Source organism: Oculina patagonica, chromosome 5 (genome assembly GCF_052425735.1).
Source record: "Oculina patagonica isolate OP01 chromosome 5, crgOcupat, whole genome shotgun sequence".
In the NCBI taxonomy this organism is placed as follows: Eukaryota; Metazoa; Cnidaria; class Anthozoa; order Scleractinia; family Oculinidae; genus Oculina; species Oculina patagonica.
The window spans coordinates 11,844,133-11,970,349 of record NC_135762.1 but is presented as its reverse complement, the minus strand read 5'-3'; the positions used below and the strand labels follow the sequence as shown (position 1 = coordinate 11,970,349).

The following is a 126,217-nucleotide window of genomic DNA, read 5'->3' as shown; positions in this document are numbered from 1 at the left end:
ATAGTATCCAGTCGCTAGAAAAAAGAAATTGAAATGTACACTTCAAGCGTTACACTAATTGTTTTCAGCCTCTGTAGCCTTTTTCAAACTTCACAAAATATAATGATTACAATTTATTTTTAGAGAGTTTATGCGTTCAAGTTTGGTGAACCCCAAGTTACCTCGTATCTATTTTGGATTAGATACTCCCTCAGATTTTATTCAATAACAGCTCTCGGCAATTTCAGTTACCTTCAAAATAGAGTTTCCCTTTAATTGTAAACGTTGTCATGCAGAGAACAGAATGTTAACCAGGTTTAGCAAAATGAAAATCAACAACTGGAAACTAAAAAACTTCATTTTACACAGGGTTCAAGTTAGACTTCATTGTGATAAATTTAAAGTTGACAAATATCGGTTGGCAAGTTCTACGAAGAAAACAATTTTAAACCGTCGTTAATATACATGTATATTTTAAAATATAAGCATTCCAAAATGAAAAAGTATATATTAAGACAAGTATCGCTAAAATAAATGGAATAACAGTTTGATGAACGTAATAAAAAGAGTTGAGTAAAAATAAATGAGAATGCGGCCAAGTGACAAGTTTATCCTCCGGTAACTAATGCTTACGTTTCTTTGCATAATTGTGACAAAATATGGTCATATAGTAAATGGCAGTAAAACGTACACATCCAAGAAAAATTCAAGTACACTTTTTTTAATTTTATAAGAATCTAGTGTATAAGAATATCGAGGCTGAAATTTGCGCACTTTTTCGACTTTTTTGCTTGTTTACAAGCAAGAAAAGAAGAATAGCGGAGAAGTTGTTCTATCTCGAACCACATTCTTGTAAACTCTCAAGGGACTGTTTTAATTTCTCAAGGAAATACTTTCCGCTGTGGGTGATCAAAGCGCGTGACTTGTAAAGTGTCACTCTATAGTTGTGCTTCAACACTTCCGTTCTTGTAGAAAAGACGTGACTTGTCAAATGTACAAACGTTATATAACAATTAAAAACGTGAGTAGCCCAAATCTTACGTGACATAACCAATTAAGAATGTGAGGGGTTCAGCGCTCGAAGACAACGAAGTTTAAAACGACTAAGAACGCAATTTGTACTGGTAGAAGTATTTAGGCGCTAATATTAATTTAACCTAAAACGATTAACAACGCAAATTTGTACTGGTACAAGTCTTTCACACACTAAAATGTTGCTAATAGTTAACCAAAGGGAACTCATTTCGTGGCGATTGATTATTTCTGCTGAGTTGCACAATTTAGAATTGCAACATCATTCAATGCAGGTGTGAAGTGATATTTACAAGTGTTTTTGTAGCCTGTTGTGAAATTACTTCCGGTGGAAGCAGTAAACGCTAAAAAATTTTCTTCTGTTCAGAAGTTAATGCATCGCCATTAGAAAAATAAACAGCAACTGTTTTACTGGAAATGTAGTCGTTAGAAATGACATGTGTAGCCGTAAGGTAAAGAATAACGCGAGGAGAAGCGGCTTTTGGTAATATCCAAACGAAAATTTACTTCTCAATGTGGGGTTAAGATTGCGTGACGAGACAAAAGGTAACTCTGTCGTGCGTAACCTTTATCGGGAACCCTGCATTTAGCCGAGTAGAAATCTTTCTAACTCGAAAGGAAACAACTATTTCGATTAAAGGCAAACGTCAAAGTTTACCATTTTTAACCAAGCCAAAGTATATGTGTCGCAAAGCGCCCAGCCGTCGCGACTGACAAGTACAGCATTTCCTCCGCGAAAACAAAAAAAAATGCTTGAAGTGAAAGACGTTTGAATTCTTCCATGATATGTTCGAACAACAATACCCAGGATAAACCTTCTACTCATTCTAACTTCATGCAAAAAAGTCGATATCTCGAAGAGATCTTTGATTAAGAATATTTTAAGAATAAACCCGAGGCTGAGATTTTGAAAAGAATATAATTTTGAGATGAAAATTTGTAAATACAATACAATTAAATATGTTTTAAGCTGAAACAAAATCAGGATTTTTCCTTTCCGTCATTGTATCTCTGAGAGGAATGCTTTGTCTAAAACCAAAACGGCCAAGTGTCGTCTGACGCGACATCTTGGTCTTGCTGGCTGCAACGAAAAGCAATGGTACATGTGCACAATATAACACGATACAGATCTGGACACATGCTAAAACAGAAATGTCAAACGGTATTATCTCAGAATGTTCATAACAATATTTTCAGCCTAAAATGCGGTGGAGAAATAAGAATATTCAGCCTCGGTCGGAAAAACAATATTCTTATAAAATAAAAAGAGTGTATTGCGGTTTTTTTACTCACACTATAACACCAGTATCACCTTTCCAAAGGCGGTATCTACAAACGTCGCGAGTTAACAAGGGGATTAATTAATAAAAGTCTGAGTCAAAGACTGGATTTTGACTTTCTAGTTATCTAGAGATGTAGTTAAAACTATTGTGATATTAATACGGTAAAAGATAGCAAAAATGTATCGCTTTCATTTCATCCGAGAGCTATTATTAACCAAAGCTCGGCCTTTGTTTCACAACAGCTGTCACCGACTGTGTGAAGTAAAAAAATAATAGGTATAAAAAGTAGACAAAAAAACGTACAATTGCCCTAAAAAACATCCTAATTGTAAACTTTGTAAAGAGGCATAAAACAAAGCAAGCTTTTAAGACAGTGCGTGCGTTTCTTACGTCTAATAGCATCTAGTTCAAATATTTTTTACATCTCTCTGGTTCCATTTACTGGATGTATCCAGACGATTTTTTGAACAAAGCTCTCAAGTGAAAAAGTCGTGAAACAATGTAAATTGATAGGGACAAACTAGATTAACAGCTGACCAGTCCAAAGATTTGACCAAGAGAACAGAACAGAACAAAGCAGGCCAGAAAAGGATGATTTGGTTGTCAATGAAACAAGGTTGATAAGAAGGAATTTTCTTATGTCATTTGTGTTCAAAGCGACTGTTAATAATCTTACACAATAGCCAATTTAGTAACGCGCAATTGGTTTTTACTTTTTTTCCAATCAGATATGCCACCTTCAAAGTTATGTGATATGTTCACTTCCAAAACAAGGCTCTTTTGTGATTAAAATAATACGAAAAAAGGATATTGGAACGATGATAGGCAAGAAGTAAAGCACGCCAGACAACAACGCTTTAGTGTTCAACGTAACAAAATTGTAACCAAACTTGTGCTCAAATCATCTGTTAACCTCCGTACACAATACTTTTGACAAAAGGCATTTTAAAAGACATAAAAAAAACTATCCACGGGATGGGTCATATATAGTTGGTTTAACACGTCAGTTAGTCCAGTACCAGTTAATCAGGGGAAGCGTCGCTTCCAAGTTTTGCAAGTGCCCGCAAGTTGCGGGCACTTGCGTTAACATGCTCTGAACATGCGATGACTTGCGTTCACTTTGGTCGAGATCAATTTTGCATGCAAGTCGGCGCAAGCTTTCACCGTTTGGCCACCCAACGCAAGTCTTATTGCTGTTTGTTTCAAGTACTGAACTGCAGCGCGCGCAATACGCAATAGTATAACTTGCATGCATCTGCGAGTAAACTTGTGAGTCCGTTTGGCCACCCAACGCAAAACTGCACACAAGATCAATTTGCGGCTACTTGCGTCCCCGTGCTTTGCCGTTTGGCCAGTGCTTAAGCCATTCAGCTCAAAAAGAAGGTTCTTTTTTGAAGAACATAAAGAATAGAAACAGGAAAATCAAGCCAGTCAATAGCAAAATAGTGGTCAATGAAACAATACCAACAAGCAGAAATGCACGCTCGCCCCTCAGGCAATAGCACACGTAAAGCAAGACCGACAAGGGGCTAATATAAGGAGTTGAATTGATTACCACTTCGACTTGCCTTTGAAAATCTCCAGCAAATCTTTTTTAAAATATTTTTTTAGTCCCACAATATACTTCTTTTGAGAAGTAAAACTATGAAAAATAGTAGACACGGTAACGAGTGAACTTGGCCAAGACAACAAATAATGTTCGCTGGACAATTATGGTTTGGTAGTCAATGAAACTATACTAGCAAGTAGGAATTTTCGTTTACGGTCATTTGTGTTCCACGCGCGAGGCTGCCACGTGCCTTACGCAATAGCGCCTACTTATTGTACACATTTCAGAGCCACTCTCACCATTTTCAGTGAGTATACGAAGAAGACACTTGCTCCCACATCGGCTCTGACCCGTTGAACCAAGCTCAAAGGAAAAGGTAGGAATTAAAACAAGTAACAATACAATGGTTTTATTTTAGGTGTATCGATGAAGACCGATAAAGCGAGCTCAGTTAGACGCTTTTCCTTAAGAATTTATGTTTTCCTGGCCGTCTATGTGTCTTATTTGTTGCACTCTATGCTTATACATTATGTTTTCTGTTCGTTTAACGGGTTCGAACGAGGGGAAACGTAAGCAATAACCTGAATAACCTTTCAGAATTATTGTTTATGTCGATTCTGAAAAAAATAATTCGGTGAAATCCCAAAAGAAATAAGGCTTTCAAAATTTCCGAGTGAAAGAGTGGTCCCAGTACTTGATGGTTCTTGTAGCATGTTTAAGCAAACAGCCACACGTTTTTTCAAAGATAAAAAGAAGACTGAAAAAGGTTTTTAAACAGCGAATGGCACGCTTGCTCACAGAGGAAAATTATGATGCTCACGTTTATCTAAATGTTTAAGTCTGAGGCATGGCGGACAAAGTCATATAAATAACGCAATGAATTAAAAGCTGGACGCTCCTAAACTTGAAGAGTTACTTTCTTCTTCAGTGAAACGTTATACTATTGAATTACCTTTTGTAATGTCTAGATTCCGGCAAACCTTGCTTCTTGAAACAACTCGCTTTCAGTCGTTCATTCACATTAGCAGGCTGGAATACCGATGAAAACTGAAGCAAATCCGGCGAAACGGGCTAGGCATTTACTCCAAGAACCCAAAATATGGCGGCCAGAAGTTTATCGTAGCAAAAAAGTTCTCTTTCTTAGCCAATCCAGCTCCCGGCGTTTTGCCTTTCTGACGGGGCAGCGCGCGCATAAAAGGTTTCATAAAAAAGATCGTTACAGCGAGCATTTTTCAGCTCTATACCTGTTCTGTATAACTAAATGATGATCTAAATTGATTCAGTTATTATGAAGGTTCCTGCCAAGTTATTTCTGAGTCCTGAAATAGAATGTTGATGCAGGTATCAAAGTCTACTTTTTTTACATATGTTGAATCTGATATCACTGCTTTTATAATTTTTTTTTATCAGCTCCATAAATATTGAAGAGAAATGAAGTTCGCTTGTACCACTTTCCTGCTCGTGGTTTTGTTCGTTTCTGTGATGGATACCACAGATTCTTGCACTCCTTCTAATGGTAAGCTAACAAAACGCACTTTACACTGTCTACGTCTGCCGTTTCAAATTTAAACAATTTATTTTTCACACTATCGTGCTTAACAATCAAACTAAATTAGTTCATGTAAAGTGTCTGCCAATAAGGTAGCTAAATTTTGCAAATCTCATAATTAAAATACACTCTTTTTGCGACTTTTTTTGCTTGTTTACAAGCGAAAATAGGAGAATAGCAGTTATGTGGGGCAAAATTTGGAACATTCTTGTCATTCTTGTCTACTCTCAAGGGACTTTTTTAATTTCTCAAGGGAATATTTTAATTTCTCAAGGGATTACTTTCCGCTGTGGGTGATCACGCGATCTCGTGGAAAAAACGTGACTTGTCATTTACAAACGTTATATAACAATGTTAAAAGTGACATGTCAGCTTTCTTATCTCAACGCACGTGTGTCTGAAAGGCGATCTATAAAAAGCGTCGCACAAACAATGGATTGCGTAACTAAAACACGAATAAATAGCCACTAGCACTTACATCGTTTAAAAATTACAAACGTCAAAAATAAACCATACCAAAAAACTTGCTCTTTTCAAAGATATTATTGAAGTTAAAACAAATGCAAGAGATGGGGGCTTCTTTTAAGGCTTCTTTTTTAGGCCAAATTTGGTCGCTACAAGCGCCCATTCTATTTCGTCATCAGCCTAGGTCGTTAGGGACGTGACCTCGCGTTGACAGCAATGTTGCATCACAGGCAGACCACCCTATGTGTTCGTGGTTAATTATTGTTGTTGACATGAGACGAACAAAAGAAATTTTGAAATCTATAAGGGTTACTGAAATAAAGCTCTGGAAATAACATATCTAACTACATTTCGCTCTAAATATCTCAATAAAGTTTAATGAAACGTTTATCGACTCATGTGTTGTATTTCTTCGCCTGCGCGGGCCGTTTTAAGCACTTTTTTAACTGATTTAGCCGGCCGAAGGCCAGTAAGAGAGAAAGAGGAGACAAGGCTTGCAAGTCGGCGGCCGCCAGCAGCGACCTCCTCCACTTCAAACCGGAATTAACGCCAAACTACTGAAAATCTCACCTATCTGACGACGGCTATCGATCGGTGAGTTGTTGCTCTATCTCTTCGCCGAATTTGAACTTCATCCCTCCAATAGTTTCCGAGAAAATCCACGCTGAAATCATGCATACGGCTTTTTGACTGCACAGGATAAACCTTCGACTCATACTTCATGCAAAAAAAGTCGGTATCTCGAAGAGACTTTGATTTATATAAGAATCTAGTTTATAAGAACATCGAGGCTGAAATTTGCGATTTTTTAAGAATATCTTAAGAATAAACCCGAGGCTGAGATTTTGAAAAGAATATAATTTTGAGTTGAAAATTTGTACTGAATACAATACAATTAAATATATTTTTAGTTGAAATAAAATCAGGCGTTTTCATTTCCTTCATTGCATGATTGTATCACTGTGAGGAATGCTTTGTTTAAAGCCAAACGGCCAAGTGTTATTTTAACACGATACAGATCTGGACACCAAACACTTGTAATTGATTACCCAATACTTGCTACCCTTGCTAAAACGGAAATGTCACACGGTATTTTCTAAGAATGTTCATAAGAATATTTTCAGCCTAAAATCGGCAGAAAAATAAGAATATCCAGCCTGGGTCGGAAAAACTGTATTCTTATAAAAAAAGAGTGTAATTTCGTCGGATATATATTGTGGAGTACTTTGCAGTTTTAAAATAGAATCTCTAACGGGATGAAATATATTTTAATCTTCTGCCCTGATCCAATCAGAAAAAAAAAAACAGAACATAGCCAGCCAATCAGAACTAGAAACCATTGAAATGTTCACGTTAATTTCTTGCTGACTGGCAACACTTCAATCACCGTATCACCCGAGATGCTGCTATTTCTGTATGGTGTCTGCAACTGCAAACTGTTTTAGAGCTTTATAACGACAAAATAGCTGAAAATTCTATCAAGAAAACAAATTTTCAATCTTCCCATCTAGATAAAGAGGAATTACAGAATCTCAAGGAAGAACTCTGTTAAGGCAAAAATCTCAAACTGCCATTTTAACATTTTTTAACTGATGACTTAAATTTTTTTTATTTGGAGCCGAGACAAATTTTAATGGTTTTCTATCAAGTTTTATTTAAGCACCACCGACTCGTCACCTGCACTGTTTAAGATATATCGCTTACCATCGTAATAATTCTTTTACAACTGCCTTATCAAATTATGATAATTGCAACACAGAAGTGAGTGCAATGGCGTTTATGTTACCTAAACGAAATGGACTGCACACTAGCTTAGAAAGGGCCGCAAAGCACTATGGATCATTTGTTATGTAATCTTTTATGTCGAACACGTTTGTCATACGTCGTGGTAGCGAAAGCTAGGAATGTTTTATTCATAAGGTTTTTTATAAGGGTTTTAAAAGGTAGTGAGATTTAAACCCCATTTACACGCGCAAAAAATCGGCAAGGCACGGCAAATTTTTGGCACCGTGCTGACAATTTTTGGGTACGGCACTCCCAATTATCGACGTGTAAACGTACCAGTCCCCAAAAAAATGTGGCACCAGTGCCCAATTTTTGGGGGGTGCCGAGACTACCTCTAGGAGGTAGTCTCGGCACGGGTTAATCGAGGCACCGTGCCGAAAACAAGTGTGACGCATGCATTGTTTGCACGAAAATGGCGGCCCCTGCGTCATTCTCGCCCTAAGAGACGAATAGAGTACAAAAAAAGAAGTTCTGGGGGATGAGAATGCCACCGAGGAAGAAAATAAGAGAAAGCAACCGCTCTAAAAAAAAAACCGCCGTGTGATAGCCACTTACATCATCACTACAAAGAGCCATTTATTTTTCAATCTTCTTCTTTTCGTCAACTCCTTTCAAATGTCGATTTGTTTTGCCCTTGAACCTTCTTGAATATGTTGAATGGTCGACAACTCGTTCCTTTCCGATAAAATTCGCGTTTTGCACTGAAAGCACGATGAGCAATCACAGCAAAACATTCTTCTGCCACTTCTCGGGAAGAAAACCGATGGAAGTAGGGGCGCCGATATGAAAATTGGTACCGTGCCTAGCAGGAGAAAACCTTCTTGTTTTGGTCGTGTAAATGGGTAGTGCCGTGCCGAAATGGTTTGGTCACGGTGCCAAAAATTTGCCGTGCAGTGCCGATTTTTTAGCGCGTGGGAATGTGTTTTTTTTTCACGGCCGGACAAAGTGAGTATTTTTCTGTGTTCAGTTTTTTGCTATAACTATGTGTCATTTTTGCCGAAGAGATTCAATCGTAATATTGTGTGATTTCGAAATTATTTGTAGCTTCAGATTACATATTTTCAATAAGTGCTGAAATCCAGCCTTGATGATCGTTTGCTCCATTGACCATAGGCGTACGAGGCGGGTGGGAGAGGGGGGCTGCAGCTCCCCCCGTGCCAAAATTTTTCGGGCAAAATGCTTAGAATTCGGGCAACAAGCCTAGAGAAAAATAGAAAATAAGCCGAAAAGTCTAGACAACATTGATTACGTTCAAAAAGAATTACAGCAAAAGAATTGGAAATATGCCAAACTTTGTGGTTCAACAGTCCAAATTTCTCATTCATCTGCTTTCGTTTCCTCCCGCAAATTGCTAAAATCATGTTCGATTTTTCCCAGTGCAAATTCTGGTTGCCTCCTCAGTTTGATTCAGTTGCAATCAGCTTTTCCATAGCTTGAGGTTTGTGCACGATGGATTTAGTGGAAGACCTTGAAACAAGCTGTTATAAATGTGATGGAGCTAATGCTTTCGACTCAAATGTTTAGTTCTCAAGGCTAACTTAAAACTTTTAACGAAATGTTTTAAAACCAATTGTTTTACACGCTTTTGTATTTCTTTCAAATGAGGTGAAAACAATGTAAATTGGCTCCCCAAAATTAACTTACCTTTTTTTTCCCCTCCCCCCCCCCCCCCCCCCCCCGACCGAGGGCCCGTACGCCTTGCCATTGACCCATCCGCCCATTGCCAGTGGTCTTGGGCGTCAATACATAATGTTTCTGGCCCTTCTCAGAGCTCACTTTTAAATGAGCCAAAGTCGCGGGTTGAAAAAGTTTTACACCCTAGGGATTTAACTCTATTGTTATATTGATTGCATCGTAACGTTCCCTTGCAGAGTACCGAATGATTTTTGAAGAGCACACCACCACAGATTACGCAATAAAAGAAAACTCGATCATGTATGATCTGGAGGCAGCCACAGTGTGCTTTTTTGCAAAAGACACCGATGAAAACAAACCGGGAAAATATGGTTGTGAGCAGTGCGTATACAGCTACAATGTGGCCGAAACACTGGCGGGAAATGCGTTGTTGCTTTGTACAACCCCCAAGTTAAATGTTTATTTCGATAACACTGTAAGGTACTGACACCTTCGCATTATTATTAATGGTGAATTTGCTAAAGAAATGCTTTATCCTTTGTTCACTTGTTCCTTACTAAAAGTCTTTTGAACAAGTTAAGGTGCCCTTAAAATATTACAAATGCTTCTTTAAGGTATGGTGGAGTTGCACTTGACTATGGCAAATGGAATCATGTCTGCTTCACATGGAGCAGCGCCAACGGAGACTATAAGTTCTACAAGGATGGTGTTCTCGAAGGCAGTGGTTCAGGCCTCAATAAGGGCGGTAAGATACGTTTTGGAGGTACCACCGTGATCGGACAGGACCAGGACACTCTTGGAGGAGGCTTCAACACAGACCAATCTTTTGTTGGCGAAGTGACGGAGGTGAATGTCTGGGGCGAAGTACTCTCCGAAAGTGATATTGCTGCCCAGTACAGCAATTGCCATGTCACCCAAGGATCAGTGAACTGGTGGTCCCAGTTTAAAGATGGCGTTCATGGCGGAGTTGTGGTGGTGCAGCCATAATCCAATCCGTTTTCCACAAGGGGATCCAGTAAGGTGTTGGGCAATAAATGGGCTTAAACAGATTCAACAATGACTTTCCGACTGTTGTTTTGTATTACTCTCAGAACGTGCATTAATGTTTTGATGTAATATTTGCTGGTAGCAAGATTAGCAAGAGATGCACTCATGCTATGTGGTTGATGACGAAAGAAGATCATTGTATTGAATAAAGACAAATGAATATTTAAAAATAAAGGATCCTTATGCAACCGATGATGTGTTTAAAGTGTTATCATTACATGAAAACTTAAAGCCAGTTTCGTTCGCGCTTTTATTTATCCCTGCCCTAAACCTAGACTACCTAGCTTTGACTAGAGAGCATCCCGTCACTAAAAAAACGAAAAAGAATTACGTATATACACATTTGAAGTGTTACACTTTGAATTTTCCAGGCTTTGTCGCCTTTTTCTAAACGCAAGTATATGGAGCATTTTTAAATGTTTTGTGCGTACAAGAATTGTAAACCCCCAAGTTACCATGAAGACAGCAGAAGACAATTGACAAATTTTTCACAAAAGATAACGTATTTGCTCTATCACTGTCCTGCTATTTTTTCATACAGTTGGAGTTGTCATTCGATGTTCTTTCCAGAAACGTAACATGGATGTCCAATATTAAACATGCAAACCCATGTTAATGTTCGTAAAGATATGATAAGATGACATTCTCCTCCCCTTCCCCCCCCCCCCCCGGCTTCGGTTGCCTTGTGGCTCCCCACACCCTCCCCGAGAGTCTGTAGGCGCGGGTGCGCGTACGTTTACCGGTACTTAAATTTTTTGGGCTTCATGGGTTTACCAAATTTCGTTACCCATGGTGCTCCAATGGTGCGATTCGCGCGCTGGAGCTCTGCCCCTAAAACAACCTAATTTGATAGGGACGAGCTGCACGAATTAATACCAGTTTCGAGATCAATTCGTTTCTAACCATAACAACGTGACCAATAGAACATAACGAAGTAGGCCCGAAAAGGATGGTTTGGTAGTCAATGAAAAAAGATTGGCAAGTAGGATTTTTCGGATGTCATTTGTCATTATACCAAGCGACTGATGAGTATCTTACACAAATGGACAAGTTATAAACGTGTGAGGAATTTATTCAAATTGGTTTTAACAAATTATCATAAGCGGGTTGATGGTGTTTACTTTTTTCCAATCACATATGCCCCCTTCAAGGCTTTGTGATATGTTCTCTTACAGAACAAGGTTCTTGTGTGAAGTTATAAAATAAATAAAAAATAACAGAGAAAATGGGAACGATTCATGATTTAATTTTTAAAATGTAAACTTGGCAAGGACAAGAAATAAAGCAGGACAGAAAAATACTTAGGTAGCAAATGTTAAGTACCTTTTACAATACGAATGACATTAAGCTTAAAGGCATAACGATTTATCCAAGGAATTCATTAAAGTTGGTTTTACACTCTCTTAGTGTTTATTCCAATCCTACTCTAAGATTTGTTAAATATTCAATTCCAAAACAAGGTTTTTCTACGAAGTCAAGACATGAAAACAAAAATAAAAAAAATAAAAAAAAAAACAGAAAAAGCAAACCAGTCAATAGCAATTTTGTGGTAGCTGAGGATATACCATACCAACAAGCAGAAATGCACGTGCGCCCCTCAGGCAATAGCACACGTAAAGTAAGGCCGACAAGGGACTGATTTAACGTTTAAGGAGTTGAATTGATTTAACACCTCGACTTTCCTATGTAATACCCCATTTAGTCCCACAACAAGGTTCTTTTGAGAGGTGAAACTATGAAAAATAGTTTCGCCGGGAAATTTAATTACGTACGCTGAACGATAATCGTTTGGTAGTCAATGAAACTATACTTACAAGTAAGAATTTTCGCTTACGGCCATTTATGTTCCACGCATGAGGCTGCCACCTGCCTTACGCAATAGCGCCGAGTAATTGTGTGCACATTTTAGAGCCACTCTCGCCATTGTCAGTGAGTACACAAAGAAGGCACTTGCTCTCACATTGGCTCTGACCCGTTGAACCAAGCTCAAAGGAAAAGGTAGGAATTAAAACAAGTAACAATGGAATGGTTTTTATTGTAGATGTATCGATGAAGACCAATGAAGAGAGTTCAGTTGGATACTTTCCGTGAAGCATTTATGTTTTTCTGGCCGTCTTTGTGTCTTCTTCGTTGCTGTCTATGCTTATACATAATGTTTTTTTTTGTTGTTCATTTAACGGTCATAAGAGGTCAAGCGAGTGGAAGCAATTGTCTTTCAGAATTATTGTTTTTGTCGATTTTGGACAAAACTGTTCAGCGAAATCCCAAAAAGTATGTTACAGTAAAACCTGGTTTTCACTAGCGACGCAAGCACAAGCGCAAGCATAACAGCTCTTATTTCATCGTGAAAACGGCTTCGACATAAGGAATAAGCACAACGCAAGCATAAGCACAAGGATCAAAATTTTTCTTTGTCTTTTGCTTGCCCTTGTGCTTGCGTTCCTGTGAAAACGAAACATCGCAAAAGCACAAGAAAATTGTTTACGTCTCGCCGTGTCTAGCCAATTAAAGCACTCGTTCCAGCATTTGAACAAATGTTTTGTTTTCCTCCAGTTTTGTAGTCGCTTTTGCCTTCCTTGTCACAAGAGTAGAATAGCCAACATTTGATGCCTGAGAGTTTCTGCTGCAATATTTACCAAAAGAATGAAATCAAAAACCTAGAGCCTTTTAACTAGTAAACATCGTATTCTTATGTTAATGTGCTTATGCGTATGTCGACGTTCGTTTTCACTTGGCACAAACTACTTATGCTTGCGCTTGTCAGGGCCGTAACTAGCAAGAGGCAAGACGAGGCACTTGCCTAGTTAATTTATACCAAAAATTTAAAACAAAATATGTTTTGTTGGGAAAATAATCCCCAGCTGAACAAGATTGAGTTTTCTCAAGAAATACCTCATGAAAAATGTCTCTTAAAGGTCTAAAAGAGATTCATAGCTTCTAGATTCAAAATTTTCTGAAGGACAGGACCCCAAAACCCACCAGCAAGATCTTGCCTCGTCTATGCAAAGGTCTGGTTACGGCCCTGCTTGTGCTTGCGTCGCTAGTGAAAACCAGGCTTTTAAGCCTTTCAAAAATAGGTCGCATGACTACAATGGTTAAAAATTTATTCATAGAGCCAAATTGTGATCCTCACGTTCAAATCGAAATGTTTAATGCGAGGCATCGCGAGCAAATTTCTAAAACTAACGTAATAAATTAAAACCTGGACGCTCCTAAACTTGCAGTGTTACTTCCTTCTTCAGTGAAATGTAACCAACACTATTCAATTGACGTTTATGTCTAGAACCAAGACGTACTTCAACAACTCGTGTTCAGTCGTTCATTTATAAGGTCATTATCAGGCTGGAATATGGATGGAAACTGAAAAAAAAACTGGCGAGACGGGCTAGTCACTAAAGTCCAAGAACCCAAAATATGGCTGCTAGAAATTTGTCGAAGCAAAAAAGTTATCTTCTTAGCCAATCCAGCGCCCGGCGTTTTGCCTTATAAATAATAATAATAATACATAATATTTTAAGAGGAGGCCTCCAATCACCTAGGGGTGGTTTTCAGGAGGGTCCTCCTAACGTGGTCACATGGCAGTGCGCGCATAAGGGGGTTAAAAGAAACATCGGCACAGCAAGTATTTTATTTGTATAAATGATAAAAATGTAAATACTACGCTGTAGTAAAAAAACTATTCCCGATTCGGCATGCTGCTTTCTTAGGGACAAAACTATTTCGCCGTTCAACGGCGAAATAGTTGTCCCCCGAGGGCAGCAGCCAACGGGTTACTACAGCGTAGTATTTACATTTTTATCATTTATACATTCAGCACCTACGCTGCGCAGGGCTTCGAATTTTTATCACAAGTATTTTATTTGCTCTATGCCTGTTCTGTATAATGCCGATAAAATTGATTATTGTTGTGAAGGTTCCGGTGAAGTTCTTTCTAATGCCTGGACTCAGAATGGAGATGCTGATATCAAAGTCAATTTTTTTACGTGTTGAATTTAATATTATTGCTTTTAAAATTTTTTTTTGTATCAGCTCCATAAATGTTGAAGAGAAATGAAGTTCGCTTGTACCACTTTCCTGCTCGTTGGTTTGTTTGTTGCTGTGATGGATACCACAGATTCTTGCACTCCTTCTAATGGTAAGCTAAGATGCACTTTACACTGTCTACGTCTGCCGTTTCAAATCATGTTAAACAATTCATTTTTCACACGACCCCACAAAAAGCTTTAAAAACTATTGTGCTAAAGGCTATCATCATTATGACAAGGCAGCGTGGCCTAGTGATTAGGACACGGGCCTTGTAATCGGGATGTCCCGGGTTCAATCCTCCTCCCTGCCACTGGATGGATTTGTGTTTAGGCTCTTACCGAAAGTGCTCGTAAAAAAAGCATTTAATGCTTAAAGCAGTGCTCGTTTTTTGCCAAAAAGTGCTAAAATAATGCTAATTTTTCTAAAAAGTGCTCGTGGTTTACATAAAAATGCTCACTTTTTCCGATTTTTTTAAACAGAATATTAATTTTCAGATAGTGCATTTTTCATTTTTTGCCTTGGCTGGCTGTCTTCCATTGTTCTCCGATGACAACGTGGATGACGCCATCTTGGAACGAGTGTGATGGACTGGGATTCTAGAAGACAACCGCTGACCTATCAGACTTATTCCCCGGCCTCCTCGGCTCCTTTGACTAAAATGAGGGCAAAACGCATCTGGGAGGCTTTGGACGCCATAAAAAAAGTCAGATTGTGCTTTTTAACAAAAAATTATACAAATAATCATCGAAAATCCAAAATAATGCTAGCAGTGCTTATTGGGATAAAATGTAGAAAAAAATGCTCGCGAAGGAAAATAATGCAAAAAAGTCTAGCACTTTCGGCCTATTTTGTTCAGTGGCCCTGAATTCAAATCGCCACGCTTTGTAAATAGCCAACTGATCAGCCTCCTGCAAGCTGGGAATTTTAGCAAGTTTCGATTTACAGTTATCCAAATTAGCACAGCAGTGCTAGACACATTGAACCTTAAATAAAGTGATTTGATTTTTATTTATTTATTTAATTTATTTTTTTTATTGAGTAACAAGCTTATTGGGCCGAGCAGTATGTAGATTAGATGCTTATATTCAGTGTTTTTAGGGAAAACAATCGAACTAAATTGGTTCATGAATAGTGTTTACCAATAAGGTAGCAAAAATCTACAAATCTCATAATTATACTAATTTCATCGGGTATATATTGTGAAGTACTTTGCGGTTTAAAATAAAAACTTTAACGCGGTGAAATATATTTTAACCCGCTGCCCTCATCCAATTAGAAAAAAAGGAACATAGCCTGCCAACCAGAACTGAAAACCATTCAACTGTTCACGCTTATTTCTTGCTGGCTGTCAACACTTCAAGCACCGTTAAACTCGAGGCGCTGCTATGTCTGTATGCCTGTCTGCAACTTCAAACTATTTTAGAGCTTTATCAAGACAGAATAGCTGAAAATTCTACCAAGAAAGCCAATTGTCAATCTTCTCATCTAGATGAAGTGGAATTGAAAAACACAAAGAAAACCCAGGCGGTGAAGTCGATATAAGTTTGTCTTTGTCGAGCGAAACCCGCTCAGTTCAGGCAATAATCCGTTCAAGATATATCGCTTACCGTCGTAATAATTATATTAATTGCCTTGTGATATTATTATAATAGCAACAGAAGTGTTCTTGGGCGTATAAATACAGTATGTTTCTGGCCTTTTTCAGAGGTCATTTTTAAATGAGCCAAATTCGGGTTGAAAAATTTTTACACCCTAGAACATCAACTCTATTGTTTTATTAAAAAGTAGCAGTGGTACTTATATTGCAATTTCTGAGTCTTGATTGGTTAACAGGCAATGGTGTATGAGCTCTTATACCATTGACCACAAATATGGTCGCCGATACGCGTCAACGAAAACAGCTAGGGAACTCAAATATTGTAATTCTTTGGGCGTTTTTAATAAAACAATTATTTCACTCGCACTTGTTGTATATGAGATCGTTATAGCCGCTACGCGCCTCTTGGCTATCTACCATCTCATATCCAACGCGCGCTCGTGGAATAATTGTTAAATATTACATCGAAACGTTCTCTTGCAGAGTACCGAATGCTATTTCAAGAGCACACCACCACACCACCACAGATTACGGGATAAAAGCAAACTCTATCGAGTATGATTTGGATGCAGCTACAGTGTGCTTTTTTGCGAAAGACACTGATGACAACAAACCTTCCGGTGGATATGCTATGAACGAGTGCGTATACAGCTACCATGTGGCCGAAACATTGGCGGGAAATGCGTTGTTGCTTTGTACAACTCCCAGTTTAAATGCTTGGTTCGGTGGCACTAAAAGGTACTGACAACTTCGCACTATTATCAATGGTGAATTTGCGAAAGAAATACTTAATCCTTTTTTTAGTTGTTCCTTACTAAAAGTATTTTGAACAAGTAAAGGTGCGCTTAAATATTGCAAATGCTTCTTTGCATCAAAGCAAGGATAATCAAGGATATAAACTTAGACCAGAAACCCATAAGGGTTGAAACGTGTAACGCGCGTGCACAGCGTTTGAATATTCATTTTGCTAAGTACCATATTTGGAAACACGAAGAATTTGCACGCGAATGCTTTATACACACACAAAACATAATTTTTGGTTTTGCGGTAAGTTGCTTGAATTTCGACCTAAACGCCGTAAATTTCTTAAGAAACTAAAGAAATAATTAAGTGTATCGAGCGAAGTTCTTCAGACTACTTAAGAAGATGAAACCGAGAGAATTAACCACATTTAAATTTATTTCAACCAAGCTTGCAAAAAAAAAAGATTACGCCATCGAGCGCGAGCTAGCGCGCCTGTGAATTTAATCCAAATATAGTAATTTTGATTGGTTAAATGTTTCTCGTGATTTTCAAATATGGTACTTAGTGTAAACGAATGTGCAAACGGTTTGTACAGTGCGAATTATAGGGAGTTACATGTTTTAATCCTTATGGGTTTCTGCTTAGACTCAATCTCTCTGATTAACGAAGGGATACTGTAATATCTCTTCAGTTTTCAAAAGTAATCAGCACACGAAAAAGCGAACTAACTGAAATGATAAAAAAAAGCATAAAATTTCCGATTAATATTACTTTCCCGTAGAATCAGTTCTTATTTTTTATCTCGCCCTGATCTTGTTATTATCCCTACAATCTCTTTTCTCTTTTTGAAAGGTATGCTGATGTTGTTCTTGACTATGGCAAATGGAACCATGTCTGCTTCACATGGAGCAGCGCCAACGGAGACTATAAGTTCTACAAGGATGGTGCGATCGTTGCCAGTGGTACAGGCCTAAATACATCTAAATAAGGGCGGCAAGATTGCTTCCGGGGGTACCACCGTCATCGGACAGGACCAGGACACCCTTGGAGGAGGCTTTGCCGCAGCACAATCGTTTGTTGGTGAAGTGACAGAGGTGAATGTATGGGGAGTCGTTCTCTCTGCGAGTGATATTGCTGCCCAGTATCGCAACTGCCACATCACCCAAGGATCAGCGAACTGCATGGTGGTCCCAGTTAAAAGATGGCGTTCATGGCGGAGTTGTGGTGGTGGAGCCATGATCCAATCCGTTTTCTCACAAGAGGATCCAGTAAGGTGTTGGGCAATAAATGGGCTTAAACAGATTCAACAATGACTTTACAACTGTTGTTTTGTATTATTCTCAAAACGTGCATTGACGTTTTGATGTAATAGCAAGATTAGCGTGAGATGCACTCATGCTTTGTGGTTGATAAGGAAAGAAGATCATTGTATTGAATAAAGACAAATGAATATTTACATGTAAAATAAAGGATCCTTATGCAACTGATGATGTGTATAAAGTTTAATATAATAACACCTTCGCGTTTTTTTTTTGTCCCTGCCCCAAACGAAAACCTATCTATAGCAAGAAATTAAAGCATCCCGTCGCTAGAAAAACGAAAACGAATTGCGCACTTGAAGTGTTACACGTTAATTTTTTCAGGCTCTGTTGTCTTTTTCAAATTTTAATTTGTGTCGTTAAATGACCATAACCCAGAAACCCCAATTTCGTATCTAGTTTTCAAGTTTATTCTTTCAATTTATTTCTCAGTTTCATTCCAAAACATCTCGTTGTTTTTTTCCTTCCTTTGAAAAGACACAAAGGTTCGGATGAGTAGAGGTAGTTACCTTTTTTAAGTTGTTCTTCGTTAGTTTTAGAAAAAAATATTACGTGAAAAGCATAAAGTTTACTAGAAACAGGCTTTCAATCAAAGGCGCTTTGTTAGCCCACTCGTGAATGAGAATACTAAATGTATTGGTGTAGAGCTATGAAATGATTCTGTCCTTTTGTGAGCGGCATGTTAGTATAGAAGTTGTTTGAAGGGAGATATGTTCACGTTGGTTCCTTGTGTCTACAGCGGACGCGGGTAATCCATTCAAAAGCCTTCGTTATATAACACTAATTTCTACCATGAAGTGTAAGTTTGCTTACGCGTTGTGTAGTGGTAATGCGTTGGCCCTCCAGTCCAGCTGCCCGGGTTCGATTCTCAGCGGGACGATTAATTTTTTTTTTTACGACAATCTATTTTACAATTTTATACGACGTCTTTTTTTTCTTTCTCCTTTTTTTATGAATCTATTGGAGATGCAAATCAAGTACTATACAGTATATTATTAAAAGGCAACAAAATTCGTCAGTTTGGCGAGCTTTTTTACGATAAATTATTTACGTATCATGACTATCGATTATCATACAATACGCTTGGAACTTATTTCTTCTATTTGTCATGTGAAATTCTTAAGAGCTATAAATCGAGCCATTCGAAAAGGCTTTTATACATACAAGCCATTAAACTTTGCACCTACGGTATCGGTCAGCGGGTAAGAACAACACAAAGAAATCTATATGCTAATTTTCAACCCAAATGATTAGTTCGCCGAAGTGGTCTAGCGGTTAGGCGTTTGGTCTTCAAAACCATAGTTGATGTTAGGAGTCGCCGGTTCAAACCTCAGAAGTGTGAAACAAAAAGTTTCAAAAAAAAACAAGGAAAATTAATTTATAATTTAATGCATAAATTATTATTCATAAATTAAAGTTAACAGCCCATCGACCGACCGACTGACCGAGTGAAAATTTGCATATCACTTTCCATAACCATACTCGTTTCATTACATTCACGAGTAAAAATGACTAACAAATTGTAACAGTTACCTTCAAACAAGGATAGAGGGCTAGCCGAGGAGAAGATGTCGAACTATTAAATAAAACATCGAACAATGGACATACAACTACAGGGCAAACTGATACAGCTGCGTTCCGAGGAATATGATGAAACAGATCTAAAAGAACATTAGCAAGCATTTTCAGAAGAAAGGCTTTTTGTCGAACATTTCTCTCTCTTCGAAAGCACTTGAAATCTACAAAATAAAGCAGTTGAGGAGAGAAAGGGCTATAGGGGGAAAACCAGATATCAATATACGCCAAACTCGTTGTGTCAAAGAAATTATTTTTTACTCAAGCGTGAAACTGATATGTCTTAACTGAATGTTACAACATCAACAAACTGCAAATGCGTTCAGTTTTTTTAATTGGGGGCGGGGGTGGATGCCACACACCCCCCCCTCCCCCACCCCGTTGTAATTTTTTTCGTAATTTTGAAAAGGGGATTTATTCTATGATTCTTGTTTTTTGACGTTGCCATGGCATCATCATAATAACATGTAAGTATGGCCAAAACTCGTCATTTTTGACACAATAGTTATAGTAAGTGGAGTACAATTCAGGGAGTAATCGGGCGAGTAGTTTTAATATCGGCCTCATTAATCCTATCTATAACAAATTTCGAGGTTAGGAAGTCTTTGAGAATCTCTTTTTTTGTATATAAAGGCCAGAGGCATATTCAATTAAATTTACAAACAGTAGGTAAACAGCAAGACAGAACCCATCTAAGTGCATATGTTAGGCGCGCGAATGACGTAGGTGTCCAATTACAGGTAACCAATCGGATACCTGTATTTGGACACTCACATGATCGCGCGCCAATAACGTGGCAAATAGGCGCGCGCAGAGTCAATCAAAATCTAGAATTTTGTTATAGACACGATTATTCACACGCAGTTTTCCCTTTTTAATAAAAGCCTCCTCTTGAAAATTCACAACATTTTCAGTTACTTACAAAAAATATACTTTTTTCCGAAACGTTGTCAGAGAACGGAATATTGTACAAACTTGATAACTGTTCAACAAAAGTCACCTTCTTTTAAACTAGCTGGTCTTCTTTTTGTTTGACCGACGTGGGCGTCATACAGGTGTAAATGGCGTTTTCAATTCCACCCACACTTGCCTTGCTAATTTTTTAAATAGAAACAAAAAAAAGCAATCAAGAGAATTCCGCCCACGAATTTCACCAAGTATATGGACTTTGCCTACAAGAAAAAGCGTTTTCTTTCATCTGTCGATCCAAGTGTTTTTTTTTATAATCACTTTACTAGGTTCTTCAGCCAAATGTGCAGGGTGGCAAAATTATTTATGCTTAAATCAAAGGCGTTTAGAAGAAATTTCCATAAAGGCTCTTTGTAAAAATGTCAAATGAAATAAATAAAACAACGCCTCGTGCTCATAAATACTCAACAACAATGTTTCTAATCTCTTTCAAAAGACTAGTTTCAAAAGGTGTACAATAGAGTGCTTTATATTGTCTTAAAACGTTCTGATGAAAATTTCTTAGTCAAGCATCCGAACATCGTCTTCATTCACTCAATGAGAGATTTTATTCAATGAAGGTTTCATTCAATAACAGCTCTCGGCAATTTTCAGTTACATTCTACGAAGAACATTCAACATTCTACGAAGAACATAAAATATTGAAACAAGAAAATCAAGCCAGTGCGATGAAACCATACCAAAGCGCAGGAATGCATATGCGCCCCTCAGGCAATAGCACACGTTAAGAAACTTACACAATAGAACAAATTATTATAGAGTGATTTCAGTTAACCCGTGAAATAGTTTTTACACTTTTAGATACTATTAAGGTGGATTTCCACTGTCGCGTTTTTGTTTACGCACGTTAACGCGCGTAAAAATTATAAACGTGCGTAAAATGAAATTTTACGCGCGCGATTACGTGCGTCGAATTTACGTTGTCCAATTTCCAATGCCACGTTTTTTTCCAGGTATTTACGCACGTGACGCGCACGTTTACGCACGTAGCGATTTTGGGGGTTTTGAAAAAAGTTGAACCGAGTTCAACTTTTTTCGCGGCTGTCTGCGGTTACGCAACGATTTACCCAATCATACTTTTGGATTTCGTCACATGACACCACTTACCATGTGGAAAACCATTTTGTTTTAAATCGCCCATCGATTTACTTGGGAAAACATTCAGATGTAGAAACACTTCTCATCGAGAAAGTCTTAACATTTCAAGAAATAATCTATAGAACTGGCTACAGAACCAAATTACACGAACGCAGTAGTGAAAGAAAACGCTTGGCGTCAGGTCACGTAGGCTTTGAACCGGGAATCCGGGAAGGTCGCCTCAAATCTTCTTTTACTTGATGGTGTCTTTCGGAAGTATTTATAAAATGCCTCTTGGTCATATTCACGCATTTCTTTTTCTAGCGTGTGGTACAAAGTGTTTTCATGGCAGCCATGTTGGAAGAGTCAAACAACAAGATATTTGCATAAAAATGTTAATGATTTTTTCCCAAAGGAAAAACAACTTATTGTTTCACTTCTCCAATATGGCCGACAATCACGCACTCTATTCACCAACTTGATAATTCAGTATGGCGGGCATTTACGCACGTTCAACGCGCGTAAAAAGGAAACGCTTTTTATTACCTTTTACGCGACAGTGGAAATTTGACTACGTATCTTTTTTTACGCACGTTTTACGTACGTAAATATTTACGCGTCAGTGGAAATCCACCTTTAGACACAAATTTCATTCTTTTCTTTTGTTTCAGTTCGACTATTACGCACAAACTGGTAGATATTGTTTCACGGGTTAAATGAAATCACTCTATACGGGTAATTGGTTGTTGCTTTTTTCCAATCAGACATGCCACCTTCAAGGCTTTGTGATATGTTCACTTCCAGAACTAGGCTCTTTTGTGAAGTAAAAAACAAACAAACAAAAAAACAAAGAAAATGGGAACGATGCATGATATAATTTTTGAAATATAAACTTGACATAGACAAGAAAGAAAGCACGACAGAAAATAACACTAAGTAGCAAATGATAAGTACCTTACACAAAACAACTGACAATCGGCATTTAGGCACAAAGGCATAAAGAATTATCCACGGGTTTGATTAAAGTTGGTTTTACACGTCACTTAGTGCAATCCTCCCCCAACGTTTGTCAAATATTTAGTTCCAAAACAAGGTTCTTCAACGAAGTCAGGTCATGAAAAAATAGAAACAGAAAAATATAGCCAGCCAATAGCAAAATGGTGGTCGATGAAACCATACCAAAACGCAGGAATGCACGTGCGCCCCTCAAGCAATAGCACACGTAAAGCAAGGCCGACAAGGGGCTGTTTAAAGGAGTTTATTTTTCAATTTTTGTGGAAACACAAACCAGACAAAATCAAGAGACAGGTTCTATATCAAGACTTCCCTAAAGGTGGATTTCCACTGACGCGTAAATATTTACGTACGTAAAACGTGCGTAAAAAAAGATACCTTGGCAAATTTCCACTGTCGCGTAAAAAGTAATAAAAAGCGTTTCTTTTTTACGCGCGTTGAACGTACGTAAATTTCCCGCCATCATGAATTATCATGTTAGTGAATAGAGTGTGTTATTGGCGGCCTTATTGGAGGAGCGAAACAATAGATTGTTTTTCCTTTGGGAAAAAAATCATTAACATTTTTATGCAAATATCTTGTTGTTTGACTCTTCCAACATGGCTGCCATGAAAACACTTTGTACCACACGCTAGTAAAAGAAATGCGTGAATATGAACAAGAGGCATTTTATAAATACTTCCGAAAGACACCATCAAGGTAAAAAAATATTTGAGGCGACCTTCCTGGATTGCCGGTTCAAAGCCTGCGTGACCTGACGCCAGGCGTTTTCTTTCACTACGTACTGCGTTCGTATAATTTGGTTCTGTTCAGACTTTCTCGATGATAAATGCTTCTACATCTGAATGTTTTCCCATGTAAATTCGACGGCGATTTAAAACAAAATGGTTTTCCACATGGTAAGTGGTGTCATGTGACAAAATCCAAAAGTATGATTGGGTAAATCGCTGCGTAACCGCAGACAGCCACGAAAAACGTTGAACTCGGTTGAACTTTTTTCGCGACCCCAAAAATCGCTACGTGCGTATACGTGGGTATCACGTACGTAAATACCTAGAAAAACACGTGGCATTGGAAATTGGACAACGTAAATTCGACGCACGTAATCGCGCGCGTTTCACGTGCGTTTAATTTTTTTACGTACGTTTACGTGCGTCAACAAAAACGAGACAGTGGAAATCCACCTTAAGGTCGCGGGGGACACCTTAGGCTCATCATTATGCATTTATTTAAAGCGTATACACGAAGTACAACGACTGACATCGACAACTTAACGAGATATTTATGACTGGACAAAAATATGGGCGCGTGTGCGTGATTTGTAAAAAATCGCTGTTTCTTTGATATTTGACCAATTTAAAATAACTATTCAAAGTGGCTACGAGCCACTAAACTCGGAAAATTTATTATGAAACAAGAATCGAAAACAACAAAGTGACAAATAGAGATTTGCTAAAACAAATGGTGTTTAACTTTCCACAATTCAGTTCACTTCACTTAGTTTTATTGTCATCTAGCTGCTCATCGAGAGCAGGCCGAAAGGGCAAGTGATAGAGTTCCCATCGGTTGCAAATTGTTTTCTTTCTTTTTATTTTTCCTTTTTGTTTTTGAAGGTTAGGCAAAATAATAATATCATTAGAAAAAATAAGTTTTGGTCTATTTCAAGAAAACTGACATTAATACAATATTTCGGCTGGTAGTTAAGCATGCATGTACCGTATTTATTCGGCTATTAGCCGAAACCCTAGACTTTTAAATTTTGGAACCAGTTAAACTGACAAAAAATAAACCCAAATCACTCAGCTATAAGCTAGACCCAATTTTTCCTTCAAGCTATAAAACAGTCCACATGCAGCGAATCAACATATCGTTAAATTACAACTATGTAATTTAAAAACAACAAATCACTGACAAAGAATCAATTTACTGAATAGAACCGTACACAAGCGTGACAAAACATTCAGTGATTCACCTGAGTTCAGAATCCCATCTCAAACAATCACGCATTCTTCAGAAGAATTAAGCAGTTATCGATCATCATGCCAAAATTAAAGCTACTGGTTTTATAACAACGAAACGTTCAAGTTGAAAGTTGTTGCCGAGGTAGAAACAGTTCAGAACAACTGCAAAATTGCCACAGAATACGGGATGATTTCTGATGATTCAGTGAATCTTCAGTTCGTCGCAAATTCGCCAGCGAAAAGATCAAGCAGGTCAAGCGGGTGAACTTTAAATGTCACCAAAACGAAACATGTGCTGTTACCAGTATTTGTCGAGTATCCTTAATTCAATCAAACTCTTCTGAAGTGGTTTCTTTTAGCAGAGAAGTCGTGGTATTTTTAAGTTTTCGCTTTTGAACAAAAATATTACATGCAGCCGATTTCTGTCAGATCGTGTTACAATGTTTACCAACCGCGTGAGAACGACCGCTTCTGATTGGCCAGTTTCTGGTGTCGCGACAACTAGTCAAATAGATCGATTCCTTCTTGACCCTTCTTCTCTTGAAAAGTCACGTTAGCAGTGACTCTGCAAATTAACTAAACTTAAAGAAAGGAACAGAAGGAAAGGAACAGAAACAGTCTCAGGCAGAAATAATTATTGTAGAAGAGATTGCGAGGACATTGTTTACGACATGCGGGATTTCGAATTCCCTCGTCAGTTCAAAAGACGATCTCATACGCAAACAAAACAAATAATATTCCAGTGCGAGCTGATGGAGGACGAGTTCCAGCCTAAATAGCGAAGAAAAGACGAATAAAAACTTCATTCCTAACGTTGCTTCATTAAACCAAATGGCTTTTAAGGAGCCGCCACTAAAATAAAAGGTAATGACCAAGAATAAATACAAACGCTTGTTAATTTTCGTTTGTTGATGACCGCTCGGCTTATAGATGAATATTTCATTCAAATTGAACTTTTTTCTAGTACCATCTAATTTTTTTTCGGGAATACTCGGCGATAGATCGAACCCCAAATTTTGTTGAATTTTAACCAGTTCTCAGTAAGATTTGGTGAAAATATATCGTCTTTGTGTACTTCATATATGCGCATGCGTTCAGCACAAAATTCCGTGTGCTTGGGTCTACACCTGGAAGAATGCATACCACAAGGAGAACGTTTGGTTTTCAGAAATAAATATATAGCCTTTGTGTACTTCATATAAAGTAACACGGATAAAGTTCGCATTTTAGCCAACCCCCTACCCGCTTCACAAGATTAATTGATTAATTCAATTTGATATTAATTAATTAATTCAATTAAAATGTTTACAGGAATCGAGTGAAGGAGGGAAGGAGTGAAATCGGGCCCACTCACCAAAACTCGGAATTTTCCGAGTTGAAAACGCTTAGCGATCTACGTTCATATAGATTGTAGGAAGTCTTTGAGCTTATTTTCATCTAAATTGTAATATTTCTGTAACTCAGAGTAATCACAAAAATATTTGGCATAAACAATCGTGTCCTTTTTAAAAACGCATTGTTCTCACCATAAAAGCGTGGAATATAATTACCATAATTACATCTCTCCTTGGCAAAAGGATCGTATTTAGGTTGGGACACCTTCGGAAATCTCAAAGTTTGGACTTTTCCGACAATTTTGTGGCAGAGAATACTGCATGGATACAGACCTTCATGACTTGCCACTGCAGATAGGTAAACTTTAAATACTGTAGTGTGTCATAACAGAAGCGGAATTTTAAAAGAGCGCTTTTAGAGAGAGGTAGAAGACATTAAATTAAAATTTGCGCAGTTAAACCGCTATAAATTGCTGACAAACTTTAAATTAAAAAATCCGCTTCTATTATGACACTCTAGAGGTATTGACTGATTAGTTTTTGACAAGATCACAGTGTGCTGTCTCCTACACGTTCCGCAAACTCTGCCACAAAATCATGTTTTTCCCAATTTGGCACTAACGAGGCTATAACATCACCGTTAAATGCAATCTACCAAATAAAAGATGACATTCACAATCTTTTATCTTTTCTTTATGTCTCTGTAAAATTTGAGTTTAATCGCACCCATAACAGCTGAAAAATAAGCGCTTTAAAAGATGCAGGTCAAGCAAAATTTCCCTTCATTTTTTTTTTTTTTTTAATTTTTTTTTTTTTTTTTTTAATTTTATTCAGCATATGACACAACAATTACAAAACATACTAAAATAACTAACAGTATCGACAATTCACATGAAGCGCGTCAACATAGTCCATTATAACCGTTAACGTACTGACAATACTACAAGACTAGAATAATTACTAACAAAAAAAATAAGTTACAATGATATACGCTGCTTACATTAAAGTTACTTACAGAAGAATAAATTACCTACAAATAACTTACGATCATTGATAAATATATAGTTAGCTTACAATAACAACTCTACAAAATACGATGATGACGAACACACTTATATATTAACTAACAGAACCGAAATTATTTACTTATAGATTATTACCATGAAAGATACAAACGCGATTACATTGCTCACAAAATTTATTATTCAATATCTAAAAAAGAAGAAAGAGGAAAAAAAAAGACAGTTACAGTTGTCATGCTGTTCAAATAGTTCAAATAATAATGATGCCATCTACATGACTAACAAAAAAGGAAATGACATAAATTAATTTGGGATTAGTACCCATTTTTTTTTAAAATAATCTTTCTTTTTGATCTTACTTTCCGTTTCATATTTAATGGCAATTTTAGTACGAAATCCTTGAATTGTGGGTTGAATTTGGCATCTTCTGCAGTCCCATATAAGTAGTTTACCAATGATTATAAAATAGTTCAGTAAGTTGAGTAAAGGGCATGGTTTGGATAATATTCCAAATAAAATATCTTGGAGGGAAAGATGAACCTGCTGATTTGAGATTTGGTGCCAGTAACCTTGAAACTCACTCCAGAACCGTTTAACAAAGGAGCATTGATAAAGAAGGTGGTACAAGGTTTCCGGTTCTGCCTTGCAAAATGAACATAGGTCGTCTGTTTTAAAGCCTATTTTGTGTAATTTTGAATTAGTGTATAGAATAGAGTTGAGCACTTTGAATTGAAATCCTTTTACATAAGATTCAAGTACAACAGAGTGTGGCAGACTAAAGATTTGTCTCAGCTGATCGATAGAAAAGTTAAAATCGTTCTGCAGTTTGTTTATGATATTAGGAAATTGTGCTATTTTGCGAACAAGAAGTGAGTAATAGTCTTTTGATTTCTTTTTTTTTTTTGACGTCAAAGATGTTATCGTCAATAAAGAAGGATGGAGGAGCTAAAGATGGACAGGAAATAATATTCTTTAAAAAGGGCGGTATAGAATGGCGAAGGCCAGCCCATTGCAAATAACTAATATTGGTTATCTTGTCTGACCAGTGGCTTAGTGCATCGTTTATATTTGAATCAAAATGTAGGTCTTGGATACGAATCACGCCCGCCTCAAAATACTTTTTGTAGAAGACTGGTCTTTTTTCAATACGAATTTCCTTATTATTCCAAATAATATTTTGCCAATCTCGTTGAGAGGCAAAGGAATCACGAAGCTCCGACCACCATGAGAGCATTTCACTGTAGAACTGAGAGAAGATGTTGTAATCCTTTATATCATAGTTGCAATTTAAAAAGAAAAACCCTCCCATGGGATCCAGCAAGTGGTTTAGATATGATTTCCATGTTCCGTTGTTGTCATTAAATATGCGTTTTATCCATGCCAGCCTTAAAGACTTGATCATGCAATTTAAATCAATCATTTTTAAACCGCCTTCCTCGTATTTATTTACTGCCGAAACACGGATGACCTTATCCGTCCCATTCCATAAAAATTTAAACAGCAGTTGATTCAGTTCTTTCACTAATTCTTTAGGTGTAGGCAGAACCGAGCAAACATAAACAAATTTTGGAATAAGAAAAGATTTGATGATTGTAACCTTGCCGTACACAGATAAACCTCTAGAGGACCAGATTTGGATAAGTTTTTTAATACTATCCAAACGTTCAATGAAATTCTTTTCTTTTAATAGTTTTGGGTCGTACGTGAAGTACACCCCCAGTGCTTTAATTGGCTGGTTAGGCCATTTAATGCCAAACGGTTGTGCTTTGTTTTCTTTTGATGAACCAATCCACATACCCTCAGTTTTTGTGTTATTGATCTTGAGGCCTGAGATATTCTTAAAAAGGTCTAATACTTGAAATAGTACTTTGGCCGAGCTAGTGTCGGCGAGCATTGCTGTTGTGTCATCTGCGTATTGTAATAATTTTGTCTCTTCCTTGCCAATAGAGATACCCTTTATAGCTGGATTTTGACGAATGGCAATTGCTAACGTTTCTACAGCTACAATGAAAAGATAAGGAGAAAGTGGATCTCCCTGTCTAACGCCTCGCTCAAGTTTAAAAGGTTTTGAAATCATGCCGTTGTTAATTATGCAGCTTTCTATGTTTTTGTAGAACAGTTTTACCCAGCGGAGAAAGTCAGAACCAAAATTAAAAGCTTCAAGACATTTAAAAAGGAAATCCCATTCAATACTATCGAATGCCTTTTGAAAATCAATGAAAATCATTAAACCAGGGATGTTTTCTTTAACAGTCCAATCCATAATATCATAGATGGAGCGAATGGTTTCGCCAATTTCCCTTCATGAATTTATTCATGCTGTAGGTATCCTCCGCGACCTTAATGGTGGGCTAAGGGTAACGAACGTTTAAACTATGTTCAAGTCCCTGCGTCTGGCGTGGATTCCGTACTTGCTTAAAAGTGACGATGTGGAAGCCCCCACGTGGGCAATAATCCCCAATAATTATTTCAAAAGATACGGGGGTCTTAATTTTCTATTACACTCAAATTATGACGCAAAATTCCTTAAGAACCTAGATACCCCGCTCTTCTACAAATAAATTTTGCAATTCTTTCCAGAACTTAGAAACACATTTAGAGCACGGGCGAGGAACAGGAGATGATTCTCTTTAATAACAAAGCGATCCAAATTGACGGTAAGACTTTTTTTCTATCAAGACTGGGTTGATAAGGGTGCCCTTACTTTGCAAGATGTCATTGATAATAACGGGAGTTATTTGCCATTTGAACAGATTAAACAACGATATGGAATACAGTGCAACTTTCTTCAATACTTCCAAGTAATATCCGCAATACCAAAAGCCCTATTTGAAAAAGCCAAGGGCCGGGACAGACCAAATGTCTATTTTCTAACCGGCGCTAAGTTGTTTCAGCTATCGCCCCAATTAACTATAGACCTATTAAAACTCAAATCCAAAGATTTCTATTGGCTTTTTCTTCATAACAATAAGACTCAAGCCACCGGTCCATTGAAATGGGAACGTGACCTTACTCCGGCAGCCTTACCTTGGCGTCAAATCTTCACCAGAGTAAAACATATTTGTAAAGAAAATAGATTGAGAGAATTTTATTATAAGCTAATTCATCGAATTGTGGTGACAAAGAAAGAGCTCAATCTCTATGGAATTACGTATAACGACAGATGTTTTTATTGTGGTGAGCCTGATTCAGCTCTCCATACATTTCAAGAATGTAGTGAAGCAATATCTTTTCACAACAAAGTATTACTGTGGTTCAATGGGATGCATAACACCTCTATTTCTCCTACAAGCCACGAATTTCTCTTTGGCGTACCACACTCTAAGGACAACACCCTAAGGAAATTTAACTTCTGCCTCCTGTTTGCAAATTACTACCTCCATTTTCAGAAAATGAATGAGAGAATTTTTAACTGGGCTGAGTTTAAAACAAATTAACTTGACTATAAACTAAGATGTGAAAATTTACCTTAATCTTTTTTTTTTTTTTTTAGTAAAATAAGTTCTTCTTCCTTTATTCCCCATTAGGGTAAATAGGGAGAGCTGAATAGTGATTATAATAACTGAAGTTCCGTAAGCAATGTGATGTAGTATGTCTCGTAACAAATGTAACTTATTGTACATTAGGTAATGTAACCGGCATGTGAGTAATGTATGTAGTGTAAGTAGTGTGAAGAATGTAAGCAATTCTAATGCAGGGAAATGTAAAAATGTAAGTAATTGTACGTTAAGTCATGTAGGTAACCTAAGTAATTGTTCTGTAAGTAGGCTATATATTTTTTTTTTCTGTGTGTTGCAAAAAAAAGGAGTTGAATTGATTTACCACTTCGACTTGCCTTTGAAAATCTCCGGCAAGTCTTTTTTAAAATATTTTTTAGTCCCAGAATATGGTTCTTTGGAAAGGTAAAACTATAAAAAATATTATATTCTAATTCGCTCCCCGCTCAACCGAATATAAAACATTTATCATGTAAAAGGCAACCACTTTTAGGGGTTGGTCAACACGAACCGTGTGCGTCGACCCTCTTAATTATGTCTTACAATCACAAATACATAAATTTTGCAAACAATACATGGCGAAAATAACGAGAACTAATAACAACTATAAAGTTTACAAAAATCGGAACATCTGCTAGTATAATATATAAATATAATAACATGATAATCCAATACTCGAAAACGCTAATCAAACCATAGTTAATAGAGGGAAATGGTTAGGAAACCCGCCAAACATCAAAGAAGCAAACAAAGAGGCCAAGATTTATGTTGGAAGGTCCACGACCCTGCACATCTTTTGTTTTGCGCTCATACACTATGCATGAATTACGTAATCGCAGTGTTTCCATTGGTTAGTTGCATGAACCCACGTAACCACCTATTGTATTTTGTCAGGTTTTGTGCAGGGTCAACCCCCCAAAACAGCGAACAAAAACATACAACAAAGAACTTTGCCGGGTTTCCTAACCATTTCCCTCTATTAACTATGGTCAAACTTAGTCATTGGGTATTTAATTTAGAGGGCGAACTGACGCGGTAGTAAGACTCGAATGAATACAAATGAAGACAACGCAATATATATACCCAACACCCCGCTAATGAGGCATTGTACAGAATGCCACATAACACCCCCGAGACTTGGTTACGTAACCCATGATAAATTCATGTAGACACGGTAACGAGTGAACTTAGCCGAGACAATACATAATGTACACTGGACAATAATGGTTTGGTAGTCAATGAAACTAAACTAACAGGTAGGAATTTTTCGTTTACGGTCATTCGTGTTCCACACAGGGCGCCACGTGCCTTACGCAATAGCGTCTACTTATTGTTGACATTTCAGAGCCACTCTCGTTATTTTCAGTGAGTACACGAAGAAGGCACTTGCTCCCACTTCGGCTCTGACCCGTTGAACCAAGCTCAAAGGAAAAGGTAGGAATTAAAACAAGTAACAATACATGGATATATTTTACATGATGTAGGACAATGAAGCGAGTTCAGTAGGACACATTCCCTAAAGAATTTATGTTTTCCTGGCCGACTTTGTGTCTTCTTTGTTATACATTGTTTTTTTGTTTGTTTAGTATGTGGAAGCAATAACCTTTCAGAATCACTGTTTTTGTAGATTCTGGACAAAACTTTTCATTGAAATCCCAAAAGAAATAAGCCTTTCAAAATTTCAAAGAGGTGTCCCATGACTTGATGGCTCTTGTAATATGCTTAAGCAAACAACCACAATTTTTTTAGGGGCAAAAGGTGAAAAGATTTTTTAAACAGCCAATGGCAAAACGCTTGTTCACACAGGAAAATAATTATTCTCACATTCAAATTTAAATGTTTAAGTCTGAGGCATCGCGGGCAAAATCCTAAAAGAACCTGGACGCTCCTTAACTTGAAGAGTTACTTCCTTCTTCAGTGAAACGTAACACTATTGAATTAGCTTTTACTATGTCGAGAAACCAAGCCGTACTTGTTGAAACAACTAGACACTTGATTCAAGAACCCAAAATATGGTGGCTAGAAGTTTATCGTAGCAAAAAATTTCTCTTTCCTAAATGATTGTTACAACGAGCATTTTATCAGCTCTATGCCTGTTCTGTATAATACAGATAAAATCGATTCAGTTGTTATGAAGGTTCCGGCGAAGTTCTTTCTGAGTCCTGAAAGTATAGAATGTAGAAGCAGGTATCATAGCCTAGTCTTGAATTTAATATCACTGCTTTTATACTTTTTTTATTAGCTCCATAAATATTGAAGAGAAATGAAGTTCGCTTGTACCACTTTCCTGCTCGTGGTTTTGCTCGTTTCTGTGATGGATACCACAGATTCCTGCACTCCTTCTAATGGTAAGCTAACAAAACGCACTTTACACTGTCTACGTCTGCCGTTTTAAATGTAAACAATAGGTTTTTTACAATCGTGTTTAACAATCAAATTGACTTACTTCATGTATAGTGTTTGCCAATAAGGTAGCTAAAATCTGCAAATCTCATATTTATATTAATTTCGACGGGTATATATTGTCAGTGGAGTACTGCCTTGATACAATCAGAAAAAAAAACGGAACATAGCCAGCCAATCAGAACTGGAAACCATTCAACTGTTCACACTTATTTCTTGCTAACTGGACACACTTTAAGTTACCGTTTCACCCGAGCTGCTGTTTTTCTGTATGCCTGTCAGTGTCTACAACTCAGTGTAAACTGTTTTAGAGCTTTATAGCGACAGAATAGCTGAAAATTTTATCGAGAAAACAAATTGTCAATCTCTTCATCCAGATAAAGAGGAATTACAGAAACTCAAGGAAGAACCCAGGCGGCGAAGTGGTTATAAGTTACTGTTAAGTTTGTCTTCGACGAGCGAAACCTGCTCAGATCAGTTCAGGAAATAATCCAAAACTGCCATTTTAACATTTCTTACATTGTAAAATGACTTAACTTTTTTTTATTTGGAGCCGAGACAAATTTTGATGGTTTTCTGTCAAGTTTTATTTAAGCAACACCGACTCGTCACCTGCACCGTTTAGGATATATCGCTAACCGTCGTAATAATTCTTTTACAACTGCCTTATCAAATTATGATACTAGCAACACAGAGGTGGTTGTTGCGTTACCAAATCGAAATGGACTGGACATAGAAAGGGCCGCAAAGCACTATGGATTGTTTGTTATGTAATCTTTTAGCGAAAGCTAGGAGTTTATTCATAAGTTTTTTGAAGGGAACCCCCACTCTTATGACAAGTCGACGTTGAATTGTTGAAATGATGCCTAAATTCCAAATTTTAAAGGACAAGGGAAAAATAACGTTTAATAGCAGCAATAAGTAAAAAAGAATATTGCTTTTAAATTTCCCGTACGCTTCCATTTGGGCATTTTGGATTTTATGACGTGCAATGGATGACCAGTTGTTTAAAACAATAGATCCTCTGCATTCTAACAATAGCGGCAACCATAACACGTCAAAAAATCCAAAATGGCGGCGCGCGAAAATTTTTTCCACTTTTTGTTGCTATTAAATATTTTTTTTCTCCCTTGTCCTGTAAAATCTGGAATTAAGGCATTATTTCAAACAATCTAACGTCAACTTGTCGTAAAAGTGGAGGTTCCCTTTATGGGTTTTAAAAGTTGGTGAGTTTTACTCTGTGTCTTTCCACAAGGCCGGACAATGTGACTATTTTTCTGTGTTCAGTTTTTTGCTATAATTTTGTGTCATTTTTGCCGAAGAGATTCAATTGCAATATTGTGTGGTTTCGAAATTATTTCAATTTGTAGCTTCAGATGACATATTTTCAAAAAATGCTGAAATCCAGCCATGGTGATCGTTTGCTCCACTGACCCATCCGCCCATGGCCAGTGGTCTTGGGCGTCAATACATTTTGTTTCTAGCCCTTCTCAGAGCTCACTTTTAAATGAGCCAAAGTCGCGGGTTGAAAAAGTTTTACAGCCTAGAGATTCAACTCTATTGTTATATTGATTGCATCGAAACGTTCTCTTTCCGCAGAGTACCGAATGATTTTTGAAGAGCACACCACCACAGATTACGCAATAAAAGAAAACTCGATCATGTATGATCTGGACGCAGCTACAGTGTGCTTTTTTGCGAAAGACACTGATGACAACAAACCCGGTAGATATGGTTGTGAGCAGTGCGTATATAGCTACAATGTGGCTGGAACAGTGGCGGGAAATGCGTTATTGCTATGTACAACCCCAAAGTTAAATGTTTATTTCGATAACACTGTAAGGTACTGGATTAATGGTGAATTTGCGATAGAAATACTTCATCCTTTGTTTTGTTGTTCCTTTCTAAAAGTCTTTTGAACAAGTAAAGGTGCGCTCTAATATTACAAATGCTCCTTTACATCAAAGCATTATCCTTACAATTTCTTTTCTCTTTTTGAAGGTATGCTGAAGTTGTACTTGACTATGGTAAATGGAATCATGTCTGCTTCACATGGAGCAGCGCTAACGGAGACTATAAGTTCTACAAGGATGGTGTTCTCGTAGGCAGTGGTTCAGGCCTCAATAAGGGCGGCAAGATACTGACGTTTTGGAGGTACCACTGTCATTGGACAGGATCAGGACACCGTTGGAGGAGGCTTCAACGTAGACCAATCTTTTGTTGGCGAAGTGACAGAGGTGAATGTATGGGGCAATGTTCTCTCTGAGAGTGACATTGTTGCCCAAGCCAGCAACTGCCATGTCACCCAAGGATCAGTGAACTGGTGGTCGCAGTTTAAAGATGGCGTTCATGGCGGAGTTCAGATTGTAGAGCCATGATCCAATGCGATTTACACACGAGGATCCAGAAAGGTGTTGGGCAATAAACCGGCTTAAAAAGATTCAACAATGACTTCCCGACTGTTGTTTTGTATTACTCTCAAAACGTGCATTATATTGATGTTTTGATGTAATATTTGCTGTAGCAAGATAAGTATGAGATAATGTACTCGTGCTATGTGGTTGATGACGAAAGAAGATCATTGTTATGAATTGATATTTAAAATAAAGGATCCCTCTGTAACTCATGATGTGTAAAACGTACTATCCCAAAGAAAGCTAACAAGAAAGCATCCCGTCGCTAGAAAAACGAAATCGAAATGCGCACTTGAAGTGTTAAAACTTAATTTTTTTAATCTCTGTCGCCTTTTGGGGAACAATTTTTAAAGGGTTTGTGCTCAAGAAATGTAAACCCCCAAGTTACCTTTTATCTATTCTGGATCAGACACTCTCTCAGTTTGTTTTTAATCCAAAAATGACGGCATTAGTTCTTCAAATTTTGGCTCGGTTCCTTGTGCTTTAGTAAACGTCTACCATGAGACTCCATATTAAGTGCCAACGAGTCAAAGTGCCCGAGCGGACGACTATACTAGATTTTCGTTTTGTGTCGTGAAATGAGGCGCCGAAAAAACACATTTCAAAATAAACAACTTAAATATAATACATAACCCAGTAATTTACCCTCGTATCTAGCTTTCATTTATTCCCCCGTTTCTTTTCACAAAAACTTGGATTTTTTTTTTTCGTTTAACGTACACAAAAGCTCGGATGAGTAGAGGTAATTCCTCTTTAAAAGTAGTTGCTAGTTAGATCTAGAAAAAATAAGAGGTGAAAAATAAAAGCTTGCTACAGGCAGCCTTTGTAAATTTGCTACCAAAACTTACAAGTCTCAGTTCTGTAGACCATCGTGTAAGTCTCGCCGTTTGTTTGACAATAATGAAGCTAGCGGGAACAAGTTAATCGTTATGGTAAATCTCTTGACGAATGACAAATTGGAGTCATACCTTATTGTTACTTATTTTCGCGGGACTTATCGCGAAAATGGAACGGGCATATTTCGCGGGACTTTATTTTCGCGATTTGGCAAAAAATACGTAATTAACATAAAAAATAAATAGAAAAATTTAACACAAATTTTCGCGGGTCTTTAATTTCAAGGGATGCTGTCGAAAAAAGAACAGAAGGCTATTCAAGGAGATGTCGTACATGTACTACAGAGCAAATACAGCCAGGAGAGGAATATAAAAATTTCTTTCTCTTTGAAAGTATATAAAATCTGCAAACCAATTGGTATAGCATTAAGGAAGAGATAGGGGGAAACCAGATGTCAGTACACGTCAAAACTCGTGTCAAATGACTTTTTTTAAAAACGTAAAACTGAACAAAACATGACTTCACATGGTGTTACAGCATTAACAAACTGCAAATACAGTCCGAGCTCTATTAAGCGGCCACCCTCGGGACTTTGAAAAGTGGCCGTTTAATAGAGGTACAATATAAACTGTATAGGAATGGCAGTAAACATGATTTTATTGAGTCTATATAGCAAAATGCTTTTAAAAAGTGAACACACATGAAGATAAATCTAAAATTCATTAAACAGAACATCAAGTGCATTTCCAGCCCATGTACAGTTCTAGCTCTAACATGCACAGATGGCACGTATTTGAAATATACATTATTTCTTTGGGTTGATAATGTACAGAAAAATATTCAAAACATCGTTGACAAGTTTCTTAGGCCTTTTTGCATCAACAGTTAGTACGGGAAAAAATTTAGCTCAAGATATTTCATGGACGATATAAGTATATCATCTGTCACCATTTCGCTTGGACCCTGGCTTGGGCAGATAATTTGCTGGCCACTTAATGGAGGTAAAAAAACATATAAATAATACACTTGCGACAGCAAAAGGTGGCTGTTGAATAGAGGTATCAAATACAGCAGTTTAGTGACAAATAAATCGGGACTTTGGTAAGTGGCCGCTTAATGGAGGGTGACCGCTTAATAGAGGTCGGACTGTATGTTTAATGTTCTGATGTGGTCAGATTTCGTAATTCAGGCAGCGCAGAACAACATGAACAACTTTTCCTTGTCACTATGACAACCAAAGATAAAAAACCCCTAAATCATAACCTGATAATTGTGCAGTCTGACCAGTGTTAAATAAACGCGGAATGTTTTTCTCGCTAAGTGGCACATAAAAGTCTTTTTATCTTACAAATGGACAAGAAAGACACTTTCATCAAGTTTTAACAGAGGTGTAGAATCCAGCAGCATTCGTTTGAATAAGGCATGAATGCTTTAATCAAATCAAAACTTCAGAGGAATACTGGGCCAGAAGATTGGCTGCCTTAAATCACGGTGTTTGTCATAGTTGAGTTGAAGTGATGCTTCAAGAGACATAATGACAGAGGCATGTTTGCCGTACAGTGTTTGCATTTCTGCCTTTCTCTTTGCACCAGGTTGTTCTGATGGAGCACGGGTGGTGGTGTTCAGGTGAATTGAACCAACTGTTTGAACAAAACACACAAAAAAATCCGATTACGAAAGGAATTTTATGCCCAAACAGTGTAATGGCCTGTATTAGGACCCTTCCTTAAGTCGTACACAGTCAGTATATCCATTCGTATAAGACAAATATAAGGATATGGCAGGATGTATAAGGTCCGTATAATGATCAGTATATTTCAGGGTTGGCCAACAAAAATACCAGGATCTTATTCATTTGTGGCAGGATTCTGTATAATTTATGCCAGTACACACGTCAGCACGCATAAGGTATACTGTCTAAAAAGAGCAGATATACTGCAGTCACGTATACGGAATATTACAGTCGTGGCAAGATTCCTTATATGTCAGTTCATATATCAGAATACAGTTTGTATACTGGGAGAAACATGGGGTATACTGAATGGCAGCCTATGAATTTGTTTTCTCTCTCTCTAGTGACAGAGTTGGAGTCGTAATCAGAAGTCCAGAGTGTTACAGTCTAATGAAAATCAAACCAAGTCATAAGCAGAGTTTTGATTTTCCTTGTGCTCTGTTGCTTATGATTTAGTGAAAACTACCGGTAGATTGTTGGAGTCGCAAGCAGAGAACTAGCATTGTGATTGGTTTGTTGTTCTGCTTTTCCTTGTCACTATGACAATCTAGTTCTCACTGGATCATAAGCGACAGAGTCACGAGTGGATTTGAAAGAAAATGGAAATGTTCGGCGTCTTCTGACTCTGATTGCATTGAGCTTAAATGACTCTGCTTATAACTTCAACATTTGATTTTCGCTAAATTGTAAGTGCTGCGCTTTCGACACCAACTCCATGGCTAGTGAAAACCAGCCTTCAAAAAGCAAATGAAACAGGTTTTCACTCCTAAGTATATAAAAGTAAGGTTAAAATCAAATTAACAATCAGTGTAGTTCACTAAGACTACTATCAGTTTTTTTCAAAAAATAGTGAAGCTTACCTTCAATGTAGTCATCTTTTTCTTTTAAAATTTCTTGCTTCCCTGAAGATGTCACGGAAAGAAATGAAACAAATCAATAGATTAATAAAATTTTAATGCTGTTCAACTAATTAAAACTCAGCTATATTAGTAAGTAAAGATTTTTTTATTGCCTGTGGGACCCCAATTTACAACTGCCTACTTGTGACCACCTGGTTAACATTTTCTTTGCATAGTAGAACTTACTTTGCATTGTCTTACTTGATAGGGAAAACTATCTCTAAAGGTATTTAAAAGTATCTATATCTTATTAGGCTTTTTAGTGTGTAGTGTCGCTGTATACTTTTACAAGTCTTGCAGTATTTTGGTGAGTCCAAAAGGAAACTCAATCAATGTAAATAACAAGTAAAAAATGTACAACAGTACTACACAATAAAAAAGTCTAATAGGAGATTTATTATCCAACATTTTCTTTTCCCGGAATGCTGACTTTCCATTTGCCCACTCAAGAGGAATACAGAAACTGTTAAACCACTCTGTATCTAGTACAAATATCATTAAACGGGTTTTGTGGAGTACAAAATTTAATGTTGTGCGATATTTGTACTTGTTTCACACGTTATTTGCACTCCAAGTGGTGGTGGATTCATTGAAGTATTTAAGGGGATTTTTGAAGTGAAAAATTAAGAAAATACCGGTAGATGCAATATTCCTTCTGCAGGTATGTGAAAGGGGTACCAGTTTCCTATCAAAGGTAAATGAAAGGGTTATCTTTTCTGTCAAAACTAGTATATGAAAGAGTACGGGTTTAGATCCTGGGGCGGAGCCTCCCGAAATATATTTTTTCAAGTACTGTCCAGGGCCCAGGAATATACTGATATTGTTTGGAGAGACCAAAGGTTAATGACTTTTCAGTCAATAGAAAACTTACTCTGTTCTCGTTCTTGTCTGTGTTTTTCTGACTGTTCTAAGAATTTTCTGAAATTGTCATCAACTTCCATATTTACATCACTGCCATCATCATCATCATCATCATCATTGTCATCATCACCACAATCATCATCGTCACCCTTATCATGGTCAGGGTGACCATCGTAATCCTCATTACTACCTGAACATACATGTATGTCATTGTCATTATCATCATCATTCAAATCATGATTGTCCTTAAAATTTAAATCATGGTGATTTTCACTACTGGTGAAATATTCACCCTGCAATCTCTGCCAGGGAGGACCCGTACAAAGCTGTGGACAGTCCTTGCAAAGGTTCATTTGACCTCCCTGGGAATCAAAGTCGCCATCATTTTGGCAGCATTCGCAATCATCTTCTACCATCATACTTCTTTCTACACACTCGCAGCTCTGATCTGCAAATTGACTCGCCCAAGGTTGAGTTCTGGCGTGCAAATTGTGCATGTATGTATTCCACCACCATAGTGACATTTGGTAATAATAATTTGTATTTGCTGAAGCATACGCAGCTAAATCGTCTCTTGTACATTCACTCTGTTTACTTTGTTGATGTTCCTGACTGTACGGACGATCCTGTGGATTTGCCATTTTGTCTTGATTTAGTAAATTCTCTCTTTAAACTTAAAGTTTGCTAAAGCTTTCGGAACTGCACAACGCCGCTCATTATACAAACGGTTTTTCTAAATTAATTTCAAAGTTTTTAACATGGTGTTAACTGTTAACACTTACAAAAACGAACAAGTGTTGCAAGTAACAACAACAACGTATACAAGTTCGTAAATACAGCCAAAAAACATAATCCTCGAAATCGTCCACGAGGCTAAGTACAGAAAGTAGTTGACTATCTCTGGAAAGTTACTTGTTGTTGAATTTTGAGTTTTAGTCTTCATTTTCTCTAAAAAAAATATATTTTTTAATTTTCTCAACAAAAAATCCATTTTCTGGGAAAATGCCACTAAAATGCTCGAATAATGCTCAATGCTTTTGCCTCACTAAAATGCTTGAAAAAATAATGTACAAAAGCCTAACGGCTTGTGACGGGGTGTGACGGCTTGTGACGGGGTGTGACGGCTTGTGACGGCTTGTGACGGGGTGTGACGGGGTTTGACGGCTTGTGACGGCTTGCGACGGCTTGTGACGGCTTGTGACGGGGTGTGACGGCTTGTGACGGGGTGTGACGGCTTGTGACGGCTTGTGACGGCTTGTGACGGGGTGTGACGGCTTGTGACGGCTTGTGACGGGGTGTGACGGCTTGTGACGGCTTGTGACGGGGTGTGACGGCTTGTGACGGCTTGTGACGGCTTGTGACGGAGTGTGACGGCTTGTGAGGGCTTGTGAGGGCTTGTGAGGGCTTGTGACGGGGTTTGACGGCTTGTGACGGGGTGTGACGGCTTGCGACGGGGTGTGACGACTAGTGACGGCGTGTGACGGCCTGTGGCGAGATGTGACGCCTTGTGACGGAGTGTAACGGACTGGGACTGCAAGCACCGGTTTGTGAAGGTGTAAGTGCTTGATACTTTGTGCCCTCTTATAGCACTGTCTGTATTCTTATTCTGCCGCCGTGGTTTGTGACGTGTGCCGGTGAGTTACCCGTCACAATTTCTTTGCCGCATTCCAGTTCGAATATATCTTGCACGGTATAAAAAACAAACATAAACAAAATGGCCGCCCAACAAAGTACCGTATTTTTTCGATTAAACACCGGACCCCGATTAAACGCCGGCCTCGTATAAACGCCGGGTCAAAATTGCTATTTTTTAAATAAGCGCCGGGGGCGTTTGTTCGAGGTCCCGGCGTTTATTTGAGGTCAAGCTAGCTAGTAAATATACTCTCTTGAATGGCACTGCCATGACATACTAGTTATGCAACGCTTTCGAGTGGTATACTATAGAATATCCCACGAGTCACATTTGTTTTCTCGGTATACACACGAGCCTTTAGGCGAGTGTGTATACCAAGAAAATACAAGTGACAGTGGGATATTAGGTCAAAAGAACCATATTAGGTCAAAAGAACGCGCAAAATATGCCACGTTATTACACAGTAGAACAGGGCAAAGATACGGGCGGACAAACTTACGGAATACGGACCCAAACTAAGTGGAAAAATTGGTGGAATAATAAATCCCTTATTCGATGGTTTAACATATAATACGAGCGGACATTTTGCTCGTTGCTCGTATTTTTCCTCACCCCTACGGGGCTCGGAAAAATACTACGCAACTTGCAAATATCCGCGCGTATTATATGTTAACCCTCGGACGTACAAGGGGGGGTGGATGCCACCCCCCCCCCCCCCATGAGGTTTTTTCCAAATTTTGAAAAAACGATTTACTCTACAATGCTGAAACTTTCAGTAGCTGTTCATTCATCCTTTGCGGAAATTTTGATATGTCAACCATGTGTCCATGACATTTGACGTTGCCATGGCAACGTCCTAAATACAAGCAGGTCTTGCCAAAAAGCGTCATTTTTAACATTTTTCTTTATTTTTTCCAGTTTTTTAAATCAGAAGTGCAAGATCGGTTTATTTCTACATTCCATAAGCATTCTGGCTTGATTTTGCATCAATTTCCATTATTTTTTGACTTTCTAAGAAAATGTTGAAATCCAAGATGGCGGATCCAAGATGGCGGCTCTAATGACGTCACGTGACGACATATGACGTCACAGCCAATTAAAATTATGTCATCTTGTAGAGTAAGCTAAGGGCTTTCTTCTTAGTGCAAAATAAATTCGCTACGCCTTAATATAACGAAAACTCCGGGGAGGGGTTCCATCCACCCCCCCCCCCTCATACCCCACGATGGTGGGGGTATGAGTTTGCTTGTACGTCCGAGGGTTAAACCATCGAATAAGGCGTATGTATACCACGAGAAAGTGTTGTGTAACTATTTTATACCATGCCACAGAAAATACGCTTACTAAATTTCGTCGACAATACAATCGCAGTGCATGATGGGAAGGTTGGGTTGAATACCGTCGAATATACAACGGCTAGTACGGTACGCTGCTTTGGAAATTCAATAAACGTTCAAAGGAAAAGTCCGGCGTAACATAGATAGGATGGACGCTGTACAACAAAATAAAACCTAGCAGTGTTCGCGTTCCTGTTTTCATGACTGACGCATTTCCTTTCTTGTGTTAGTGCTCACAGTCGTTGAAATCTCGAGGATCCCTCCAGCGTTGTTTATAAGTTGGAGGAAGTCGTTTAAAAACAAGGAGGACGTTGGTGACATTGCCGTTTATGAATTTAAAACTTTGTACCTTTACTAGCATGCTCCTTTACTGTTGATATACCGTTTATGTTATGTTTGTCATTAATCTTGATTACAACATAAACATGCTGAAAGTCGGAATAAACTCACAGCAATAAGAAATAAACTCTCACGGCAAGGGATTAGAATTCGACTTTATTGACGGCCAAAGAAAATCAACTTACGGCAATAGATAATCGGTAAATCCATAGCAAATGAAACCAACTCAGGGGAACAAAAAAATGAACTGACATGTAAGCGTAAGCTTAAATGTACTACAAGTCACAGTTAAACACTTAAAGGGGCAAAGTACATTGCTTAAGTTAAGGAAAGATCTAAACTTAACCGACACAGAATCTATCGAAACTGCGCTTAGAAAGTAAGCTTAAGTTTACAAACATCATTAAATTTTCTGTCTTAAAATCAGGCTCAGCAATTCAGTACAGGTTGTTACCTTGCATCAGGTTCCTGTATCTTTCTTCAGCGGACTTGATCCATGCAGTGTTTAGCTTCGTTTTTACACAATCATTGCTAAAGTTGTTGTATTCTTGATGTTGATGGCCGAAGATTCATCCGCAAACAACAGAAACTAGCAAACTGGACGTGCACAAGGAATATCATTCGCAATTATTCCGGGTCTCATCGTACACCTCTTTCGTTATCTACAATTTCACGGAATATAGGTGACTTTTGAGGACATCGTGCCAGAAATATTACGGTATTAAAGAAAGTTCTCTGTCGCTCTTTTTTATACTCTCGGTTTCATTCAGCCTACACAGTGAACACCGCGCAACACATTTTCCCGCGTTTTCATAACATTACTTCGTTTAGATCAAACTGAAACGTCCACATCATCCAGTCGATAGAAGAAAACGTCAATTGCTCGTTTTAGGGTTACGAAAAATGCGACCAGAGACCAATAAATTGAATTTAACCGTGTAGCGATCGAACGAGAGCCATCGAGCCATATTGTTTTTTGGCGTAATGGCTTCGATACACTCACACACGAAAAAAGACTAACAAAATAGAGCAGTTGGATAATAAACCTCTCAGATATTTTGCTGTGTAGTATCGCTGTGTTATTTTAGCCCTTGTGTACATTTTGTCTTGCCTTGCGAGCTTTATTTGCTGTTTGTAATTTCCTTACTTTATTTTCTTTAGTCACGGGCGGGCAACGTCGTCCCCAGGCCTAATCAATGCGTACGGGCGTACGTACGTAGGGGACTCCCAAAATTTCTCGGTTCGATAAGATACCATTTGCCTGCCTATGATGCTCCGCTCGCGCGCCTTCGGCGCGTGGGAGCTCCGCTATTAATTATAAAACGTTGAGGTATTACTAGAAAAGATTAACCGGCACAGTTCACTTAGTCTTCGGGAACAGCTTGTTTGACAAACAACCGATTGAGTAAGAATTTTCGCTAATCGATAGCGAGATCTGTCGATTCCAACCAATCATATCCCTCTGTATCTTTCAATTCATTTTTGGTCTCCATCACTTTACGGAAAGTCGAATCTTTCTTCATTTCATGCATCCGCTGTAAATACTCCAAAAGAACTTTTCTCAGCTCCTTCCTGTATATTGGTAGGAGAACATTTTCAGCTTTAACACGGGCCACTTCAGGCGAATGTCCATGTTGTTCATCCTCGTTTATCAGAGCTTCGAGCTGGGATTCGTGACGACTAGTAACTTCATCTTGAATGTGCGACCAGGGATCTATATGTCCCTTTTCTTCTTGGGAAGTGTCTATTTCTTCGCTCGATTGAGAATCTTGAGATGACTGTTCGCTTTCCTGTGAGCTCTCATCATTGCTATCATCTCCACTATCATCGGGCAATATGATATTTCCATAACCCTCTAGAAAGAATTGATTATGACTGCTGTACATTGTGAACTGAACTGTGTAAACTTTCAGAATTGACTGAACTACACGCAGCTTCTTTTATGGCTATTGATGAAGGCGGGGTTACCCAGTAAATTAGTATATATAAAAAATTATTTCTTTCCATCCTCCTTCCCCCTCTACAAAAAATTAAATTGCATTGTTTCTCTTGCACCCCTCCTGTACTCTCTTTGTACCCCTGTTGTATCCCCTCTGTACCCCTCTTGTACCCTCTCTTTACCCCCCATTGTACCCCCTTCCTGTACCCCTTCCATGCCCTTTTTTTGCTCCAGAAAAAACATATATAAATTAAACGAATCTGACAAAATTTATTTCGAATCATGTTAGTGTTTTGTAATTTGGCGAACTGTATTTTGATAAATGTTCTCAGTGCAAAACATCCGAATAAATTTAGCTTTCACTCTCTCAATCAGTGTTTATACAAGGTTGAATATTTAATTCAACAACAGCTCTCAATATTTTTAATTTCTCACACTGAAAAGTACGTTTTTCCCAAGTTATAAACGTTATCAGAGAACGAAATATTATACAAACTTGAAAAAATCTAATGATGTTTTATGACTGTACTTGAAATCGACAAAAATAACGCACACTAAACCACGCTTTCTTTGCGTTTGAGGACAGGTGTTCCAAACAGGTTTATAACTTCACCTCTTTCAATGTCTATTTTTTTACTTGAGCAGATGGAGATTCAAGGTTGTATATTGTTCATAATAAACAGAAACTTGCAATGATTGGTGAATAAAAAGGAAATTCATTTTAGCCATGTTTTGTCGCCTCATTGTGATAATTTTAGACAGTTCTCAGTATTATCAAGAATTATCATATGAGTGTTTCTTTACATCAAGCATTATGTGGTTTTATAGCGGGTTTTATCTCAGTAATCCAATCTCTTTATCGATGCTTTATCGCGTATCAAGGCTTAAATTTCAACTCCAACAAATAAATCAACAAAAGCCTCCTCCCTGACCATACTTTCTCTTCCGTTGAGGTGATTTAAACAGGTTTTTAATAAATATTCGCCCGTTAAAAGGTTCCCACGTGCAAGTATTTTAAAATATAACCATGCCGAAATGAAAAAAGGAAGATTATAAGAGAAATATCGCTAAAGTAAACGGAATAACAGTTTGCATTGATTTCTAAAAAAAATGAGTAAAAATAAATGAGAATGTGGCCAAGTGTATCCTGCGCTAACCAGCGCTTGAGTTTCTGTGCATATTATGACAAAATATCACCAAGAGGTGTTTAAATGTTTTGACGTGATATTACACGAGACGATGTTAGAAAACTATTTTAACGGCGATTTTTTGTTTCATAATGGGTTAGAGGAGACAACCTTAAACAAAACTTTCTTTGCGGTAACGATGGGATACAGCGCAGTGAATAGTAAGCAACAGGCGTGTAATTTTCAATAGGATTAGACGAAGTAATTCGTGTCAAAGTAAACATAAACGACGAATTTAAGAGGAGTTTCATTTACAAAAATTTAACTCAAGAACTGGATGTTGACTTTTACTGGTGAAGTTAAAACCATTGCCATATTAATACGGGAAAAGATATTGGCAAATAGGTTTTGTTTTCATTTCACTGCCACATCATCCAAAAACAATTGCTATTCAAAGCTCCAGCATTTGTTTCACAACAGGTATCACGACAAGGCTCTTCTGTGAAGTAAAAAAACCCTTGTGTCTAGATAAACCCGGCAGCCTGGAGGTGTTTTGAAAACACTAGATACCCGGCAGTCTGAAATTCTTATAGAATTTTCACGAAATATCTCGTTCAATTCTTCATAGAATAGCAGATCTTTGTTAAGAAATGTCAAGCGATTTAAAACATTAACTTGGCTTTGTAGTTGAAAACCTTTTCGAGCTTGGGCATACCATGAAAATCTTGATTTTCTCGACACTTATAAATATTCGTGTTTTGGTACGGAGTCAGCTCTCATGGAATAATATCCACAAAAATAAAAATAGAAACCCTCTGAGAGTATTCGATTTTTGATTAGAAATGCATGGGATTCTAAATAATGCTTTGGTTTTGTATTGTACGAATTCTCCAAGCTTCGGCATACTCTTAAAATCTCGACTGACGAGCACGGTTTTTCAATAAAGTATATACCCAACAGTCAGAATGTCTTACCGTTTCTCGGAAAATACTCGATCGAAATACCAAGCGATTTCTGCACTCAAGGCTTCTACATAGAATTGGACACTTTGCCTTAACATGAATGAATTAAACTTTTTGCGGTTACAGTTATTTTGGTTCTTTAGCCAGGTGCGTAGGGAATCAAAATCCTTTATGTGTTTAGTAGAAATTTCCATGAAGGCTCGTGGTAAACATGTAAGATGAAATGAATAAAACAACGCCTCGTGGTCATAATACTCAACAAAAATGTTTCCAATCTTCTTCAGAAGACTGGATGTAAAAGATGTTTACTGAATTTTTTAATCGAGCTGAGCGCTTGATGTTGCCAAAAAATGTTGTGAAAAATGTGCTCAGTGTAAAGCATCCGAATAAATATAAATATAGCTTTCACTCTCTCAATCAGTGATTATACAAGGTTGTATATTTTATTCAAACAGCTTTCAACATTTTCAGTTACTCACAAAGAGTACGTTTTCCCTTAATTATAAACGTTATCAGAGAACGGAATATTATACAAACTTGAAGGCGATTTTAAAATCTACTAAAACTTCAAATCAACAAAAATCACGCTCACTAAAGCACGCGTCCTTTCCGTTTGAGGACATATTTTCCAAACGGGTGGGTTTGTTTATCTTCGCCTCTTTCAATGTCTATTTTTTAAAGATGAAAGGATAGAGATTCAAGGTTATATATTGTTTATAGTAAACAGAAACTTGCAATGATTGCTGAATAAAAAGAACATTTATTTCAGCCATGTTTGGTCACCTCATCGTGATTACCATAGACAGTTCACAGTATTATCAAAAATTATCATATAAAAGTTTCTTAACATCAAGCATTATGTGATTTTATAGCGAAGTATTTATCGAAGTAAACCAAACTCTTTAACGATGCTTTATCGCGTATTAAGGCTTCAATTTAAGCTCCAACAAATAAATCAACAAAAGCCTCCTCCCTGACCATATTTTCTCTTCGTTTGAGGTGCTTTAAACAGGTTTTTAATACCTATTCGCCCGTTAAAAGGGATCCACGTGAAGTATTTTGAAATATAAGCATGCCGAAATGAAGAAAAGGAAGATTTTAAGGCAAATATCGCTAAAGTAAACGAAATAACAGTTTGGATTGATTTCATAAAAACTTTTGAGTAAAAACTACATATTATTCAAAGTTCCAGCCTTTGTTTCAGAGTAGCTATCAAGACAAGGATCTTATGTGAAGTAAAACCAAAAATATATGTGAAAAAAATTGAAAACGAAACGTAGTACCGCCCTGAATAACCTCTCGCAAATTTCGTGATGCAATTTTTAATTGTAAACCTGGCAGAGACAAAAAATAAAGCAAGCTAGCCAGCACGTTTGTTTCTTATGCGTCTGCTGCGTGATTCAAACTGTCTAGTCCGGTCTACTGAATGCGTTTCAAGGCGATTTCCAAAACAAAGCTCTTTTGTCTAGTGAAAAAGTCGTAAAACAATTTGAATTGATAGGGACAAACTAGATTAACAGTTCACTAGTTTCGAGACCAAAAAGTTAAGATTGAAAATATAAAACTTGGTCGAGAGAATAGTACAGAAAAATGATAGTTGATGTATAATGCTTTGTTAGTCAAAAGTGATGGTTTGGTAGTCAATGAAACAAAATTGAGAAGTAGGAATTTTCGTCTCTTATTTGTGTTCCAAGCGACTGCCTAATATCTTACTCAGTAGGACATATTATGCATGAATAGGCATTAAAGCAGGAAGAATTATTCAAGGAAATGATTAATCGTGCCATGGTTTTACATGTCACTTAGTCCAATCTCTTTTTTTTAGGTTTGTTAAATGTTCAGTCCCAAAACAAGGTTTTTCTATGAAGTCAAAATATAAAAAAAAAAAATGACAAAGGAACAAAATTTTAAAATGCAAACTTGGCCGAGATGTTAAATAAAGCAAGCGAGACACTAGCAGTTTAGTGGTCAGAGCAACAATATCAACAAACAGGAATGCAGGCGCGTACATCACCCAATTGCACACGTAAAGCAAGGGTTTTCACCTAAACCCATACTTGCCTTTGTGAATAATAGAATCAACAAAGAACAGTCAGGGAAATTCCGCCCACGAATCCTACCAGGTATATTCATCGTTTGCTAATCAGAAACTGAAAAGCGTTTTCTTTTTTAATCCGTCAATAGATGTTCCAAGTGTTTCTCACATTTTACAGTTATTTATGTTCCTTAGCCAAGTGCACAGTGTATCAAAATTATTTTGTTTAAATCAAATCAAAGGTGTTTGGTAGAAATTTCCATGAAGGCTTTTGGTATACATGTAAAATGAAATGAATAAAACAACGGCTCGTGTTCATAAATACTCAACAAAAATGTTTCCAATCTTCAGAAGACTGGATGTAAAAGATGTTTAATCGTTTAATTGAGCTGAGTGCTTGATATTGCCAAAAAAAAGTTTTGATAAATGTTCTCAGTGTAAAGCATCCAAATAAATAAAGCATTCAGTCTCTCAATGAGAGATGATACAATTGCAAGGTTGTATATTTTTTTATTTAACAACAGCTCTCGACATTTTAGGTCACTTACAATAAATACGTTTTCCCTAAATTATAAACGTTATCAGAGAACGGAATATTACACAAACTTGAAGGCGATTTTAAAATCTGCTTACGTTTAATACTGTTCTTGAAATCAACAAAAATCACGCTCACTAAAACACACTTTGTTTGCTTTTTGTTCCCAACTGGTTATTAACTTCACCTCTTTCAATGTCTATTTTTTTTAACCTAAACAGATAGAGATTCAAGGTAATATATTGTCCATAATAAACAGCAAGTTGGAATGATTGATGAATAAAAAGAACATTTATTTTAGCCATGTTTTGTCACCTTGTCGTGACAATTCTATCAAGTTCGCAGTATTATCATTATTATCAGGAATTATCATATAAGTGTTTCCATCGAGCATGATGTGATTTTATAGCGGTTTTAATCTAAGTAATCCAATCTCTTTATATATCGATGCTGTATCGCGTATTAAGGCTTAAATTTCAACTCCAAGGAATAAATCAAAAAAAGCCTCTTCCGTAACCATATTTTCTCTTTGTTTGAGGAGCTTTAAACAGGTATTTGATACATATTCACCTGTTAAGAGGTTTTGATTTCAATATGAGCATTAGAATATAAGCATGCCGAAATGAAAAGGAGAAAGATTTTAAGACAAATATCGCTAAATTAACGAAATATCAATTTGGGTATAAATTATAATTCAAAGCTCTAGCCTTTATTTTAGAAAAGTCTCTTCTGTGAGATAAAAATAAGATATGTGAAAAGAATAGAAAGCTAAACGTAGTACTGCCCTGAATATAACCTCTCGCAAATTTCGTGATGCAATTTTTAATTGAAAACCTGGCAGCGACAAAAAATAAAACGAGCTAACCAGCACATTCGTTCAATTCTTACGTCTGATGCGTGATTCAAACTGTCTAGTCCGGTCTACTGAATGCGTTTCAAGGCGATTTCCAAAACAAAGCCCTTTTGTCAAGTGAAAAAGTCGTAAAACAATGTAAATTGATAAGGACCAACTAGATTAACAGCTCACTAGTTTCGAGACCAAAAAGTTTGAAAATATAAAACTTGGTCGAGAGAACATGTACAGAAAAATAATAGTTGATGGATAATGCTTTGTTAGTCAAAAGTGATGGTTTGGTAGTCAATGAAACAAAATTGACAAGTAGGAATTTTCGTCTGTTATTTGTGTTCCAAGTGACTGCTTAATATCTTACACAGTAGGGCATATGCATGAATAGGAATTAAAGCAAGAAGAATTATTCAAGGAAATGATGAAATGTTTTCTATAAAGTACTGCCCTGAATAACACCTCGAAATTTTTGTGATGAGGTTTTTAAATGTAAACCTGGCAAAGACAAAAAATAAAGCAAGCTAACCTTCAGGTGCGGTTCTTACTTCCCATAACGCGTGATTAAAACTGTCTAGTCCGGTCTATACTGAATGAATGCGTTCCAATGCGATATGGACAACTTGGATTGACAGCTCACCAGTCGAAAGATCAGTAAATTTGAAAATATAAAACTTAGCCGAGAGAACAGAAAAATGATGTTTGATGAATAATGCTTTGGTAGTCATCCATGATGGTTGGTAGTCAGTGATACAAAATTGACAAGTAGGAATTTTCGTATGTCATTAATTTGTGTTCCAAACGACTGCTAAGTATCTTACACAATAGAACATATTATGCACGCAGTGTTCATTTCCAGAACAAGCCTCTTTTGCAAATTAAGTGAAATATACGAAAAACAAAACAGAAAAGGAATTGGGAACGAAGTATACTGCCGTGACTAACACCTTGCATGTTGCGTGATATAATTGTTAACAATGTAAACTTGGCATAGACAAGAAATAATGCACAACAGGCAATGGGCGTTTTTATACTAGAGACGAGTTACCCGTCTAGACGAGCTACTTTTTGAAATGCGTCTTGGAAGACGGATAACGAAAGGAAGCTTGTCTAGACGCGTAACGCGTCTTGTGCCTGTCTTTATACCACAGACGCATAACCAGACGAGCAACAAAATTTTTGCCGAAGCTGGTCTAGACGGGTAACTCGTCTCTAATATAAAAAGCCCATAAAGCTTTAGTAGTAAACGAAACAAAATTGAATCGAAAATTGTGCTCCAAGAAACTGCTTAGTACCTCATTAAAGCATTAATAATTATTCAAGAAAATGATTAATGGTGGTTTTATATGTCACTTATTTCAATCCCTTCCTAAAGTTTGTTAAATGTTTTGTCCCAAAAAGGTTATTTTGTAAAGTCAAAATATAAAAAAGAAAATAGAAATGGGAACAAAATTTTAAAATTTGAACTTGGCCGAAATGTGAAATAAAGCGAGCCGGACAATAGCAGTTTTGTGTAACCATACCAACAAATAGGAACGCACGTACACGTCATGCAAGGCCGATAAGAAACTGATTTAAGCAGTTAAAATGACTTAACACCTTGACTTACTAATTCTTCTTCAAGACTTTGTTAAATTTTTACTCTTAAAAACAAGGTTCTTTTGAAAGGTGAAAAAAAAAAGAAAAATAGTAGACATGATAACAATATGAATTTGGCCGAGACGATAAGCCAGACCTTAATGGTTTGGTAGTCAATGAAACCATTTCAACGGGTAGGAATGCAAGGCCGATAAGGAACATATTTTTAAGGAGGTGAATCGAAGTGTTACCTCGAATCGCCTATCTGATTCTCATACAAGGCTTTGTTAAATTTTTAAACTTAGAACTTAGTTCTTTTGAGAGGTGAAACTATGAAAAATAGTAAACATGGTAACAATGTGAACTTGGCGGAGACAATAAACAATGTACGCTGCACGATAACGGTTTGGTAGTCAATGAAACTACAATAACAGGTAGGAATTTTGTTTTTGTGTCATTTATGTTCCCTGCACGAGGCTGCCACGTGCCTGATGCAATAGCGCCTATTTATTGTGCACATTTCAGAGCCACTCTCGCCATTTTCAGTGAGTACACGAAGAAGGCACTTGCTTCCACATCGGCTCTGACCCGTTGAACCAAGCTCAAAGGAAAAGGTACGAATTAAAACAAGTAACAATACAATAGTTTTATTATAGATATATCAATGAAGACCAATGAGGCGAGTTCATTTGGACACTTTCCCTAAAGAATTTATATTTTCTTGGCCGTTTATGCGTCTTCTTTGTAGCCGGTCTATGCGTCTACATTATGTTTAGTTTTTTTAACGTTCATAAGGGTTCGATTGAGTGGAAGTAATAACCTTTCAGAACTGTTTTTGGTCGATTGTGACTTAATGCTTCATGTAGTATGTTTAAGCAGACTGCTTCAAATCTGTTTACGGATAAAAAAGAAAAAAAAGGTATTTGGCAAAACGTTTGGTAATAGAGCAAAATACTGATACGTTCAAATCTAAATGTTTAAGAATGAGGCATCGCGATCAAAATTCTAAAAGAAGGAAAAAACCTGAAAGAACCTAAACTTGCAGAGTTACTCCTTATTCAGTGACACGTAATACTATTGAATTAGCTTTTATGTGTTATACCAAGGCCGGTACTTCTGAATCAACAACCCGCAAAACAAGTTCTCTTTCATAGCCAATCAAGCACTCCGCGTTTTGCCTAGTGCTGACGTGGCGGCGTGCACATTAGCGGATTTATAAAAACAATAATGGTTAAGGTTCCAGCGAAGTTCTTTCTGGTATCAAATGCTTATTCCTTCACGTGTGTTGAATTTAAATTAAATCATTGCTTTTATAATTTTTTTTTTCTTTATCAGCTCCATAGATATTGAGGAGAAATGAAGTTCGTCTGGACCACTTTCCTGCTCATACTTTTGCTCGTTTCTGCGTTAGATGCCAGAAAAAGGAAAGGGAGAAAGGGAGGAAAAGGGAGAAAGCTGTCTAAAGCGGCGGAGTGCAATCCTACTCAAGGTAAGCCAAGAAGACGCATTATAAACAGTAATTCGGCGGAGAGGCACGCTTTTTAACTCCTCGGTTTGTCTTCGGAATACTTCGGGTAAACTTCGTCTGCTCTTTTCCTAATCGTAAGCTAAACAAGACGCACATTACATTGTCTACGTCTCAATTTTTAAATTTCAACAATATATTTTTCACACGACCCACAAGGTTGGAGCTCAGTTTAAAACTATCGTGTTTAAATAAAGGCTATCAGCATTACTAACCCTTTCTAACCAAGCGGGAACAAGGCAATTGTTCAAATCTCATAATTATAATAATTTTATGGAGCATTGTGGAGTAGTGTTTTGCGTGTGAAAACGAAAAAAATAGGGCACTGAAAAATATTTTAATCGGCTGCCCTGATCCAATCAGAAAAAAAAGAGACATGACTAACAAATCAGAACTGGAATTCATTCAACTGTTCCCGCTTATTTCTCCTCGCTGGCTGGCAGCATTTCAAGCACCGTTTCACATGAGCCGCTGCTATGTCTGTTTGGTTGTCTTTCAACTGTTTTCAGCTTTTTAACGATTAAATAGCTGAAAACTCAACCACCAAAAGAAATTGTCAATCTTATCATCTAGATGAAAAGGGATTACAGAAACTCAAACAAGAACCCAATGTGTATAAGGACCTTAATTCTCAGAGCTCATTTTAAATGTGTCAAATTAAGTCTGTTTGAAAGCTTATTTACACTCTAGATCATAAACCCCCGGGTCTGAGGTTATATTACATCGAAATGTTCTCTATGGTTATATAAATAATTACATCGAAACGTTCTCTTTCCGCAGAGTACCAAATGTTTTTTAAAGAGCACACCACCACAGATTACGCGATAAAAAACAACTCTGATGTGTATGATCTGCATGCTACTACAGTGTGCCTTTTTGCAAAAGACACTGATGACAACAAACCTTCCGGTGGGGACGTGAGCGGATGCGTATACAGCGCATACCCTGCAACAACGCAGGGAAATTCGCCGTTGCTTTGCACATATCCCAAATTGAATGTTTGGTTCAGTAGCACTGAAAGGTATTGACTACTTTACTTGGCTTCACACTAGAGCTCGTAAGTATAATCTTAGTTCACTTGGAACCTACTCTGAGTGTAAAGGAGTAAAACGTACTTACTTGGTTACCATGGAAACTTTCGTAGTTCAAAGAAGCCGAAGTACGCCGCCAAGTATGGTCTACACCACATTTAAGAACGAACTTGACCTGAAGGAAATGGAAGCCAAATGAAAGCGGCGTGCAGCGTTGTCACGATTCTAAAGATGATTGACAGCTTGTACCACAAGTAATATACTTTGTCATCAAGTGAGAAGCCAGATTTTGGAAGTTGCGACTTAGGAATTTCAAGTGCACTTAAGTCAAGTGCTTACTCGAAACTAACTTAGCTTCTAGTATGAAGCCAAGTTTTGTTGCTCATAAAACAGCTTAAAAAACTATAGTGAATTTGCGAAAGATTATTTTATCAATCAAAGGATAAATCAAGGATTTATTCTTAACATCACAAAACCTTTTTATTTATATCTTCATCATTACTTACAATACTTAAATTGCATACAATGCTGAACATTATCATGCATAACCTTAACAATAAGTTAAGTCTAACCTTAACTATTACCTAACTTTAATATGTTTTTTCAAATCACTAACCAAACTTATTCAAAAATCAACGTTACAAGGCATAACTTCACTTACAATATAGCTTTTAAAATAGTAACATTAATTTTTTACAATATTTTTTTCAACATTTCTCACCAGACTGATAAATCATCGATACGCGCCGAGTTGGCTATCTATTATCTCATATCCAACAAGCGCGAGTGGAATAATTGTTTTATTAAAAACGCCCTAAGAATTGCAATATTTGAGCTTCCCAGCTATTTTCGTTAACGTAAATTGGCTACCATTTTGTGGGAATGGTATATGAGCTCATATACCATTGTCTGTCAACCAATCAAAACTCAAGAATTGCAATATACCATTGCTAGTTTTTAATAAAATCTTGTATACTCTTAAGGGAAATCTCTCCGCTGAATAACGAAGTGATACTGAAATATCGCTTCAGTTTTCAAAAGTAATCAGTACATGAAATAGTGAACTAAAAAGATAAAAATGCATAAATTTTCCAATAAATATTAACTTTCCCTTAAAATTGTTCTCCTTTTTTTATCTAGTTATTACTCCTGCAATTTCTTTTCTCTTTTTAAAAGGATTGCTGATGTCGGTCTTGATTATGGCAAATGGAACCATGTCTGCTTCACATGGAGCAACACCAACGGAGACTATCAGTTCTACAAGGATGGTTTGCTCGTAGGCAGTGGTACAGGCTTTAATGTAGGCGGTACAATCAAATCCGGAGGTACCACAGTCATCGGACAGGACCAGGACTCCCTTGGAGGAGGCTTCCAAAAAGACGAATCTTTTGTCGGTTACGTGACACAGGTGAATGTATGGGGCGTTGTTCTCTCTGAGAGTGATATTGTTGCCCAGTACAGCGACTGCCTCGTCACCGAGGGATCAGTAACCTGGTGGTCTGAGTTTAAAAATGGCGTTCATGGCGGAGTTGTGGTGGTGGAGCCATGATCCAATCCGTTTTCCACAAGAGGATCCAGTAAGGTGTTGGGCAATAAATGGGCTTAAACAGATTCAACAATGACTTTCCGACTGTTGTTTTGTATTACTCTCAAAACGTGCATTGATGTTTTGATGTAATATTTGCTGTAGCAAGATTAGCGTGACATGCACTCATGCTATGTGGTTGATGACGAAAGAAAATCATTGTATTGAATTAAAATGAAATATTTAAAATAAAGGATCCTTATGCAACTGATGATGTGTATAAAGTGTTATCATAATATGAAAACTTTTAAGTCAGTTTCCTTCGCGTTTTTATTTATCCCTGTCCTAAACCTAACTATAACAAGAGAGTATTCCGTCGCTAGAAAAACAAAATGGAAATGCACATTGAAGCGGTACACTTTAAATTTTTCAGGCTCCGTCGCCTTTTTTTAAATGCACAAGATATATAAAGTGCAATTTTGAAACGTTTTGGGCGTACAAGAATTTTAAACCCCCAAGTTACCATGTATCTATTCTGTATCAGACACAAGAACTCCCTCAGTTTGATTTAAAAGAGCAATGCTACGGTATTTTAACGTTTAAATACTGTGCTATCACGGTCACTACTCACTAGACCACACTTTGTTTGCTGTTCAAGACAGGTGTTTCAAACGAGTTTTTTTCTTCACCTCTTGCAATTTATAATTTTCTAACCGAACAGATGGAGATGCAAGGTTATAAACTGCAAGTATGTTAAAATTTAAGCGTGCCGAAATGAAAAAAAGGAAGATTTTTAAAAAAATATCGCTAAAGTAAACGAAATAACAGTTTGCATTGATTTCATAAAAAAAGTTCAGTACAGTATTCTGTGTTAACCAGTGCTTGAGTTTCTTTGCATAATAATGACAAAACATGATTAGTTGTTTAAATGGTTAGACGTTATGCTACACGAAACAATTTTAAACAGCTATTTTAACGGTGATTTTTTAATCTATAATAGGTTAGACGAGACAACTTTGAACAAAACTTTCTTTGCTATAACGGTGGGCTACAGGAAAGAAGAGAAAGCAAAGTCATGTGCAGGTTTCAGTACTCGGATTAAACAAAATGAAACGTGTCAGTTAAACAACTTGCCTTATAAGTCGGTCCGTGTATGTTCAGTTTAGTCAAGTGATAATTGTATTGTAAAATATTTCTGTGATACATGACGGTACATGCTACGATCGGTTTTTAACAGCGATTTTCATTTCGGCCATGTCACTCGGGACAACGTTTACAGTAAACACTTTTACTCTACTGGGTAAAATTTAAAACGCGCTCTCTGGTTTAAAATTGTAAGATAAAACAAGCTTTTGACTACCAGTCTGTAGTCTTTAACGAGTAATGAATAAAAAGCGCGAACGTTGTAATATATACTTAAAGTGTGAAAAAGCGAAATTACAATAAAAACAAAAAATGCTAGTGTGCGAGTGAAAATACTAATATAAAGCTCAGAATAAAATTGAATATTGTCTTGGTAACTGTTTTGCGTCATTGTCAGCGTCGTTCGTAATTGCTGTGTGCCAGGATTCCAAAGTTGTTCTAACGCGAAAATTTTTGTGAAGCAATGTTAGAACCTTTTTATAGGTTTTACAGTCCCGCACAGTTATCAGATTTGATAACCTCGTGACGTCACAACATGGCGCCATTTCGCAACTCGGTGAGATTTCGGAGGATATCTCGTTTGTTCGTCTATTTTTCGGTTGTGTTCGTGTGTTCTACCCATAGTTCTACGCGATGACCTTGAGAGAAAGATGAACTTCAAAAGTGCATAAAATGGCGAGCGTCGGTGGTGAGTTGTGCGGGTATTTGTTTGACGATTTGAAGAGATCGCTCGAGGATGACAGTTCATTCCAGGTATGTTTATATTCTTTGCCGTCAATTTTAAGTCAGTTGCGCATTTTTGTGGAACACGTAGAAAAAATGCGGTGTTCTTCAGTTATTTTTCTTTCGATTTATCGCTTGCTCATCCGAGGGCACAAAGAATTGTACGAGGGCACTATGGTTTTGTGATTTGCTCTCTGATTCCTCTTCTGACCGCCATGTTTAATTGTTTGTGTTTCTAGTGTACGTTCTATAGAATGAGTAGACTTAAATGGCTAAAAAATGGATTTTCACATACAGAAAATCGTTCGTTTGTTTCTTTACTGCTTATGTTTGGAGGGCTTAGTGCTACCGTCCGTAGTCCTTTTGTGGTTGACAGTGAAATCAGCGAAGTATGAGCAACACTATCGCGGCACGCAGTCACGAAGTCTTTGAATTTATGAGTGTTTAGAGTATGGCCGCTGTATGCGCAATGGAATTTGAGCGGGCTTTATTTTGTTTGTTAAACACGCTTTCAGTTCGCCCTCTACTTCGCGCAACCCGCTTACAGAACGAGTAATACACATTTATCTGTTTATTCGACTTAACCATCGCGCAACACGCTTTCAGAACGAGTACTACACATCTACTTTCCAATCTTGGACATATCCTTCGAACAATTGTTATGTAATATCATGAACTGCGTTACTGCGGTAGACGGTATATTTATCTCTTTCATTTTGCATACAGATCTAGAAAATCGTTCGTTTGTTTCTTTACTGCTTATGTTTAGAGGGCGAAGTGGTACCGTCTACAGTCGTTTAGTGGTAGTAATTGTTATCGCGGCACGTAGTCACAAAGTCCTTGAATTTGTAATGAGCGGGCTTTATTTTGTTTGTTATACACGCTTTCAGAACGAGTAATACACATCTGTTCAACATATATCCTTCGTGCAATCCGCTTACAGAACGAGTAACAGATCTATTCAACTTATTCTTCGCGCAACACGCTTTCAGAGCGAGTAATACACATTTACTTTTCAATCTTCAACATATCGGCTCCGAACAATTGTTATGTAAATTCGAAGCGCGTGACTGCGGTAGACGGTATATTTTTCTCTTCAGGATCTTGTCACGCTTATTAACCCAAATATTTCTTTATTCAACAGATCATCGAAGCAACTGACCGCCGAAGGCACTGAGACGAAGAAGTTCTGAGTATCAACTCAATAAACAATGCATCTTTTATTTCTCTAGCTTTGTATCGGTTTCGTTCTTGTCTTAGTTAATAAATATTAGCAGCGTTGGTGATGAAATTGCTTCAAATAAAGGCATTCACGGTTATATTGGTGTACCAGTGCACTTGGACAAATTAAAAAGTCTCAACAAATTTGGAGAAATACTATTTTACAAGCAAGGGGAATACAATAAAAGCTAATTAATGTCCCCTGCCCCTAACCACAAGAAAGTAGCACACAGGTTTGGGCCTCAAATGAGCAGTTTAATGTAATGCATATATTGGGACACAAAACAAACTGCTAGGGGGTAGGGAGGGTAGGGAAACAGCTAAACGATCGAACTAAACAGCGATAAGCGAATGTACAATGTAATGCGATGCTAACACGTGTTGGCTTCATTAAACTATATTAACAATATTAATATCACTTAATGTCCCCTGACCCTAACCACAAGAAAGTAGCACACAGGTTTGGGCCTCAAATGAGCAGTTTAATGTAATGCATATATTGGGACACAAAACAAACTGCCCAAAAGGTGGCCCAATAAGACTAAGTGCTAGAGTGGTAGGGAGAGGCATATTGGTAAGGAATGTCCTTAGTCCTAGCAATGCGAGGAGCAACGTTCAGGAAGAGACTTAAGGGAGAGCGAATGTATCTTTTATAGCAGTCTGAGGATCAGCGACCAAGCAGTTTAATCTCATAATCGTTCAGTCCGGCGATGGTCGCAGACGTGGCACCACCAATGCGAAAACTGTGTCCACTGTAATGTTGGGGGTCTAACCCCACAAGTCGGAGTAGCATTGAAAGGAAAGTGGTCAGATCACTATGGGAGAGTGGGAATCCAGAGGACAGTTGGAACAATGGGTCGCTTGGGGTGGAACGTGGGCGAGCATATTGAATCTTAAGATTTGTCTTTAAAGCGCAGACTGCACAAACGGCGTGGAGAGCGTGACCAGCATATAGTACCACTCCACGGTGTTGCTGATCTGTCTTAGATTTTCGAAGATGTAGAGCTACATATTCGTCACCAGTTTGCGTGATGTGAAAGTTGACATCCTGTAGGCGGAGTAAGGTTTCGACATCATAAGAAGTTTTGTTTGTGATTGTAAATTCCCCTGCGCGTAGGAGTAGAAAATGGGCGGTGGTCATGGCCGCCCAGTAGACAGCATCGTCGTCGGAGTGTGGGTCGATTAAATATTGAAGTCGGCACAGAAGGTCAAAGGTTATCGGTAGTTTCTGTTTGGCTGGACTGGAGTGTTCGCGTTCGATTCCTCTCAATGTTTGTTTTAGCTTAATAGTGTTAGTTAGAGGATTTTGAAATCCGTGACTGATGTGTAGCGCACGTATGCCGGCGAGGTACACTTTAATAGACTGTGGTTTTAAACGGTCAGCTAAGGAGGCGACGAATAAGGAGAGTGTTTCTTCGGATGCGGGAATGGCAGTCAACTGATGCGTGTCGCAAAACGTGAGGTACTGGCGTTGTGCAGAACTGTATGTGCGATGGGTATTGTCAGCTAAGCCTTTATGGAAATAGTAGTTAGCCTTCACTTGAAGTCGGCCAAGTTCAGCGGAAGGACTGGCGTCGGCATGAGGTCCGCGTCGGGAACTAACTTGCGAAAGCGTTGAACCTGTAATCGAGATAAGGCATCAGAAGCGGAATTTAGTATCCCAGGGATGTGTACAGCCTTTAATACAATGATAAACTTGGAGCAGATAAAGAAAAGATAACGAACGAGGGACATAATGTGGCGACACTTGCTGGAACCAGAGGCCAGAATGCGTACGACTGATTGATTGTCACAATGAAACAAAACACTTTGTGAGGCTAGCGAGGGAGCCCACACGGTGATTGCCATGGTGATGGCGTAAAGTTCTTTGTACGTTATGGAGCGACGAGTGGGAATACCGACGTCATGAAAGGTTGCGCAGAGCCAAGAGGTGCCGAATAACGCTCCAAAAGACTCAGCACAGGCATCAGTAAACAGATCTAGGCACACATTACTGAGCCACTGTTCATCGTAGAACATACTGCGACCATTCCAGTCAGAGAGAAATGCCAACCACCATTCTATGTCTTTGAAAAACCGTTTATTGAGACGGATATGATGACTCGGGTGGGACCCTTTCGACAAAAGTTCGATCCTTCGTCGAAGAAACGTTCTGCCTGGTCTGCATACCGAGCAGATGAAGTTCAGTTTTCCAATCAATGACTGGAGCTGTCTCTTTGTGCAAGAGGCTTTGGTTTGCCATGTCCGAAGTAAATCGAGGGTCTCATCAAGTCGAGTCTGTGAAATGCGCGCCTCTTGAGCAACGCTATCGAGTTCGATTCCCAGCAGTTCCAGGGTTGTACATGGAACAACAGTCTTTGCAGGATTTGAATTGAAGCCGAGATCCGCACAGGTGTTGAGCATGATATCTAAGTTGTTTTGGCAGAGGGGATCTGGGGCAGGGGGTCCACATGTCCAGAAATCGTCCAGATAGTTCCAAACGGGTCTGGCCCCACGATCACGCATGGTGAACGATAAGATATCCACGTACTTGAGGAAGAGCGCGGGAGAGCTGCGTAATCCAAAGGGTAAGAAGGCATCAACAAAGTAAGCAGTGGTAAGTGTTCCATTAATATCAATGGGCCATGTGGATCCGAGCAGCTCCCAGTCCTCGCGACGCACTAAAATGTGTCGAAAGGCATCAGATAAATCAAGTTTACTCATTAATGCACCTTGTCCATGGAGTTTAAGTTGCGAGATCGCGTGGTCAAGTGTGTCGTAGGTACAAGAGAACAGTTCTTTGGGAATACCATCGTTGATAGAGTGAGCGGCGGGCCATGATAAATCGTGAATTATGCGCCATTTCGCAGGCATCGAGCGCTTTTTAGGAATAGCGCCCATCGGCGATCCGACAAAGTTAGCAAAGGGCGGTGTAAGAAAAGGACCAATTTTACGATTAAGAGAAAGTTCGCGTTCCAACTCCCTCGCCACCGCCTCGGGGTTTTTTTGTTGTAGCTGATAAATGGTTATCATAGATCTGGCTGTAACGGTTTCCGGAAAAACCGATGTTTACTCCGGAATGAATATCGTGCAATAAATCATTGGCGAGCGTTTGATCAGGGTAGCGTGATAAGCAGTCCGTCCAGGTATCAATGTTAAAAGGCGAATTAATGTCCGGTAACGTATTTACAATCGGCCAGAGAGTGCTCCCCCCGGCAAGCCTTGCAAACGTGGGCGCGCTTGCATTCAGTTCCTTGTTGGCAGGAATTCCGCTGGAAAAGATTGCAGCCTTCTTTGCCGTTGCTGGTGAACCATTTCTCGTATTTCCAGGTGTAGGTTTGCTGACCTGAGTCTGGGCGCGTGCGAGGGCTGATTTTCTTCGCGCTTTGATTTTCCTCCAACGCGGTTTTCGCACGAAAAAGACAATCACGCACCAAATGATTCGGCGATTTACAACGCTGGCAGGAGATGCCTTCCTTCCTGACGGCGGACGAGTCGAGGATTGTCGTGTACAACGTCGTGTCGACGGTGTCGAAGCGTGCAGAGGTATTGATGGTTAAGCTGAGGCGAAACTGCACATCATAATTGTAAACGGCGCTCCACACGAATTTCCTGTTAGCCTTTTGAATAACATCCCGGTAGCGGGCGAGTTCCTTGTAACGAAGCGGTTCGACATCGAGCACGAGCGCTTCATAAATGTTCCACGCCTCTATTTTGGTTCGCTTTTTTTTACTCCGGTTCCAGGACGTCGCCACATGTTTCGGGCTTAACTTTGCGTGGGAGAAGATCAACAAAATCAACATAAGCGCCGGCTTTAACGGCTTTAAGTAGCGTACCTGAAACTACATGGCCGGAGGCGTTGTTTTGGCCAGATGGGAGTTGAAGCTCCTTCTGAACTGTGGAGTCGCTGTTGTTTTTGTCGGCGCGAGCGGACGTTTCTTGTGTTGAGGCACCGCCCCCAATTTTTTCTTTGCTTGCTTTGATGTCGGTGACCGTGTCGCGTAGTGTTTTTTGTTCGAGTTGTAGCGCCTCAACTTGGCTCGACAACGCTCGTATCGCTTGAAGCAACGCGTCTTGCTTATCGCCAGGAACAGGAACAGGAGCGAGTGTTTCTTCTTCTTCGACGGGTGACTTTTCAATGTTGTCGTCGTTGGCAGGATCTGGATCATCGGGACCTTCGCAGTGTTTGCCCATTGCTGCGAAATCGTGAATATCTTTCGGTGTTCCGCAACCGGGGCACTTATTTTTACGTTTTGCTTTTGTTTTCGAGGACATTTCGTTGAGATGAGCGGCTAGAAGTCGGTGAAAAAACGAAAAACAGCTAAACAGCTAAACGATCGAACTAAACAGCGATAAGCGAATGTACAATGTAATGCGATGCTAACACGTGTTAATATCACTAAACTCCGGATGTCCGGAAACCTAAGACCTAAGATCTAAGACCGCGCGCATTCGATGACCTAATCTAACTATGTTTTGTCTGTTATTTTCGACAAGAATTTAAACGTAAATGCATGCGGCCAAGAGGAAATTCAAATCTAGACTTTTTTATCTTTAATTTAGTGTACAATTTGAATCGCATTTAACTGAGAGCCGTATAAACAAGCTTTCTTGAAATGGCCGCCATATTAAAATGAGAACATGCCATGATAACATGTCACATGAGCTCAAACTTGGGGGTTGATTGGCTAATGGTTTGTTTTGGCCGTGGTTATCAAATCTGATAACTGTGCCGGGCTGTTTTAGTGTTTCTGATATGCCGTTTTTTATCATTGTTTGCAAGCATCTTTCGGTTTCACCAATATAGCTTCAAGAACAGTCGGCCCATGGGATTTTAAAAACAACATTTGTTTGTAATTCCGCCGGTGATTTGAATTCCATTGTTTTTGTTAGAGAGGTTCAGTTTGGCCTTTGATGTAAGGTAAAACAATGTAAATTGATAGGGACAAACCTGATTAACAGCTCACCAGTTTCGAGACCAATAAGTTTGAAAATGTAACAACTTGGCCAGCAGCTCAGAAAACGATGATTTGGTAGTCAATGAAACAAGGTTGACAAGTAGGAATTTTCGTATGTTATTTATGTTCAAAGCGACTGCTAAGTATCTTACACAATAAAACAAATTATGAACGCGTTATTGGTTTTTACTTTTTTTCCAATCAGACATGCCACCTTCAAGGCTTTGTGATATGTTCACTTCCAGAACAAGGCTCTTTTGTAAAAAAAAATTATGAAAAAAGGAAATTGGAACGATGTTAGGCAAGAAGTAAAGCACGCCAGACAATAACGCTTTAGTAATCACTTAACGAAATTGTAACCAACTTGTGCCCAAAGAAACTGCTAAGTACTTCACACAATACAGATGACAATAGGCATTTGAAAGAGAATAAAGAATTATCCACGGGATCAGTTATATATAGTTGATTTTACACGTCTCTTACTTCAATCTCCCTCTAAAGTCCAGGCCAAACGCAGACGCAAGTTTTTAACTTGCGTCCACTTGCATTTCCGTTTGGCCATGTCTTGGGGGCACGTGCGTTGATTTGCGATGACTTGCGTTCACTTTGGTCGAGATCAAATTTACATGCACATCGGAGCAAGCTTTTAAGGTTTGTCCACCCAACTCAAGTCAACGCAAGTCTTGCTGTTTGCTTCAAGTACTGAATTACAGCGCGTACTATAGCATAACTTGCGTGCACTTGCGAGTAAACTCGCGAGTCTGTTTTGCCACCCAACGCAAGTCTGTCGTAAAACAATGTAAATTGATAGGGACAAACTGGATTAACAGCTCACCAGTCTAAAGATTAGTAAGATGGAAAATATAAAAATTTGACCAAGAAAAAGACAAGAAAAGGATGACTAGGTAGCCAATGAAACAAGGTTGATAAGGTCATCCCAATAAAATCTTTCGTTTCCCATCGCCCGACCGACCCATTTTTTTCGGAAAGTAAAAAAAATTCCAGATTCACTAGTCAAAGAAGCAAGTACTTCAATTTTCAAGCACACGATCTTGTTTTATTAACAACAATTGGTATGATGTGATGTCTTTGTCTTTAAAAAACATCGATACTACGTTATTAAAAGACTGTTAAGGAATAACGAACGAAAAGGCGATGTTTTCGAGTTGACTTTGTAATCAGGCTTTCTTACTTAGCAGCCCGGCCTTTTCTGGAACCCAGAACTTTTCAAGTGTTCATTTTGTTTTTTGCCCGACCGACCGACCCACCATCACAAGAGACGGGGCGATAGGAAACGAAGTATTTTATTGGGATGTCCTAAGAAGGAATTTTCATGTCATTTGTGTTTCCGTTTGGCCAGGAATTGCGGACACTTGCGTTGATTAGCGATGACTTGCGTTCACTTTGGTCGAGATCAAATTTACATGCAAGTTGGAGCAAGCTTTCACCGTTTGGCTTCCCAACGCAAGTCAACGCAAGTCTTAAATTAAGGTTACTTCAAGTACTGAACTGCAGCGCGCGCAATAGCATAACTTGCGTGCACCTGCAAGTAAACTTGCGAGTCCATTTGACCACCTAATCCAAGCCTGCACGGAAGTTCAACTTGGGACAACTTGCGCCCACTTGCGTTGCCTTTTGGCCAGGGCTTAAGCCGGGTTTGCTAAACATTTAGTTCCAAAATAAGGTTATTCTACGAAAAAATTTAAAAAAGTCAATAGCAAAATGGTGGTCAATGAAACCACACCAAAACGCAGGAATGCAAGTGCGCCCCTCAGGCAATAGCACACGTAAACCAAGGCCGACAAGGGGCTGTTTTAAGGAGTTGAATTGATTTACCACTTCGACTTGCCTTTGAAAATCTCCAGCAAGTCTTTTTGTAAGTATTTTTTTAGTCCCAGAATATGGTTCTTTGGAGAAGTAAAACTATGAAAAATAGTAGACACGGTAATGAGTAAACTTGGCCGAGACAATATATAATGTACGCTGGACAATAATGGTTTGGTAGTCAATGAAACTATTCTAACAAGTAGGAATTTTCGTTTACGGTCATTTGTGTTCCACGCAGGGCGCCACGTGCCTTACGCAATAGCGCCTACTTATTGTGCACATTTCAGAGACACTCTCGCCATTTTCAGTGAGTACACGAGGAAGGCACTTGCTCCCACTTCGGCTCTGACCAGTTGAACCAAGCTCAAAGGAAAAGGTAGGAATTAAAACAAGTAATAATACAATGGTTTTATTTTAGATGTATCAATGAAGACTGATGAAGCGAGTTAGGTTGGACGCTTTGCTTAAAAAAATTATGTTTTTTTGGCCGTCTATGTATCTTCTTTGTTGCTGTCTATTCTTATACATTATGATTTTTTGTTCGTTTAGCGAGTGGAAGCAATAACCTTTCATAATTACTGTTTTTGTTGATTCTGTACAAAAATTTTCAGTGAACCCAAGAGAAATAAGCCTTTCAAAATTTCAAAGAGGTGTCCCATGACTTGCTAGTTCTTGCATGTAGTACGTTTAAGCAAACTGCCACATTTTTTAAGGGGAAAAAAAGAAGAAAAAGGTTTTTTAAACAGCGAATGGCACGCTTGCTCACAGAGGAAAATTATGATACTCACGTTTATCTAAATGTTTAAGTCTGAGGCATGGCGGACAAAGTCATATAAATAACGCAATGAATTAAAAGCCGGACGCTCATAAACTTGAAGAGTTACTTCCTTCTTCAGTGAAACGTAACACTATTGAATTACCTTTTGCTATGTCTAGATTCAAGCCTTGCTTCTTGAAAAAACTCGCTTTCAGTCGTTCATTCAGATTAGCAGGCTGGAATACCGATGAAAACTGAAGCAAATCCGGCGAAACGGGCTAGGCACTTACTCCAAGAACCCAAAATATGGTGGCTAGAAGTTTATCGTAGCAAAAAAGTTCTATTTCTTAGCCAATCCAGCTCCTGGCGTTTTGCCTTTCTGACGGGGCAGCGCGCGCATAAAAGGTTTCATAAAAAAGATCGTTACAACGAGCATTTTTCAGCTCTATACCTGTTCTGTATAACTAAATGATGATCTAAATTGATTCAGTTATTATGAAGGTTCCGGCGAAGTTATTTCTGAGTCCTGAAATAGAATGTTGATGCAGGTATCAAAGTCTACTTTTTTTTTACACATGTTGAATCTGATATCACTGCTTTTATAATTTTTTTTATCAGCTCCATAAATATTGAAGAGAAATGAAGTTCGCTTGTACCACTTTCCTGCTCGTGGTTTTGTTCGTTTCTGTGATGGATACCACCGATTCTTGCACTCCTTCTAATGGTAAGCTAACAAAACGCACTTTACACAGTCTACGTCTGCCGTTTCAAATTTAGACAATTTATTTTTCACACTATCGTGCTTAACAATCAAACTAAATTAGTTCATGTAAAGTGTCTGCCAATAAGGTAGCTAACTTTTGCAAATCTCATAATTATAATACACTCTTTTTTTATATAAGAATCTAGTTTATAAGAATATCGAGGCTGAAATTTGCGATTTTTTAAGAATATCTTAAGAATAAACCCGAGGCTGAGATTTTGAAAAGAATATAATTTTGAGTTGAAAATTTGTAAATACAATACAATTAAATATATTTTTAGTTGAAACAAAATCAGGTGTTTTCATTTCCTTCCGTTGCATCATTGTATCACTGTGAGGAATGCTTTGTTTAAAGCCAAACGGCCAAGTGTTATCTGACATCTTGATCTTGCTGCTGGCTGCAACGAAAAGCGATGGAGCACGTGCACAATGTAACACGATACAGATCTGAACACCAAACACTTGTAATTGATTACCCAATACTTGCTACCCTTGCTAAAACGGAAATGTCAAACGGTATTTTCTAAGAATGTTCATAAGAATATTTTAAGCCTAAAATCGGCAGAAAAATAAGAATATCCAGCCTGGGTCGGAAAAACTGTATTCTTATAAAAAAAGAGTGTAATTTCGTCGGGTATATATTGTGGAGTACTTTGCAGTTTTAAAATAGAATCTTTAACGGGATGAAATATATTTTAATCTTCTGCCCTGATCCAATCAGAAAAAAAAAACAGAACATAGCCAGCCAATCAGAACTAGAAACCATTGAAACGTTCACGTTAATTTCTTGCTGACTAGCAACACTTCAATCACCGTATCACCCGAGATGCTGCTATGTCTGTATGGTGTCTGCAACTGCAAACTGTTTTAGAGCTTTATAACAACAAAATAGCTGAAAATTCTATCAAGAAAACAAATTTTCAATCTTCCCATCTATATAAAGAGGAATTACAGAAACTCAAGGAAGAACTCTGTTAAGGCAAAAATCTCAAACTGACATTTAAAAATTTTTTAACTGATGACTTAAATTTTTTTTATTTCGAGCCGAGACAAATTTTAATGGTTTTCTATCAAGTTTTATTTAAGCACCACCGACTCGTCACCTGCACTGTTTAAGATATATCGCTTACCATCGTAATAATTCTTTTACAACTGCCTTATCAAATTATGATAATTGCAACACAGAAGTGAGTGTTATGTTACCTAAACTAAATGGACTGCACACTAGCTTAGAAAGGGCCGCAAAGCACTATGGATCGTTTGTTATGTAATCTTTTATGTCGAACACGTTTGTCATACGTCGTGGTAGCGAAGGCTAGGAATGTTTTATTCACAAGGTTTTAAAAGGTAGTGAGATTTAAACCCCATTTACACGCGCAAAAAATCGGCAAGGCACGGCAAATTTTTGGCACCTAGCTGACAATTTTTGGGTACGGCACTCCCAATTATCGACGTGTAAACGTACCGGTCCCCAAAAAAATGTGGCACCAGTGCCCAATTTTTTGGGGGTGCCGAGACTACCTCTAGGAGGTAGTCTCGGCACGGGTTAATCGAGGCACCGTGCCGAAAACAAGTGTGACGCATGCGTTGTTTGCACGAAAATGGTGGCACCTGCGTCATTCTCGCCCTAAGAGACGAATAGAGTACAAAAAAGAGAAGTTCTGGGGGATGAGAATGCCACCCAGGAAGAAAATAAGAGAAAGCAACCGCTCTAAAAAAAACCGCCGTGTGATAGCCACTTACATCATTACTACAAAGAGCCATTTATTTTTCAATCTTCTTCTTCTGATTTCGTCAACTCCTTTCAAATCCTTTCAAATGTCTATTTGTTTTGCCCCTGAACTTTCTTGAATATGTTGAATGGTCGACAACTCGTTCCTTTCCGATAAAATTCCCGTTTTTCACTGAAAGCACGATGAGCAATCACAGCAAAACATTTTTCTGCCACTTCTCGGGAAGAAAACCGATGGAAGTAGGGGCGCCGATATGAAAATTGGTACCGTGCCTAGCAGGAGAAAACTTTCTTGTTTTGGTCGTGTAAATGGGTAGTGCCGTGCCGAAATGGTTTGGTCACGGTGCCAAAAATTTGCCGTGCCGTGCCGATTTTTTAGCGCGTGGGAATGTGTTTTTTCACGGCCGGACAATGTGAGTATTTTTCTGTGTTCAGTTTTTTGCTATAACTATGTGTCATTTTTGCCGAAGAGATTCAATCGTAGTATTGTGTGATTTCGAAATTATTTGTAACTTCAGATTACATATTTTCAATAAGTGCTGAAATCCAGCCTTGAAGATCGTTTGCTCCATTGACCATAGGCGTACGAGGCGGGTGGGAGAGGGGGGCTGCAGCTCCCCCCGTGCCAAAATTTTTCGGGCAAAATGCTTAGAATTCGGGCAACAAGCCTAGAGAAAAATAGAAAATAAGCCGAAAAGTCTAGACAACATTACGTTCAAAAAGAATTACAGCAAAAGTATTGGAAATATGCCAAACTTTGTGGTTCAAAAGTCCAAATTTCTCATTCATCTGCTTTCGTTTCCTCCCGCAAATTGCTAAAATCATGTTCGATTTTTCTCGCAAATTCTTGTTGCCTCCTCAGTTTGATTCAGTTGCAATCAGCTTTTCCATGGCTTGAGGTTTGTGCACGATGGATTTAGTGGAAGATCTTGAAACAAGCTGTTATAAATGTGATGAAGCTAATGCTTTCGACTCAAATGTTTAGTTCTCAAGGCTAACTTAAAACTTTTAACGAAATGTTTTAAAACCAATTGTTTTACACGCTTTTGTATTTCTTTCAAATGAGGTGAAAACAATGTAAATTGGCTCCCCAAAATTAACTTACGTTTTGCTAAACTAGAGTGTCTGAATAAATAAAATTTTTCCGAAAAAGGATTCAGTGGATTGACACCTTCGGACAACGCCACGAAATTAATTAAAGAACTAAAGCAAGCAGGCGAAGTTTGTACACAGCTGTTTCAATACACGTTTTATTTTCCATTTTATATGCCTTTTTATTCGGCTTTCAACCTGTGCCAATTTTTGTTTCGGGCAAAAAGGTGCCCCCCACCCCCCCCCCCCCCAGGACCGAAGACGCCCGTACGCCTATGCCATCGACCCATCCGCCCATTGCCAGTGGTCTTGGGCGTCAATACATTATGTTTCTGGCCCTTCTCAGAGATTACTTTTAAATGAGCCAAAGTCGCGGGTTGAAAAAGTTTTACACCCTAGGGATTTAACTCTATTGTTATATTGATTGCATCGTAACGTTCCCTTGCAGAGTACCGAATGATTTTTCAAGAGCACACCACCACAGATTACGCAATAAAAGAAAACTCGATCATGTATGATCTGGAGGCAGCTACAGTGTGCTTTTTTGCAAAAGACACTGATGACAACAAACCTTCCGGTGTATATGCTATGAACGAGTGCGTATACAGCTACAATGTGGCCGAAACACTGGCGGGAAATGCGTTGTTGCTTTGTACAACCCCCAAATAAATGTTTATTTCGATAACACTGTAAGGTACTGACACCTTCGCATTATTATTAATGGTGAATTTGCTAAAGAAATTCTTTATCCTTTGTTCACTTGTTCCTTACTAAAAGTCTTTTGAACAAGTTAAGGTGCCCTTAAAATATTACAAATGCTTCTTTAAGGTATGCTGGAGTTGCACTTGACTATGGTAAATGGAATCATGTCTGCTTCACATGGAGCAGCGCCAACGGAGACTATAAGTTCTACAAGGATGGTGTGCTTGAAGGCAGTGGTTCAGGCCTCAATAAGGGCGGTAAGATACGTTTTGGAGGTACCACCGTGATCGGACAGGACCAGGACACCCTTGGAGGAGGCTTCAACACAGACCAATCTTTTGTTGGCGAATTGACAGAGGTGAATGTCTGGGGCGAAGTACTCTCCGAAAGTGATATAGCTGCCCAGTACAGCAATTGCCATGTCACCCAAGGATCAGTGAACTGGTGGTCCCAGTTTAAAGATGGCGTTCATGGCGGAGTTGTGGTGGTGGAGCCATAATCCAATCCGTTTTCCACAAGGGGATCCAGTAAGGTGTTGGGCAATAAATGGGTTTGAACAGATTCAACAATGACTTTCCGACTGTTGTTTTGTATTACTCTCAGAACGTGCATTAATGTTTTGATGTAATATTTGCTGATAGCAAGATTAGCAAGAGATGCACTCATGCTATGTGGTTGATGACGAAAGAAGATCATTGTATTGAATAAAGACAAATGGATATTTAAAAATTAAGGATCTTATGCAACCGATGATGTGTTTAAAGTGTTATCATTACATGAAAACTTAAAGCCAGTTTCGTTCGCGCTTTTATTTATCCCTGCCCTAAACCTAGACTACCTAGCTTTGACAAGAGAGCATCCCGTCACTAAAAAAACGAAATAGAAATACACATTTGAAGTGTTACACTTTGAATTTTCCAGGCTTTGTCGCCTTTTTCTAAACGCCATTTTTAAATGTTTTGTGCGTACAAGAATTGTAAACCCCCAAGTTACCATGAAGACAGCAGAAGACAATTGACAAATTTTTCACAAAAGATAACGTATTTGCTCTATCACTGTCCTGCTATTTTTTCATACAGTTGGAGTTGTCATTCGATGTTCTTTCCAGAAACGTAACATGGATGTCCAATATTAAACATGCAAACCCATGTTAATGTTCGTAAAGATATGATAAGATGACATTCTCCTCCCCCTTCCTCCCCCCGCTTCGGTTGCCCTGTGGCTCCCCACACCCTCCCCGAGAGTCTGTAGGCGCGGGTGCGCGTACGTTTACCGGTACTTAAATTTTTTGGGCTTCATGGGTTTACCTAATGTCGTTACCCATGGTGCTCCAATGGTGCGATTCGCGCGCTGGAGCTCTGCCCCTAAAACAACCTAATTTGATAGGGACGAGCTGCACGAATTAATACCAGTTTCGAGATCAATTCGTTTCTAAACATAACAACGTGACCAATAGAACACAACGAAGTAGGCCAGAAAAGGATGGTTTGGTAGTCAATGAAAAAAGATTGGCAAGTAGGATTTTTCGGATGTCATTTGTCATTATATTATACCAAGCGACTGATGAGTATCTTACACAAATGGACAAATTATAAACGTGTGAGGAATTTATTCAAATTGGTTTTAACAAATTATCATAAGCGGGTTGATGGTGTTTACTTTTTTCCAATCACATATGCCCCCTTCAAGGCTTTGTGATATGTTCTCTTACAGAACAAGGTTCTTGTGTGAAGTTATAAAATAAATAAAAAATAACAGAGAAAATGGGAACGATTCATGATTTAATTTTTAAAATGTAAACTTGGCAAGGACAAGAAATAAAGCAGGACAGAAAAATACTTAGGTAGCAAATGTTAAGTACCTTTTACAATACGAATGACATTAAGCTTAAAGGCATAACGATTTATCCAAGGAATTCATTAAAGTTGGTTTTACACTGTACTCTCTTAGTGTTTATTCCAATCCTACTCTAAGATTTTTTAAATATTCAATTCCAAAACAAGGTTTTTCTACGAAGTCAAGACATGAAAACAGAAAGAAAAAAAAGAAAAAAACAAGAGCTCTTTGAGCTTACAACTGCGCTGGTCTCGTGAGCACTTTAGGGGAGCCATGTGGGGGGAACAAAAAATGCGCCGCCCCCCCTTATCCCCTTTACCTGCGTCGAACAATGTTGCGACTGACAAACAAGATGGTAGGAAAACACCTTGCGTGACATTTCATGGTTGACTAGTTCCATCCGAAATTAAATATTTTTCTTATATGCTAATGCTGGCCAAATTTAATTCCCACGATCCTGATCCGTGAAACAAAAAAATCTTTTAAATCAGCATCCAGTGTTGTCTTGAATTACGGTTTAAAGATTGAATAACCAGCTCCGAAAATGGAATATTGGAGCAAATAATTAAATCAAATTTGAGAAAAACACTAGACCTGTGTTTTGTTGAATGGGAATTCCCCGGGGAATTAATTTAGCAATGACGTAACCCTTGCAAGTCAGGGTTTGTCTCAGTGGTTTTCCATCAGATTTCAGAAATCCTCTAGATGACACAGCTCCAAAAAAAAAATAACGCTAAAAAGTCAAACATTTCACACTTAACATGCTAAGTTTAGACCAGAGGATTTGTTTAGTTTCCGTTTGTGGCAGATTTAAACCTTTCAGAGCATTGCGTGATTCTTGCCGATCAGTGCCTTGTGAAAGTAAAAATTTGCTAACGCCAGCACATTCCAGGACACAAACGTAATGTAAATAAATGTAAATTCTTGCCCGCTAAAGCGTATTTGTTTAAAGCGTGAAATTTTAGTATTTTCTTCGATTCAAACTTTTCAAAATACTTCACACTGAATTTTGTAAGTAAAGATTAATGGCTTCGCAAAGATTTGAAAGGAAGCTGATAATAGCTTTGAAAAATTACGTGACTCGAGGTCTAGCCGATCGAAAGTGAAACTTGTCATGTCAGCACATTCTTTTACACCAACGTAATGGTATTTATTCACAATAAATATATATTTTTCTTTTGACGCATGAAAATTTAGAAATTTCTTTGAGTAAAACGCTTCAAAATCGGACATTTCATGCTAAACATGCTTATTAAGACCAAAGCATTTGAAAATTTCCCATTGGTAAGTTTTTTCTAGCTTTTAAACCTTGCGTGACCCGAGCCCGGCCGAGCGGGGCATCAGTCTGGTCACTGAGAAAAAACAAGAGCTCTTAGAGCTTACAACTGCGCTGGTCTCGTGAGCACTTTAGGGGAGCCATGTGGGGGGAACAAAAAATGCGCCGCCCCCCTTATCCCCTTTACCTGCGTCGAACAATGTTGCGACTGACAAACAAGATGGTAGGAAAACACCTTGCGTGACATTTCATGGTTGACTAGTTCCATCCGAAATTAAATATTTTTCTTATATGCTAATGCTGGCCAAATTTAATTCCCACGATCCTGATCCGTGAAACAAAAAAATCATTTAAATCAGCATCCAGTGTTGTCTTGAATTACCGTTTAAAGATTGAATAACCAGCTCCGAAAATGGAATATTGGAGCAAATAATTAAATCAAATTTGAGAAAAACACTAGACCTGTGTTTTGCTGAATGGGAATTCCCGGGGAATTAATTTAGCAATGACGTAACCCTTGCAAGTCAGGGTTTGTATCAGTGGTCTTCCATCAGATTTCAGAAATCCTCTAGATGACACAGCTCCAAAAAAAAATAACGCTAAAAAGTCAAACATTTCACACTTAACATGCTAAGTTTAGACCAGAGGATTTGTTTAGTTTCCGTTTGTGGCAGATTTAAACCTTTCAGAGCATTGCGTGATTCTTGCCGATCACTGCCTTGTGAAAGTGAAACTTGCCAACGCCAGCACATTCCAGGACACAAACGTAATGTAAATAAATGTAAGTTCTTGCCCGCTAAAGCTTATTTTTCTTTTAAAGCATGAAATTTTAGTATTTTCTTTGATTCTAACGCTTCAAAATACTTCATGCTGAATTTCTGAAGTAAAGACCAAAGGATTCGCAAAGATTTGAAAGGTAGCTGATAATAGCTTTAAAAAATTACGTGACTCGAGGTCTAAAGACAAAAAAAGAGAAAAAGATCAGAAGATACGCAAAGTTGTCAAAGTGAGAGTTGTCATGTCAGCTAGCACATTCTTTGAAAACAACGTAATGGTATTGGGAATTTCCCTAGCCTACCGAATGACGTAAGCGTTACAAGTCAAGGCATGTTTGTGAAGGGAATTTTTCTTTTTATCTCTAAAATCCTTTCAATGGCACAGCCAAAAAATAGATTACGCTTAAGAGAGAAATACTTCACAATATATTTGTTAAGTAAAGACCAAAGGATTCGCTTTACATTACGTGACTCGATGTCTAGCCGATCGAAAGTGAAACTTGTCATGTCAGCACATTCTTTAACATCAACGTAATGGTATTTATTCACAGATTCTGGCCCGCTGAAATATATTTTTCTTTCGACGCATGAAACTTTAGTTTTTTCTTTGAATAAAACGCTTCAAAATCGGACATCTCACGCTAAACATGCTTATTAAGCCCAAAGCATTTGAAAATTTCCCATTAGTAAGTGTTTTCTAGCTTTTAAACCTTGCGTGACCCCAGCCTGGCCGAGCGGGGGCATCAGTCTGGTCACTGAGAAAAAACAAGAGCTCTTAGAGCTTACAACTGCGCTGGTCTCGTGAGCACTTTAGGGGAGCCATGTGGGGGGAACAGAAAATGCACCCCTTCCCTCCCTTTATCCCCTTTACCTGCGTCGAACAATGTTGCGACTGACAAACAAGGGTAGTCGTTTCTGGGAAACTGCCCACCTACCCCTCCCCAAACCTAACATTTTGCCCAAAGAAAGAAGTCAGTGTTAATGTTAGGTTAGGGGAGGGGTAGGTGGGCAGTTTCCCAGAAACGACCATTGATCCCAAACAAGATGGTAAGAAAACAGCTTGCGTGACATTTCATGGTTGACTAGTTCCATCCGAAATTAAACATTTTTCTTATATGCTAATGGTGGCCAAATTTAATTCCCACGATCCTGATCCGTGAAACAAAAAAATCGTTTAAATCAGCATCCAGTGTTGTCTTGAATTACCGTTTCAAGATTGAATAACCAGCTCCGAAAATGGAATATTGGAGCAAATAATTAAATCAAATTTGAGAAGAACACTAGACCTGTGTTTTGCTGAATGGGAATTCCCCGGGGAATTAATCTATCAATGACATAACCCTTGCAAGTCAGGGCATGTTTGTCCATCAGATTTCAGAAATCCTATAGATGACACAGCTCCAAAAATAAATAACGCTAAAAGGTCGAACATTTCACGCTTAACATGCTAAGTTTAGACCAGAGGATTTGTTTAGTTTCCGTTTGTAGCAGGTTTAAACCTTTCAGAGCATTGCGTGATTTTTGCCGATCAGTGCCTTAGCTTGTGAAAGTAAAAATTTGCTAACGCCAGCACATTCCAGGACACAAAAGTAATGTAAATAAATGTAAATTCTTGCCCGCTGAAGCGTATTTTTTTAAAGCGTGAAATTTTAGTATTGTCTTCGATTCAAACGCTTCAAAATACTTCACACTGAATTTTGTAAGTAAAGATTAATGGCTTCGCAAAGATTTGAAAGGTAGCTGATAATAGCTTTGAAAAATTACGTTACTCGAGGTCTAGCCGATCGAAAGTGAAACTTGTCATGTCAGCACATTCTTTAACAGCAACGTAATGGTATTTATTCACAGATTCTGGCCCGCTGAAATATATTTTTCTTTCGACGCATGAAAATTTAGAATTTCCTTTGAATAAAACGCTTCAAAATCGGGCATCTCACGCTAAACATGCTTATTAAGACCAAAGCATTTGAAAATTTCCCATTAGTAAGTGTTTTCTAGCTTTTAAACCTTGCGTGACCCCAGCCTGGCCGAGCGGGGGCATCAGTCTGGTCACTGAGAAAAAAAAAAAAAAAAAAAAAAAGGACGTGCAGAGCAAGAACTGCGCAGCGCAGTTAAAAAAAAAAAAAAAAAAGGACGTGCAGAGCAAGAACTGCGCAGCGCAGTTAAAAAAACCGCTTGCAGAGCAAGAACTGCGCAGCGCAGTTAAAAAGCAGAAAAAGCAAACCAGTCAATAGCAATTTTGTGGTAACTGAGGATACCATACCAACAAGCAGAAATGCACGTGCGCCCCTCAGGCAATAGCACACGTAAAGCAAGGCCGACAAGGGACTGATTTAACGTTTAAGGAGTTGAATTGATTTAACACCTCGACTTTCCTTTGTAATACCCCATTTAGTCCCACAAAAAGGTTCTTTTGAGAGGTGAAACTATGAAAAATAGTTTCGCCGGGAAAGTTAATTACGTACGCTGAACGATAATCGTTTGGTAGTCAATGAAACTATACTTACAAGTAAGAATTTTCGCTTACGGCCATTTATGTTCCACGCATGAGGCTGCCACCTGCCTTACGCAATAGCGCCGAGTAATTGTGTGCACATTTTAGAGCCACTCTCGCCATTGTCAGTGAGTACACGAAGAAGGCACTTGCTCCCACATTGGCTCTGACCCGTTGAACCAAGCTCAAAGGAAAAGGTAGGAATTAAAACAAGTAACAATGGAATGGTTTTTATTGTAGATGTATCGATGAAGGCCAATGAAGCGAGTTCAGTTGGATACTTTCCGTGAAGCATTTATGTTTTTCTGGCCGTCTTTGTGTCTTCTTTGTTGCTGTCTATGCTTATACATAATGTTTTTTTTTTGTTGTTCATTTAACGGTCATAAGAGGTCAAGCGAGTGGAAGCAATTGTCTTTCAGAATTATTGTTTTTGTCGATTTTGGACAAAACTGTTCAGCGAAATCCCAAAAAGTATGTTACGCAAGCACAAGCGCAAGCATAACAGCTCTTATTTCATCGTGAAAACGGCTTCGACATAAGGAATAAGCACAACGCAAGCATAAGCACAAGGATCAAAATTTTTCTTTGTCTTTTGCTTGCCCTAGTGCTTGCGTTCCTGTGAAAACGAAACATCGCAAAAGCACAAGAAAATTGTTTACGTCTCGCCGTGTCTAGCCAATTAAAGCACTCGTTCCAGCATTTGAACAAATGTTTTGTTTTCCTCCAGTTTTGTAGTCGCTTTCGCCTTCCTTGTCACAAGAGTAGAATAGCCAACATTTGATGCCTGAGAGTTTCTGCTGCAATATTTACCAAAAGAATGAAATCAAAAACCTAGAGCCTTTTAACTAGTAAACATCGTATTCTTATGTTAATGTGCTTATGCGTATGTCGACGTTCGTTTTCACTTGGCACAAACTACTTATGCTTGCGCTTGTCAGGGCCGTAACTAGCAAGAGGCAAGACGAGGCACTTGCCTAGTTAATTTATACCAAAAATTTAAAACAAAATATGTTTTGTTGGGAAAATAATCCCCAGCTGAACAAGATTGATTTTTCTCAAGAAATACCTCATGAAAAATGTCTCTTAAAGGTCTAAAAGAGATTCATAGCTTCTGGATTTTAAAATTTTCTGAATGACAGGACCCCAATACCCACCAGCAAGATCTTGCCTCGTCTATGCAAAGGTCTGGTTTCGGCCCTGCTTTTGCTTGCGTCGCTAGTGAAAACCAGACTTTTAAGCCTTTCAAAAATAGGTCGCATGACTACAATGGTTTAACGGTTATTTATAGAGCCAAATTGTGATCCTCACGTTCAAATCGAAATGTTTAATGCGAGGCATCGCGAGCAAATTTCTAAAACTAACGTAATAAATTAAAACCTGGACGCTCCTAAACTTGCAGTGTTACTTCCTTCTTCAGTGAAACGTAACCAACACTATTCAATTGACGTTTATGTCTAGAACCAAGACGTACTTCAACAACTCGTGTTCAGTCGTTCATTTATAAGGTCATTAACAGGCTGGAATATAGATGGAAACTGAAAAAAACTGGCGAGACGGGCTAGTCACTAAAGTCCAAGAACCCAATATATGGCTGCTAGAAATTTGTCGAAGCAAAAAAGTCTTAGCCAAACCAGCGCCCGGCGTTTTGCCTTATAAATAATAATAATACATAATATTTTAGGAGGAGGCCTCCAATCGCCTAGGGGTGGTTTTCAGGAGGGTCCTGCTGACGTGGTCACATGGCAGTGCGCGCATAAGGGGGTTAAAAGAAACATCGGCACAGCAAGTATTTTATTTGCTCTATGCCTGTTCTGTATAATGCCGATAAAATTGATTATTGTTGTGAAGGTTCCGGTGAAGTTCTTTCTAATGCCTGAAACTACAGAATGGAGATGCTGATATCAAAGTCGAGTTTTTTACGTGTTGAAGTTAATATTATTGCTTTTATATTTTTTTTTATCAGCTCCATAAATATTGAAGAAAAAATGAAGTTTGCTTGTACCACTTTCCTGCTCGTGGTTTTGCTCGTTTCTGTGATGGATGCCACAGATTCTTGCACTCCTTCTAATGGTAAGCTAACAACACGCGCTTTACACTGTCTACGTCTGCCGTTTCAAATCATGTTAAACAATTCATTTTTCACACGACCCCACAAAAAGCTTTAAAAACTATTGTGCTAAAGACTATCATCCTTATGACAAGGCAGCGTGGCCTAGTGATTAGGACACGGGCCTTGTAATCGGGATGTCCCGGGTTCAATCCTCCTCCCTGCCACTGGATGGATTTGTGTTCAGCGGCCCTGAATTCAAATCGCCACGCTTTGTTAATAGCCAACTGATCAGCCTCCTGCAAGCTCGGATTTTTAGCAAGGTTCGATTTACAGTTACCCAAATTAGCACAGCAGTGCTAGACACATTGAACCTTAAATAAAGTGATTTGATTTTTATTTATTTATTAATTTATTTTTTTTATTGAGTAACAAGCTTATTGGGCCGAGCAGTAACGTAGATTAGATGCTTTTAGAAAATAGCACAAAGTAAATACGTGCGCTGATTGGTTAAAAATTGTATTTCTATAACTCGATGAAGACACAGACAGTTGTCGTAGACACGGCAATCAATATTCACGGCGCTAAAATAAGCAATGCAAAAATAACAACTAATAATTTTACCAAATTTTAATGTCACAGCCGACAAAAACCAGGTTAAGACTAAACAAATATTTGCACATTTTAAAACAAGCGAGTAAGATGTTTACAGAGCCCGCTACACATTCAAAAATAGTCTGTGAAAGAAATTATCGAAGCGGCTGACCTTTCAAGGAAGTAAATGAATTGGCGCAACTTCACTCCATTCTAGGCTTTGCAGCACTTCAGAACTATTCACAGCTCCTCAACTGAACAAGATATTCGTCCAGAATGCCGAGTCAAACTTCTTTTAACAGAAAAATAATTCACTTTCACCTCCAAGGTTCGAGTCGCTCGATCGTCGGTCGTCAAACCATTCAGTTAGTTCGATGAAGCGAAATAAAACCACAATTCTTGACTCCTTCCAGTGCTGAACTTCAGTTAAACCATCGACTTAGTTATTTCTCATAATTACGTTAACTTTGGGGCCTGTTTTCTTTGTTTGTTTGGCCAAACAACGGTTAATTTTAGCCTTGAAGCAAATGTTGAACAGTTGATTTATTTCTGTTCATCGACTTCCGTACTATGATTGGTTGATTACTGTTCATGACGTAAAACCGCGAGGTGAAGAGAATCTAAGTTTTGATGTTAAATAAAGCGCTAAATATTACTTTGATGTGCGTTATTTTCTTTGTGCTGTTTTCTAAAAGAAATAGAAAACATGTTTTCTATTTCATGTTTTCATGTTTTTCTAAAAGAAATAGAAAACACTCGTCTATCGACTCGTGTTCCCACAGCATTTCTCGTTCTCCCAAACTTCCACTCGTGTTTCTATAACTCGATAGAAACACGGAAAACATGTTTTCTATTTCTTAAATATTCAGTTTTTTTAGGAAAAACGATCGAACTAAATTAGTTCATGTATAGTGTTTACCAATAAGGTAGCAAAAATCTACAAATCTCATAATTATACTAATTTCATCGGGTATATATTGTGAACTACTTTGCGGTTTAAAATAGAAACTTTAACGCGGTGAAATATATTTTAACCCGCTGCCCTCATCCAATTAGAAAAAAACGGAACATAGCCTGCCAACCAGAACTGAAAACCATTCAACTGTTCACGCTTATTTCTTGCTGGCTGTCAACACTTCAAGCACCGTTAAACTCGAGGCGCTGCTATGTCTGTATGCCTGTCTGCAACTTCAAACTATTTTAGAGCCTTATCACGACAGAATAGCTGAAAGATCTATCAAGAAAGCAAATTGTCAATCTTCTCATCCAGCTGAAGTGGAATTGCAAAACACGAAGAAAAACCCAGGCGGCGAAGTGGATATAAGTTTGTCGTTGTCGAGCGAAACCCGCTCAGTTCAGGCAATAATCCGTTCAAGATATATCGCTTACCGTCGTAACAATTCTATTAATTGCCTTGTGATATTATTATAATAGCAACAGAAGAGTTCTTGGGCGTAAATACAGTATGTCTCTGGCCTTTTACAGAGCTCATTTTTAAATGAGCCAAATTCGGGTTGAAAAATTTTTACACCCTAGAACATCAACTCTATTGTTTTATTAAAAAGTTGGTTAACAGGCAATGGTGTATGAGCTCATATACCATTGACCACAAATATGGTCGCCGATACGCGTCAACGAAAACAGCTAGGGAACTCAAATATTGTAATTCTTTGGGCGTTTTAAATAAAACAATTATTTCACTCGCACTTGTTGTATATGAGATCGTTATAGCCAACTCTGCGCTACGCGCCTCTTAGCTATCTACCATCTAATATCCAACGCGCGCTCGTGGAATAATTGTTAAATATTACATCGAAAGGTTCTCTTTCCGCAGAGTACCGAATGCTATTTCAAGAGCACACCACCACAGATTACGGGATAAAAGCAAAGTCTATCGTGTATGATTTGGATGCAGCTACAGTGTGCTTTTTTGCGAAACACACTGATGACAACAAACCTTCCGGTGTATATGCTATGAACGAGTGCGTATACAGCTACAATGTGGCCGAAACATTGGCGGGAAATGCGTTGTTGCTTTGTACTTCTCCCAGTTTAAATGTTTGGTTTGGTGGCACTAAAAGGTAATGACAACTTCGCACTATTATTAATGGTGAATTTGCGAAAGAAACACTTTATCCATAGTTCAGCTGTTCCTTACTAAAAGTCTTTTGAACAAGTAAAGGTGCTCTCTAATATAACAAATACTTCTTTGTATCAAAGCAAGGATAAATTGAGGATATAAACTTAGACTCAATCTCTCTGATTAACGAAGGGATACTGGAATATCGCTTCAGTTTTCAAAAGTAATCAGCACACGAAATAGCGAACTAACTGAAATGATAAAAAAGCATAAAATTTCCGATTAATGTTACTTTCCCGTAGAATATATGTTCTTATTTTTTATCTCGCCCTGATCCAGTTATTATCCCTGCAATTTCTTTTCTCTTTTTGAAAGGTATGCTGAAGTCGCACTTGACTATGGCAAATGGAATCATGTCTGCTTCACATGGAGCAGCGCCAACGGAGACTATAAGTTCTACAAGGATGGTGCGATCGTTGCCAGTGGTACAGGCCTGAATAAGGGCGGCAAGATTGCTTCCGGAGGTACCACCGTCATCGGACAGGACCAGGACACCCTTGGAGGAGGCTTTGCCGCAGCACAATCGTTTGTTGGTGAAGTGACAGAGGTGAATGTATGGGGAGTTGTTCTCTCTGCGAGTGATATTGCTGCCCAGTACCGCAACTGTCACATCACCCAAGGATCAGTGAACTGGTGGTCCCAGTTTAAAGATGGTGTTCATGGCGGAGTTCAGATTGTAGAGCCATGATCCAATCCGTTTTCCACAAGAGGATCCAGTAAGGTGTTGGGCAATAAATGGGCTTAAACAGATTCAACAATGACTTTACGACTGTTGTTTTGTATTATTCTCAAAACGTGCATTGATGTTTTGGTGTAATATTTGCTGGTAGCAAGATTAGCATGAGATGCACTCATGCTTTGTGGTTGATAACGAAAGAAGATCATTGTATTGAATAAAGACAAATGAATATTTAAAATAAAGGATCCTTATGCAACTGATGATGTGTATAAAGTTTAATATAATAACGCCTTCGCGTTTTTATTTGTCCCTGCCCCAAACGAAAACCTATCTAAAGCAAGAAATCATCCCGTCGCTAGAAAAAAGAAAACGAATTGCGCACTTGAAGTGTTACACGTTAATTTTTTCAGGCCCTGTTGTCTTTTTCAAATTTTAATTTGTGTCGTTAAATGACCATAACCCAGAAACCCTAACATCGTATCTAGTTTTCAAGTTTATTCTTTCAATTTATTTCTCAGTTTCATTGTTTTTTTCCTTCCTTTGAAAAGACACAAAGGTTCGGATGAGTAGAGGTAGTTACCTTTTAAAGTTGTTCTTCGTAAGTTTTAGAAAAAAATATTACGTGAAAAGCATAAAGTGTTGGCACACAATTTTAGATATTTTCATATTAGATTTTACATTCTTAAATTCTAGGCGATTCAAGTGTTAATCAATTACAAACAGTCTTATTTGATTTAGTTGAACTACAAACGTGTTCTGTACTTTTCGTACAATGACCAGATCGTTACTAAGCAACATACACGTGCCAGAATTTGTAGCTGACTTCTGCACACGTTCTCGCAGCAATTTGCATTTTGTTTTGCGAGCTGGAAAAGTTTCACGTGGGAACTTTTCTACGTTCTAATCCCTTTTCCTTTGTTTCCAGATCGATTTGAGAACTTTGCGTAAACAACTATTGTTTGGCTTAACTAAACTAAACAATCAATGTTTTTGTGTGCGCCCAACAGTCAAGTAACAACCTGATCACTATTTATAATTACTAGCATTTATGTTCTTAAGTATTCTTAACTTAGTTTAAGTTAATTCTGGACACTCTGGTCTTTTGACCAGCACGAACTGTGGAACTTTGATTCCATTCAACTTTATGAACAATGGATCGCTTTAATTAGTTTACCTAGTTACCACAAAATATTTACATGTTACTTTTGGATCCTTTTGTGTTATTGAATTTAACATTGTGATAGTAGATCACGTACGGAAGGAAAAACCCGCTTAAGTCCAGCAATTCCAGTGATTGATATTTGGGGAAACTTACATTTATGTTCACACGTATAAGCCGTTTCATTAAGCTGATCTATTGGCTAGGTATTGTAAGTTGTACAGCAAAAAGTAAGAACGCGGTTCGCGCAAGATTAAAGAACGCCGCCGTTGCCATGTAAGATTACCATTCCAAAACATTACAGTTAAACCAATCACAAAGCTTTACGTAATTCACGTTAACCAATCACTGAGAGTTGTGGATCTAGAGCGTGGTTTATATTAGTGTCGTTTTAGGGTGTAAGGACAGAGAGAAGAGCAGTTAGGAGCAGAGATAGGAAAAGATCAATACCTGAAGCCGACGAGTACACAATGTAATAAACTTGGTTAAAGCAGAAATCCCGTCCAGAGTTATATCTCGAGAGCGACTAAAGGAAAGCAAGCCAGGACTCCAAAAAAACCGCGCAACAAAAGTTTACTAGAAACAGGCTTTAAAAAATGACTAACAAATTGTAACAGTTACCTTCAAACAAGGATAGAGGGCTAGCCGAGGAGAAGATGTCGAACTATTAAATAAAACATCGAACAATGGACATACAACTACAGGGCAAACTGATACAGCCTCGTTCCTAGGGATATGATGAAACAGATCTAAAAGAACATTAGCAAGCATTTTCAGAAGAAAGGCTTTTTGTCGAACATTTCTCTCTCTTCGAAAGCACTTAAAATCTACAAAATAAAGCAGTTGACGAGAGAAAGGGCTATAGGGGGAAAACCAGATATCAATATACGTCAAACTCGTTGTGTCAAAGAAATTATTTTTTACTCAAGCGTAAAACTGACATGTCTTAACTGAATGTTACAACATCAACAAACTGCAACTCCGTTCAGTTTTTGAATTGGGGGCGGGGGTGGATGCCACCCCCCCCCCCCCCACCCCCTTGTAACTTTTTTCGTAATTTTGAAAAGGGGATTTATTCTATGATTCTTGTTTTTTGACGTTGCCATGGCATCATCATAATAGCATGTAAGTATGGCCAAAACTCGGCATTTTTGACACAATAGTTATAGTAAGTGGAGTACAATTCAGGGAGTAATCGGGCGAGTAGTTTTAATATCGGCCTAATTAATCCTATCTATAACAAATTTCGAGGTTAGGAAGTCTTTGAGAATCTCTTTTTTTGTATATAAAGGCCAGAGGCATATTCAATTAAATTTACAAACAGTAGGTAAACAGCAAGACAGAACCCATCTAAGTGCATATATTAGGCGCGCGAATGACGTAGGTGTCCAATTACAGGTAACCAATCGGATACCTGTATTTGGACACTCACGTGATCGCGCGCCAATAACGTGGCAAATAGGCGCGCGCTGAGCCAATCAAAATCTAGAATTTTGTTATAGACACGATTATTCACACGCAGTTTTCCCTTTTTAATAAAAGCCTCCTCTTGAAAATTCACAACATTTTCAGTTACGTACAAAAAATATACTTTTTCCGAAACGTTGTCAGAGAACGGAATATTGTACAAACTTGATAACTGTTCAACAAAAGTCACCTTCTTTTAAACTAGCTGGTCTTCTTTGTGTTTGACCGGCGTGGGCGTCATACAGGTGTAAATGGCGTTTTCAATTCCACCCACACTTGCCTTGCTAATTTTTTAAATAGAAACAAAAAAAAGCAATCAAGAGAATTCCGCCCACGAATTTCACCAAGTATATGGACTTTGCCTACAAGAAAAAGCGTTTTCTTTCATCTGTCGATCCAAGTGTTTTTTTTTTTATAATCACTTTACTAGGTTCTTCAGCCAAATGTGCAGGGTGGCAAAATTATTTATGCTTAAATCAAAGGCGTTAAGAAGAAATTTCCATGAAGGCTCTTTGTAAAAATGTCAAATGAAATAAATAAAACAACGCCTCGTGCTCATAAATACTCAACAACAATGTTTCTAATCTCTTTCAAAAGACTAGTTTCAAAAGGTGTACAATAGAGTGCTTTATATTGTCTTAAAACGTTCTGATGAAAATTTCTTAGTCAAGCATCCGAACATCGTCTTCATTCAATCAATGAAAGATTTTATTCAATGAAGGTTTCATTCAATAACAGCTCTCGGCAATTTTCAGTTACATTCTACGAAGAACATTCAACATTCTACGAAGAACATAAAATATTGAAACAAGAAAATCAAGCCAGTGCGATGAAACCATATCAAAGCGCAGGAATGCATATGCGCCCTTCAGGCAATAGCACACGTTAAGTACCTGCACAATAGAACAAATTATTATAGAGGGATTTTAGTTAACCCGTGAAATAGTTTTTACACTTTTAGATACTATTAGACACAAATTTCATTCTTTTCTTTTGTTTCCGTTCGACTATTACGCACAAACTGGTAGATATTGTTTCACGGGTTAAATGAAATCACTCTATACGGGTAATTGGTTGTTGCTTTTTTCCAATCAGACATGCCACCTTCAAGGCTTTGTGATATGTTCACTTCCAGAACAAGGCTCTTTTGTGAAGTAAAAAAAAACAAAGAAAATGGGAACGATGCATGAAATAATTTTTGAAATATAAACTTGACATACACAAGAAAGAAAGCACGACAGAAAATAACACTTAAGTAGCAAATGATAAGTACCTTACACAAAACAACTGACAATCGGCATTAAGGCACAAAGGCACAAAGAATTATCCACGGGTTTGATTAAAGTTGGTTTTACACGTCACTTAGTGCAATCCTCCCCTAACGTTTGTCAAATATTTAGTTCCAAAACAAGGTTCTTCAACGAAGTCAGGTCATGAAAAAATAGAAACAGGAAAATCAAGCCAGCCAATAGCAAAATGGTGGTCGATGAAACCATACCAAAACGCAGGAATGCACGTGCGCCCCTCAAGCAATAGCACACGTAAAACAAGGCCGACAAGGGGCTGTTTAAGGTCATTGCCCTGAAATAGAACTGAACACAATTTTTTAACCAAACTTCGTCTATTGGTTTATTACTTTAAGGAAACTTAAATTTTGAAATAAAAAAGGGGGGTCACCAGATTCGTTTAGGAGCAGGAAGACCTTGTATCTTCCATATAATTCCTTTAAAATTCCTCTGCGAGTACTAGCAAAGTACACGTTTTTAGCGATAATTTATTTTTTAAACACAAGAATTGATCTGTTTTCATTTTACAGAAAGAACTTGATCGCTACACCCAAAATATGAGAAAAAATTGATAGGTCACCAGACTCGTTTACGAGAAAGCGACAATTTACTTCTCTCGCGGACTAAGCCACATAGAAAAAAGCCGCCATTTTGTTTATGTGCGCGCGCTCGCGCGCGCTTATTACGCGTAAAATTCTGCGCAGTAAGGATGCGCAATGCAATACAGGGCAATGATTAAAGGAGTTTATTTTTCAATTTTTGTGGAAACACAAACCAGACAAAATCAAGAGACAGCTTCTATATCAAGACTTCCCTAATGGTGGGCTAAGGGTAACGAATGTTGAAACTATGTTCAAGTCCCTGCGTCTGGCGTGGATTCCGCGCTTGCTTAAAAGTGACGATGTGCAAGCCCCCACGTGGGCAATAATCCCCAATAATTATTTCAAAAGATACGAGGGTCTTAATTTTCTATTACACTCAAATTATGACACAAAATTCCTTAAGAACCTAGATACCCCGCTCTTCTACAAATAAATTTTGCAATTCTTTCTAGAACTTAGAAACATTTACAGCACGGGCGAGGAACAGGAGATGATTCTCTTTAATAACAAACGATCCAAATTCACGGTAAGACTTTTTTTCTATCAAGACTGGGTTGATAAGGGTGCCCTTACTTTGCAAGATGTCATTGATAATAACGGGAGATATTTGCCATTTGAACAGTTTAAACAACGATATGGAATACAGTGCAACTTTCTTCAATACTTCCAAGTAATATCCGCAATACCAAAAGCACTATTTGAAAAAGCCAAGGGCCGGGTCAGACCAAATGTCTATTTTCTAACCGGCGCTAAGTCGTTTCAGCTATCGCCCCAATTAACTATAGACCTATTAAAACTCAAATCCAAAGATTTCTATTGGCTTTTTCTTCATAACAATAAGACTCAAGCCACCGGTCCATTGAAATGGGAGCGTGACCTTGCTCCGGCAGCCTTACCTTGGCGTCAAATCTTCACCAGAGTAAAACATATTTGTAAAGAAAATAGATTGAGAGAATTTTATTATAAGCCAATTCATCGAATTGTGGTGACAAAGAAAGAGCTCAATCTCTATGGAATTACGCATAACAACAGATGTTTTTATTGTGGTGAGCCTGATTCAGCTCTCCATACATTTCAAGAATGTAGTGAAGCAATATCTTTTCACAACAAAGTATTACTGTGGTTCAATGGGATGCATAACACCTCTATTTCTCCTACAAGCTACGAATTTCTCTTTGGCGTGCCACACTCTAAGGACAACACCCTAAGGAAATTTAACTTCTGCCTCCTGTTTGCAAATTACTACCTCCATTTTCAGAAAATGAATGAGAGAATTTTTAACTGGGCTGAGTTTAAAACAAAACTTGACAATAAACTAAGATGTGAAAATTTACCTTAATCTTTTTTTTTTTTTTTTTTTTTTAGTAAAATAAGTTCTTCTTCCTTTATTTATACGTCCATTCATAGTTAATAGAGGGAAATGGTTAGGAAACCCGGCAAAGTTCTTTGTTATATGTTTTTGCTCGCTATTTTGGGGGTTGACCCTGCACAAAACCTGACAAAATACAATAGGTGGTTACGTGGGTTCATGCAACTAACCAATGGAAACACTGCGATGACGTAATTCATGCATAGTGTATGAGCGCAAAACAAAAGATGTGCTGGGTCGTGGACCTTCCAACATAAATCTTGGCCTCTTTGTTTGCTTCTTTGATGTTTGCCGGGTTTCCTAACCATTTCCCTCTATTAACTATGGTCGATTAGGGTAAATAGGGAGAGCTAAATAGTGATTATAATAACTGAAGTTTCCGTAAGCAATGTGATGTAGTATGTCTCGTAACAAATGTAACTTATTGTACATTAGGTAATGTAACCGTCATGTGAGTAATGTATGTAGTGTAAGTAGTGTGAAGAATGTAAGCAATTCTAATGCAGTGAAATGTAAAAATGTAAGTAATTGTACGTTAAGTCATGTAGGTAACCTAAGAAGTAAAACTATAAAAAATATTATATTCTAATTCGCTCCCCGCTCAACGGAATATAAAACATTTATCATGTAAAAGGCAACCACTTTTAGGGGTGTGTCAACACGAACCGTGTGCGTCGACCCTCTTTATTATGTCTTACAATCACAAATACATAAATTTTACAAACAATACATGGCGAAAATAACGAGAACTAATAACAACTATAAAGTTTACAAAAATCGGAACATCTGCTAGTACAATATAAATATAATAACATGATAATCCAATACTCGAAAACGCTAATCAAACCATAGTTAATAGAGGGAAATGGTTAGGAAGCCCGGCAAACATCAAAGAATCAAACAAAGAGGCCAAGATTTATGTTGGAAGGTCCACGACCCAGCACATCTTTTGTTTTGCGCGCCATACACTATGCATGAATTACGTAATCGCAGTGTTTCCATTGGTTAGTTGCATGAACCCACGTAACCACCTATTGTATTTTGTCAGGTTTTGTGCAGGGTCAACCCCCAAAATAGCGAGCAAAAACATACAACAAAGAACTTTGCCAGGCTTCTTAACCATTTCCCTCTATTAACTATGATCAAACTTAGTCATTGGGTATTTAATTTAGAGGGCGAACTGACGCGGTCGTAAGACTCCAATGAATACAAATGAAGACAACGCAATATATATACCCAACACCCCGCTAATGAGGCATTGTACAGAATGCCACATAACACTCCCGAGACTTGGTTACGTAACCCATGATAAATTCATGTAGACACGGTAACGAGTGAACTTAGCCGAGACAATACATAATGTACACTGGACAATAATGGTTTGGTAGTCAATGAAACTAAACTAACAGGTAGGAATTTTTCGTTTACGGTCATTCGTGTTCCACACAGGGCGCCACGTGCCTTACGCAATAGCGTCTTCTTATTGTTGACATTTCAGAGCCACTCTCGTTATTTTCAGTGAGTACACGAAGAAGGCACTTGCTCCCACTTCGGCTCTGACCCGTTGAACCAAGCTCAAAGGAAAAGGTAGGAATTAAAACAAGTAACAATACAATGGATACATTTTACATGATGTAGGACAATGAAACGAGTTCAGTAGGACACATTCCCTAAAGAATTTATGTTTTCCTGGCCGACTTTGTGTCTTCTTTGTTATACATTGTTTTTTGTTTGTTTAGTATGTGGAAGCAATAACCTTTCAGAATTACTGTTTTTGTCGATTCTGGACAAAACTTTTCATTGAAATCCCAAAAGAAATAAGCCTTTCAAAATTTCAAAGAGGTGTCCCATGACTTGATGGCTCTTGTAATATGCTTAAGCAAACAACCACAATTTTTTTAGGGGCAAAAGGTGAAAAGATTTTTTAAACAGCCAATGGCAAAACGCTTGTTCACACAGGAAAATAATTATTCTCACGTTCAAATTTAAATGTTTAAGTCTGAGGCATCGCGGGCAAAATCCTAAAAGAACCTGGACGCTCCTTAACTTGAAGAGTTACTTCCTTCTTCAGTGAAACGTAACACTATTGAATTAGCTTTTACTATGTCGAGAAACCAAGCCGTACTTGTTGAAACAACTAGACACTTGATTCAAGAACCCAAAATATGGTGGCTAGAAGTTTATCGTAGCAAAAAATTTCTCTTTCCTAAATGATTGTTACAACGAGCATTTTATCAGCTCTATGCCTGTTCTGTATAATACAGATAAAATCGATTCAGTTGTTATGAAGGTTCCGGCGAAGTTCTTTCTGAGTCCTGAAAGTATAGAATGTAGAAGCAGGTATCATAGCCTACAATCCCAGACATAACCTCTTGGGAAGGTTGCACATATACACCGCAATTTCAAAAACTTCGACATAAATGTAGTCTCTAGGTACCTACACAAGATGTTTGGCCCCCCCTCTCCCCCATATCAATGTTGAAGTATTTCTGAACATTATGATAGACAATATGCTGTGATTGAGGTCTGTAGGTAGACTTCAACATTGAATGAGGGGGGAGGGGAGCGAAAACTTGACGACCTTCCCAAGGGTATTGACGAGGATTGTCTGAATCAGACATAGAGCATAAAATATTCTATAACCAAAAAACTATGTACGCTATAAAGCTGAAGTTTGGTGTGGTCAAGGGATATAGTATATTCTTTCTTTTGGTCAAGTTGTAAGTTGAAGCAATAAAAACTACCGATTAGGTGAAAGAGGGTTTAAAAGCGGTGTTGTTATTGCGTGACATGTTCTGATGTTTATAAACATTTACCTGTATGGAGTGTGTAACTAATTTGGTTAAGACGTCAAAAACCAACGTAAAATACTGAAAATACTGAAACTGTTCTCTTCATGTCTCATTTCTCCGAACTAACATTTAAAGAAATGTATACAGCCAGTAAGGAGAGTTAACATAAACATCTTCGGAGTAGAAGGGTGGAATTATTCGTTTTTGGGATTTGGTATCTTTAGTTCTGTTTTATTGCGCTCTTTAAAGAACACTAGGGACAATGTCATAGTTGTTTCTAAGTGACATTATTATTTACCGTATGCGAACGTTGTGAACAGTTTCCGTGACTTCTCGCAGGCAAGGAATAGTAAACTTAATTACACTGTAAACATTTCGTCTCACAGTACTCCACAGTTCTCCATGAGAAAATCGCGCCAAAGAACGCTATTTTAAGATATTTCATGCAGCTTTTCTTAAATATAAGTTAGGCAGTAAAACTCCAAGCAAGTGAGACGAAGCTTTTATCTTGAAGTAACGTTTTTGAGTGATTTTGAACAGTACTCCATTGAAAACTCGAGTTTAAAAGATAATGAGAATGATAACATTTCATTACCTTGTTTTGATGGAGTACTGTGTGCTTTCCCCTTAATAAAGCAACATGTACTTCAAGTTTCATTGCAACGAAGCATTTCTTTATAAACATTAACCATGTCCGCGTACTTTCCTGTTAAATCAACTCCGAGCGCTATAATTTCGGAAACATTAATGGAGTACTGTTGTATTTTCCCGGAGTACTGTTGTCTGCGATACACAACTTGTTAACAAGGTGTTGACAGCTTACAATAGAGATAACATTTATTATTCGATGTTGTCCAAAACTAAGCGAGGAAAGCAGTGTCCACACGGTACCAAGTTTCACTGCTCAGCTGGTGGAATTGGTCGCCAAAACTGTATGAATTTCCATCTCACATTTAACATCTCTTAATTCCAATGTTGTGAAAACAACAATAATTTCCACCCGTCAATCAACTCGTCCAACTCCAATTTTATGTAATGAAAAATTAATTATGTTTACTTTGGAGAAAGTGCCTGGTAATACACAACATCGTCTGAAAATTTCATCCATTAAGATTGCATGTAACACTTTCAATTCAGTCCGTAAAGACCCCGAGATGTACTACAACGCCCAGTCATTTCACATACTGTCTGAATCAGACATAGAGCATAAAATATTCTATAACCAAAAAACTATGTACGCTATAAAGCTGAAGTTTGGTGTGGTCAAGGGATATAGTATATTCTTTCTTTTGGTCAAGTTGTAAGTTGAAGCAATAAAAACTACCGATTAGGTGAAAGAGGGTTTAAAAGCGGTGTTGTTATTGCGTGACATGTTCTGATGTTTATAAACATTTACCTGTATGGAGTGTGTAACTAATTTGGTTAAGACGTCAAAAACCAACGTAAAATACTGAAAATACTGAAACTGTTCTCTTCATGTCTCATTTCTCCGAACTAACATTTAAAGAAATGTATACAGCCAGTAAGGAGAGTTAACATAAACATCTTCGGAGTAGAAGGGTGGAATTATTCGTTTTTGGGATTTGGTATCTTTAGTTCTGTTTTATTGCGCTCTTTAAAGAACACTAGGGACAATGTCATAGTTGTTTCTAAGTGACATTATTATTTACCGTATGCGAACGTTGTGAACAGTTTCCGTGACTTCTCGCAGGCAAGGAATAGTAAACTTAATTACACTGTAAACATTTCGTCTCACAGTACTCCACAGTTCTCCATGAGAAAATCGCGCCAAAGAACGCTATTTTAAGATATTTCATGCAGCTTTTCTTAAATATAAGTTAGGCAGTAAAACTCCAAGCAAGTGAGACGAAGCTTTTATCTTGAAGTAACGTTTTTGAGTGATTTTGAACAGTACTCCATTGAAAACTCGAGTTTAAAAGATAATGAGAATGATAACATTTCATTACCTTGTTTTGATGGAGTACTGTGTGCTTTCCCCTTAATAAAGCAACATGTACTTCAAGTTTCATTGCAACGAAGCATTTCTTTATAAACATTAACCATGTCCGCGTACTTTCCTGTTAAATCAACTCCGAGCGCTATAATTTCGGAAACATTAATGGAGTACTGTTGTATTTTCCCGGAGTACTGTTGTCTGCGATACACAACTTGTTAACAAGGTGTTGACAGCTTACAATAGAGATAACATTTATTATTCGATGTTGTCCAAAACTAAGCGAGGAAAGCAGTGTCCACACGGTACCAAGTTTCACTGCTCAGCTGGTGGAATTGGTCGCCAAAACTGTATGAATTTCCATCTCACATTTAACATCTCTTAATTCCAATGTTGTGAAAACAACAATAATTTCCACCCGTCAATCAACTCGTCCAACTCCAATTTTATGTAATGAAAAATTAATTATGTTTACTTTGGAGAAAGTGCCTGGTAATACACAACATCGTCTGAAAATTTCATCCATTAAGATTGCATGTAACACTTTCAATTCAGTCCGTAAAGACCCCGAGATGTACTACAACGCCCAGTCATTTCACATACAATCCCAGACATAACCTCTTGGGAAGGTTGCACATATACACCGCAATTTCAAAAACTTCGACATAAATGTAGTCTCTAGGTACCTACACAAGATGTTTGGCCCCCCCTCTCCCCCATATCAATGTTGAAGTATTTCTGAACATTATGATAGACAATATGCTGTGATTGAGGTCTGTAGGTAGACTTCAACATTGAATGAGGGGGGAGGGGAGCGAAAACTTGACGACCTTCCCAAGGGTATTGACGAGGATTGTAGTCTTGAATTTAATATCACTGCCTTTATACTTTTTTATTAGCTCCATAAATATTGAAGAGAAATGAAGTTCGCTTGTACCACTTTCCTGCTCGTGGTTTTGCTCGTTTCTGTGATGGATACCACAGATTCCTGCACTCCTTCTAATGGTAAGCTAACAAAACGCACTTTACACTGTCTACGTCTGTCGTTTTAAATTTAAACAATAGGTTTTTTATAATCGTGCTTAACAATCAAATTAACTTACTTCATGTATAGTGTTTGCCAATAAGGTAGTTAAAATCTGCAAATCTCATATTTATATTAATTTCGACGGGTATATATTGTCAGTGGAGTACTGCCAATCAGAAAAAAAAAACGGAACATAGCCAGCCAATCAGAACTGGAAACCATTCAACTGTTCACACTTATTTCTTGCTAACTGGACACACTTTAAGTTACCGTTTCACCCGAGGTGCTGTTTGTCTGTATGCCTATTAGTGTCTACAACTCAGTGTAAACTGTTTTAGAGCTTTATAGCGACAGAATAGCTGAAAATTTTATCGAGAAAACAAATTGTCAATCTCTTCATCCAGATAAAGAGGAATTACAGAAACTCAAGGAAGAACCCAAGCGGCGAAGTGGTTATAAGTTGCTGTTAAGTTTGTCTTCGACGAGCGAAACCTGCTCAGTTCAGGCAATAATCCAAAACTGCCATTTTAACATTTCTTACATTGTAAAATGACTTAACTTTTTTTTATTTGGAGCCGAGACAAATTTTAATGGTTTTCTATCAAGTTTTATTTAAGCACCACCGACTCGTCACCTGCACTGTTTAAGATATATCGCTTACCATCGTAATAATTCTTTTACAACTGCCTTATCAAATATAATTATGATACTAGCAACACAGAGGTGGTTGTTGAGTTACCAAATCGAAATGGACTGGACATAGAAAGGGCCGCAAAGCACTATGGATCGTTTGTTATGTAATCTTATAACGAAAGCTAGGAGTTTATTCATAAGTTTTTTGAAGGGAACCCCCACTCTTATGACAAGTCGGCGTTGAATTGTTGAAATGATGCCTAAATTCCAAATTTTAAAGGACAAGGGAAAAATAACGTTTAATAGCAGCAATAAGTAAAAAAGAATATTGCTTTTAAATTTCCCGTGCGCTTCCATTTGGGCATTTTGGATTTTATGACGTGCAATGGAAGACCAGTTGTTTAAAACAATAGATCCCCTGCATTCTAACAATAGCGGCAACCATTACACGTCATAAAATCAAAAATGGCGGCGCGCGACAATTTTTTCCACTTTTTGTTGCTATTAAATATTTTTTCTCACTTGTCCTGTAAAATTTGGAATTTAGGCATTATTTCAAACAATCCAACGTCAACTTGTCGTAAGAGTGGAGGTTCCCTTTATGGGTTTTAAAAGTTGGTGAGTTTTACTCTGTGTATTTTCACAAGGCCGGACAATGTGACTATTTATCTGTGTTCATTTTTTTGCTATAATTTTGTGTCATTTTTGCCGAAGAGATTCAATCGTAATATTATGTGGTTTCGAAATTATTTCAATTTGTAGCTTCTGATTACATATTTTCAAAAAATGCTGAAATCCAGCCATGGTGATCGTTTGCTCCACTGACCCATCCGCCCATGGCCAGTAATCTTGGGCGTCAATACAAAATGTTTCTGGCCCTTCTCAGAGCTCACTTTTAAATGAGCCAAAGTCGCGGGTTGAAAAAGTTTTACACCCTAGGGATTTAACTCTATTGTTATATTGATTGCATCGTAACGTTCTCTTTCCGCAGAGTACCGAATGATTTTTGAAGAGCACACCACCACAGATTACGCAATAAAAGAAAACTCTATCATGTATGATCTGGACGCAGCTACAGTATGCTTTTTTGCGAAAGACACTGATGACAACAAACCCGGTAGATATGGTGGGGAGCAGTGCGTATACAGCTACAATGTGGCTGGAACAGTGGCGGGAAATGCGTTATTGCTATGTACAACCCCCAAGTTAAATGTTTATTTCGATAACACTGTAAGGTACTGGATTAATGGTGAATTTGCGATAGAAATACTTCATCCTTTGTTTAGTTGTTCCTTACTAAAAGTCTTTTGAACAAGTAAAGGTGCGCTCTAATATAATTACAAATGCTTCTTTGCATCAAAGCATTATCCTTGCAATCTCTTTTCTCTTTTTGAAGGTATGCTGATGTTGTTCTTGACTATGGTAAATGGAATCATGTCTGCTTCACATGGAGCAGCGCCAACGGAGACTATAAGTTCTACAAGGATGGTGTGCTCGTAGGCAGTGGTTCAGGCCTTAATAAGGGCGGCAAGATACGTTTTGGAGGTACCACCGTCATTGGACAGGATCAGGACACCGTTGGTGGAGGCTTCAACGTAGACCAATCTTTTGTTGGCGAAGTGACAGAGGTGAATGTATGGGGCAATGTTCTCGCTGAGAGTGATATTGTTGCCCAAGCCAGCAACTGCCATGTTACCCAAGGATCAGTAAACTGGTGGTCTCAGTTTAAAGATGGTGTTCATGGCGGAGTTGTGGTAGTGGAGCCCGATGAGCCAATCCGCCTTCCACAAGAGGATCCAGTAAGGGCAATAAATGGGCTTAAACAGATTCAACAATGACTTCCCGACTGTTGTTTTGTATTACTCTCAAAACGTGCCTTTATATTGATGTTTTGATGTAAAATTTGCTGTAGCAAGATAAGTATGAGATGATGTACTCGTGTTATGTGATTGATGCCGAAAGAAGATCATTGTTATGAATTGATATTTAAAATAAAGGATCCTTCTGTAACTGATGATGTGTAAAACGTACTATCAAATCAAGCTAACAAGAAAGCATCCCGTCGCTAGAAAAACGAAATCGAAATGCGCACTTGAAGTGTTAAAAATTAATTTTTTTAATCTCTGTCGCCTTTTGGGGAACAATTTTTAAAGGGTTTGTGCTCAAGAATTGAAAACCCCCAAGTTATCTTTTATCTATACTGGATCAGACACTCTCTCAGTTTGTTTTTAATCCAAAAATGACGGCATCAGTTCTTCAAATTTTGGCTCGGTTTCTTGTGCTTTAGTAAACGTCTACCATAAGACTCTATATATTAAGTGCCAACGAGTCAAAGTGCCCGAGCGGACGACTATACTAGATTTTCGTTTTGTGTCGTGAAATGAGCATTACCCAGTAATTTACCCTCGTATCTACCTTTCATTTATTCCCTCGTTTCTTTTCACAAAAACTTGATTTTTTTTTTCTTTTCGTTTAACGTACACAAAAGCTCGGGTTGAGTGGAGGTAATTCCTCTTTAAAAGTAGTTTCTAGTTAGATCAAGAAAAAAAAATAATAGGTGAAAGATAAAAGTTTGCTAGACAGCCTTTGCAAATTTGCTACCAAGTCTCAGTTCTGTATACCATCGTGTGAGCCTAGCCGGAACAAGTTAATCGTAATGGTAAATCTCTAGACGAATGACAAATTGGAGTCATAGATGCTGTCGAAAAAGAAGGCTAGCCAAGGAGATGTCATACATGTACTACAGAGCAAATACAGCCATGAGAGGAATATAAAAATTTCTTTCTTTTTAAAAGTACATAAAATGTGTCAAATGACTTTTTTTTACTAACGTAAAACTGAACAAAACATGACTTCACATGGTGTTACAGCAATAACAAACTGCAAATACCAGTCCGACCTCTTTTCAGCGGCCACCCTCGCGACTTTGAAAAGTGGCCGCTTAGGTACAATATAAACTGGATAGGAATGGCAGTAAACATGATTTTATTGAGTCTATATCGCAAAATGCCTTTGAAAAGTGAACACACATGAAGATAAATCTAAAATTCATTAAACAAAACATCAAGTGCATTTCCAGCCCATGCATAGTTCTAGCTCCAACATGCACAGCTGGCATGTAATTGAAACGTACAGTATTTCTTTGGGTTGATAATGAACAGAAAAATATGCAAAACATTTTTGACAAGTTTCTTAGGCCTTTTTGCATCAACAGTTAGTATGTGAAAAAATTAAGCTCAAGATATTTCATAGACGATATATATCATCTGTCACCATTTTGCTTGGACCCTGGCTTGGGCAGATAATTTGCTGGCCGCAGAGGTAAAAAACCATCTAAATAAGACACCTGCGACAGCAAAAAGGTGGCTGTTGAATAGAGGTATCAAATACAGCAGTTTAGTGACAAATAAATCGGGACTTTGGAAAGTGGCTGCTTAATGGAGGGTGACCGCTTAATAGATGGTCGCTTAATAGAGGTCGGACTGTATGTTCAATGTTTTAATGTGGTCAGATTGCTTAATTCAGGCAGCGCCGAACAACATGAAATGATAACCAACCAAAGATAAAAGAAACCTAAATCATAACCTGATAATTGTGCAGTCTGACAAATGTACAAGCAAGATCCTGTTTAAACAGAGGTGTAGAATCTAGCAGCATTCGTTTGAATAAGGCATGAATGCTTTAATTAAATCAAAACTTCAGAGGAATACTGGGCCAGAAGATTGGCTGCCTTAAATCACAGTGTTTGTCATAGTTGAGTTGAAGTGATGCTTCAAGAGACATAATGACAGAGGCACGTTTGCCGTACAGTGTTTGCATCTCTGCTTTCCTCTTTGAGCCAGGTTGTTCTGATGGAGCACGGGTGGTGGTGTTCAGGTGAATTGAACCAACTGTTAAAAACAGAACAAACATAAATTTGATTGGGAAAGTTGTTCAAAGCCCAAACAGTGTATAACTTTAATGTAGATGAATAATTCATCTTCACTAAAGTCCTGCACTGTTTGGGCTTTCATTGTTCAACAATGACAGGAGCATGGGACAAAGAAAAAATTTGAGACCCCGACGGGAATTGAACCCATGGCTTCCCAGATACCTGTTGGGCGCTCTAACCAACTGAGCTACAAGAGACTCATGGTGAGCTGGGCCATTTACTGGGTTGATATGTCACACGCGTCCTGCATACTGCTAGGATCAGCAATGTTTTCAACTTCCAAATAGTATGAATTTGTTTTTCTCTCTTTTAACCCTTTAAGCCCCGAAAGTGCCATTTGGCACATATTGTCATAACTTGGTCAATATTTACCCAATTAATTTGAATTGTTGCCACCAAAATTGCCTTGGAAAGATCTGCATTTTAAAAACATAAAATTGTTCCTCCCCCTATTTGTGACTTGATTGACCACCCCTATAACTGTCTTTTGAAATTTTTTTCCTGATATGTATGTGAGAAGCAACATAACTGAAATTAACCACAACAGTGAGAGCTGCACAATAAGCTATAGTTTAGGAGTATACCCATTATATACAGGGAAACACACATTTTTTAAAAAAAATTCTTTTTACGTTTTTAAGCCATTTCTTTCAAGGCCATAACTTTCTTATTATTTGTTGAAATGTTTTATGAAGTATTCTAATTAATACCTTTCAAGTGGTGTATCAGACATGGACATCCAGTTAATATTTATTGATTTAGGAAAAGAGACCAGTCGCCTCGTTTACGCTGGTTCACACTAGCAACAGAGTGGGAGTTGACTTAGAAAAACCTGCCATTATGCCCGGGGGAGGGGGGTACTCAAAAAAAGTTTTGTACGGGGAGGCTCCGTCCCGAGTTCTAACCCCTTACCCTTTTATATACCATTTTGACAAAAATTGTACCCCTTTCATATACCTTTAACTGAAAAAAGGTACCCCTTTCATATACCTAAACTTATGAAATCTCTACCCTTTTATATACCTGAGGCCTGAAAAAGGTACCCCTTTCGGGCGGAGCCTCCCTGTATATGCCATTATAGGGAGTACCCCCCCCCCCCCCCCCGGGGCCATTATAAAACAAATGTAACAGGTTTTCACTTCCTACATGTAAGTACATAAAGGTAAGGTTAAATCAAATTAGATCCCAATAAGCCTACTTTCTTTTAGTTTCCAGAAGTACATGCTGTGTTCCAGTACTTACCTTCAATGTAGTCATCTTTTTCTTGTAAAATTTCTTTTTTCCCTACAAACAATTAAAATAAAGGAAAATCAATAGATAAATAATTATAATTTAAATGCTAGGAAATATTGTGCCATTCTCAGCTAAGTAAATATTTACTTATTGCTCCAGAACCCTAGCTTACTAAAAACTGATGTCAATTTGTTAAATAACAGACATTCATAACTTACTCTGTTCTCGTTCTTGTCTGTGTTTTTCTGACTGTTCTAAGAATTTTCTAAAGTCATCATCAACTTCCATATTTACATCACTGCCATCATCATCGTCATCATCACCATTGTCATCATCACGACAATCATCATCGTCACCATTATCATCGTCAGTATGACCATCGCAATTCTCATTACTACCCGAACAGATGTCATCGTCATTACCATCATCATTCAAATCATGATTGTCCTTAAAATTTAAATCATGGTGTTTTTTACTACTGGTGGAATATTCACCCTGCAATCTCTGCCAGGGAGGACCCGTACAAAGCTGTGGACAGCCCTTGCAAAGGTTCATTTGACCTCCCAGGGAATCAAAGTCGCCATCATTTTGGCAGCATTCGAAATCATCTTCTAACATCATACTTCTTTCTACACACTCGCAGCTCTGATCTCCAACTTGGCTCGCCCAAGGTTGAGTTCTGGCGTGCAAATTGTGCATGTATGTATTCCACCACCACAGTGACATTTGGTAATAATAATTTGCATTTGCTGAAGCATACGCAGCGAAATCGTCTCTTGTGCATTCATGCTGCTTGCTTTGTTGGTGTTCCTGACAGTTCGGACGATCCTGTGGATTTGCCATTTCGTCTTGATTTAGTAAATTCTCTCTTTAAACTTAAAGTTTGCTAAAGGTTTCTGAACACAACGCCACTAAACACCGCCATTTTGTCAAAAGCGAAACCTTTTTGGCCTTATGGGTAAACTGAGTACACTGTTTTGTGGACAGCGGCAAAAACAAACATAAACAAAATGGCCGCCCAACAAAGTACACACGTGTGCGATTTCAAAGGGTGTGGAAAAGCGTTTAGCAAGGAAATCCGGCTGATTGAACACAAGCGGATGCATACAGGAGAGGTAAATCAGGTTTTTTTCGATTTGTTGATGTAAAGGGACACGTAACATAGCAGAATATCACAAATGAAGCGTGTGAATGCCGGCCGGTATGAACAATGAAAACGTTGTGGGTACGTTTCGCGCGTGAATGTAATTAGATCGTGTTGTATTCTCGGGATTCCTACCCGTTTATTTATGATTTTTATATTGTATTTGATTTTCTTCTTTTAAAATGACCTCAGGTTTTGTTTCGTATTGGGATTACACCGTGTCACAGCAATATAACATGAATTTTTGTTCATCATTTTTGTTGAAACGTTTTGGTTCTTCAGCCGCCCGGTAATAGCTAGCCCTGGATGTTTTGGAAAATCGCATTTTAAATTAACAACTCTGAGAAATACAAACTGTGTACAATCCAGCTCCCAACACACTAGACAGTTTCCTTGTATCCCCTGCCCTTCCCAGGTGCTGGTTGGGGGGGGGGGGGGAGGGGCGGAGTACTTACCAGACACTTGAGTAGGGGAGTGCCACTGGGCTGCCCAAACCCTGATCTTGTTCCTGTCCTTTTAAGCAATTTGTTTAATTTGAATTTATAAAAAATTACATTTACTCCAGCAAATTAATGTAATGATTTGATAAATGGGTAGCGATTATTCCATTTGGAAACTGCATAACACACACACACAATGTCTGTTTACACCCTGTATTTATTGTATGCATTTAATTAAACTAGTTGTACCTATCGGTAAGTGCCAACGAGCGAAATACTCATGTTTGTTCATAAGAACAGATATTGAATGGTTTTCGATAGAACTATATTTGAAATGACCAAAATATGGTAAATTGTATTTTAGGTATATTTCTCTGGTGTTCATAAATGACACAGGCTTGATAGCCTGTGTAGCAGGCGCCGTAGTTTCCAGCGCGCGTATTCTCGCGATCGCGCACTTTTTTAAACACACTAAAAAACGTACACAGATGTCTGCTACGCAGGCTACGGGTTTGACAGATTGATAACTCTTGACAAATCTTTAAATTCTTTTCAACGTTAAAATGTTACTAAATGTAGGCAATAAATGAGGTTTAATCACTGTTTTTTAAATACAACACGCGATGGTTAAAATGTTTCCGTCCACAAAAGGGATAGTTGCATTTCAAGAACTTCTTATAAATCAAATCCCAAAATCAAAACTGCTAAGATGCTTTTTTAAAAATAATTTTCAGTAATCAGAGACAGTAATGCACGGGTCAGATTTCAGTCTCGCATGCGAAGTGTCATGTTCAGTTATGCAAAACTTGAAAAATTTGAACAGAAAACAAAACTTGAACGGTCAAGGATTATTTGAAGACAAAAATTTTATTCAAGTTAACATTACATTTGCCGTTAGAAGCAAAAAACTTTTGACTTTCTTGTGTGTATGACATGCAGTAATTTTAGTGAGCGTCGCTTTGTATTGATGTTATTCCTACGCGGAGCGAAAATGCGTGCCAAATAAAATAAAACGGTATTTGATTTGAAATAAATCATCGGTCAAACAATTACTATAAACACAATCAACACTAATTAAAAGGAAGCATTTACCCGACTTCAGCATTCTCATAAGTCAAGAAAACTCTATTTGAAGTCAACAGTCCGCTTTTGATTCTCATGTCTCTCTTCGATCGTAAATCAAAGGACTCCAAAGTCGAAAGATTATTTCATCGCTTTGAAGACCTTGATGTTCATTTTTTCGGCGGTCGAATATTCTGTAGGGTATTCTCTTTCGATTTATAATTCCCTAAAGGTGTATTTATCGGTAAAGGGATGAATGACCACATTGAAAATTTTAACAGCGAGCCGCGTGGACGCCATTTTGGTAGTTTGCTCTCTAGCAAGGAGTGAGAGACTGGGAACCAGTTGGGAAGAACAATACAACCCAAATATGGGGTTTACTTACACCCAAATATGGTAAAAAAAAGTCCCTTACGCAGGACTTAAGATTTTCTCTGCCTATACACTCATACGCACAGGGCTCTATGATTCTGCCGCCTCGACAGCCTCGCCTCTTGGCTCGGCTGTCTCGTTGGCAATAACAGATGTAATGCACCTATCAATGTTAAGCCTGGGGGGGTCGGGTGGACATTCTTGAGCATTTTCTTTAAAAAAAGGCAAATTCCCCACCCCCGGGACAAAGTAGTTGGTCAAAATCCCCCCCTGAGAGCAAGAGAAGATGGTCAGATATCCCTCAAACCGTGTTGCAGGGGATCACATACGATCAAATTCCCTACCCTAGGGACATCATGTACGATCAAAATCCCTACCCTGGCGACCGACCATACGATCAAATTCCTGTGGTTAGCTGCCTCCCCCCCCCCTCGGGCTTAACATTGATAGGTGCATAAACAGCAGCATAAGCAAAGATTTGGCCTACAGAATATTGATCTGCTGTATGTAAGTGGTCATGAATAATTTTTTAATGTAGAAGTGAAGTTTAATAAATTAATGTGAGTTTACTGTTTGCATTTTGTTTTCAGAGACCCTGTGTGTGTCCTCATGAAGGATGTAAAAAATCATTTGTCAGAGCAGTACATTTGAAGAGGCATTTACTATCACATGATGGTGAAAAAATATTTAAGTAAGTGCCACTAAACTATTCAAAAGGCTATTATATAACCGTTTGTGATGAAATGTTCCAAAAGATCATCTTGCAACCTTTGGTTTACGATGTCCTCGCTGTAGCCTTTCCGTGCCTTTAGGACTTGTAATTGTAGTGAGGAGTGCTGAACTTATAACAATCTCGAAGAAAAACCGAAGCGAAATGCATCGCAAAACAGGCTGAGGTTCGACCTTGTTGGAACAGTAAAAGCTCATGTGGCTTTTTGTCACATGACTCTCATATGCATATGAATATCAATAGAAACTGGTGCCTTATGTGCAAGGATACCGCTATACAAAAAATTAACGCATTAGCATTTACAGCTATGCCCAAGAAAATTCCCGGGGGGGGGGGGGGCGCTCAAAAACGTTTTATACGGGGAGGCTCCGCCCCAAGCCTTTACCCCTTACCCTTTTATATACCATTTTGACAGAAATTGTACCCCTTTCTTATACCTTTTACTGAAAAAAGGTACCCCTTTCATATACCTAGTAAAAGACATGGCATAGACTTAGAACAGGACATTTTCTTGTCATTTTCATGCAGCGCTTGATAAATTAAAATAATACAGCCATGAAGTGCGTCTGTTCAAAATATTTTAGTTAAAGGCCCTTTTAAAAACCTAAATGACAGATTTTCACACCCTTTCATATACCAAAACTTGTGAAATCCCTACCCTTTTATATACCTGAAGCCTGAAAAAGGTACCCCTTTCGGGCGGAGCCTCCCCATATAGGCCATTATATGGAGTACCCCCCATCCCCCCCTGGGGAAAATTCAATCTTTCTGGGCATTCACTTTAAGAAGAGTTTGTGTGGGAGACATCATTAACTTTTACACGTACCTAACCCTGTAGCACAGGTAGTGAAAATTCACCAAAATTCTGGAGAGCTATTTGACCCTGTTTGGCAAGCAAGTCTATTAGTCTTATAACCTGTCTTTTTGAATTTGTAATTGTATAAATGCGGTATTTACACTACGAGTGATATTTGAAAATTTTCTCATAACTGCACTCGAGCCTTTTTAAGGCAAGTACAGACTGTGTGAAAGAATTATTGTCAAATATGCATGTAATGGATAGTATAAATTCTTAATTGCTCAAGCTTTCATCCGACTTCTCATTTATTATATACCGTAACTGAGAAAATTATTAACACGAGAAATTTCCACTGCAATTTCCACTGCAATGCAAAATTAATGATAAAGTTGCCTGCTCTCAGCCAATCACAATATCATAAAGGTAAAGTCTACGTTTGAGCCTAGTGGCCCTTGGAAGCGACTAGGAGTATTTCTTGTCCATCGCAGGTCCCCCCCCCCCCACCCCCTAGGGGGGTCTGGGGGCATGCCCCCCAAGAAAATTTTGAAATCTAGAGGCTTGGAAATGCTATTTCCAGCATTCTCCAAGAGCTATTTGTGATTTACGCATATTGCGAATTTGAGACATTTTTGACATTTTTGAGACATTTTTTCACATTGTTGTCACGATTTCTGGTTTGTTTTAGTTTTTGGCTGTTTAATATTGTTGTGCATCACCCTACGTACGTTAAAAAATGAAAAGAAGTACAAATGTTATTGTTTCAAACCACTCGGGAGATAAAATTTTATTTTCAACATAAGTTTCTACCATTTTATACAGGTCTGTTTTTACTTTTTAGGAAAAAAACTGGGGGGCACGGGCCCCCCCCGGCCCCTCCCCTTGCTACGGCACTGGTGGAGAGAGGCACTATAAAAGTAAAAAGTCTTACCCAAGAATACAACATAATGACCCTGGTCAGGGCTCGAACCTGGACCGCTCAATCCAGAGTCCAACGTACTAACCATTAGGTCACCACTCCTCCCAAGTCTCCTCAAGTGAAGTACATGAAATTTTTTCAGTCTTACAGTAAATGTACAGTACATGTACACTGTATAATTATAGTCAACTTTGATGTTTACTATCATTGTTTTTAATCAGAGTATTAAAACATGCATTGCATTGTTTAGGTGCAGTCAGTGTGACATGTTATTTATGACTAAACACAATTCCAAGCGACACGAACAGCGGGCACACAATAGGCCATTCAAGGTAGCACAGCATTGTTTAATAAGGTTTTGGAGGAGATATTCAGTGATAAGTACATTTGGCTTGACTTCAATGTACATTGTATAGTGGATATTATATTCAAGTTTGTTCCTTTTTATTGGACATTCTTGAGCAAGGTCCACTGGCTCCATTCTAGCGGAGCGTATAAAAGATGTTTGGGCTTAGCGGCTCATCTGTGCTAGAGCTTATCTTGGTTTTTATAAAACACATGAATTGACCAGGAATAATTTCTACCCTTCACTTAGGTTACCCCCAGCATTAAATTTGCCAGTACCCATTTTATACACCTGGGCAGAGAGAGGCTTATCTACAAGTGTAGCTTATACACAAGTTTTAATGGTATTATCTTTCTGAAATTATAATTGCAGTGTGACTTTGATGGCTGTGATCAACAGTTTACAAAGTGTAGCCAACTGAAAATACATCAGTTTGTTCACACAAGTGAGAAGCCATTCAGGTCAGTATACAATTTACATGTCAAGCAATCCGAAAAAGTTCATTCAACTTAATTACCCCCCGCCCTATCCCAGAAGGTCTGGAGACATAAATTTGTGTGTAGACTCTTGTTTGGAACTGTTTATTTAGTTGAAAGATTGTGTGAAGGGGCTGCAAGAGGGGAATGAAGTCCCAAGGTGGGAGGGAGGGTGAGCAGGATTTGACCTAAACTGCTGAAGAAAGCAATGAATGACTTTAATAAAGTTCGTTTCTGAATTCCCTAGAGATTTCTGCAAGATTTGGCCAGAACCACAATTTTTTGTTATTTGACGTAATGTAGGTCATTCAGTTTATTGTACCAAGTTTGTTGGACTGTGTTAATTACATAAGGGTAAGGTTGATTAACCAAGATTTATAAAATACTTGCAGCACAACAAGGGGAAATTTGAGTCTGATCTTGCATCTATTTGTAAAAAAAAATATTTTATTACAATTTCATTGTATTCAAATGATTGTTAGGTGTAAAGAGCGAGGCTGTTTGGCATCCTTTGATGCTCCATGGAAACTAAAGCGACACCAGAAAAGGCATGATGAAGGTGAATTTACTGATGGTGTAATAATAATATTAATATTATAATAAATATTATTTATTGTCAACATTTAAGGTGACTCGATCGAAATAAATGACACGCTGTATGCCTGTTAAAAATGACTAATAACTTCACCATTTCTGACTCGATTTCTTTCAAACTTTCGTATTTTGCTCGAAATTTATCGAAGAATAATACGCACGTCAATATGTCGATGTAATTATCGTGAGTTTTGCGTGATGTTGACTTTATTGAACACACCTATTTGGATAAAACTGCTATTTACAGAAAACTGAGCGCTAGGATTTCGTTTAAACTACTGCAATTAGCTAATTATAACATCTTATTATGACTCTCCAAGTTTCCGAGGAATCGTCGGAACAGAAACCTCGATACAATTTGATCATCAAAAAGTTAGTCTCGAGCAAACTTCGAGGCTTTGAACGCTCCAGCGCTTCCACATTTCGCCCAAAAGTACCATAACCGAAGACAAAGAAAGTTCAATTCATCAGTTTTGTTAGCTCCAAATCACATTCAGCTATTTACAACGATGAAAAAGTTTGAGCAAATACTATAAACTCACCATTTGAGTCAAAATGTAGGAAGGTCGCCAAATTTACGTTTTTCTAAATTACATAAAAACTAACCGTACGAATTGCTTAAAACAACCGGACCATTAAATTGAACATCTTACACAAACTTTGCGCAGCTTTACGTTTCTGGAGCTGCCTTGATTTGGATGAAATAATGTTTTAAAGTGACGCACTACTCCAACCCTATTGTGAACACGGCCATGTTGTTGTTTGGATTCTGCAGCTAACGCTATGCAAATTTCCTTGGAATTTACAAGAATGTGAAAAATTTGCACATGGATAAGGGGGGGGGGGGGTGCATTGACAGTGTTCAGTTGCTTCATGTTCTGATGTCAGAGGTGTCCTTATATTATGCCACATGAAATTTGAAAAGGGTCGGTACTAAAGTTGAAATTAACACATTGTAGTGTGTTTATTGTTATTCAAATAACCGCTATCTTATGAGGTAAAATGCACCCCCCTTATCCATGTGTGAATTCTTCAAATTCTCCATCAAATTCAAGGCAATTTGCATAGCGACAGCTGTAGAATTCAAACGACAACATGGCCGTGTTCAATAGAAAGTTGGAGTAGTGCTTCACTTTTAAAAATTAATTCGTCCATATGAAGACAGCTCCAGAAACGTAGAGTAGCATAAAGTTTGTGTAAGATGTTCAATTTAATGGTTTGGTTGTTTTAAGCAATTCGTACGGTTAGTTTTCATGTAATTTAGGAAAACGTTAATTTGGCGACCGCCCTACATTTTGACGCAAATGGTGAGTTTATAGTATATGCTCAAACTTTTTCATCGCTGCAAATAGCTGAATGTGATTTGGAGCTAACAAAACTGATGAATTGAACTTTCTTTGTCTTCGGTTATGGTACTTTTGGGCGAAATGTGGAAGCGCTGGAGCATTCCCAGCCTCGAAGTTTGCTCGAGATTAACTTTTTGATGATCAAATTGTATCGAGGTTTCTGTTCTGACGATTTCTCGGAAACTTGGAGAGTCATAATAAGATGTTATAATGAGCTAATTGCAGTAGTTTAAACGGAATCCTAGCGCTCAGTTTTCTGTAAATAGCAGTTTTATCCAAATAGGTGTGTTCAATAAAGTCAACATCGCGCAAAACTCACGATAATTACATCGACATATTGACGTGCGTATTATTCTTCGATAAATTTCGAGCAAAATGCGAAAGTTTGAAAGAAATCGAGTCAGAAATGGTGAAGTTATTAGTCATTTTTAACAGGCATACAGCGTGTCATTTATTTCGATCGAGTCACCTTAACCCTGACTGCTCAAAAATGGATAGCACTTTATCCTGGACATTTTAATCATCACTGTATGGATAAGAGTTAACACACCATTTTGTGATCCAGTGAACAGTGATATTTTAGCATTATTTGTCCTTTGAATAACCTGGGCCTCTCATAGAGTGCATGAGGGGATTGATAAATTATTTGAAAGAGGGGTGGGGGGGGGGGGGGTTGGGGATCAGAAGGGGAAGTGTGAAGAGATTGCTTGCAGTAGTGCAGATGTTTAACTGAAAAACTATTTGTAACAAACTATTTAACTTATTACAAACGTTTATCAATAGCTTTCTGGAGAACCTAGCTTACAAATAACTGTAAACATAATTTCTGGCAATTAGGACATAAAATTATGCTCAATAGCTTTACACAGGAGAAGGGTAAAATTTCAAAAGTAGAAGAATAAATAAATTTATAATCAAGTTCATTCAATTCCTTTCATTCATAAACTGTCATGTGGTGTAATTTTTTTTTTCGCAGGCTCTCTACCTTTCTTTCCAAGGTACCGAAATGATGCTTTTGCACACGATTGGCTGCATAAACATGTATCTTCTCACAAGTGTGATCTTTTCTGTGAAGTGTGATGCCTCATACTTTTTTTATTGTTGGGTTATTAACTGTGCGGAAGTGGCAAGGGGCAAGTCTCAGCAATGGTTCATGTTTCAGCATACTGCTCCATTGTATTCCTCTTGAAGGAAACATTTGTGGCTGGTTGTAACATGTTTTTAATTAGAGAGAGATAATTTTACAAGTTACACATTACTCATGAATGTAATGTAAATTCAAATTAACTTGATTAATAGTTCCTTGCCAGCCATTGTTTTGTTAATTTTCATGCAAAGGAAGAACTAAGTTTGTTTCTTTCATGGTATTCTTCTTCACTGTAAAAACACATTTAATTTTTGTAAATTTCAAAGAAGCAAGCCAATTACATGTAGGTGTGTTTGATTGGTCCAGACCTGTGTGATACAACATTAATAATTTTTAATATTTAACTGACCAGGGACTTTTTTATTTCCCTTGAAATTTGATGTTGTTTCTTTTTAGTAGATTAATTACATTTATTAGCAGCGTTGAAGTTTATTGCGATAAAGGATTTCTTTCTTCTTTATTGAAAAGGGTTACTTCTTTGTAAACATTACAAAATGGCACAAAACTTGCAAGGAGAGATGGTTAACAGTAAACACGTTTTTGTGTTTCAAATTACTTCCCATGGAAGGCGCATTAATTTAAAACTTGTTGAACTGCTCTACTAAGCTCAGTTCTTAGAGCTTTATACAAGACTCTGCAAAAGTTCTATTAAGTACCCCACCCCACCTCCTTTCTTTCTAATATGCCCCCTCCATTATCATATTTTTTAATAAGCCCCTTCCCCTTTCTCTTAAGACCCCCATCCCTAGATAGTAGATCATGACATTGTATGAACAAGAAAACAAGGTAACTGTACACTCCTAATGTTATTCAGCCATCAAATTCTATTTGTATCAGCAAGAGATCACTCTTGGATGTTTTATTAGGAGGGCAAATCAAGATTATATTTTGTGAAACTTCATTACAAAATGGCACCAAAACATAATAAAGTCCACTTTATATCTCTTATTTGTACCCCAACGGATATATGTTTTTTTGGAGAGGGGGGGGGGGGGGGGGGTTGGGTGAGGAGGGGCTTAAAGAGCTTTTACAGATTACAGTTTAACATAACATACTGTTTGGGATTTTTGCTGTTTTTGATTACATTATATGTTTTGACAAGAATTAGACATCTTTTGTTGGTTTATCAATTTCTTGACCAATTAAAATAACAAACAATTACACAGACACTATGGTTGCAAGGTTTCTTTCACCTTACATCTCAAAATAATTTTTTTTGCTATTGGTCAAGCAATGGAAAAGCCAACATAGAATATAATGACTTACCGATGTCACGAAAAATTTAAAATGTCACAAGAGACAAATATTTTAATTGGTTATCTTTTAGTGACAATTACAGGTATATGAATCAAAGTTTCAAAGTGTGTAATTCTAAATTAGTTATGATATTTACATGTACATTTTTCCTATTCGTTTTGTTGATGAATAAAAATGAAAACAAAACATAAAAGGTATTTTTGTCTGCGGAAAAATGAAAATATTTCGTCACCTGGGTGGCTACTCTTATAAGTGAAAGCGGTCCCAAAGGGTGTGGTCTACAAATTGTTATATTTGCCCAACTTATAGTGAAAATGAATTATTCATCTGAGATAAACCCTCTTAGATGAATAAGCAAACAAGAGAGAGGCGTCTGGGTACGTCTGGCTGTCAAAATTATCCAATCAGATCGGTGCCGATTTTTGCGGGGAATAAAACCCTTCACCGCTGGAATTGGCTATCTTATTTCTTCTTTTCTCATCATCTTGTCAGAAATATGGCAAAACAAAATATTTTTGTGGATCAAGTACTCTGAGAGAAATAGCTCAAAACATTCTTCACTGGATTAATTTGCATCATTGAATGAAAGTTGAGAACAGACCACAGGAATCGATTGTATGACATACATCTGACTAATCAGAATAATCAATTTAGACACTCTACAAATTCTGACCAATCATGATTTTTTGCGTCCAGAATCTGGACGTAAAAAATGACAAAAAAAAAACCGTCATTGCAGGCGTTCCCCTCCCCCTACGTTGATCGGTCTTCGATCGCACTCTCCTTGTGCCTGGCGCTTCTATCTCGAACTCCCCTTCTCCTTCCCCTTTGAATGCCAGCCACACAGGCTAGGTTATGGCATTTGGTGATACTTTACTAGCATTGCACCTTCAGACAGCAATGGTCTGTGCCAAATCAACAAGACAGGCAGAGGGAAATGATGGCTAAAGAAATTATGAAACTTTGTGTACAAAAAATATACCCATGAATTTAAAGTACAGGTATAATGTGAATTGAAAGTACCCATTCATTGATAATATGTAGCTGCATGATTAAAAAAAGACAGTTATCTTACAACTTTCCAAAATGTTGGTTGGACATTTTCCCTTCTTGGAGGTACATGTACTCAAATAAAAGTACAGTCTTTTTTAGAGCTGTCATGGATCTTATTCTTGTAACACCTCCTCGCACTGATCTAAAATGTCTCTTGATATCCTTAAGGCAGCCGCTGTGTACAACGGGCCATCAGTTGAAATACTTGAACAATATTCCCATTCATTTTTGTCAACATCAAAGATTTGTAAGGAAAAATTGTGAAACCTTCTTTGCTCCAAGGAGGCACCAATGACAAGTATCTTTCCTTTAAAACTGACAGCACTAAAACTGATTTCTGGTCCACCTGTACATTCAATGCTACTCCACACGTTTGTAGATGGGTCATACATTTGAGTAAGATTTACAGGTGATGCAAAACTATTAAGAAATCCGCCAAAGACAAAAACTTTCCCACTGACAACTGCACCACAAGCATGTGCTTTCTTTTCAAGGATTGAAGCAATTCTTTCCCAACAGCTTTTTTTAGGGTCAAATCTCTCTACTACATCCAAGGTTTGATCCTCCGACCGGCCTCCTATTGCATACAAAAAGTTTCTGTCAGCCACAGCACATACACCATTTCTTGCAATACTCATGGGTGCTACCTCTTGCCACAGGTTTGTATCAGGATTGTATTTATGCACACGGTTGGTTTCTTCATTTCCTTTTCTTCCACCAACCACGTACAAAAATCCTTGAAAACTAGCCACTGATGGTGTGTCACAGGTACTTGCCCCTGCAAAAGACTTGACAGGGGTCCAGAAATTTCCTGATGGATCATATCGCTCCAATGTACCTTCACCAGCACCATTTAGTACAGCAGTGTACAATTTACCATGACACGTGCTTATTGTAGATCCAAGACGTTGTCGGGTGGATAACGTATCTGTCATACCTGCCAACTTGTACCATTTGTTCTCTGAAGGAATGTAACACAACATATGCTTGGTTTTCACTCCAAAGGCAACAATGGCATCTTCATGTGTCTTAAGACATCTTCTCGGTGGCTGTGCAAAGAAGCACTCTTCTGTGCCATATGAGAGCTCTTTCATGGCATCTAGTACAAGCTCTGTACATGTTGTACTCTCTTTCACCAAGGGATGTGGTAGGATGACATTAAAAACATAATTGCGTGACACATAAACAAGACGAATGTGACGAAACAACTCGAAAAAACTTTGATGCTTTCTGCTCTCATCTCTTTCCATCCACTTCACAATCACTTGGAAAACTTCTTCCTCTGCGTTTACCGTCATGTCATCACTTGAAATCCACTCCTCCACTTGCGTCACGCTCAACTTCAGAAAATCGTCTGATTGCGTGACTTCTAGAAAATTTTCGAAAGTAAAATCTCTCGCATTATTCTGCAATTCAGGACATTGATACCTCTCCCCGAAATAATAGGCTTTAATGCAGTTTGATGAAGACAAAGTTTGTGAAATGAACTTACTTGAAAGCTCTTTGAGGCTTGGGATGATTAAAAAATCAGCCATGTGCAGCAAATCAAATGCATTGTGTTCATTGATATCAACATGTCCTGTGTACAGATACTCCAACACTTCTTCCATCACAGCTTTGCTCGTTTCTTCCAATCGGATCACTCCTTCTTTCTTTTCTTTCATGTCACTGTTAAGAGTTTTGTAAAAGAACGGACTTGCTGCACATAACACGATTCTGTGAGCTTTCAAACGAGCTTGATCGTCACCGCAGCCAACTTCTAGAATCACATCACAAAACTGTTCGTTTCTTCGCTGAATATCGAGGCGTTTCATCATTTCCACACAAAATTGATCCTCATCAGTGTCCGTGATGGGTTGCAATAATAAATCTAACGACATGATGACCGTCAAGAGAACGAAGAAAGTTCAGGACAAAATACGTCAACAAGAAAATACGGAAAGAATCTCGTCCCAGAGCCTGCGTTCCCCTTGACCAGCGGTCGGGAATGGGGTAAGTACGTCATGTATGGGGACATAAAATGTACCCTCAACCAATGGCTCTGGGCGAATCAAAACTGAAAGACAAGCCGAACGCTGATTTCACAAGTGCCCGCCGCTCGAATCGAATAAATCCTCTGAAAATAGTCCTGTCGACCCAATTCCTCCGCAAAATCAAAGAAGAGATGTTGAACCTGCGGGACACCATGCCTAAAAAGTAACTACATAACATTTGCAGTATTGTATCATGCCACTTCACTTGATATATACGCAATGGCCGATTCCCTTTTTGGCGCGCGCCTGCAAGGCCATCCCAATAAAATGTTTCGTTTCCCATCGCCCGACCGACCCATTTTTTTCGAAAAGTAAAAAAAAAAAATTCAGATTGACTAGTCAAAGAAGCAAGTAGTTCGATTTACAAGCACACGATATTGTTTTATTAACAACAATTGGTATGATGTGATGTCTTTGTCTTTTATAAACATCGATACTACGTTATTTAAAGGAATAACGAACGAAAAGACCACGTTTTCGAGTTGACTTTGTAATCAGGCTTTCTTACTTAGCAGTCCGACCTTTTCTGGAACCCAGAACCCTTCAAGTGTTTTTTCTTTCTTTTTTTTTTTTTTGCCCGACCGACCGACCCACCATCACAAGAGACGGGGCGATGGGAAACGAAACATTTTATTGGGTTGGCCCAAGGCTTCATACAAAGCTGTTTTTAGAAACGTTAGAGATGACTCGATTACCGTAATGTTATTGCATTAAATTCGATGTTTTACAGATAAAATGTGACTGTGTACTGATAATATCTTTATCATCGGGAGAATTCTACGTTTAGTCGGCTAAATTCTCATCGTTATATCGGGAATATCGTTAATATCGAAGATCGTTATATCTTATATCGGAGTTCCGTCCCATACATTTTACTGTAACTTTTGCTAGGACATAGAATATTCATCGTTACATCGAGGATCGTTGTATCGGGGTTCCACTGTAACTCCAATACAAATAGTTACTTGGAGGGGGGAATGCTTGGCCACCAAATTGAGTGAAAAATATAACTAACCACTTAAACAACGAAGGACCATTTCAATAACACAGTTAATGAAAAAGAGCACGGATGGACAAAAATTGGAGAAGGTTAGCACACTGTGATAAGGACTTTTGAAAAACTGTTAGGCTAAACAGAGCATGCTGGAGAAGAAACAAGGCGTCAAAAGAAGAAGATGTTTAAGAGCATCAGTGCAAAATCTGCACAGTACCAAAGCTCAAAACCACAATGGGTAGAAAAGACTCTTGAAGATTTGGAGAAGAACCGACTTGATCAGGCGTAGCAATCTAGAAAGAAGGTAGATCCCAAGTGAACCAGAAAATCAAAGATCTCCTATCCGAGATAGAGATTGCACCAAAACAGATGGGAACGGCAAGAACGATTGTTGCGACAGTAGAGAATTGGAGCACGACTGCAATTTATCAAAGGAAAACTATCAAGGATGAATACCAATATCAGACCAATATAATGAGATGTCTTCAATGAAAGGCCCTAGTCATGTAGTGGGCTTTTGCTTCACGAGGGTGAAAGGACTGGACTTTTTGACGAGCTTGTAAGCAAAGCGAAAACTGCAAAAATAAACAATGTCACTCAGTTAAATTTCTTGTACCAGCTTGATGAATTGGATAAGCGATAAGGTCGACAAAGTTGGATACATTGGTGTCAGGAGAAACGCCTTCGCAAATCAAATAAGTCTTTCTAATTGACTGTGGCAGTATCCAATTGATAATGAAGTCTGTAAAGTAGAAGAAGAAAATACCAGTTTTGAGGAACATGTGTTTTTACAATACTTGTTATAGATGACTTTCCAATCATTTCCAAGCAAAGGTCAAGTACGCCGCGCTCATAGAATTGGTGATAAACGGCTTACAGAAAAATCCATATCTGTCTGCGGCGCAGAAGAAGGAGCGAGTTCGTTGGTTCCATGATTATTTTTCGAAATTTTCTGAGGAGGAACTAAATTTTTGAGGTGTTTTCTTGGTAACACAAATTCAAAACTAATGTCTGATCATGTGCTGTAGGCTCTTTGTTAGGGCTTTCCACAAGTTTGCTCGGCAACTTTTCATGTTTCGAGCAACTCAGTTTTTCCTCTCGAGCAACTTGTTGCATTTTGAGCAATTTCCAGACCATCAAGAACTTTTCTTCGCCGATTTTTTTTTTCGACCGTATAGACTTTCCCCCGCCCCCACAAACTGCCCCTGGGTCTCCGAGGATGTTTCCAGACCGAAGATCTCCGAATATTATCCAAATGTTGTTTAAAGGCCATACGAACGTTTCCGAAGATTTTCGAAGTTTGGCGAAGATTTTCATTACAAAAACTTCTGATCAAGTCGATATATTTTTGCATAAAACTACTTAGAAATCTTTTTTTTTCGTTAAGAAATCTAACCCTGAAGGGGAAATTAGCATATATTTAATGAAATTACCTTGATTAGAAGCAGCGTTTTGGATTTTTTGGAGCAACGTTGGAGCAACTTTTTGAGAAATTACGGGTAACTTTTTGGGAAATCTGGAGCAACTTGTGGAAAGCCCTACTCTTTGTAGAACCCTGTCACGTACCCTTAGTTTCCTAATCTCAAATGGTTGTTCGAAATGGTTGCCAAAAATTAAAGTGACTATGTCACGGAGATTTCGCAGATTTTTGATCTAAACTGTTCTGAAATTAATGAAAGACAACTAAACCCATAAAAAAGTATAGTATTAGGACAAAAGAACACGAAAGAAATATATGGCTTGCTCGTACTTAAAACCGCGCAGTTTCTGAACACGCTAACGAAACGGGGCATCTTTCTATTGGAACGAAATCATGTTTATTGATCATGACCCTCACTGGTACACACGTAGGGTCAAGGAAGCTGTCCATATAAGACTTCATCCTAATAACATCAATAGAGATAGGGGATTGAAATTCATAAAGCTTGGATACCTATGATCAAAACGCAGAAAAGTACGTCAACATCAGATCGGACCTATATAGGGGAACAACAATATAATCAGATAAAGATACCCCTCCCCCCCCCCCCCCCTGCGGAGATTGAGTATAATTTATGCCCTTTATGGCCACGTTTCTCTCTTGGGCTGGACCTTGACGCAGTGTATACACCTGATTGAAGAATCGTTGACCCATGAAAAGCGTAAACCATGAACGATGCGACCCAAATGTTTACTGGGAAATCGGAAAAAATAATCGTCGTCTGTGAAATAATAAACATGATAATCAAAGAGGTTGCATAAATCATGATTTAAAGGTTATCAAAGAAATAAAATATCTTGATTATCTATAAAAGGAATATTATTAAGCTCACTAAGGCTGTCTACCCAGAATACCATTCGGTCGTATCGTTCATGGTTTATAGTTTTCACAGGGTCAACGTTTCTTCAATTAGGTATACACACTGTACGTAGAAGCTTGTGTGTCTCAATGATCTCAAGGACTGTGCTGACCGGGGTGCTACCCCTGGCAGGTTAAACCATGTCAGAGAGGTCTTGTGTGAGACTCCTGGCAAAAGCAGAAAGTCTAACATTTTCCTGTTGAATTATTTTAATAATTTTAAAATAGTTTAAAATGATTTTAAAATAAGTTCAAATAATTATTTTTATATAATTTTATTTTACGGCAAGAATGAGCAATCGGACTTTGTTTCATAACTCAGAGACAGTATTTTAATACTGATGATAAACGTTTTAGAATTATTCTCTTCCTATCTGTTTACTCGATCTAGCTTGTTAAGTTTTTTTTCTCTCTCTCTCTCTCTATCAGTGTACAAAGTTTACTCTATTAAGTAAAGTTTTGTCTGTTTTCTCGTTCCATTAATCTCGTACAAAGATGTTTACTCGCTTTCGGTAGGGTCGAGAAGATCTACACGACGATCTAGGCACGAGATAAGCGTTCCATCTCGCGCGCGCGACTTTATTACGTCATAAATGCAACTGTCTTTGTGACGACAAAATTTTTGTTGCTCGACTGAAATACTTACATCAGATGCGCTGGGTACCAAAGTGTTTAAAAAGAAGTGGGCCGCTAGATTTTCATGTTCCTTGATACTAAATAACGTTTATGAAGGTAAGGACTAATCGTTTGAGCATTTATGTATCTTATCCGTTTTTTACCCAATGAAAGAAGCATCTGGTTCCTATAAATTGTTTCATTGTGCAAGGGAGTTTGACAACAAAATTCAAAAGATCATTGAGAAAACTACCAACAAAGGTACCAAGTTCAGCTCACACTGTTATAGGATACCGGTATCAAAAGCCAAATCATCCACTCTTTCACTCTTTTTGACAGGTTAGCTCATAAAAAGAATCTTAATTTATCTGACAATACCGCCGTTCGTATTCTTGATTTTTTTTTCAATTGTTTATCGAACCGATGAAATTTAAAATATTTCCCCGCACGCATTCTGTCTGCAGGCTTAAAACTCCGGCCCCTCCCGCTATTAAAATACTCAAGGTACCATCCAAAATAAGTGCATTGGAGTTTTGAATGCAAAGTGAAAGATTCACCAGTTTTCTGAGCTCGGCGTACAGCTAAAAGACGAAATAAGGTATACAAACCCATAAAGCTGAGCTAACATCTATCATCTCGGTAACATTCCAGTCATTTCCATGATGTTCTAAACAGCTAATTCCAAGCTACTGATCCAAAACTCTTGGCAAGTATCAATACAAGGAAAAGCCGGAAAGGTCATTGACGAGTAAATTCAACTCACAAGCACAGCATCGATAACGTTGCCACAGACATCAGTTTTCAAAATTCCCTGACTTTCCCTGGTAAAAACAAATTTCCTGACTGAGCAAATACAAAATGCCAAATATTGTAGCGGCCTCCAGCCTCCGCTTCTCACAAAAAACATCGCCCGCTGAGATCACATAAACCTCAAATGTTTAACAAGTAGTAATCGTATGTATGTATGTCCAGCCACCAATTGTATGAAATGTGCGGTATTAAATTCCAATTTTCTTTTACATTTCTTTAAAAAGTTCCTGACCCAAAATAAAATTCCCTGACGTTTCTGTGACCTTGAAGAATTTTATATTTCGTGGCCATTTCCTGACCTGGGGCAACCCTGCACTGCCATGACAGCTAACACTCTACAGGGAAGATGAATTTCCTTACACTACGTAACCACTCGTATCAGATAATCAAATTGCTCCAATGCAATCAAGATTTCTTTTAAAGTACCTAGGTGAGGTGAAAAAGGAGGACTTGTTAGGGGTAGGGTCTGGTGCACAAAGAAATGTTTTTAATCACATGATTTTCAGTTAACAAAATAACTTTAATCTTCCATTTTGCAAGGGAAAACCTGAACACTAACAATCAACTGTTTCTTTTGTCTTTATGTTACTTAATTAATGTGTAAATACAATCCAAGCTACAAGTAGAATAGCCTGATTTTAAGATGGTCCAATTGTGGTCCTTTGCTCTCACTTTCTCCTCTTCCTGAGGAAATGGACCAACTCACACTGTCTGAAAACCAGTATCAACTATTTCATCTAACAACAACTAGGTATAAATCAAGTGATTATGGTTAGAACTGCCACATGTTCTTTATGCAGAAAAAAAAACGTATCAGTAATTTTACCTTTTGTTTGTACTATGGGACTAGTTGCTTTTTTAATTACTTGGAATTGAAGCTGCATAAGCTGTGTTCACACTAGGCCGAAACATGTTTAGTCTGATCACAAATGAAACATCTTTCGTTATGAAAAGTGTTTACATCAGGCAGTGCATTGCGCGAATCATGACTGAAACATGATTATTTCAAAAATGATTGAAACAACCTCATGAAATAGTTTCAATCATGATCAGACTAAACAAGTTAAAAATGGCCGAAACGCGGAGAGGACGCGAGTGCGTAAGAGCTCCAATATTCGGCCTACTACGAGACCAAAAGTTTATTTAAAATAGGGGCCGATGAAGCAATATAACATGAACCATCAGAGACATAGGCGTACGGGCAATTTTTTGCCAGGGGGGGCGGTGAGACATTTGCCCAAAAAATTCTCGCAAGTTGCCCAATTTTTTACGAAATAGTCGAGAAGAAACGAGAGTCATACGCTGCACTAACATAGGCTTACAAATAAAGTGAAAAAAAATTCTTACATAAAAATCTATCATATGAGCTCATAAAACACGTTAAAAGAAATTGCTGTCTTTACCATTTCGACGGCCGAAGATATCAACAATACGATCCATGTTATTGTTGACTAGGTGCGATGACAAGTAATAATTTAGGCCAAGTAAAAAACAAATGTTTCTCGTCTGGATTTCTATAAAAAAAGAGAGCGGGCGGACGCATTTTTAATTTAAATTAATTATTTTTTATTTTGTTGCATTCCATACCCGTGTTCTTCGAATAATATCGATGTTTTTTCCTCTATCGCCAAATTATCCAGGCCAGAAGCGAACTTCCAAAATAAATCCTGCCTATCCAGTACTGACCCAGCGTAACAAGGATTTAAAGTTTTTGGCCTTAAATTGTATTAAAACGCAGACAAAAGCCATGTCTTACTCCGTACAAAGTGAAAGTAAACATTGTTGGTTTTTGCTCGTTCTAAAAACAAATAATAGAAAAAGAGAGCCGGCCCCAAAAAATGAAGCGAGCGTTGACGAGAAACATTTGTTTTGTTTTGGTTTTCTTACTTAGCCTTACTGATACGTTGTCGCCCTATCAGATGCTGCGGAGGTAAGTTTTTAATCTGCGCAACGCACTAAATGATCGTTCTGCAGAACACGATGTAGTAGGTATCACTGCATGGATATGAACCACGTAAGGAAGCCCTGAAAACTCAAATAGATCATGTAGCCTAATCCGCGTACACGACGAAAACTCACGCACATTTTCTGCTCGGCTTCCAGAACCTCGCCGTCGATTTTGTAAAATTTAGCAACGCGGAGAAGCATTTTTTATCAGGTGTTTAACTGTGACAGATATTTGCAGTACAGTGCCCAACAGTAAAAAAAAAATACAAATATAAGCAACCACTGTTTCATGTGAATTTAACTGGCTTAAATACGCCGACTTCAGGTTAAAATAAAGAATATCTCCCTCTCTCTTCGAAAACAAAAACTTCTTTAAAAACTGGCTTTGCCCAAATTTCTCTTGCTGCCCAAAAATTCTGAGTTGCCCAAAATTGGGGGGGGGGGGGGCTGCAGCCCCCCCTGCCCGTCGCCTATGATCAGAGATGGGTAGAAAGCAGAATGCTTGGGAGAACATCGCCAAGAAAGTTAACGGAGTCAACGACGGGGAATAAACGCGCACAGCACCGCAATTTGAAACCAAAATTCACAAACAATATTCTTCTTGTACCGAAGACAGCGCAAATAATGACAATACTGTCTCCTTGCTAAACGCTTAAAAGTCCTTCTCCTCTGAAGAGCTTAAAAACTGACACGAAACCAAGGAATTTTAGGCAATGTTATTGCGAATTTGAGCAGATTCATGCAAGAACCGTGAAACCCATAAATTACACACTAGGCATGAAACATGTTTCAAACTGACACATACATATTTTGGTCAATGCAATAACAGGCTTGTTTAGGTGAAACATGTTTTGTTGAAAGCAGTTTATTCTAAACACATTTCGAGGTTTAATGTGAACACAGCTTTAGATTAATGAAACTAATTCTATCTTTTTTACATTTATTTTTTTTTCACATTGTGCATTTACTACCCCCAAATTCAATGACAATCAGTGATCCCAAAAACTGGTTATATCTAATGACAGATCCAGCGGTAGTTCATAAGGGACCAGTCATTATTTATGTAAAGGGGGGGGGGGGTAGAGGGAAAAACAATTTGGCTTGGAAAGATCAAAATTTCTGTGAGGCCTCCCTCCAGACTATGTAAGTAGCAAGTGACCCCCTTCTTTATTAATATTTACGTGATGATTCCCCTCCCCCTCACCTCAAATCTCATTTCATGCATTTTACATACAATCATAAGCTTGCACACTAGATGCAGAAAGGTTGGAACACTTAGTCAACCAAGGCTTCTTTGCTATGGATGCTCTCACAGCAATAGGGCAAATTTTGGACAAGTTATGTGTATTAAGTAAACATACCACTTTTATTAACTCCTTAACATTGGAAAAGTGATAGATTTTACAAATTATGCAAAATATAATTTTTTTCCAATGACTTTCCTAAAGTTGTAAAAGGACTACTTTCCTGTTGTTATATCATGTTTAATTACTTCTTGGGCTATTGCAGTGACAATCATTTTGTTAAAACAAAATAATTAATCAGTCAAACCAAATATTATTTAGCAGTTAGGTCTGGATTCTTTATTAAGTAAAATTTGAGATAACTATGGAGTTAAGAGTGCAAACAGTATTTCTGTTAAATACAAATCACTAAGTTGTACATAATAGTGGGGTTAAAACAAAAGAAAACAAAAGAATAAGCCTAAAATTATACAATTTAGCATAACTGTTCCACATATAGTGTTTGCACTTTAATATTTAACTGTTTTACCCACCTTGGCCAATGAACACCTCTTAAAATGTACCTCAAACTGCTGATTCCCCCTAAACTTCTTTATAAAATTTTTTAGCCCCCCCCCCACTTGCTAATCTGAAACAGACTTGACCCCCCCCCCCTTCTTTTTTTCCTCCCCCTTCTACATAAATAATGACCGGTCCCTAAGGGGCAGGAGAGAGTGGAGATGGACCCTTTCTTTCTCCTAAAAAAAGGGGGGATGTTTTCAGCAACTTGGGGGCAGGCAGCAGGGGGCAGGGCCTGAGTCCCTCCCCTTGATCCGCCAATAATATTGCAGTAGTAAAAATGTACCAACAAAACTTTTGTGCCTGGAACAACTTAAATTTGCATCTACTTGAAAGAGTGAGAAGGAAATTCTAAACACAAGAAGATCAAAAAAAATCTGAAAGATAGCAGTAAGATAGCAGTGAGACTGGTGATGATGCCTCACTGAAAAGACACGATTTTTGAGGCTCCGTTGAAGGTTGAGCTAAATAGCTCATAAAACGCTGAAACCGCTTGAATTGTGTTCCGAATAACATCTATGTTCACTAATCTCTAGTAAGCTATGGGAAAGACGCCAAAGAAGAGCCCAAAGAAACGAAGCGACAACGCAAAACGTGTCAGGCCAAGCTCGACCGAAGAAGAACAATATGGCGGCAACGAAGACGTGTTGTACCTTGAGCTTTTTGACTTAATTAGAACATTGCAGGCCAAGGATGAAACCAAAGAAGAACAATTAAAAGAGCTCCAAGAACAACTCGACCGGGCTCGTGAGGAGATTTAATCGCTAAAATCCAAAGTAGAGGAATTAAAGGAATCGCTCGAATTCACGCAGAAGCAGCAAGATGAGGCGAATGACAAAATAGAGAGATGTGAATACGACCAGGACAGGCAAGAAGATGAATTAATCAGGCAAAGCATCTACAGTAGGCGCTGGAACCTTATTTTTCACGGTATTCCGGAAACAGATGATGAAAGCTGCTCAGACCTAATTAAACACACCATGGTATCCAAGCTTAAGATGGATCAGAGGAAAGTAAAGGCGACTATGTTTTGTGGAGCACACTGCCTCGGGAGGAGAAAGAGAGCAAGTAACAACAACAAACCGAGGCCGATTATAGTCAGGTTCACATGCCGCGCTGACAGAGACTCCACATGGCGTCAACGCTATAACCTTAAAGGGTCTTCAACCAGAATGGCGGAGGACTTACCGCAAAATGTTCGCGAGATCAGGAGAGACGTCCTCGTGCCGGCCCTTAAAAATGCCAGAAAATGCGAGGGAACCAAGGCGACAATAATCGGCGATCGCTTACTAGTGAACGGTAAGCGATATTCTTTCGACAAGATTCCAAGGAAATGGCAAAATGTCTCTCAAGCTCCCGATGATGAAATGCACAACACAACTCATGATGAAGAATCTGAGCAAGCTCAAGCAAGCCAAGCAAATGACTAATAGGTAGAGCAAAATAGTTTTAATTCATAATTTTGTTTTCTTGTGGAATACTACAAGCTTAGATAAAATTTCAAGTTTTAATTGAAGCCACTAACTCAAAATTGTGATCTCTGACAACAGCGCTGGATAAAGCTGATGCATATGCTAGCCAGTCAAAAACGCCAAACCTCGTTATCGCGGTGCGTTTTAAGGCCAATATTTGAGCCTCTTTTAGGTTACCTGTGTGTATTTTTGTTATATGTTTTTGGTAATTTTCCGTATGTTGTTTCGTTTGGTTTGCCCAAAATGCTATCAATCTCAATATTATTCTTGGTATGTTTACATTACACTACAAATTATGCTAGTTTTGTATATCGCACGTCTAATGAAGCTTTCAAAGTCTCAGCCAATCGCATTCTCCTGAGCGTTACATTTTTGTTTTTCACGTACATAAATAATGAATCTGCACGAGAGTATAAATGTTAAGTGCGAATCGTTAAATGTGAGAGGTCTTAATAAGTCGATAAAACGACGCTCCATCTTCCGATGGGTGCATAATCAAAATAACCATTTCACATTCTTGCAGGAAACGTATAGTTCCAAAGAATGTGCCAACATATGGGAAGCTGAATGGGGCGGGAGAATTTTCTTTAGCCATGGCTCAACTCACAGCAAAGGTGTCATGACACTTATAAACCCGAAATTAGACTTCAAATTAGAAAAAATGATTTCCGACAAAAACGGTAGATACATCATTTTAGACGTAATCGTTGACGAAACCCATTTAATACTTGTGAATATTTACGCCCCAAACGATCTTAATCAACAACTCGTTTTTTTTAAAGACCTGCATGATCGTCTACAGGAATTTGCACAGGAGAACATTATAATAGCCGGGGATTTTAATTGCGCTTTGGCTGACAAAGACAAGAAAGGTGGAAACCCAGTGTCAAAGAAAACTCCGGTAATTAAGGAAATTGAACGAATCATGCATGTCTACAACTTAACTGATATCTGGCGCAACTTAAACCCAAATACGGAATGTTTTACGTGGAGAAACAAAGCGCTTAAAATCCAATGCCGACTTGACTACTTTCTCATTTCTAACGATCTCAACAGCCTAGTAACATCCTGTACAATCTTGAACTCTCCAGAAACCGATCACTCTGCAATCACACTACATCTCAAATCAGAAGATCTAAAGCAAGATAGAGGCCCGGGCTTCTGGAAATTTAATAACTCATTACTACAAGACTCCGAGTACGTTACCATTCTTCAAGAAAATATAAAAGATTATAAAGAAAAATACTCTGCTATTGAAGATTTAGGGCTAAAATGGGACCTAATTAAAATGGAAATTCGGGGTTTTACAATTAAATATTCCAAGATGAAAGCAAAGAAACGCGAAAATGAAGAAATGGCGCTAAAAAAGAAAGCAGAAAAGCTGTTGTTAGAATCCGGAAAGAATCCGAAGGACAAACGAATACTAAATGAGCTTTACGCGACTAATTTACGTCTACAGAACATAATGCATCACAAGGCAAAAGGCGCTATTCTCAGGAGTAAAGCACGATGGCATGAACATGGTGAACGTAACACCAGATATTTCTTTAACCTTGAAAAGCGAAACCACTGTAGGAAAACGGTGACAAAATTGAAACTTGGTGAAAATAAGTACACAAAAAATCAGTTTGAGATTTTACAAGAAGAGAAACGTTTTTACGAATCACTTTACAAATCCCAAAATATAGACAACAGCATCTTCCTCGCTTCCACGTTTTTCAATCCCGAGAACGTATCACCATTATCGCAAGAAGAAAAAGAATCGTGTGAAGGCCTCCTCTCAGAAAACGAGTGTTTCAACGCTATTAAAGAGTTTAAGAATAATAAATCTCCTGGCACTGATGGATTTACAGCGGAGTTTTATAAGTTCTTCTGGCCAGAACTAAAAACCGAAATGACTTCTAGCTTCAATTACGCTTTCCAGAATGGATCACTGTCAATAAGTCAGCGACGCGGAATTATCTCTCTCATTCCTAAAAAAAATAAAGATAAAACGCTCCTAGAAAATCTTAGACCAATTTCACTCCTCAACGTGGATTGTAAAATTTTGACTAAAGCAATTGCGAAGAGACTAGAAAAAGTACTACCTAGCATTATCAATCCTGACCAAACCGGATACGTCAAGGGTCGTTACATCGGTGAAAATATAAGGCTAATTCAAGACCTCATGTTTTACACAAAAATGTTGGATAAACCGGGCGTCGCAATATTTTTGGACTTCCGAAAAGCTTTTGATACAATTGAATGGAATTACATCAACGCTGCTTTAAAACTTTTCAATTTTGGACCGGACCTATTAAATTGGTTCACCGTATTA

At 38.1% G+C, this 126,217-nt stretch overlaps 9 protein-coding genes, 1 long non-coding RNA gene and 1 pseudogene across 12 annotated transcripts; 8 read left to right on the top strand and 3 right to left on the bottom strand.

Annotated features, from left to right (window-relative positions):
• Window positions 1-9,645: 9,645 nt before the first annotated feature.
• On the top strand, window positions 9,646-10,465 carry LOC144654055 (neuronal pentraxin-2-like). The gene is made up of 2 exons (XM_078514167.1): window positions 9,646-9,662; window positions 9,892-10,465. Exons 1-2 carry the CDS (start codon window positions 9,646-9,648, stop codon window positions 10,262-10,264), a joined length of 390 nt encoding a protein of 129 aa, XP_078370293.1. The 3' UTR covers window positions 10,265-10,465.
• Window positions 10,466-12,264: 1,799 nt separating this feature from the next.
• LOC144654053 (neuronal pentraxin-1-like) lies at window positions 12,265-71,411 on the top strand. The gene is made up of 4 exons (XM_078514166.1): window positions 12,265-12,322; window positions 14,354-14,459; window positions 70,659-70,851; window positions 71,039-71,411. Exons 2-4 carry the CDS (start codon window positions 14,375-14,377, stop codon window positions 71,409-71,411), a joined length of 651 nt encoding a protein of 216 aa, XP_078370292.1. The 5' UTR covers window positions 12,265-12,322; window positions 14,354-14,374.
• LOC144654841 (uncharacterized) lies at window positions 31,029-34,698 on the top strand. The gene is made up of 3 exons (XR_013571005.1): window positions 31,029-31,893; window positions 32,702-32,807; window positions 34,462-34,698. It is a non-coding gene; the product is annotated as an uncharacterized LOC144654841 (long non-coding RNA).
• On the bottom strand, window positions 37,351-40,317 carry LOC144655552 (uncharacterized). Its single transcript, XM_078515802.1, has 3 exons — window positions 39,616-40,317; window positions 38,706-38,747; window positions 37,351-37,753 (listed from the first exon to the last, which is right to left on the bottom strand). The coding sequence occupies exons 1-3, from the start codon at window positions 40,244-40,246 to the stop codon at window positions 37,554-37,556; spliced, it is 873 nt and encodes a 290-aa protein (XP_078371928.1). The 5' UTR covers window positions 40,247-40,317; the 3' UTR covers window positions 37,351-37,553.
• LOC144655554 (neuronal pentraxin-1-like) lies at window positions 52,457-56,286 on the top strand. The gene is made up of 4 exons (XM_078515804.1): window positions 52,457-52,548; window positions 53,270-53,423; window positions 54,240-54,480; window positions 55,667-56,286. The coding sequence occupies exons 2-4, from the start codon at window positions 53,291-53,293 to the stop codon at window positions 56,037-56,039; spliced, it is 747 nt and encodes a 248-aa protein (XP_078371930.1). The 5' UTR covers window positions 52,457-52,548; window positions 53,270-53,290; the 3' UTR covers window positions 56,040-56,286.
• Window positions 71,412-77,437: 6,026 nt separating the features above from the next.
• On the top strand, window positions 77,438-83,014 carry LOC144655557 (pentraxin-related protein PTX3-like). Its single transcript, XM_078515808.1, has 4 exons — window positions 77,438-77,491; window positions 79,258-79,364; window positions 81,770-82,016; window positions 82,391-83,014. Exons 2-4 carry the CDS (start codon window positions 79,280-79,282, stop codon window positions 82,761-82,763), a joined length of 705 nt encoding a protein of 234 aa, XP_078371934.1. The 5' UTR covers window positions 77,438-77,491; window positions 79,258-79,279; the 3' UTR covers window positions 82,764-83,014.
• A 6,498-nt stretch (window positions 83,015-89,512) lies between these two features.
• On the top strand, window positions 89,513-96,881 carry LOC144654052 (neuronal pentraxin-1-like). The gene is made up of 4 exons (XM_078514165.1): window positions 89,513-90,224; window positions 94,283-94,388; window positions 96,035-96,278; window positions 96,440-96,881. Exons 2-4 carry the CDS (start codon window positions 94,304-94,306, stop codon window positions 96,879-96,881), a joined length of 771 nt encoding a protein of 256 aa, XP_078370291.1. The 5' UTR covers window positions 89,513-90,224; window positions 94,283-94,303.
• Window positions 96,882-97,814: 933 nt separating this feature from the next.
• LOC144655553 (uncharacterized) lies at window positions 97,815-101,301 on the bottom strand. The gene is made up of 3 exons (XM_078515803.1): window positions 100,426-101,301; window positions 100,217-100,258; window positions 97,815-98,933 (listed from the first exon to the last, which is right to left on the bottom strand). The coding sequence occupies exons 1-3, from the start codon at window positions 101,048-101,050 to the stop codon at window positions 98,734-98,736; spliced, it is 867 nt and encodes a 288-aa protein (XP_078371929.1). The 5' UTR covers window positions 101,051-101,301; the 3' UTR covers window positions 97,815-98,733.
• On the top strand, window positions 101,193-110,551 carry LOC144655559 (uncharacterized). Of its 3 annotated transcripts, XR_013571141.1 has the most exons (7): window positions 101,193-101,322; window positions 103,816-103,916; window positions 105,921-106,002; window positions 106,389-106,477; window positions 106,975-107,051; window positions 109,409-109,699; window positions 109,732-110,551. XR_013571141.1 is itself a non-coding variant. In XM_078515811.1 (6 exons), exons 1-6 carry the CDS (start codon window positions 101,218-101,220, stop codon window positions 109,510-109,512), a joined length of 558 nt encoding a protein of 185 aa, XP_078371937.1. In that variant the 5' UTR covers window positions 101,193-101,217; the 3' UTR covers window positions 109,513-110,551. The 3 variants fall into 3 exon arrangements, 2 of the variants coding, with proteins under 2 accessions (XP_078371937.1, XP_078371938.1); XM_078515811.1 differs by having other exon boundaries at window positions 109,409-110,551; XM_078515812.1 differs by lacking the exons at window positions 109,409-109,699; window positions 109,732-110,551 and adding an exon at window positions 108,898-109,018 and having other exon boundaries at window positions 106,975-107,107.
• A 7-nt stretch (window positions 110,552-110,558) lies between these two features.
• Window positions 110,559-113,843, bottom strand: LOC144655517 (kelch-like protein 11). The gene has a single exon (XM_078515761.1). It carries the CDS (start codon window positions 113,767-113,769, stop codon window positions 112,003-112,005), a length of 1,767 nt encoding a protein of 588 aa, XP_078371887.1. The 5' UTR covers window positions 113,770-113,843; the 3' UTR covers window positions 110,559-112,002.
• A 66-nt stretch (window positions 113,844-113,909) lies between these two features.
• Window positions 113,910-115,891, top strand: LOC144655003 (uncharacterized; annotated as a pseudogene).
• Window positions 115,892-126,217: the final 10,326 nt, after the last annotated feature.

Excerpts from the sequence above, each read along its gene's own strand:
- LOC144655552 (XM_078515802.1), bottom strand. The coding sequence starts at position 40,246 with ATGGCAAATCCACAGGATCGTCCGTACAGTCAGGAACATCAACAAAGT. Across the intron at positions 38,748-39,615 it reads CAGACAAGAACGAGAACAGA|GGAAGCAAGAAATTTTAAAA; the intron begins GTAAGTTTTCTA and ends TGACATCTTCAG. Across the intron at positions 37,754-38,705 it reads AAAAGATGACTACATTGAAG|TTGGTTCAATTCACCTGAAC; the intron begins GTAAGCTTCACT and ends TTGTTCAAACAG.
- LOC144655517 (XM_078515761.1), bottom strand. The coding sequence starts at position 113,769 with ATGTCGTTAGATTTATTATTGCAACCCATCACGGACACTGATGAGGAT.
- LOC144654052 (XM_078514165.1), top strand. The coding sequence starts at position 94,304 with ATGAAGTTCGCTTGTACCACTTTCCTGCTCGTGGTTTTGCTCGTTTCT. Across the intron at positions 94,389-96,034 it reads TTCCTGCACTCCTTCTAATG|AGTACCGAATGATTTTTGAA; the intron begins GTAAGCTAACAA and ends CTCTTTCCGCAG. Across the intron at positions 96,279-96,439 it reads TATTTCGATAACACTGTAAG|GTATGCTGATGTTGTTCTTG; the intron begins GTACTGGATTAA and ends CTCTTTTTGAAG.
- LOC144655557 (XM_078515808.1), top strand. The coding sequence starts at position 79,280 with ATGAAGTTTGCTTGTACCACTTTCCTGCTCGTGGTTTTGCTCGTTTCT. Across the intron at positions 79,365-81,769 it reads TTCTTGCACTCCTTCTAATG|AGTACCGAATGCTATTTCAA; the intron begins GTAAGCTAACAA and ends CTCTTTCCGCAG. Across the intron at positions 82,017-82,390 it reads TGGTTTGGTGGCACTAAAAG|GTATGCTGAAGTCGCACTTG; the intron begins GTAATGACAACT and ends TCTTTTTGAAAG.
- LOC144654053 (XM_078514166.1), top strand. The coding sequence starts at position 14,375 with ATGAAGTTCGCTTGTACCACTTTCCTGCTCGTTGGTTTGTTTGTTGCT. Across the intron at positions 14,460-70,658 it reads TTCTTGCACTCCTTCTAATG|AGTACCGAATGATTTTTCAA; the intron begins GTAAGCTAAGAT and ends GTTCCCTTGCAG. Across the intron at positions 70,852-71,038 it reads GAAACACTGGCGGGAAATGC|GTATGCTGGAGTTGCACTTG; the intron begins GTTGTTGCTTTG and ends TGCTTCTTTAAG.
- LOC144655554 (XM_078515804.1), top strand. The coding sequence starts at position 53,291 with ATGAAGTTCGTCTGGACCACTTTCCTGCTCATACTTTTGCTCGTTTCT. Across the intron at positions 53,424-54,239 it reads GGAGTGCAATCCTACTCAAG|AGTACCAAATGTTTTTTAAA; the intron begins GTAAGCCAAGAA and ends CTCTTTCCGCAG. Across the intron at positions 54,481-55,666 it reads TGGTTCAGTAGCACTGAAAG|GATTGCTGATGTCGGTCTTG; the intron begins GTATTGACTACT and ends TCTTTTTAAAAG.
- LOC144655559 (XM_078515811.1), top strand. The coding sequence starts at position 101,218 with ATGGCCGCCCAACAAAGTACACACGTGTGCGATTTCAAAGGGTGTGGA. Across the intron at positions 103,917-105,920 it reads GATGGTGAAAAAATATTTAA|GTGCAGTCAGTGTGACATGT; the intron begins GTAAGTGCCACT and ends TGCATTGTTTAG. Across the intron at positions 107,052-109,408 it reads CCAGAAAAGGCATGATGAAG|GCTCTCTACCTTTCTTTCCA; the intron begins GTGAATTTACTG and ends TTTTTTTCGCAG.
- LOC144655553 (XM_078515803.1), bottom strand. The coding sequence starts at position 101,050 with ATGGCAAATCCACAGGATCGTCCGAACTGTCAGGAACACCAACAAAGC. Across the intron at positions 100,259-100,425 it reads CAGACAAGAACGAGAACAGA|GGAAAAAAGAAATTTTACAA; the intron begins GTAAGTTATGAA and ends AATTGTTTGTAG. Across the intron at positions 98,934-100,216 it reads AAAAGATGACTACATTGAAG|TTGGTTCAATTCACCTGAAC; the intron begins GTAAGTACTGGA and ends TGTTTTTAACAG.